The sequence below is a fragment of the Pezoporus occidentalis genome, unplaced genomic scaffold, assembly GCF_034315485.1.
Source record: "Pezoporus occidentalis ecotype Australia unplaced genomic scaffold, CSIRO_AGI_Poc_V1 ctg36, whole genome shotgun sequence".
In the NCBI taxonomy this organism is placed as follows: domain Eukaryota; kingdom Metazoa; phylum Chordata; class Aves; order Psittaciformes; family Psittacidae; genus Pezoporus; species Pezoporus occidentalis.
The window spans coordinates 3745350-3861756 of record NW_026915591.1 but is presented as its reverse complement, the minus strand read 5'-3'; the positions used below and the strand labels follow the sequence as shown (position 1 = coordinate 3861756).

The following is a 116407-nucleotide window of genomic DNA, read 5'->3' as shown; positions in this document are numbered from 1 at the left end:
CAGGAAACATGTCAGAGCACAGACACCTCTGTGGTCAAAATCATTTGCAAATCTCATGCCTTCAAATTAGCATTCCCTCCACCCATACACAGAAATATGTGGTAATGAAGTCCTGGGTTTGTAGACCGAGACACATTCATCTATGTGTATACACACATACAACTTACATATACCTACACCACCAGCACGAGAGGAGAGTATTGTTACTTTATTTACTAATTTGTAGATTGAGCACACAAGTCATAATGGCAGAAGTCAAAAAACAAAAGACATTTTCAAGTGTTAGGTAACTGTTCATACTGCACATAAATCACATTTAAGACATTTAGCTAAAACATCAAAATCATTCAAAAGGGCTTTGCAGATATCTAGCGGTTTGCTGTCTGAGAGACCACATGCTATTTTGAAAGACAGATGTAGTATTAAAGAGCAGCCATTTCTGGAACAGACTTTAAAAAACTAGCTGGTGCACAAAAGCCTGCCCTACATCACAGGAGTAGCAAGTCTGAACCAAAGCAACAAAGTAAACCCTTCTTTTTACAGCAAAAGTCAGAAGATTTTTAACATCAATTCAGAATCAGAGTCAAGAGGAGCTACTTTAAGACACATGCAGGTTACCGTGTAAAATTTAGCATCAGAGTCTGGATTTCAGCTTGTCTTTCTAGTGAAAAAGATTTCAAACATAAATCCACATATGCACAACTAAAGTGAGCTACTGCACAGTACAGCTCCTGATCTTCTGAATTCTCAATTTTAGGCTGTTTTGTTGGTTTTTTTTTTCCACTCTGGAAAGTAACTCAGTAGACATATCAGGTCAGTCACTTGACTTTGACATTAGCAAGTACAGGTACATCTTTTCTTTATATCTAAGACCATGCCTCCCTTGCAATAGCAGATTCTATACACAAGTATAGCACCCTAGTGATTCATGCATTCTAATACCCATAGAGGCTACAGCAGGAAACGTGATAAATGCACTTCTCTAATAAACTGGCAACAGCAGCCACCAGACCTGCCATTCTGCACTCACTAGTTTCATGCTACATGGATCAGGAGCGTACCTGCAACTTTTCCCTTAACATCAAATAGGGTTTGGGTTTTTTGTCCTGTCATTGTGAGTTGGGGATTCTATTTGTTTGCTTCCTCCAGACAGCTCCAAATATCAGCAGCAACAACACAGCTCTGTACTGGGCTACTGCAGTCACAGGAAGTGACGAGTAGTCAGAGGTAGCACAGCCCAATCACCTGGGCCTTCCTGGGAGAGAGCAGATAATGACAAGTAGAAGGTCTTGGAGATGGGTTTTTACCACAGACTATCACCTGGAATGTGCCAGCCTAACTACTGAGACCCATAACACCACAGTTTCATTGTACAAACCATGTAAATTGTTGGCACTCACTTACCTGCAGTCAATCTGCAGATTGTAATCAGAAGCCATTAAGTCTCTCCCCAAGTGCTAGCAAAAATATAACCTAAATAACCTCATTACTGTCAGTCAGTGAAACCCTCCTAAGCACCTAAATAATTTTCAGGTGAGACTTCATTCTGATAGGTTTCACATACAGGGTTTTGAGACTTTTTATTCCTTTTTGACCACACAGGAAAAAAAGTTTATTAATCAGCAGAGTATTCATTAAATTATCTCTGAAAACTTCCATTAAGAACAGCAGCACTGAAGAGAAGGCAAGATTTGACCAGACTATTTCTCATGGCTAAAGATACTTAAAAGAAAAACAGTGCACTAGTAGGAAACACAGTATTTTATATATATACATAAGAGCTGATAGATACAGAACCTACCACAAAATTTCCAGAAGTCATTTATTAGCATAAAAATACTTCTTGCCGTATTAACGGCCAGAAGTACTGAATTTAAACAAACAAAAAAACCAGACAAACAAACAAAAAAAATCAAACAAACAAAGCAAACACAAAACAAACAAACAACAATCCCACCCTTTTAGGTAATGAAATGATATAAACTGCAAAAGTTCCGTTTCATTTGCCAACTTTTCAGGTTTTTCTCTCAACCTCTGACCTGCAAGGGAGACAAAGCTGATGTATCAGGAAAACGAAGCTTCTTGCTTGGAGAGAAGTCTGGTTAAAATATGTAACATCAGTGCTGCGGGACCTTAGATCTATAAATACAAAACAAATACACTCTAAGTAGTGTTTCAAAGAGACTCGTTTGTGTACTTCTGCTTTTTAAATTGATTTTTATAGGAATTCGATACTTGGGACAAAAGAGATCAAAAAGAAAGAGCCAATTGAGCCGAGACACAGCAGCTTTGTGCAAGTGCGCTAGTGCCCCCTCCTGGGGCGGCTCAGACCTGCTCGCTCCCGTGTTTCCACCACCCGGCAGACCCCGAAGGAGTTCCACCTCTCAGGGCCATCAGGAATGTTTGGGAATCTCGAGATTTAAAACAAACAAACAAACAGAAAGTAAACCACGTGCCGCATAAACACAACAAGTTACTGATCATTATATGTACTATGACAATTCATCACCTGAAATCCTTAAATGGGACAGCACTTTATTCCCTCCTGCATCACCTGATGCAGAACCCAAAAGCGATTTTCATCATGAACAGCAGAGCACACCACTGGACAGCAGAATATTCAGAAAGCTAAGATAAAAAGTCAAACAGCAACTTTCACATTCAGACACACCTGAAAGCTTTGACAACTCACAATGCAAAGTGCGAGCATACTAAGTTCCATAGGCTCTTACTGCAATTGCTTTGATTTCAGTGGCACTAGAACAAGGGTAAATTTTACAGTTAGATAAAATCCTGCTTTTGATTACCCTGCGCAAGCCCAGGGTAATTCAAGGGCCCAAGTACACCTCCCATTTACCACGGTTTAATGAGTTGCTTTATGTAAGCTAAGCTTAAAATTGCAAGTTTAACCCCTACCAAGCATGAGAAAATACACAGTTTAAGCTTACAAGGAGTTTAGGCAAATTAATTTTAATTATCATATGTGATTGATAAGAATGAACGCAGGTACTGCAGCTCAGCTGAAAAGCAACTCACTATACTGCAACAACCCTCAGCCTACATCCAAACCATAAATTCTAATGTTAGTTCCAAAGTTTGGTCTTTATTGAATGTTTTAATGAAATTTAGAATTATATTTTAAACTTACTACACTAAGTAAATATAGCTTGGACATATCTATTTAATGGACTAAACAGGTATAAAACCAGTCTCTCAAGTAAGTACAAGAGTCAAAGAATTACAAGAACAACCAGAGCAAATGAAGGACACAGTTTGATGGCACAGTGCATTTTGCAGGTCAGAATGGCCTCCACAAGTCCAAGAACCAGCCTGAGCAGAGCAGCATTCAACTGTAACCAGCCCAAGCGAGGCCAGTTCCGCAAACACAGACTGAAAAAAAGCTGATCACATAGCAGTTCCCAAAGTGGAACTCCCCATCCCTTTTGACCATAAGCTTCCTGAACACCAACACTGTTGTGCAGGTGTACAACATCACACGACTCTCAAAGGTGAGTACATCCTGCAAAACACACTCAGCACCAGGAAGGCTTCAACTGAGCAGTGGTATATCCACTTTTTGGGAGCACACTTCAAGGAAGTATGTGATCCCCATGAAAAGGGTCCAAACAGGAAGAGAGAATGATCAAAGCTAAAAGTTGCCATATGTAACATCACAGCAAATTGGCATTCTTTAGCCACTCTTTAATCTAGAGAAAAAGAAAACTGGGACAGCATTACCAATTTTAAAATATGGAATATGGTTGCAGGAAGGAAGGTAATAAATTGTTTTAAATTGTTTCTTATATCCACAGAAGGCAGAAGGAATAGCAGTAATGGTTTTGAATTGCAGCAATAAGCATTGAGGTAACACATCAGAAAAATCTTTCAGTGAGAGATACAATAAAATCATCAGAACAAACAAAATCAAAAGGCTTTAAGAAAAGGTTAGACAAACAATTGCTAAGTAGCAACCATAAGGGTGATGTATTTTATTTATATATTTTATTTAAATGCATAAATGGAAAAACAGTGAGCTCTGAATTATCTACCAGGCTACTCTTGTCTATGGATTCCCATAGGAAGTATATGCAATACAAGTGTGAAAACAAATCATTTAACACACTTCTTCACTGATAGTAATTCTTTTTCAGTGGAGTCAAACCAACAGCTTACAAACAGCACCACAAAACCTGAAACACTGCTCACTGGCATTTAAATTAACATGATGAAATAAAGCCAAGAGAAGGAAAGTCATACCATCACTTGTAGAACATTAGACATGCTGAATTACTACTGCCCGTGAGCCAACAAACAACAGGAAAAAACCCAAACATTCCCTAGAATGCTGTCCACAGCTGTACCAGCATCGCATTTACACAGAAATCAAGTATAAACCATTGTTCTGAACCCAGTCTACACCAGTGACAGTATCAACAACTGAACAGTTCATGGAAAGGACTGCTGAGGCAGCTTTCTATCAGCACTTTCATTCTTCTCCTGTTACTGTATTAAAATTATCTTCTGGAAGCTAAAGATTAATATCACTAAATCACTATGAAAAAGAGGCCTAATCAACAACAACAAAAAAATGCCTTGGAATTAGACCATGCAGGTAATCTGCCTTGTAAAGGCATAGAGCTCACAAGTTATACAAACTGCAGGTGAATTCTCCAGCTGTTTATATCCTTAAAGGCACACATTCCTGGCTATTTCTGACTCTGCATTTTGAACTTAAAACACAGACCAAGCAAGTAGGAGGCAGAATAAATTACTATCTCCCAAGAATTACTCTCCTGTGACACACCCATAGCAAACTTGTGCAAGGTCCAAACATTTAAAGAAACAAGTAAAAACCTATTGCCTATTTTCCCAGTACTGGCATTTTATTATTTAAAATTCTTAAAGTGACAAAAACAAACCAAACCCAAGCCTTTGGAAGAAAAAAGAGTAAATCTGGTTTTCCACTTTTGTGTGTGTGTGAACTACAGCTTATGTTTTGCTGTAACCTTCATCATCCATAAAATGAATTAATATTTTTACCATACTGGTTTTCTTAATTAAATGTTGTACAAGCAGGAAGGGGAGGAAGAAGGCCACTGTACACTACCAGCTGAAGGACACTTTTAGTAAAAGATTAAGAAGAGGTTTCTTACAAGGACTATAAAATGTTGCTAGTTACCACTACATCCTTTTATAGCTCTTTCAGCTTTTGCTGACCACCTGAGGAGTTGTTACTGATTGCTGCAGCCCCAACTTTTTTCTTAACTTTTCCATTTGCTGCATGCTTCCCAAAGCTGCCCTAGAAGGCCGCTCAAAGACTACTTTAAGCATTAAGACTCCTCAGCTGAGAAGGCCACTTCAGAACCAGCACTCTCCTAAATTCTTGAGAAATTTAGAGAGGTTGTACCAAGTTCTGGCTCCCCAAAGCCAAGCAATGGCCTTTAACCAATGACTGACCCACCGAAGGAAGCAGTGGTACCCTTTCAGTGACCCCATTGCTCAGAAACACACATCTCTGCCTCCTTCCCCTAACACCTCCTACAAACGTACTGCCTTCAAACCCAATCAATGAAAAATAAGCATTTCCCCTCACAGAACTCAACTACTGACTCTCCTCCACCCCTTGCCCTACCCGTGCCGCCCGTGAACCCTCCCCAGCAGCCTCTCCCAGCCCTTGGCCCCAAACACACTGACCAGCAGCAGCAAGGCCTCACCAGCTCGTCCCTCAGCCCAGCGCTGCTCCTCCCAGTAAACGCTCCGAAGCCCTGACCGCGGCTCCCCTCACACACTCCCACCCCTTAACCCCCTGAAAGCCCTCACTTCCCTACTCTCTATTACCGCCCTACCGCGGCAAAAGACACCTTCACACACACCTACCCATGTACACCTACGCGGCCCTGCCCACCAGGCCTCAGCCGCGGCCCACCCCTGCCGCAGGGCGCACGCGCCAGATCAGCCATCTCCTGTTGGGTGATCTAGCTGTCTATCAAGAGGCGGGCGCGGATACGGACCAATCAGCAGCGTCCGTCGTCGAGCGGGCGGAGCCGTGACGGCGTTGGGGCGCCCTGAGGGTCAGAGCAGGTAAGGGGTGCTCGTTTGGCCTTTGCGTTAGGGGTTTTGGCTTTAGCGGGGCGGGGGAGCCGCGGGGCTGGTCTCGGCCCAACAGCGAAGTCGCCAGGAGTGAGGAAGCGCTCGTGGTGCGAGCGGTCAGTGCGCCTGGCCGTTTACAAACCCCCGCCTGTCCAGCCTGGCTGCTGTATGCGGGAGGCCTCGTCCGGCACCTGGGCCCGGCGCGGCAAGCAGGGAGATCGCTGTGGGTCGCTTTGGGTTGTCCCCGTGTCGTGGAAGCTCCTCTGCTTGGGAGGAGGCTGGTGGTTGTAAACACGCTCTTCTCCGTGCTGCGCATGGCGGGACTTGGCAAGAGCACGTTTACTCGTGCTGCGTGGGGAAGGCGGTCAGCGCCGCACGCTGTTTACTTCAGCCTCCCTTCGAACAGCCAATAGTAATGGTCTGTCTTTCTTTAAGATACGGTGCCGCTTGGACTTTCTTTTGCTTGAAAGAAACTCTTTCAAGTAAATTACTCTCTTAAATGGCTTTGATCTCTAGTCCTTTGCAAAGCTATTTCATCGAAAAGAGGCTGTGTTAAGAGACTGTTGTGACTGTTCCAGGCAAGTGGCACTGAAGTATGTGTGTGTATTTGTTTTACAAGTAGAAATGAAGAGGTGTTACCGGAGAGGCAAAGGAAAGCGTGGACGGCGTGCAGCTATTGCTCCCGATCACAATAACCGTACTGTGAGGCAAGTATATGCAGCTTGTGCTTGCCATGGGTTAAGCTGTTAGATGTTATGCCTGATTAAATTTTCAAAATAGTGGCTATGTCGAACTGAGAGTATGCCATCTAAAAGTCTAGTGCAGATTATAGTATATCTGTCATCTCTACTTGGACTAGAATTGCATTGATTTCTGGGAGTGTATCATACGTGCACAACTGTGTATTGGCTTTAAACTGAGATGTAGTTTCATGGGCTAGTCCTTTCAGGTGCGCCTGGTCATCCATAAACTCTTCATCAATATGCAAAGATAGTTCAGGGAACAAAAAATGTTTGTATTTCATTCCACCTGCCCATTTATTTTATGCTCAGTGTGTACTAGTGTAAAAACTGTCATTAAAGGATCTTGCTGAAAGTTTAAAAGCATGTTAAGTAACATGATAATAATACTACATGTGGCAGATCAGGGAGCTGACACAAGGACTCAGGAATAATCCACTGCCTTGAAAACTGATTCGTTCAGAAAAGTACACTTTAAACTTTTGAACTTATGCTTGCCTGTGTTTGAGCTATTTTTGTGCCTCTTTTTCTTTCCTGTGTTCTTTCTTTAGTTCCTCTTCCAGGAATAAAAGAGGCCAGTCCTTTGCTTTAATTAGCATTTAGTTAGCATTTTCTAGCAAGTATATGTTTAGAGAAAGAGAGACACACATGAGTTTGCCTCATTAGTTGTTTTTGTGTAAGAAAAGTTAAAAATGCAAATGGTCCCTAATTCAATGAATACGGAATTAAAATGATCTTATTAAAAAGCTTTCAATGAAATGCTTGTGTTTGGTGTGAGGTATTTTTCCTTCTGTAAATGTTACGTTCTTTAACTTTTCAAAGTTATATAATCAAACAGTAATAGAGCTGGTATTGGAATTAGAATTTCTTTGTCATTTTGTTTTCAATAAATTATGACTTGGAAAACATTTTGGCCTAATGCTTTTAAGAGGACATGTAATAAGGCCTCTCTTTAAAAGTGAGAATTGTACAGGCAATTCAGAAAACATCCCCATGGAACTTTGCTCATCAATACTGAATACGCTCATTTGAGTTACATAAAAAGAAGAAAGCTGCAGTTGCCCTGTCTACTGCAATGTTTATTACAAAAGCAGAGACTTTTCTTTCTTGGAGTTTTCATTAAACTTTTATTTTGCCTGTTTCTGAACCTCATCAGTGAAATTTCTGTCACAAAGAGAATGGCAAAATATTGTTGACTTGACATCAACGTTTTACCCACACTGTCTCTTGTTTTAAGCTGTGAAGTCTTACATGCTTTCAGGGGTGGGCTTTTCTTTTAATCAAGGGGTATGATAAAAAGCCCAGAATTAATCTTTTGCTGAAAAGAATTAAAGGCATTTGCAGAGTTAGCAGACAGCTGTAATGTTTTAGCAAGTAATTAAGGCCTTGAAAATACTGGTACCTCTAATGTTCTTGAGAGGTTATTAAGCTGAATATTTTTACTGTTTAATTTTCATAATGTAGTGTATGGTGAAATGCTCAGGGTGCTTATCACAGCCCTGCAAAACTGTACTCCATTAATGTAAATAGCAAGCCTCTTTCTAGATTCTCTGTGGGAAAGATGTGTAGGACAGTAGTGAGCCTGTCTTGAAGACAGTGCTGTTTTTTTTAGGCTGGAACAGGAAGAACCACAGACCCCAGTGCATGCAGGCCCCAGCAGCAGCGGGGATCCTTCTTCATCCAGTTTAACCCAGAACTCTGTAGTAGCAGGTAAGAGACCGTGTCTTACGTGTCAAAAATCACTGCCTATATGCTGACTACACAAAGAAAGTAGTAGTAGCTGTGTTAATGGTATGGAGTTACAGGAAGTATATAAGCAGTAAAGTTTGTGGGGGAAAGTAACATTGGGTGATATAAAAAGATCAGTAAGTGAGGAATGAGAGAGGAGGGCCAAATGTACTTTCACACCCCTAAGTGCTTCTCATATTTGAAAACTTGTGTGCTTAGCCAAACTGATATAAACTGAAAAAAATAGTGGCTAAATGTTTGTTCATTATCAGGGAGTTGACTGGTGAAACCATACTTGATGCAGTAGCAGTGCTATTGAGGAAGATGTTACATTTGCATTCTGGTTTCCTGACTCATTAAACAGCCCTAGCAAAAGCTAAGCCTGTGGGAACATCTCTTTCCCCACAACAGGAGAGTCCTGAAACACCACTGACTATTACCTCTTAATGACAAAGACAGCATTTAAGGGCACGTTTTTTTGTATATCACCCTTTTGTGTTTAAGAGACTGTGAGTGTGTTAGATGTATCCTGCAAAACATTTGTTGCAGTATAATTAGATTATGTATACTAACTGCAGTGTGCTGTTACGAACCTTACTGATTCACTCACTCTGTATTTTTGTTGACTTGAATAAATCTTGTGTCACTTGTTGCTAAGCTGAAACCTAAAAGATGCTGACAATGAGCTGAATTATAAGCAGCAGCAGAAGAAAGAGGTTACTTCAAATGCAGTTTCTTGTAGCAGATAAAGGTTTAAATAAAAACTCTTGAAATGAAATGTTAACACTCATCTTTCTGAACAAAATCCTTTGTCTTGAGACATTGTGCCATATGAATCTAAGTATTTTACCTGTCTGCCTCTCTGAATTTACCTGGGCAGTGAAGCACTAAAATTAAATGTTTCTTTCATCCCTGTTTATCTTTGAAATGAGCCTCTGTGTATTGTCCAAATGTACTCTTGATTGTATCTATATTTCTCCTATGTGTTGAAGAAAAAGTGGCTTGTTCTGGGAAGTGAATCACTTTATTTTGGTTTGGATGATACCTTCTTGTCATTTGTTTGTGACTGCCTTACCTAGACTTCTAACCAAGAGTATCACCTCAGGAATGATTTATGAAGAAAGGTCACTTTTGTTCTGCAGCAGAATCTTTCCTCTCTGCTTCTGTGATCTGTCTGGATTTCATCTTGGTCATTGATGACATCCTTTCTCTACTTGTGTAATGGCACTGCATTTGAAAACTATAAATAATATTTTTTTCCTTTAAGTGGCAGTTATCTATTCCTAGTCTGCGTATCATGCTTGGGACCTGCTGAGAGCAAAAGCATTGAGCCTTATGACTGACATTCCCATGAAGCTGCGGGATGTCAAAGAGCAGTAAACAAACTTAGTTATCTATCTGATTTTGCCTGGGTTTTGCCATTTTTTTTTTTTTTTTAACCCTAAGAACTGCCAGGATTTTACTATGACGCAGACAAGAACCGCTATTTTCGCCTGCTGCCTGGGCATAATAACTACAACCCACTCACCAAGGAGAGCATTCAGTACAAGGCCATGGAATGCAAAAGGCTGAAGCTTTTAGAAGAGGAAGAAAAACAAAAGAAGGTACATTCTGAAAAATATTGCGATTAGGCTTTATTATGCTCTAGCCCAGGACAGGTGATAAACTAAAGCTTTTCAGTTCTGACTGTGGTACAGTTCCCTAAGCTGTCTGAAGAAAGGAAAATTTCTTTCTGCAGAGAATTTATAGTCCTTGTAGCTTTTGTTTGGCTGCTCTACACAGGAATGAAAGCAAGTCATTACAAATGAAAAACCTGTAAATAGACAGGAACTGTGCTTAAAATTGCAGATTGTCCAACAGTTACGGTTGAGTCAGGACATTAGATGCCAGGTTTCAAATCCCTGCCTTGAACTGGCAAAGTGGGATCTTGATTTTCAGTTTTCCACATATTTAGTTTCCACATATTTAATAAATGTGTTTATCATATTCTTGGACCCTGTAGAAACAATAGTAATTATATTTTGTGGAAACAGCTTTTTCATGAAGATTTTTTTTGTTGTTTTTTTTGACAGGTAAGATCAGGGCAGGTTGTATGTTTATGCCTGGAAAGCCTGTGTGGTTTTCATCATAAAGTGTTACAGCAGAGTTAATGCTGATACTGCGTATCTGTAATCTAGGTAAAATGCTCAACATGGATGTTTTAGTTACCTGAAAGCTGTATCTTACAACTTTATAAATCACAGCACAGCCTAAATCTGCTGTCAGTTGGAAGAGGCAAGCAATATTTTCCTCGTTGGGTAATAAAGTTCTTGCTTCAGCTGGTGTTCTGCTTTTCAGTCCTTACTGTGAAAATGTTGCAGTTGATTTGGTTTTGGCTTTTTTTTGTTGTTGTTCCAGCTGTTTATGTGAGCCGTTTAGGTTTCATAGATACCAAAGAGCTGCTGGCCACAGTGCTGTAGATGACACCCTTGGTGACATGATTTAGTCCTTCACCCCATGGACTTGGTAGCCTTTGGGTGAAGGTTGGACTTGATGATTTTAAAGGTCTTTTCCAACCTAGTTGATTCTCTGATTCTGTGAGTCTATGGATATACATCTCAAAGCCTGGCTATTGAATCAGACATCTGAATTAGGCTCCCAGATAAAAACATTCTTAAATACTTGCTTTGTCTCCCCAGAAAGTGTTTGCATGAAACTTTAAAAAATGAGGAATCAAGAAGTAGTTAAATTAGTGCATCAGTAAGGCTGCATAGTTAATATCAATATTGTGATAGAAAATTGTGCTCTATAATAAGAACTTACAGTTAGTGGCTGTTGGGCTTTGTTTAGTTGTTTTTATGTTTCTCTGGGATTTTTCCCTTCAGTTTTTCTATTTATAGAAGCACCCCACAAAATTTCACAGGAATATATTGTCTATTTATTGTAGGAGACCAAGGAGCTGATGCTGGAATGTGTTTTATAGAGGTTCTTAAAATTTTAATATATATAGGCTAGAGGAAAAAGTTACCCAAACATCTAAGATGTGTTTCAATTGTGAACAAGTAAATAACTGAATACACTTTCATGTTACTCTCTTCCAGCAAACAACAAGGGCTGGACTGAATTCATCTATGCTGTTGCAGAAAAGGCAGTTGGGTTTGCTCAGCTCCACAAGTTATTGCAGGTACAATGGTGTGATTTGTTTTCTGTTTGTAGTACCAAGTTCTGCTGTTAGTACAACTGTTCCTGTCAGGTTTTTTTTGCATTTCTCACTGTTCCACTTAAGATAAAGAAGACTATAGTACTTACAATAAGAAATTAGGTATGTTCTTTTATAATCAGATTACTGAAGTGATGAGAACTCAAACAGAATAGGTTTCCCAATTTTGGAGAAATGGAGTTTAAAACTTCATTTCCCCTGTGTCTCTCCCCTCCCTCCCCAATATATGCTGGTTTGCCATATTGTGCTTTATGAGAACAGTGCATTTGGATGACTGAATGCTCTTCAACTGACATAAGCATTCCCCCCATCCCAGTAGAATGGCTCAGACAGCCCAGATTCACTAACAGCACAGAAAGCAAGTTACTGACTTGCTATGATGTTGTTTCTGCTGCTGAAGTTGTGTTGGTGTTCAAAATAATAGAATGAAATTCCATGAATGTGGAAGATGCACATGTGCATGGCTCATGTAAGTTAAATTGCAGCGTGCTAGTTGATCTGACATTTTATATTCTGTGATTGAAAAGCAGTTCTGGATATCTTCTCCAGAATTCTTTGGTTGGCATTAAACCTAGGCTTACGTGAATTCTTTCTCCCCACCTACTTTTACAGGCTGGTTCATGAGCTGAAAGTAAACTGCATGCACAGGAGGAAGATAGAAATTCACAGTCCAGATTCTTCAGTTGCTGGAACCAACAATTTTAAAATAATTGTGGTATGTTGATGAGAACTTACACCTTTAGGATAAAGAAAGCCCATCTTCAGTGAAAATTCAGGATCTTGTAATTAAACCCCATAAGTCAAATTTTGCTTTCAAAAATGCATTATTCCTGTTGTGTCAGTTCTCAAAATCTGTGCTTGGTAATTGAACAGGTAGGAAGAGGTTATGACTTTCCTAGAAAGAAAATAATGAAAAAGTTGAATATGAAAGTGATATTTTTGGGGGTGTTTTTTTTGGAAACTGATCAGCTTGTTGTCTTGGAAATAAGCAGGAGTTGAGTAGATTGGAAGGGAAGGTACAGAGGATTAACAGGAAGAATAAACTGGAAGAGAATTTTGGGAGTGGCAAAGTCTGTGGTCCAGAGAACCTATTTAAACATCAGTAATCATTTTACAGCTCATGATCTGAAGGCAGTTTCTGCTGAAGTTGATGGTACTGCACGTGCAGGAGAAGTCTCTGGGGCAAGTATGTTTCGTAGTCTATGTAGGAAGCTCTGCAAGACCAGCTCCTGGCCTTGCAAACACAGCACTGGGTAGGTAGCTGAAGCTGGAAGTGTCAGAAACTTAGTGTCAGAAAGTTGAAATGTAGCATTTGCTGTGATCCAGCAGCAGCAGAATTCCACTTCGATAAGGTTAAAATTTTTGGTTCGGGTCCCCTACCTGTATCAGTTTGTGCTTATTAATCCTCCAGAGAAAGTCTAGAACTGCTGTGATTGGAAAGAGTACTTACTGTTACTCAAGAAGTAAATGCTTTCCTTACTCATGTTTCTGTGCATGCATATAAAAAGGAGTTAACCACTTCATTTTAGAGATGAATGGAAAGTGTATGATGTTAAAGGGATGAGAATTAATGTGTTGTTTCATTTCAGACCTAATGCAGCTCCTTCAAACTATTTTTTCCTGGAAGTTTGCAGGAAGTGTGACCAGTAAACTTTTCTTTTACAGGCGGATGTTGCTTGTGAACGGATATTCACTGTGAATGATGTAGAGCATGGAGGATGTAAATACGGTATCATCAACCTCAGTGGTTTGGGGAAGGAGTCTCCCACTGTGGAGATGTATGACAACCTCTACTTCACAAATCGCAAAGTACTGTGTTCTGTTCCTGCTTCCTTCCTTTATTGCATTCTCAGAATGCTGCTCTTGGGAATCACAGGTAGAAATGCATGACGGTTGAGGAAGGGGTTAGGAGGAGAGAATGGAAGAATCCTGCAATGTGAAGCTTGGATAAATGCAGATTCTCAGTAAACTTGTCTCTGAAAGTCCTCAGTACCAGTGTTAGTTCTCAGGAATGTTATGCTACAGTTGGAAGACTATGTAGAAGTATCAGCTTCCAAGGAACTTACTTCAGAGTTGCACTTGGCCATAGCTGTCAAAACTGATGTTGAAGGCCAGAAACCACTAAGATTTGCATGCTTCTTTCTTAAAAAATAATTTGGGAAAAAATGTGTTTATTCTCTATCATGAAGCATATTTAAAACCAGCTTTCATAATCTCTCCATCCTCAGATTCTTTTAAAGATGAACTCTTAAATAATAGGATGTGCTTGATACCTCAGTCTATGTTTGGATAGACTTCTCAATTCTGCTCTGTCCTCTAAGAGAAGTATGAGGTTAAAATGCTCATGTCCCATTGCTGCACTTTTTATTGGGTTAAGGAAGTGTGCCCAGTGCATAATTTTGTCATCAGTGCATGGAAATATCATTTCATGAATTGAATAACAGATCACAAAACCAGTATGTCTTCTTGTGTCTGAAGGTGAATTCTATGTGCTGGGCATCACTGACTCATCCAGATTCTCATGTTTTATATCCTTTTTAAAGAAGCAAAATTTCAGTTCAGCCTTCACAAGTCTGCATCATGCTGCAGAGAACTAACTTCCAGAAAAGGCCTCTCATGTAGGTGTCCCAGAAATTAAGTTTTCTGGAAAACAGATAAAAGTTATAAAAACTGGGAGATGTTGAAGATACTGAGACAGATGTATGATTCTGTTATATGTAGAATTGTTCCAGTGTAATAGTAGGTGAGAGAGCATGTTTCCTTCCCTGGAGACTTCCCATTTCATTAATGATGTAAATGCCATATCCAAAATTATCTGATGTTTAGAAATTAGCTGGGGCAAAAGAATGAGAGAGAGGGTTAAAGGAACTACCTTTCTCCTTAAAGTGGACCTCTTTGAAAGTGAGTTGGTTTCTGTTGTAAACCATCCCCCATACTGGTTGGGATGAGAGGAGAGTGGGTGTAATTCTTGCTCTTATACTTTCAAGACATGTTCTACAGATCTGTCTTGGAAGAGGAGGAAGGTTGATGCAGCAGAAGCAGCAATAGTGGACAGTGCAGAAGAGAGGAAGAAAAGGATTTTAAAGTGGGAGATAGCAGGCAACAGTTGTGATGATAAAGTGCCTAAAGACAGGAAATTCCATGTAATGGGAAAAGCCAAGCAATTCAGGACTGCTCCAGAAGGTGGCAGGAGTGCGTCAGGCTTCCTCACAGCTGGTTGGGAGCTGGGGGGGGGGACTGTTTGGTCATCTCGTGCTTTCCTCTAGTCATGTCACAATTTTACCGCACTGAACTAGAAATGCATCTTTCAAATCCTGTTTATACCTGATATAAACTTTAGAAAGTATTTTAGTGTAATCTAAAGTGAGTCTTCCTTGCCTCCCAATATGTGTGCCTCTTTCCAACTCATCTCCATGAAAAACGGATCTATATTAATGCAGTGTCATCAGCATGTAAAGATGAGAAGAATGATCTATGGAGGCTATGCATTTTTTTTCTATCACTAGAGAGATGCCTTAGTATTCTTCTGTCGTCTTTCTTGCATATGTATTTTTATTACCAGAATAAGATCTTTCTAGCCTTTTCCTATGAAAGAAATGAAAAGTCAAGACTTAATTGGAAACTGTAAGGCACATCAGAAGTCTCAAAGAGAAGGTATTGTGAGCTGTGGTTGTGTTAGATCATCTTGCTTTTCCCAGCTATAAATGTTAGGTAGCCTCTCCCATTACAGGGGGAGATTTTTGTTTTCCTTAACTCACTTCAGCAAGCTGTGTCTCATGGGAATTGCAGAAACACCAGGCTGTGCCAGTCTGCTTCCAGCATCGTTGTTCAGCAGCGATAACTCAGGTAGGATGTTTCTGTTATTTTTTTTTTCTCTCCAGTTTTTGATAGCAGTTATGGCATGAAAAGAGCATAAAAGAAAGATTAGTTCTACACTTGTCTTCAGTAGCTGGTGAGACTTTTGTATTCTTGAAAACTGAGAAAGTCTGAACCAGTTTAAGAAGTAAACAGATAAGAGAACTTGCCTTAAGAATTAATTAACAAGCAGTATTCAAAGCACTAGTTTATTTTTAGCTGCTGCTGACATAGTACTTGAGTTTGGCAGGAGAACACCTCACTTGTAAAGTAAACACTTAAGATTTTTCGCAGTATCTTTCCCTGTAACTGATACTCAGAAGCTGCACATGAGAATTACTCAAATTTCCTTAGAGAAAATCCAGAATCATTGCAGAATCCCTTCTCGTAGTAGCTACTCAAGTATGCTCACTGGATTAATCAAAGGTGGAAAGGTGGTCAATGCCTTAGCCCATAGCTGCTTGTACAGACTCATGCTCAGTTGTGTGTAAATGTGATTGATGTGGAGAATCCTGTGTCTTAAGTCTGATGGCTGTGGCTGTGTCTTTATCTTTGTTCAGTGTTTTGGGGGGGCAGGACTTCCTTGATAGATATCAGAACCATGCTTCTTTGAGTCACACAATACTGTCCTCTGACCCAGTTTCCATTCAGACATAGTCAGTTAAGTTTATACAGAGAAAACCTGTGACAGATAAAGAGTTATGGACCTATTTAAAATCCTTAATGCCATGCTGCCATTAAAAAAAAATGTGTAGGGTTAGCATGAACTTGAAGAGTCACTGATTCTTCACTGACTCATCAGTGGCTCATGCTGGCTACTAGGCCAGCATGCACAGTTGCTTTCTAGAACATTTGAAGCCCTTCACCAAAATCAGAAGCCCTGAGTTCTACCCATGTCCTCCTGTCTAGTATGTCCTATTAACGTTTTCAGGTATTTCCAAGTTAGACTGACTTCAGTCTCCTAAGCTGTTGGTTTGAGGGAACCTTGCTAAGCAGATGCTGGGAGTAAAGTAGTAGTTCATCTGTCTAAAACTGGGTGTTAGACATGTCCCCTGTGCTGGCTGACATGCACATGATCGTGGTGCATGTGCATGAAGTAAGTGCAAACTGAGGACTTAAAATTTACGTCAGTTAGTAGACTTTATGCCGGAGCTACAGAAGTAAGGGTCAAATCAAAGGTATTGTTAGGCTTTGGCTAATCTATAGCTTATAAAGTAAATGTTTTGTGTTTCTAGCCCACTTGTCTTTAAAAAATGGCTTTCTTAGTGCTATAAGACAAGTGTTAGCTTTTCTTTCCTGCTGTTGTCAGCACTCTAAATGCTGAATAAATTTCATGATCTCTCACAATCATCAATGTAGACACGTCTTCAGCTTACAGTCATGAAGCCCCACTTTTGTATTCTGTCTTGAGTACCACAGGGACAGTAACTGGGTAACACTTCCTCTGCTTCAGATGGAAACGCTGGAAGAATTATGGAAATCCAGAGAAGCTTTTTGGGATATCACCCTATCCTAACATTTTATGGATGCCTCATGTATTGCTTCTCCCTCCTAGGAGATCGACCTGGTATGCTGTGCAGCTTCAAGATATCGACTGCCTGGTCCTGTGCTTGGTGCCTGAATCCTCAAATAAATGCCTGCTTCAGCACAGGTGATCCACAAGGCTAGCAACCACTTCTGTCTCAAGGGGAAAGACTTCTTACATTAATCGCCAAGCTGCTACCCAAATTACAGCTAAACGAGCATAATCTGTCTTCCTTAGGCCTGACACGACGAGTTCTTGTGGCCAATGTAGTGACAGGGCGTCAACAGTCATTTAGAACCAGTAGTGATGTACTGGCACAACAGTTTGCCACACAGGTAAGAACCACCATGCCCTTTTTCCACAGCTTTATGTTCTGTCTGTGATTGAACTCATCGTACCATACATAAGGTTGTGATTACAATTACTGTTGGATAGATACTTCACAGCACAGCTGATGTGGTCTGATAGTTGCATGCAATTGAATAGCAAAGATTAACCAATTTCAAACTCTGTGGCAACAGGGGTAACTTTTGTTAACTGTATTGAGGTAAAAAGGAAACGAAGGAAGTACAAAGAGCAGAGTGATAACCTGTGTTAAAATTGTTTTATCTGTGGCAAATGACCTCATTTTGTTAACACTCTTGATTGTCTCCATCAAGAAGGAGAAAGCCCCCTATTAAATACTGCTGGAAGTGTTCACAAACATTTAGTGGGAAGGGTGAAACTGGGTATGTGAGAATTCCACTTCCTGTTCTGCTGTTATGTTAGACTAAGTTTCTACTTCCCTAGCTGAACTTTCACAGCTAAAGTAAACAGTTGAGGTTTGAATGGAACTAATGGGTTGGCTGAAAAATGTTGCAGTGTGTTAAAAAAAAAATAAATGTGGGTCTTAATGCCCATGTTAATAACATACTTTTGAGAGCTGGCACCAAAGAGCTCAAAAACCTGACATAGATGCTGTCTGTGTAACCTGTCAGATCCTTTTTAGATGGTATATAGTACATGGCTTTCTCTTGGGCTTTTCCAGACACCAGTGCTGTACAATGGCTGCCGCTCCGGGGAGATATTCAGCATCGATGTGCGTCAGCGCAACCGAAAGGGCCAGAGCTGGAAGGCGATTCAGCTCTTCCATGACTCAGCAGTCACATCCATTCGCCTTCTGAAGGCTGAAGATTACCTTATGGCAGCAGATATGGCTGGCAAGGTATGGATTTGTCACATTTGGGATATTCCATTTGTTTTAGTATCTGGGCACTGACAGGCACTTATCCGAGTCCTGAGGGTGCATGCGTGTTCTTTGGGAATAGTATGTAACTGGTGGTAGTTCCATATATGTGTCCTCTTCCAGATCTACTTATTTGTCAACCATCAAGTGCTCTCTGCTTTCTTAATACGATCTTTCAAACAGTTACTTCAACTTGCAGATAAAACTGTGGGACCTAAGAACAGCAAAGTGTGTGAAGCAGTACAAGGGCCATCACAATGAATATGCTATTCTCCCTCTGCATGTAAATGAGGAGGAAGGACTTCTAACAGCAGGTGGGTTGACTTTTTGTTCCCCTCTACTCAGAGAGTGCATGTCAGTGATTTTCTGATGCCTGAGGAGTGTTTCTTAGCTACAGCTGTTGGAAGCTGTAAAACTGTTAAACCTTTAAAATTCTGAAGAAATTTAGCCTTAGGTGTACTGTAATGTACTATGAAAATTAAGAACTAATGTTATGGATGCACACATGCAGTAATCACTTCTGTGTAGCATGTAATGGCTTACTGCTGTGTCCTGCATTATCCTTTCCACAGTGTGTCTCAAGAGTAGAGCAGAGAATGTAAACAGGAGACTTGGTGATAACTTTATATAGAGACTAAAGTCCGTGTATAGGTTGGTTTGATGGTTAGTGGGTCATGTGGTGATGTACTGAAGCACTGGCATGTAAGCCAGCTTCCCTGTAAACTGTCTGTACCACACAGGTTCATTTTGAGTACACTTGGCTACAGGGTGAGATTTTTTTTATTTTTTTTTTAATTGGGGTTGGGAGGAGGAAAAGTAACAATAAATGAAGGAAAGCCCCTAAATCCTCATTGTATAGCCAAGTTTCACAGTGTCGCTGTAAACACAGTAACCTCCTCTCCTTGGATTTGTCAATAGGTGAGAGGAATTCTTGTCAACTTGACAGTGAGTTTTTCCTTCCCTTTTTTGGCTTAGGACCTTGCTAATGAGGAAAGTGCTCTAAATACTGATTTATTATACCTTTTATTGCCTAATAGGAAATACACATTTTCCCCACTTTGTCAGTATTCAGTGTAGAATGTCTGTTTTGCAAAGTATTGATAAGCACTTTGCCTCTAGTGTGTGTAGAAATGGTCAGGGCTTTTTCCCCATAGACCTTCTGCTTCTGTGTGATAATCTTGCAGAGCCATCTAAAGTACTTTTTATGTAATGCTGCATTCTGTTGTCCTTTCCAGTTGGTCAGGATTGCTACACCAGAATCTGGAGTCTCCAGGATGCCCATCTGCTTAGAACCATCCCTTCTCCCCACCCATCCTCCAAAGATGCTATTCCCAGCGTGGTGTTTTCTTCAAGACTTGGGGGTCGCCGAGGAGTTCCTGGCTTACTCATGGCTGTCAAACAGGATCTCTACCACTTCTCCTATGACTGATACAATATTCTCTTCACACCTCGTCTACAAAGCTGCCAGCCTATACATGACTTCACAATTTCTGCACCTTCTTCAGCAGGTTCAGCAAATCTTGCTGTATGTATATTGTAAATAAAAGCTGAATGCTGATTAACTTCTTGGGCAATACTCAGCCTCTTTGAAACCTAGCTGTAAGCTTTGTAAAGCTGATACCTTTCAGTAAGGGCCTGTCTCCATGCTAGCTGAATTTGCTGCCAAAAGGCTGCTCTAACTTAATCCTAGTTTGTTCATATAACTACTTAGCTGAGGCTGTGTCTGCATTAGGAAGTAGGCTGATGCAATAGAGTGGATTAGCACAGTGAAGTAGCTGGTGTGGAGAAACTGACATTAAATGTTCTTGGGCTTTGCTTGGAGTATCTTTGGTCTGGGTCCATGCATCATGTGTCTGCTACATCTGTGTTTGGAGCAGTCCAACAGTTGTTTCCCCACTCACCGTTTTGGTCCTCTGGGCTGGGCTGTGCTAAACCTTGTCCTTTTCAGATGGCAGTAGGCAGCATGTATAGAAGAAAGCTCCTTTTCTGGTCCAGTAGCCAGGGTGAACATTCCTGTTAATTCATCATAGTGTTTCCTAACCAGGTCCACAGCCCTAACCTGGAGTTTGATCAGCAGTCTGGAATGGCAGGCTTGCTCATGCAGCTGCAGCAGGAGCCAAGCCCTGTCTGGACATACTGCATCTTCCTTGGGATAGGAAATCACCTGTGCAGAGTCAAGGTTCTTGCATACAGAGGTACAACTGGGCCCTCAGCTGTGAAGTTGTAGCACCAGCTCACAGTAATTGGAGGACACTGTATCTGTATTTGAGAACAGTTATCACCCCATGGAGCCTTGTTACCTCCAGCACCTTCCCAGTAACTAGGCTGCAGCTAATGCATGTAGGAAACACCTTTCCACCCTGGGACCCACTTGGAGCATTCAGATTTACAACTGTGTCATCAGAGATGCTGCTTCCCATGGGGTTCTGCCAGGTCATCGGGTGAGCATACCAACAAGTCCTAACCCCACCCTCACTGCACAGCATGTTAAGCTGGAGGCTGCATCCAGCTGCTCAGTGAGCTGGCCATGACAGAGCTAGGCTGAGCACCAGCATGCCAAGTGCTTTGAAATGAGGTACAGGCTGCACACACAAAGGTGAGTGCTGCTGGTGACTGTAGGTGTGGCCTATAGTTGAGAGTACCCAGTGCAGCGCTCATGCCTGGGCTACCCTCTGTGTCTTCATCAACTTACACACACACACCCCCTGCCAGTCTGTCTTGTATCCATTAACTGCAAACTCCTGTTTCACCTGCTGGCAGATGGAGCTGTGAATTCCTTACAGCTGTGGCTGCTCTGACACCTCTGGCTCTATTATGCCTCTGTAGAGCCTCCTTGCTCACACAAAGCAGGGTGGATGCTGCTCACAGCATGCTCTCTGCTGCCTTCTTCTCTTTCCTCTACTGCCCTTGGGTAACTGAGAGACCTGATCCCTGGCTTGCTTTTCAATTTGAGAAAATACTCTGCAACTTGTCTTGATTGGTTATGTTAATATGGGACATTTTCTGTTGCATGCATAGTGATCAATGCATACAGCACAACTTTCAAAAGCGTTTGCATTGACTTAGTTAATAATGAATACTGCAACTAAGCATCTGTCCAGGAAATCGAAATGTAGCTAACCCCATCTCCCCCTGCAAATTCCATGTTACATCTGGTTATCAGCTCAAATTGGAACATACTTCATATTGATATTCTTCCTAGTAAATATGTGTGGTTCAAACATTTGCAGCTAGCAAACCACAAAGATCATGAACTCCCTTAAATCAGAATTGATTCCAAAATTAAATTAGCATTTAAACTCCTTTCAGTGCTCTTACCTCCAGTAATGCCTGTTCTGCAAGAACAAGAGCATGCAACAACTGTGCCCAGTTACCGTGGGAAGCACCAACTGGGAACTGTGGCAGAAAGGCATCTTACATAATGGAAAATAGCTTCTTTTCTGTGTTCCCTTTTAGGCAAACCTTATAAAAGATACTCATTTGCTCCCTGTTGTTTCCAGGAGCTAAACTCACGCACGTGTCCCTGCAAACCCATTCACACAACTACTGCTTTTGCAGCCAACACTTCTAACTAAGCCTGCAAGAGCAGTACGAAAGAGGGCAAGTAGGGCAAGAGAAGCAGTCTGGCTGCAGTGGCAAACAGGGATCAGCCTGCAGGCAGTGGCTGAAGTATGTTAAACTATTTCACTATGCTGCAATAGCTGGGCCCCTGAGGCTGTTAAAAAGTACAGAACTGCAGCATCCTTCCCCTCTGCTACAGCATCAGAATTCCGTATTTGCCTCAACTTCTCAGAAAGTTCTGAGAATTCAAACCCAAACGTGTACATATTCTCCAGCTGTCCCCTTACAGTAGCTGCTTTCAGAAAAGTTACAACCTGGCAGTGGAAAGTTCAGCTTTGGTGCACAAACCTTCAGCTGCACGTACCTGCTTGCATATACGATGTATGCTACATATACTGTGAGCTGACTCAAGCAATCAACACCAACCCAACGTACTTTCTAGACAGAGGGCTGGGTGAAAGATGCTCCACTTGAGTGTTTAAAGCACTTTATGAATTAGTTTCATGTTTCCAAAATGGAAGCCAAGGCTCAAAGTTGATAAACCATTTTAGGTAATGTCTGAAACTACAATAAAGATCACCTGGCTTTTCTTGTTCAAACAACTTCTTCCCTGTCTGCAGTTCTGTTAATACCACAGTAGCTGTGAAGCACTCTGATGCCTTCCTGACAAGTCATCATCTGTACATTGTCATATATCTACTGCTTCTCTCCAGAGCTGCTGTAAAACTGCCTTTTAAGCAGAACCAGATTTAGCCAGGTTTCCAAAGTGTCAGAAATGAGGGTGCTTCAACATCTCCAGGCATTCTTGACATCAGAATTTTTGTAATGCCACAATTGAGACATTTCCTACATGAAGACTTTTTTCATATATATAACTTATTAATATAACATCTATGTTGCTTTATTATTTACCTGAGTTATAGCCAATAAAAATGAAGTAAAAAAGTGGAATACACTTTAGTTTTGGCTTAAGATAACTCCCTAGCTGCCATTCTAGTTTTGCTTTGTCTTTGTCACATTACATCGTTGATTTTGAAAGCCCTCCTAATTAGTTTTTGTTTATTTCGGCATTGCCATGATTTCATTGTCGATGTGCCCACACTATGAACAGTTATGACATACTGTGTGCTGTAACTGACAGAATATACACATCAACATTGCTTTACCAAGAGTGCTCAGCTAAAGCAGGGGTACAAAAACCAGACAGTTCTATCACTTGTCCAAATAACTGTTCTCAAATTACTGACACGCAAAGACGTATCTGTTGGTGCCAAATTATATTACAGCAATAAACCTGATGCAAGGACAATGCCAGAATACATGGAATTACAGTGACTGACATCAGCTGACAATGAAACATGAACATGAGAGGCTGCAAAATAGTGTGATAGTAGAACTTCAGCCTTATTGGGCTGGTTATGCTGAGAGGAAGATGAATAGCAGTGTCTGTATGACCAGGTGTGAAGCCAGAGTCCTGCAGTGTTAAAGCCACAGGGACATGGGTGAATGCCTCAGCACAGCCACAGCAGGTAGACACCTAGCATAAATGCAAGGCAGATCCAATACAATGATGGTGCTTATTTCACCAAATAAACTCTTATTGACATCAAAAGCCAGCCAGGGTTGTCATGTTTTCAGGAACACAACCAAAGGCCCGATTCACAAGTGATGCAGGCAGGAACATAATAAGATACTTTGGCCAACATCAGTGAATGCAACTCCCCCTGTGAGGAACTGGGCAGGAAGATGAATGAGCAGGAAAAATGATGGGACCAGTTTAGTAATAAAACTATTCACAGGTTTCTACTGCTAGGAATTACACTCCCTTGCCTTCAGGTCCTTTTGTTATTGAAGCCTAATGTGTTAATATCAAAGAGCACTGGGCTCTGCTAAAATATACATCTATCACCTTTAAATAGCTAATCCATTTTAATAACCACATTCTATAATCTGCATACTCACACAGCAAATACTAGCTCTTGTGTACAGAAAACAGCAGTGAACTTACACCTTACAGATAGCTTTTCATTTTGGAAAACAACCCAAATAATCATAGAATCATAGAACAGTTAGGGTTGGAAAAGATCTTAAGATCATCCAGTTCCAACCCCCCTGCCACCTCACACTAAACCATGTCACCCAAGGCTCTGTCCAACCTGGCCTTGAACACTGCCAGGGATGGAGCATTCACAAGTTCCCTGGGCAACCCATTCCAGTGCCTCACCACACTAACAGGAAAGAATTTCCTCCTTATATCCAATCTAAACTTCCCCTGTTTAAGTCTGAACCCGTTACCCCTTGTCCTGTCACTACAGTTCCTAATGAAGAGTCCCTCCCCAGCATCCCTAAAGGCCCCCTTCAGATACTGGAAGGCTGCTATGAGGTCTCCACGCAGCCTTCTCTTCTCCAGGCTGAACAGCCCCAGACTTTCTCAGCCTGTCTTCATACGGGAGGTGCTCCAATTCCCTGATCATCCTCATGGCCCTTCTCTGGACTTGTTCCAACAGTTCCATGTCCTTTTTATGTTGAGGACACCAGAACTGCACACAATACTCCAGGTGAGGTCTCATGAGAGCAGAGTAGAGGGGCAGGATCACCTCCTTTGACCTGCTGGTCATGCTCCTTTTGATGCAGCCCAGGATACGGTTGGCTTTCTGGGCTGCAAGCGCACACTGAAGCTGGCTCATGTTCATTTTCTCATCAACCAACACCCCCAAGTCCTTCTCTGCAGGGCTGCTCTGAATTTCTTCTCTGCCCAACCTGTAGCTGTGCCTGGGATTGGTCTGACCCAGGTGTAGGACCTTGCAGTTGGCATGGTTAAACTTCATAATCCTCTCACCATGGTTCAGAAACAGTAAAGTCAAGCCTGCTGCAATTTAAGCACCACATAAGATTCTGCTTTGCTGAGAAACAGCATCAAAGATTCTGCTTCTGGATAATCAATCAAGAATGGGCTCTGCATACTGACTGGCTGCTAAATTCCTAAGACCACACATATACTAAAGGTGTTTAGGCAGTATTTTCTTTGACCAAGCAGTAATTTTGTCTGTGACAAGGGAAAAAGAAAAGAAAAGTCAGACAAGTTGTTGAAACAGATGCCAAAGATTTTATACAAGGAATGTCATGGCTGCTTTCTCTTTGTGCATTAACATGGTAGTAAAGCTACATGCATAAAACAGCACACAGGGCACAGCCTAAAGACCAAGAACACATTGCTCACCCATTAAAAAAATAAAAATACTTTGAAGCACAGAATTATGCTGGATGTGCAGAACGTCTTTTGAGAGAGGATTTATACCTGCTTGTGCCCTCCCTCAGGCAACTGTCAGTTTATGGCAGACTTTGCTTTCAAGAACATTAGACAGCCCCCAGTGAACTCAGCCAGTACCGAAGGTGTCCTGAAACATCTTCTAAGTCTACTTCCATGTGTAGGCTGGATGTAACTGCAAGGGGGCAATCACTCTGTATGTTCTTTCAGAGACAAAGTGAGAACCACTCATTACAAGGAAAAAGTCAGTACGCATGTTCGGAAGATAAAGTCTTTTATAGCAGTTAATTTAATAATACAGTCCTAAACCAGGATGTTCGGCACTCATCTACACAAGAGCACATGTAATAAGCTGGGGAAAAAAATACCACAGTTCCAGGACATTGCATCACACTCCAGCCACTCCAAGAGGAGACAATTCTCATGCGGTAGAAAAATTCTTGTCTGCGTAAGCCAAGAAGGGAGAATTTTAGGTAGTTTAATCCACAACAGTCTCTTACTTCTTATAACTGGAACCACAAATCCACAGTACAAGACACCATTAGTTAGGTTAAGTGGTGCTTATAATAAAATCAGTGAATTCATTGCAGTCCTCTAATAAAAGGATGAAGTCCTGTGAGTGCCAGTTGCTAGGAGCAAAGAAGAAAGATTCCCATCTTCCAGGTGGATTTGTAAGTTCATATTATTAGAAAAAAGATGAGTCAAATCTGTGTAGTTTCTTTGCAACCACGTCTGAGAACACAGAGGCGCCAGAGACTATGGGATCACTTAAAAAGTCAGGGAAAACAAAAGTCATCACAATTCAAACAACTCAAACTTTGTATATCAGAATTGCCAACAAAACTTGTTCTCTTGTTCTGCTCTGGACAAAACTTTTAACTGCAACAAGCTGGCAGAGAAAATTGAAAACACCTGAGTACATGAGAACATTGCCAGGGAGAGCAAGACCCTGCTACCTTTTGATCTGGTATTGAAGTTGAGAAGGCAAAAGCAGAATGCTTTGCCTTGTGCCGTATGATTTGCTCTCCTTTCAGAGCTCTACTGGTCTCTACTTCAAACTTGATACCTCTTGCACTGCAAGACCACTGCTCATATCACAGTTCACACAAACTTGCTAATGAATCTGGGTTTCTGGATTAATTCCATGGCCAGAATTACAGCACCTCCAGGTATAAGGTATCATTCATACATCAACACTGGAGATTTCCTGGCAGCACAGAATCCAAACCTTCCTCACAGGACATTGTGATCAGTAAGACGTTCCAAAGAAAGAATCAGAAGGCCATATGTCTGATCCAATATAGTAAGGAACACCATCCATCATCTGAACTAGGAATACTCAAAGCTTCATTAGCCAACCGTATTCTTAATATACTAAATTAGACATAGTTGATATATATATAGATATCTATTTTTTTTAATTAGAATAAAATATACTGGATTTTTGTTTGTTCATTTATAAGGGAGCTCCCTCCCTTCTCCAGTTAATTTGAAATTAAAACCTAGAGGTTGAACATAAGCTCATTCCCAGCGTTCCAAGATGGATATAGCACAAGAGGAGGCCAGAAACTGGAAACATGCACTCTGGCTGCAACAGGTTAAGAGGTGAAAGGGAGACCAGATATTTTCATTTGTAACCCTGAGAACATAAGGAATTGCAAAGATCAGGAGAAGAGCCTGGGGTTAAAGGTCACCAGGCTTTTTATTGCAGTTAAAGCAAACTCGGACTGGGTGATCCCATCCACGAGAGGGAACCGCTCTGCGATCATGTGAGCATTCATCACAGAACCCCTGGCCACAGGCCCGACAGTGGTGCTTGGAGAGTTTGATACTGAATTCCTTCCGGCAGTTGTGGCAGTGCAGGATTTCATGGTCTGGTACCCAGTATGCAGGTCGGGCAGCATCTTTTACCAGACCTATGGAGGAGGATGTGAGGTTTGAGGTGGGGTGAGAAAGAGGAAGAAGAAAATAATCTGTGAACATGGGCATGTCAAGAATGTACTCCAGTAAAAGCATTCACACACTGCAAGTCATACCACTGCCATTAAGGGGAAAAGACCTACTGACAGAATACTTCAGTGCAACAGGTAGCTCTTTAGGCTATTCTGCCATTCTCTAGTATTCTGCCTCTCTTCAAAGGAATAAGATTGTTTCTCCTTAAATGTTGGCATTTCTACCTTACTCACACTCTTCCAGAGGCTGAGACACTTGCTTTTCCCTACCTTCAGTTTTTGCTGTGGCCAAAAAAGCAGACTCACCAAACCAAACGTTCAGAAACACCTGTACTGCCTGAACTGACAAATGCATTTATTCTGCCTTTCACTGGATCAGACAACAAACACCCACAAGGGTGATGCCAGGACATCCATAGGCAAAGCAGTGGAACAATGATCTGTGCCATGAGTAGGCAGTCCAGTCTGACAACAGAAGATTCAAATGCAAACAAAGTGTTTGCTGACATACCTGCACTGCTACTCAGCACCTGAAAAAGCAAATGTTCACTGTACTAAGCTCATCACTAAAGATCGCATTACTTTCTTATAATTACCAACCTGGATAGCTTCACATTCTCAGCCCTCCCTTGCAGAAGTACCAAGTGCCAGAGAATCCAAGAACACACTTAAAAAGGCACTCAGCATCTCTGGAAGAAAACCAAACCTGATAAAATGCTTCCTAATTAGCCAGTCTTCAGGGAACTCCAGCTGGCAGGTTACTGCAGCGATGCATCAGGGAACATGAATTACTCACAGCTTGGTGCACACAGATTTGCACAACAGGGAGGAAAGAGAAGGTGTGAACTGAGGAAAGTGCTGAAAACCAAGAGGAAACATCAAGCGAGAGAAGTCAGAGGGCTGTAGAACTCTCAACCAGCAGTGGTATGTGCAGCAGAGGTGCCAGCCTGTCACACAAACACTTGAAGTTTAATCAGTAGGTTTGCTCTGTGAAAACAAAAATGCCTCTAGACAAAAAGAAAAATTAAACAATCCACCGGAAGAGAACAGAGCTCACCTAAGGGAATGTCCATGGCTGTCACCACCGCTCCAAGAGTGTTCTGCACAGCTTCCCCCACCTTCCTGGCAATAAGAGTCCCACCTTCCTCATCTGAAGGCAGCTCAGCTACATCTGCATGACACAAGTGTAGAGGGCTCAACACCTAAGGCCAGCACAATTTCTGCCAAGTTTCAATTAATTTACATTATCAAAAAACAGCAGCAAACCCAACAGGGAGCTTGGAGCCTCTCCTCAGCCTTTATCTCCTACACCCCAAATCCTGGATTGAAGAGTTTTCACTTTCTTTTCAGCAATAATGGACAAAATACACAGCTTGCTGAAATAGCAGCATCCCTGCTCTGCTGCTAGCTCCACACCATCAATCAGCAGGTACTGGAAAAACAAAGATCCAGTTAGACAGTAATTTTATCAGGGGGTCAGATACCTGCTAGCTCATTGCAAGGGCCATCTTCCTGTCAAAACACATTGAGCTCTTGAGCTTCCCTATTAAAATTTTTATGCCAAAGCCCATTTTGAACAACACTGCCTAGACCCAATGGGAATGGTTAGGATCCAGAAGCCAGGGACAAAGACTTCAGACTAACAATTGCCCAAGGATAATTCTGTCACAATCAAGTCAAAATTACCTAACTGGATGCCCCTGTTTTCATAGCAGTTGTCACACACACGCACTGGTGCTGGTCCCCAGCCTCGCTCAGGCACTGGACGGGTCTTAGAAGAACAGCCATCACAGAAGCCCTCTCCACAGGCCCGGCAGTGATGTTTAGTGTCGTTATCTTTAAAAGGAGCGTTGCACTTATTACAAGTCTAATCAGAACAAAATATAGAGAAAAACCTGTTAGTCTGATCTTCCTTATTAGAAAAACAGCAGAATCTCAAAATGGCAAGATTGGACTGAAATTGTGAAAAATATAGCTACACCCAAGACTTGGAAGCTAACAGCCCAAAAATTTTATCCCAGGGAAATGATTCAGACAGGTACAGTGGTTAGGCCAATAGACAGCTATAACCCCTTCCTTCAAAATCACAAATAATTACAACCACATCATGAAGAGTTGAATGGCATTTGATCTTTGGGGGGTAAGAATTCAGAAGGCAGTTTTTGTTGAAAAAGTATGTGTTTCCTGCAAAACACAGGGAATCCTTTTCTAGTTAAATTGTTGGGGCCAGCTTTCTGCATCTGGTATGAAACCAGAATTTAATCTCCACACCTATAAAACCAGTACTATCAACTGCAGTAGCCAGATTCAAGATGTTGATTCTTTGCTTTGAAGAGTAAATTCATGCAAGCCAGGATTTTCTGCAATACTGCTGGGAGAAGAGCTCAACAGAAAGTAGGGAGAAACAGTCTCAGGCTTGCTGCAATAAAACAAACAGCATCTGGACTCTGCAAAATACCAAATTACTGAAAGGGTGAGGAAAAGGGATTTTAGCTATGCAAAAATTTTCTCTACAGCAGCTGCTATTTACCAGGATCTGAGAGTTGGGTCTCCAGTAAGCTGGGGCAATCTGGTCTGTCAACCAGGAAGTCACAGCTTTTGTGGGTCCCAGGCTAAGTTCAGATACTGATTGTGCCATGAAATTCATGCCATCCAACAAACGCTGGGCTGCATTGTTGTTGTCTTTCAGAAATCCGTCAGTCTGTAATGAAATTGGTATTAATTTGAAAATAAAACCAGGGAAAACTCATTCTTTCAGATACAGATGGCTCTGCAACCCACTGCTCCTGTTAAACTGGAAGGCAAACAGGAGAAAAAATTCACCAGCCCTGCTTTGAAACACAGGGGTAGGTTTTACTGGTGTAAGATTCACACAACACATGAAGTGTTCATAAACTGACAAATTAGCTATTTCAAGACAGCCAAAAGATGACAGAAGACTTTTGAGGAGGAGGAACCAGCTGTAATGAAAGCCAACCCATTTTCTCCATCAATGTCCTGAAGAATCATCGTTAACATATGCATGACTGCACACATACACAAAGACTATCCAGTAATCAGACCTACCCCTGGCCAGACATGCTCAATTTCTGTTCTCACTACAGTGTTCACAGGATCTTGATTGCCAAACCAGTACTGTCGGCTGCGGTACACCACCCCACAGTTGGGGCACTCAATCACGTACCTGCAGAAGGAAAAGAGGGGTTACCTCAGTGAGATACAGGAAGTCCAGTACACCAGGCAGCATAGAGACAACAGAGCAGAGAGCTCTTAGCTGCAGAACTCACCCTGACCAAGCATACTTGGCAAGGCCCAGCCAAGGGGAGTCAGTGGAAGCAGAAGTTTTTGGCACCACGCTGACTTCCATCCCTCGTTCATAACAGGCCTACAACATAATGGATCGATAAAAACTTCACTCTTGGGACTCACAGGCTCCAGGTCTTACAGATGTTTGGCCATATAAAGCATATAATCAGCATACAGTGGTCTCCACAGCACTAATCAGAACTGATTTAAAAGCAAAACTAAACCAAACCCACTACCAATAATGACATCAAGAAAATACTCCTACAATAAAAACCATGATAGTGGCTGAAACTTCTACTGTCTCCCACACACATCCTTCAGAAAAATTGGCTAATACCAAGCAATGGGCATAAGCAAATAACTAGAATCACATCACATACATAGAAGGTCAACATCCCGTAGGTTGAGAGCAGCTGGATTCACTATTTAGCTAGCAAATGACACAGCACACAGAGGTGATGACCTCTCCAAGCAAAAATACAAGTTCAGTGGAGATCAGTTTTTCTTGTAAAGGCCATAAGCACCTCTCCCATTTGAAAAAATGCAAGAAAACAGGCACATGCCTATGATACTCCTCATTTACTGGACCATTCTTTCCTTCTCCATTCTCCAGACCTTATCCTTGCATCACTACTCACCTTGCAAGTATAGACTCTGTTATCATACTGGTGAGAATATCTGCACCGACTTTTGGATTCATGAGGGACTCCTTCCTTTGCATGGTTCATGCTCTTCTTGCAGCCACACCTGAATATGCAAAAGCAAACCATGCGCTGATGCTGTTAGATACTGGACAGATGTCACCAAGAGGTCATGTTACTATCTTGCATTTGTATAGACGTCTTAACCCCAAGGCATTTTCACAACTGTTCATACAGCAATGACATCACTGAAAGACAGGCTCTTTGGAAGGAGATGGAACAACTGTTTCCCAGTAAAAGCAGCACTACACAACTCTTCAGTGCAGGAAATGACCACTGTAGCCAATTTGAGTTTCACAGAGAATTTTAGGAAAGGACTAACCAAGTTTGGAAATCAACCAGGACAGAGTTAACACTGCAGCCTTTGCAAGGAGCTGCTAGAAATTCTCTAACGAGCATAGAAAAGAAAGAAAATAGCACTGTATCACATCTGAGAGAAAATGTTTCTAGAAGCATAGCCATAACACCATGCTGCTATAGTACCTCACAGACTCAGAGCACTGACTGCCATATATATACTGCCCAATCTTTGGGGTCTTCCCAGAGAGCTACAAGCCAAGCTCCAATCAAACCTGGAGCTCCACTCAGATCTAGACACTGAACATAGCCCAGGTCCATGATGTGTGCTTTAGGATTATTATACTGTTTAGGCAATAAAAATGGCAGGAAAAATAATGATAGGAAATTTCAGGGTATTTTTTTAGACATACTTTCTTCCTGTCCTATGTGCAGTGGGGAAAAGATATGGGCAGAACAGGTTTGTAGCCATACAGAAGAAAAGAGTAGGCAAAGACCATGCATCCAGCAGGGATACAGCAATAACAGTTGTCCAGTTCACACAAGTGGAATTTCAAGTTAATTCTGCCTGGAAGTACTCGCTGATGATAAGCGATGTCAGGTGTTAAGATATCATGGAAACTTTACATTCTGTGGCTGCAGGCCAGGACAGCACTATCTTTGAGAAGGATGAGGGTACATTTCTCATCTACTTACCCACAGCTGAGGCACACAGAGGAGCATGTGAAATACTCATCTGGAAAGAAAGAGCTGTGAGCCATCTGGTCATCAGGGATCTCCCCACTGAATCGGTCACTTAGAGCCTGTCGAACAGAAAAGAGTGAAGTGGTAACTGACTGAAAGCAACGCAGACACTTTCTGAAAGCTTTTCCAAGCAAAAGCATGGGTTCCTCCACCAGAGGGAGAGGCAGAGACAGCATGCTTACTAACATGGAACCACGGCAAGGATTAGAAATCATGCAAGACAACAATCTTGCACTTGTAAGAAAGTGACCTGAATGCTTGTACAATATTTACTTTTCTCCTCCTGCCCCCTACTTTGAATTTTATAGTAGAAACAGATAATGGAAAATTGCATCCACCTCTGTGCATGCAACCCATGCCCAAAATAGCAGGTGCTAAAAAGGCTTTGCATTCTGGAAACCTCTAGAATAAAACCCACAGACCCATTTCTTACAGTAAAAGAGGACATATGCTTTGCTCCTCAGAGCTGCCCTGAGCTTTCTTCTGGCGTCTTGAACACTTGCTCTTTTCTGGCTGCCTTTCTTTCCCTTCCTTCCTCTCCCCTCCCAGGGAGTGTGTGTGGGGTGGCATCTCTGCTGCCGAACAAGGGTTGACTGCACATACACACAGATGTGCATATGTCTCTTATCACAGCTGCCCTCGGATAAGATCTCTAAGTAGACATCTGATCTCACAAAATTTCAAGGAAATGAGCTTTAAGATCTCTTTCAAGCTTGACTGATGCTGGTTAATGGGTTCAAAAGTTAAAGAAGGTGAACATAGATCAGTAGCAAACCTTGTGTCTTCAGTAAGGGAAGCAAAAAAGTTAATGTGTAATCAGTAGTGATGCGAACACAGCAACCACTTTACAGGACATAGTTTAAGTATACTAGCAACTGTATCTGAAATTGGATTACCTGACTGGCAGGCTTGAGAGCTAGGCCCCTGCAAACCTCATGAAGTTCAACAAGGCCAAGTGCAAGGTCCCGCCCCTGTGTTGGGACAATCCCAAGCACAAACACAGGCTGGGCAGAGAATGGCTTGAGAGCACTCCTGAAGAGGAGGACTTGGGGGTGCCGTTGGATGAGAAGCATAACATAACCCAGCAATGTGTGCTCACAGCCCAGAAAGCCAATCTTATGCTGGGCTGCATCAAAAGACATGTGCCCAGCAGGTCAAGGGAGGTGATCCTGCCTCTCTCTTTCTCTCATGAGACCCACCCCCCGCCCCAGAAGTCCTGTGTTCAGCTCTGGGATCTCCAACACAAGATGGATGAGAACCTGTTGGAGCAAGTCCAGAGGAGGCCACAAAGATGCTCAGAGGGCTGGAGCATCTCTGCTCTGGAGACAGGCTGAGAAAGCCGAAGCCTGTTCAGCCTGGAAAAGAAAAGGCTCCAGGGAGACCTTAGAGCCCCTTCTGGTGCCTAAAGGGGCTGACAATAAATCTGGAGAAGGACTTTTTACAAGGTTAAGTAGCAGGAGGACAAGGGGAAATGGCTTTAAGTTGACAGATGGAAGAGGTAGATTAGACGTTAGAAAGAAATTTTTCCCTGTGAGGTTGCTGAAGCGCTGTCACAGGGTGCCCAGAGAAGCTGTGGCTGCCCCATGCCTGGCAGTGTTCAAGGCCAGGTTGGATGGGGCTTGGCGCAGCCTGGTCCAGTGGAAGGTGTCCCTGTCTGTGGCAGGGGTTTGGAACTGAATGATCTTTAAGGTCCCTCTCAACCCAAACCATTCTATGATTCTGAAATTATTGCAATAAAGTCCTAGAACTTATAACCGGAATTAACCACTCCGGCTGTTTTCCTCTTGCTGCCTATCTGCTTCCTAATGCAAGAACTGTGTACATCCACCTGATACTTCCCTCTGTGCTTCAGCTACCCCAATTACAGAGCAGCTGGAATTATCTGTTCCAACAGCTGTGACTAACATCAGAGAAGACTGCTAACACCACCTCCTTCTGAAGATATGCCCCAGCTCTGCCCACCCCTCCCTGATGGGAGCTGTGCTCTTTGGGCCTATGAAAACACAATGCTAATCAGGTAGTGGTAGCAATGTGTGAAAACTTGTAGGACAGACTGCAGATTTTAAGACCCGAAAAACCTTCTGACATCCTAGCAAGGTGAATGTTCTAAGAAAATCACCAGCTGCTCTCTCCAATTCCTTCTCATTGGCCTTCTGATCTGATGCTGCACCTCTGAAATGATACATCTTTGGCTTGATCCCACCTTGTTTCCTAGCTACCAACACATCTCCTTCCTCTTTTTTTGTCTCCTGGTCTTTGGGTTACACCACCTTCAGGGCCAGGTTTTGCCAACCATTAACTCCCTCCAAGTCTTTGGCATTCCTTTCCCTTGGGCTGAGGTCATTCTTAGGAATTTCACCAGTAACTCCTTCTGGGCCTCCTCTTTGTAAATCACTGTCATTAAATGCTTGTCACTCAGTCATCAGTTATTTTTTCCTTCCCAGTCACTTTCTTCCTGTTTCAATTTTTTGATTTTGCTCTTCAGAGTCTCTGCTAAGGTGTTTGTTTTAAAATAAAATAACTACCCAGCCCACATGGCTGTTACTCAAAATCATCATCTTCATGGAGGGCAGCTTTATCTCAAGACGTTTGCAAGTCTGCTTCTCTGGTTCACATGTTCTACCTCTATGAGCTACAACTGACGGTCAGCAACAGTGATACAAATGAAGATTTTGACAAACTCTTCTCCACTTACTTTTAGTGCCTTGTAGATAACCCCAGGCTGTCTAGGTGATCGAGTGGTATTGTTCTCCAGCTGCTGCTCCACAGCTCGCCTAAGTCCAGAGAAATCTGTTGGAGGATTGTATGTCCTTGTTCCCTTGTAGTGGATTGAGCTGAAAGCCTCAGGAAAACAGCTTAGCTTCCGAAACCGATCCTGAATGAGCTTCTCAGGAACCTCAGACGGATGATCTACATGTAAGAGTATCAGTGAGTATATAAACAACTGATTGTCTAAAATAATACTTAAATTGCACAGTGCTTTCAATATGCAACACAATGCTAATTTTCCTAATTAAACCTTCTAGTACATCTGGAATGCAGTTGTTACATTTTACATGAAGGAAAAGAAACAGTTTCCAAAAGCAATTTGTTTCACAGCCTTAGATTGTAAGTTCCACAAAGTAAAACCAAAAATTTCAAAGTTTGGATACACAGATACCCAGAATAAGAAGCAATTTATGACATAAGGAAACTCCATTTCAGCACACTTCTTAGCTCTTCTCACCAGACCACAATCTGGTATAACTAGTCCTGATAAGTGGAGGACATGAACCTTAGATGGGCTGCTTATTCTCCATGCTAACCCTGTACAAGGAAGACTGCGCATCTATCAACCCTTTGTACATAGCGAAGCACATCAGGTCACTTCACTTCAGTGACCTGATGTGACCAGTGAAGAACTGGTCATATCCAGTCAGACTCCATAGAGCTGACCACATTCCTCTGCTTGCTTCCAAGTACCTGCTGTACATTTCAGAATAAGGCAGGCCCCTTCATCCCTGCCCTAAAACTATAAAGCACACATCCAATTGTTCATCAAGATGGATAGTTCCAACTTGCTGCAAACCCAGGTTTCTTTCCTATTCCTACTGTGATCAGAAGTGATCATAAAAATGTATTTTTTTACCAGTCTGACTTTGCACACAACTATCATTATCATCTGACTTGCTGAAACAGCAAATTTCAACTCCTATATGAAACTCCACATTGCTCATCAGCAAACTGATATGTAAGAAAAGGAACCACCTTGGCAGGTCAGTTAAAAGTAATTAAGAAGTCAGTCTAACAATAACCAAAAAGAACAAGTTCTTCTATTAGCTCAAGATTTCACTGGTAAGAGAAGCCAAAATGAGAGTGTGGGCCAGCAAGGAGCTACTATGGTACTTATTACACAGCAGAAGACTCACAGATGTTCACTGAGAGCAGGACTGAGCCTCAGCCACTGCAGGCCAATTTAGTAGGGCTTTTGCTCATCAAAGCATCAGAAATGGGCAGAATGAAAAAACGTTTCATCATGCCTTTTGAAAAATGGAAAAATGGGGCCAGGAAAAGAAATTCAGGTCCCTGTATAGACAAAACTGAATTGTGCTGTGAGTTGCTCAGGTCAGTGCATTTCAGAACTCAGACATACAAATAAAATACATAATTTAAGTATGCAAAACCCAATATGCAGGAGCCAAGTAAAAACTACTAGTGAAGAACACTGAAAGCAAGAGGAATAATATTGTGCCAGGCCTGCAACTTTGGCCATATCAGATACTCATACAGAGAAAAGTGGTGTTGAGCCACCAGCTCTGTGCCACAACTTCACTCCCAACTTCACATAAGCCTCAGAACAAGGCTGGTTCGCAGAATTTAAGAGAATGAAAGCACCGTAAGTATCATCAATTTCATTATTCTTGCTCATCCTAGTTTCTATATAGAGTTTTATTTTAGTTTTCTTGCAACAGGATACTCCATATCCCAGCCAAAATCCCAGGGTATCTCAAGTTTTCACCTTCATCTGCCATACCACCCATACTCATAATCCTGTTGGATGACCTCTCCCATGGCTGGCACAACTCCCATCATCACTAGTCAGTGCCGATGTCCACCTGGCTAAGATCATTATTCTAGCTCATCTGGGGTACTCAGACCACCATCAGGGAATGCTCTGCTATTTTCATAGCCTGGCTCCCAACTAGAACAAGTGAAAGCAAAACCCAAACCACATCTTTTACACAGTACTAAAGAACACTGAGTATTTAATGCAACCTGACAATTTATAGATAGTATTTAGCACACTGTAATTCTGCCTACTCACCAGAGCCCAGCAGCTTGGTGTACACAGTCTCATGAAAGATGATGACACCTGGACCCAAAGTTGACAGAGGAACATCGAGGCCACAGCGGGCTGTGGTAGCTTTTAGCTCCTTGGTGAAATGTTTTAAATAAGCCTCCGAGGCATCACCAAGGAATTTGAAGAGATCATTGTGGAGCCTGTCAGCACGAGTACGGTAGATGATGAGGTCAGAGATCGCCAAGACCTTCAGCAGGAGTCGTGTTCTCTGGCTCAGGTTCACAGTGGCCCCCAGGAGGCCCTCTGTATCAATTACCACCACTTTGCAGACAGGGTCATAGGCTGCCCAGACTCCAACTGTGCAAGACTCTTGGGCTGGAGACGTCTTGAAGACTTCCCGGCCATAGAAGAAAGTGTGGTTAAGGGTGTGAGACTTGCCATCCCCTGTGTTCCCAAAGATGGACACTACCTTTAGATGCTGGTCAGGACTGCAGTCCAGTTTCTTAATAAAGTCTTCTTCATTCCTTACCTTCCAAAAATAAATTAAAAAAAAAGAAAAAAAAAAATTATAACTATGCAACTGGAGCAGACAAAACTGAAAACAGCTTGTTTCAGGATTCGTAAGATGAATGGGAGTGATTAATTCCTGTTCAGAATTCATCATAAGTTTTTGAAGCACCAAGACGTTCAAAGCAAAATTCTAGAAAGCAGTTTCATAATGCACACATCAATGGGACTTAAGCTATTCCATCATGTGGCTTTTTTGGAAGCCATGCCTCACCCATCTAGTGAAACCTTCTGTACCTACCTCACCTCATTCCCTGAGGCAATTGTTTCAGAGAAGGGAGCACAACCCTACTTCCAAGTCTGCCAGAACAGCTACTTGGAGCATAGCAGACACTCTCAGCAGAACTGCTCTCCTGGCAAGCAAAACAGAGGAGTGCTTTTGTCACCTTAGGTTCCCTCATCCACAGAGACTAAGAGTCTACCTCGATTTAGGGAGAGGAAGCTCCTCCATACAGCTGTGCTGCACCTACCCAAAGCCAGGGGCTCCCAGACAAAATCTGTCCTGCTCCCACTGCTCTCCAGCTGACAGATCCTTTAGCTGGAACGAGGGGCAGAGAATTAAAAAGCAAAGTTGTGCACTGGAGCCAAGTGGTTGGAGCTGGACAAACTGGCTTTTACAGAAGTGCCACAACTGCCCCATTTCATAACTTACGATATTGTGCTTTCATTAAACATAAAATGAAATGAAAATACAAAATACACACACGCAAACCCAAAAGAAAGTAGACAGCTTTCAGCAGGTAACTTCTCTTTGGCTCCAAAGAGATTGAGTGACAAGTATCATGCTACTTAGGTTAGAGAACAGGGCATTTTCTGTTCAGATACTAGAGCAAGAGGGAACAGAGAAACAAGCAATGAAACAGGTTAAGGCTCTGTACAAGAGCCTGCCCTTGGCTTTCAAAGGTTTCATGCTCCTGGCTATGGTTATCACTTGCTTCTTCTAACATGTTAAGTGACAGAAGAAAAGGACAGAGGTACTTTTCAAGAAAGATTACATTCACTCCTCCATCATGATTCCCTCCACAAGGAATCCCCATCAGCAAAGTAGCATGGCTTTCACCCCCTCTCAACTTGTGGAAGCTCCTTAGCTCTTTCCCCTCCACAAGTACAGTTAGAAGGTCTCATGATACATGATCCACAGAAGACATGAGGTAATAAAAGGTTTCTTTGAACATGTTTATTCTTAGATCAGCAAATTAGTTTGCTCTGGCTGAATCTATCAGCAGCAGATAGACTTTGAAGGAAAATAAAAAACAGCCAGTGTGCCAAAAATAATAATAAAAAAAAAAAACAACCACCAAAACAAACCAGTTTGCCAGATTGTGGCTGGGAACAGCATTCAGAAAGAAAAACTGAGGATGTGGAGCTGCAGTAGCTTCTCACAGACTCAAAACATTCCAGGCAGCCTCATAGGGTGGAAGAAAACAGGAAACAAATCAAAATGCTATCAACAGGCTATTTTCTGTTGTCTGTGGGAGACCATCAAGATACACTCAAGTTACAGGTGCACAAGAAAGGGTCATTTTTTTTGGTAGCTGTGATTATAAGCTTATCATCAGAAGGTAGTTTAGATGACAGATAAAACTTCTTTTGGTGTCCCTGGAGATGTATCTGTGCATGAAAAGAAGTTCTTGGTTCATGGGACAGCTCCTAAAAGCATTCACAATTTGATAACATAATAATGTTATGTGTATGTAAGCAAAAAGGGATATGATAACTTCTCCAGATTGTTTTAACTCCCACCTTTCAAACTTCTTACCATAAGGGTGGCAGACACTCTTTGCTGGAATCAGTGGTTATGCACTCCCTGTACAGCACAAAGAAGTATTCAGCCTTCAAACAGCTGCTTAAGTATTGGCAGGTCAACTAAGAACTAAGGTCTTTTAGACAGCACTGGTTACTTTTCTGGTATTAGTTTCAGAGAGTTTGTGGAAGAGGCTGAGTCTTTAATGTCAGACACAAAGGACAACAGCGACAAATGTAGTTTTGCAATGCCTTCCCACCAATAAGAAACAACTTATACAAACTGTACTGCAGCTGAAATTGTCCCAGTCTGAGCTAATGCAAATGTCCACACCACCAGCATTCAATGTACTTTAACAACTGCTGGTGCCAGGGCAACTTACTGTGGGAAAAGGGCTGAATTGCTGAGCCAGACAGAAAAGTTGGTTCCAGATCAATAATCCAGATCACTTCAGCAGAGAAGTTACACTGAATATCAAATCAGACACCCAAAGCACTGAGCTACTGCCACCTTCTACAGCTCTAGGCTCCTTCAGACTTCCTTGCAGGACAGAACTCAGGTACAATTCAGACAAGAAAGTTGCCCAGGAGCACAAGAATGTTCTGAAGTCCAGCTAATCCAATGGTGTGCCTTACAGGACTCAGTGACAAATAAGAAAGAACTTAGACATGAAACAAGTAACATTTTCTAGCATGCTTTACCAGCTCTTAGGAGTCAAATGTCAAAGGACTTCCCATGCAGTTGTTGCACATAGATGTTCATGTCAGGTAGAGAACATCAGTAGATCTATCCTCTGGGACTCTAAGCCCTTTGTGAATCTAGACATAGTTTTGGATCCTGCAACATCCTATTGCAATAAATTCCATATGGGGAGGAGGGAAGAAACAAAAATCTCCAAACCAATACAACTGGAAAAAAAACCACCCTTTTGTTAAATACACTCATATGCCATTAGATATTCCTTGCTCTCATGCACTTGTCTTCTTTAATCACTGCTTAGCACGAGCACAATACTCTCAAAGGACCACTCACTCACAACCATCCCTATATCAAGAATTAAATTTATTTCCCTTGAGCAAGTTCCTTTAAGACATTTAAAGTCAGCATGTGTGTAGTAAGTGTCAAAGTACTAATTCCCATTGGGCTCAAGTCCCACTTCTCTGTTTTGCTTCTCTTCATGCAAAAAAAAAAAAAATGCAGGGTACCACCTTCTGCTGCATGTGCGAAGGATTCATGCTTCCATAGCCGTTTCTACTCCCATGCTGCCCAAGACCTCCACATCTCTGACATGAACAGTAGAGGGTAAATATGAAACTTTCCTTAAATTGCACAGCAATGTTAATTAAGAATGAAAACTTTGTATGTCTAACCTAAGACAAGAGGGAAATCTCTCCAGACCCTTCTTTATTTTAACATTTCTAGTATCAGAGACTTATTTACACTTTTATTACAGCTCTTAGAAGATTTTCTTCTAGAAAGAATAGCTTTTACTCCATCATAGGTTAGAATCCTGGTTAGCCTTCTTTTATAGTTTTAACTACAATTCCGTTAGCAACTGTCATCCAGTCCCACCAATGCAGTCACTCCATCCAAGCTGAGCTGAGTTGAAGATAAAGGTCTTCAGCAAGAAACCAAGGAAATTTACAGCTAAAGTCCTCTCTAAGGAGGACACAAAAACTCATACCATACTGCCATTTAAACCTGAATCCTCCCTGTCACCCATACTTGGAAATCTATTATATCTAACATAACAAGTTTCCTAGATCCAAGACGCAATAAATGTAGAATTGTTTAGGAAAAGACAAGAAACAAGAACTGCCAAAATGACATTTCTGCCTATGAATTTCTTGGAAACAGTATTATTAAAACAATAACATGTTAAAAGCTTAGAAACAAAACCCATAACATAGAACTAAGTTTCCAATGACCTGTACTCATCTGTCATTAAATCTGCCTCCAGGCAAAAACAAACACACTAAGAGAATGAGACATTTTTACCACAGCTTTCTCCTTTTAAACCTCTTTATAAATCCTCTAGGCTTGCTGATATTCATGGAAGCGATGCACAAAGTCAGCGCTGTGCCATGACGACACAATAGCTCAAAACAAAAAATCAAGCGTGCTTGGCATAGTAGTCAGAGTGCCTTCATTAGCTAGTCTTACACTGTCATTTTGACTTACATTGGTACTTTTGTTGTTGCATTTTGAAGTCTTACCCTTTGCTTGCTTTGATTTTAACAGAGTATTTTAGCAATTAAAATACATTTTCTGCAATCAAGGAAGATGTCATCATATAAATAATTAAATTTGAGTCATTAGGCTTGTCTAACAACCAGCACACAACAATACCTTTTGATACACAACCACTAAATTAATAGAGGATATAAATTTCACACATTTCTCAATGAATGGAAAAACAAACCATAAGGTTCATAACAGCATATCCAAATATATACCAGCATAAAATTGTGAACAGCTGAAACAAATCAGCCTTCAAGTATAAGTGGTCAAAACAATCAAGTGGAGGTGGGGGAATTTCCTTAAAGCATTACTTAACATTGCCAATACAAGAAATTCTGCTCTCCATTCAGAAAACAAGAATTCAAACTAACACCTGAGATAAGAGGGAGAAATGACAAAGAAAGCTAAAAAAACATCTGCAACTTTGCAAATAACCATGAACTTCTAAAACATATAACTGAGATCATTTTAGGTAATTGATCTCAAGGACAGAGATATCTCAAAGAATCATATCAAACATTAAACCTGGAAACAGATTTGTGAGACATGCCCACCTCAACATACACCAGTTCTTTATGATATATCTTCTAAATTTTGGCAGTTGTGTTTTAATTCTTAAAAAATTAGTTCCTATCCTAAATTCTATAAAACTGAGTTCCTATCTCCAGATCACTCCAGAGTTAGATTCACACAGAAGTCTTACTGGTGCAGGCCTAAAGCCCCAGGTCCTACCATTAGGTCATTAGTCAGAATTTCAATGTACACTGAAAACAAACAAGAGAGAAACCTATAAAGCAGATTTCTTCCTCTAACTATAGCCTGTAAGACAAATTTGAGAACAACCTACACCACAGTACAGTGGTGCCACCAAAATTCACATCTCTGCAGAGCTCTTCACAATCACTCCCAGAAAAGCAGTGCATGAGCACAAGTGTAGCTGGCTTAAGCCAGCAACTCAAGTTCAATAGGCTACTAAAAAAGTACTTGCAAACTTCCTGCTTTTGCCCCAACTGAAATTTTTGTTGATACTCCCAAATGTTTTTTGCTTCCAAGTGAGGAAAAGGATTGGGTATCTCCCTGGGAAGAAGAGAAACTCTGCTATGAAACCTATGACATCATTAGAGCTGTGAGAGAGGCCCCGGACTATCATAATTCAAACCCTGCTTTCCACTAAGATTCAGGCTGAAAGGGACCTCAGGAGGTCATTGCTCCCTCAAAGCTTTTAGAGGCCTCCAAATGAGGGAGAAGATTTTTATTATAAGCAAGTGCTCAAAAAGAATAAAGGCTGAATTTATAAGTCCAAGCAGCTCTAGTTTCCTACCTTAGTTTTCCTCCTATAAACTTTTGTTTTGCATGACTTTTCATGAAAAATATCATTTATGCCTTTACTTGAGTCTTTCAAACATAACTTAAAATCCATAAACCAATTACACAGACATATTTGATGGAGAAATAAATGCCTTTAAATCATAAATTTCTTAAGAAAAAAAAAAGAAAGACTCTAATAACCTTTCTGAAGAAAAAAACTTGTCATCCACTCCACACTGCCACCAAGGCACAGAAGTAAGCTGAGAAGTCACGCCCATACCTGCTACCCAGTAAGCATGCTGGCTCGTGCATGACAGCACACATACTGCTTCTTACCTAAAACACAGATGTGGATAATTGCTGGATAATGGGAGGCAGACATCTCAGAAATGAGACTTCATTCATTCTACTGCTCAAAGAGTTACCTCTTACTATGTAAACATTTTATGGTACCTTGGGAGAGTTTTCCCAAAAGGGCTCTGTCAATGGATTAACTTATAAAATTGTGTATGTCATACCAATAGTTACAATCTGGTATTCAGGAGTAAGTTACTTATCACCGACTCAGCAAACACTTTTATACATTTATCATTATTGTCCTCAGTAATCTCCTAGATTTCAGCCAAGCTGACAGTGGACATCAGCATTTTCAGGATCAGAGTCCTACAGAGCCTAAAGCCCAGACTGAGTGACCTGACACTGGACATGAGGAGGGCAAAATAAAAGAAGGGACAAACACACCCTGAGGATTTAAAGTGAGGTTCCAACACTCCTCCTCAGCTCCAGCTAGTTTTGACTTTATTCCCCATGCTGGGTCAGGTCTGGCTCAAACAAAAGAAAGTATTTGTATCAGGGGTGTTTTCTAACCTGAACTTTTTTGTACCTTTTTATTTGCCTTCACTGCAGTACAACCTATAGGTTCTGTTGAGATTTGTTCTATTATGTTCTGTACACACCCATGAAAATAGTGTCCCTGAACTTGAGTATCTTTTTCAGACCAAAGTTGCCCTGTTCCTTCCCACAGCTCTGGCAAATGAATCTGGGGACAGTATTTACATGGATTTGTACAGAGCTTAACAGCACCTACAGGTCTCTGCAATGATGGGTGAAGGCTGCCCATATCTGAGGCCGATGTTATCTATTACAGGACTCTTTCCTGAGACAGAGATGAGTTAAATCCTGCTTAATAGCCCTAGCCAAAGACAGAGACCCTATTTCAAAGGTTTTAAGATACTAGTGGAAAAAACGTAAGTGGATGGGATGTAATCCAATTTGAGTGGACTTCTTCCTAACACAGGAGGCAATATTGCCTGAAATATTGCTATTACCAGACAAGTTACCCTTGCAGATGACAGCTGAGTTATATGAAACTGCTGAAAACAGAAGACTAGACAGGCCACTAACCTGTTTGCTAGCTGAAAAACTGCTTTTTCAAGAGCTAAAAACTATTAATAAAGACTTCAAGGTAAATGCAACTTCTGCAGATGAAGAATGTCATCTAACTCTTAAAAAGAACAGTAAAAAATGAAGCATAAATCATTATGCTGTCTCCTAAGTACCTTTCACTTTCCCCATGGATGTTGGCCACAGAGCTACCAATTACCACCCACAAGGTCACAGCTGTAGCAGTAGAGACCATATCCAGGTAAAAAGACTTGCCCAGAAGACACCAAGTCATTCTGTAACTATGAGTCTTCCTCAACACTAAGGCAACTATAATACCTGGACGAACACTACTTTATACTACTGTCCTTGTTAAGAGGGACATTCACAAACTTATTTGTTTTACAGTTCCACTCTTCCTAGACAATAGTTACTCTAGTTATTTTCACAATTGCAGGGTGTTTTGACGGGCAGGTCAAAGGACTGCAAAATTTCAACTTTTAGACAATCCTATAGCAAGGCATTAACAACCCAGGTAAAATAAGTAAAAGGTATCTGCAGCAACATCTGTCTCCCGGTTACCCCTGCAGATGCGAGAAAGTGGAGGAGGTGGAAAGGACGAAAGGGCTGGGGGACAGCAAGCTGTCAGTTCCCGTTTCTTCCTTGAATGCACGCCAAAGCACTCAACATCCTACTCCTGCTGGCAGCACAAAGGAGCCCAAAAGGACTCACTGGATAAGTGCAAAGAGGGGTACAACAAGGAAGCACTAGAACACCTCTTTATTCCCACCAACCCTACTTAGTCCAGAAACTGAACTAAGTTCAGGAACTCCTTGAATGAAAACAGTGGGTAATTCCAGAGTGGCTTGCTACCAGCTTCTCTCACTTGTGATATGCTCTCCTTTGCTTCTATATGTGTAGACACTTCAGCATATGGACAAAAGAGACAGGAAGCAAGCAAGAGATTTTACTTTAATTATGGCCTAAGAAAACTGCATCATGAAGAAGGTGCAAGAGCAGTTCCAGACAAAAGCAGTATTTGTAAAAGGCTATGTTCAAATTAGCTAAGAGTCAGCCTGAGGCTGTTAAAGGAGCTGTACATTTGTTGAATGGATGGCTGCTCTCCCATCTTCTAAAAATACTCTTCAAAATACTGGTATATGTCCAGTGGAAGAAAGAACGCTCCTAACCAGCAATTGCTAAGACATTTTTCTATGGCTTTATTCCAAGGACAGAAAAACAGTGCACTTGAGCGTAGGAGAGAGAACTGCAAAACTGATAACAAACTGGGATGGAAGGAATATTAAAAACTAGCAAAATAATAAGAGAAAAATTCCTAGAGTGTAAGACAGCAAAATCCCAAAAATACCTTGGCAAGAAAACCTCTCTGAAGCACAAAGAGGAGGAAAACTCATCAATACTACAGGAACAGTGGTGACAGGCAGAAATTATGTATCTTGATCCAATAGATCACACTGACCTAAAAAACTTGGCTCCTTCTACTTTTCTTCTTCCTCGTTTCCATGACAAATATACCAGCTGTGACTCTTCAGTTTACAGGATATGGACTAAAATTCCCAGAAACACAGCTGACTGTGCTACCCTAAAGCACAAGAACATCAAACATTCCCCCAAAAGCAAGTCAAGTAAGGGTGTCATAGGAACTAGTACTATTTGCTAGACAAATGATTTTCTAACATAGAGGCAAGCTAAAAGAGCTAAGAGATTATGAACTTCTCTTAGGAAAAGAGACATACATTAGCTTGCATTGACTGACAAAGAATATTTGACTAGAAAAAGCACTCTTAGTGACTCTCCATTCTTTCATCCCTGGACTACCTCAACTCAGTAGGTACTAACGGAAAATCAACAGGTTTACGGTGGAGGTGAGAAAAGCAAAGCTGCTAGCATCCCTAAGGAGTTAACCATGTAACTTTTTAATAAGAGGGGACAGAAGAGGACACATAGACTGTTAGGATGTTAGAAGCTGGGTATTTAACAATTGTATAAAATGGTCTGCATTTAAATAAGGCCTATGGGTCATTCTGTGTCATCTAAACTGCCTGCAAAACATTATATAGATCCTGATCAGTATTTCCTCAGGGAAACAGTTAATCCTTTAGGAGTCTAGCCCTGCTAGGAGGAATAAAAAAGAACCTTAGAAATAAGGCTACATTTAGGAAACTGAGCTATCTATTGGAAAAAAAAAAAAACAAAAATAGACCCTGCTGCCTGAAGAAAGGGAGCTCATAGTGGATGTCTCATGGGAGGCCTAGCAGTAAATATGTGCTCCTTTCTACTACATAAAATTACACTGCTGAGGATATTATTTTTGTGACTAGCTAGAGGAAAATCTTTCTTTTCCTTCTGTCTCCTTACTAAAACAGGCTACAAAGTCAGTGCCTTTTATTTTTCTTTGCAGCCCAGAGTTTGGGTAATTTCTTGTGACAGAGCTGATTTCTGGTCAAGGACCAGTGAACTTTTTAAGGCAGACTAATAGCAATCAAGCATGTCCCCTATCTTTGGGGGTCAATGAAACACTTTCTCTGCTTCTATTAAATACATGTGCTGAGTCCTTAATTAGGGCTTTGGACAAATGTTATCATAGAAACCACCAGTGACTCTACAACCAAGTTCTGATCCTGTGGTAAGAACTCTTTAACATCTGCTCCCCAAGATAAAAATACCAAATTGGTTTTATGCGTTGCTAGCATTTCTTCTCCCCTACTTCAGAAGTAGTAGTAAATAGAGTTCACTGTACAACTGATATGTAATTCTGCTTTATGCTATCACAAAGGTGTTGTAAAAAGACAATGCAAAAATGGATACTTGTTCCAGAAACTGCATAAACATAAGTACAGGAGAAAAAGATCAATACAGATGACTGGAAAAGTTCAAGAGACAGTGAGACAGTCTAAGGACTTGAAATAACTATCCTAACCCAAGTCACTTTTTTATTGTTGTATTTTGCTGTGGTTTTCTTAACATGATCTACAAGTATAGGGGACTTTTTAAAAAGAACAATGAATTGACTGTAAGTTCCTAAGGGAAGTGCCTCCTGTGTGCAACGGACAGCACTAGTGACAGCGCAATTATGCTTGTTTGAAAATTCAGTTAGAGGTAAGAAAGGAAAGCTGACATCTTGACAGAATAGATCAGGAGATTCAGTTGGGGGACTTACACACATAAAAAAAGAAGGCACATAGCACGGGTCTAACATGGCAAAGAAGAGATGTGGAAGATGTAATAAGAGCAGTGACAAGACTGAAGCAATTGACTGAGGAAGTAATCCCCATAATACGATTCTGAGATGAGCAAAGAGACAGGCTATGCCAGAGCCAGGTAACAAACAGATGTTGAAATTATCAAGAGCAAACTGATTGAAGTCTCAGCTTCAGATATGCAATAGATAAGACTAAAAGTTTAATACTGTATAAAGAGAAACTGCGTAATACAGTCTGGGAAAAAGGGTCTAAGTTGGGGTTGTATCCCATGAGGAACAACCTCTCTCTCTGGTTCTTCCACAGACTTGCAGTATGAGCTTGGATTTAACATTTAATAGCATTTTCTTAACGTGAGATAACCAACCTTTTTTTGAAGCGCTCAAATACAGTGCTCCCATGATGAACATCACTGAGAAGTTTGCATTTCACAGATAGGAACTTAAACTACCATCAGTTCTCTACTAACAACTGCTTCACAAGTGTTACTTTAAAATGGGACCTTTCCTGACTAAGTGGATTTGAAATAGGCCCAAGAAGACCTCAGCTTTCTGAGCTTATGGCTATGTCTGCAAAGTGCAAAAAGCTTTGAACAGGCCAGCCTATCTGTGCAACACAGCACAATGACAATTATGCAAATCTCAGAATCATTATCATAACTGTATTAGCGCAGTGCTGAGCCCAAGGAGAGAATCTCCACCTCTCAGCTAAACTAATTTGTTCAGGCACAGCTCCTTATAGAATCGTTGAACGGTTTGGGTTATAAGGGACCTTAAAGATCATCCAGTTCCAACCCCCTGCCACAGGCAGAGAAACCTTCCACTAGACCAGGTTGCTCAAAGTCCCATCCAACCCGGCCTTGAACACTGTCAGGAATGGGGCAGCCCAGCTTTTCTGGGCAACCTGTGCCAGTGCCTCACCACCCTCACAGTGAATTACGGGTTAAGGTACATTGTTTCTGCATCTGGAACTAGCTTGGTCATTACTTACACACTATAAATGTCCTTCAGTTTCAGAGCTACCACCTCCAAGAAGCCAACACGAACAAATGAGATGAAACATAACCACTTAAGCTTAACAACTCCCAAGTTTCAAAGGAAAAAGAAATCTTTGCCTCGTGTTCCCACCTCATTGAATCACTTTGAAGTTAGTGGTTTGTAAACATATATACATCAGTAATGTAAACATATATGCATCAAGTAATGAGCAATAATCTTGCTAAGGACAAGCACAGAAGAAAAGACTGATGATCACTTTCCTATAGCTAAACTGGCTGTTCAACATTATCAAGAGCTGATGATGACTTCAGAGCTAGCTAGTCATCTGACAGCCCTCTCTAAATAAAGGTCCTCATGCTCACCAGCAGAAACATCACTGCAATAACAAGCACTCTTCAAGTTCCAGCTCCTAGAAAATATTTTAATTAAAAACTCTCAAACTGCTTCAATACTGGCTGTGAGATGTCACAGAAGTATTCAGCTGTGAGGAAGAGAAGATCACTCCAGATGGAAGAGCTCTGATTCAGCCTCTTGATACAGAGGCAAGTTCATTTTTGGAGAGCTTTTTCAACCCTGTTCTGATCAAATTGCTACAATCTGATAAAAGACCATTGCTGTCCCAATAAGGAAGTTGGCTTTATTGCTCATGACATTTAAATAGCCATGCACTTGCTTGCATGGGGCAGGCAAAAGTCTACCTCAACAAGGCTTACAGACTCATAAATATAACTTAAACCAGCACAATCACACACAGCCAAAGCTTGTGAGCAGGTTTTCAGGACAGCCCTGCTCTAAGGCATTTCAGATATTGCTCCAGAGACTAGATGAATATTATTCCAAAGTCTGCATCTTACAGCAGTAGTCACATCTGCCACACACTCTAAAGACACGTGCGTGTGCTTAGGGGAGGCATACAAACTTAGGACTGCTACTACACATGAAACTCAATCATTCAGTTTCAAGTCACTAGTATCCTGCATAGTGTTTTCTGTGTCAGTGCATCATAAGGTCTATCATCTTTTCCTTCCTTTCCCCTCCAAAAGCCATGAGAATTTGGCAGTCAGTACACCTGAACTAAAATGTCACACAAGTTATCCTGCATCTATTCTATAACACAGTTAATTACACTAGTATATATATTATATAACGTACATATGCATTTCTGTATAGTACAGAATAAATACAAGATGCTTAAGTCACATTTGCTTGCAAGGCACGACAGACATGCTGACTGTTACTACAATGCATACAAATAACTAATCAACCAAAAATCAGAATATCATCACGTTTTTTTACTGCTGGTAGCATGAATATTAAATTAGAGCAACCACATATTGAGTCTTCAGGTGACTACACATTTTCTCTCAGTGTCTTCTGAGCAAGGTTTAACATGAACAATGCAAACCTGGAAGCCAGAAGATGAAGCTGAATTTTTAGGCGTGTAACTAACCTGCTCTGTGACTTTCATGTTGCTTTTTTTACATCTGTAAAGTATTTTTACATTGTAAAGTGCTTGCACCCACCAAATGCAAGGACCAACTCAAGAGTTCCTTAACTGCATATACTGAATGCTGGACTCTCTAAAATAATTCCTCCTGAGAAGCCCTTGTTAAGACAACTGTATTTCTACCATTATTACCAGCAAGCCAACCCCAAATTGATGGCAAATTTCCCCTTTGTTTAGCAAGGGGCTAAAATGGAGTAATATTTGAGACAAGCAAAATAGCTTAACCATGGTGTCTGCAGGACTTGAATGGCACACTTCAGACCCTTACTTTTACTTTCTCCTATTCCTGAAAACCAGATGGATTTAGTAATGCTAGAGGAGGGCAGCAGGGGGCTGTAGGCTTGCATTAGCACTGGTTGGTGCAGTGCCCATTCCCAGTCATATGGCAGGAGATTGGCTGCCAGCACTCCCATTTGCAGGATACCTACTGCAATACTCTCAGTTTCAGTTTCGTTCAGGAATGATTAGCATCCTGCACAGACAGCTCTTATCTTAGTTGTGTGTGTCTCAGGACAGAGTCAATTCTTTCACTAGCTTTGCTTACCAAGCTCTTAGAAGAGGCTCTTGCCACACATCAAGTTTTAATGAACTTGACCTTCTGAGAAACTCATAAGCAGGGCTGCTCCAAGGCACTGTGTCTTTTTAGGCCAAGATACTTAGTGCCACTTAACTGGCTGTCCTCATTTTGTTACTGTTGCTGCCAGTTACACTTCAAGTATCAATCACGCATCACAGCAGCCTGTGAAACTAAGGCAGACACTAAAGGATCTTGCCTGTTCAACCACAGAAGTTCTTACCTGAATCTCCTCAGTTTCATCCACTAAGAGAAAACTCACAACTTTCTCTGTCATCTTCCTTCTCTTGGTCTCCTCATCCATCACCTCTTCCTCTTCATGCTCTTGGGCTTTGCCAGCATGGTAGATGGTGACAGGGTGCTTCCTTTTGTTCCCCCCAGCATGTGTTCTCTTCTGACACTCCACGCAGAGGTTGATTTTGCACACCTGGCACCTCACTGCTGCTATCTGTCTTGCCATACTGGCATGCATTATGTTCCCATTGGCGCCTTTGCAGAAGTCACAGAATGGGACATGGCCAGGTCTTATACGGGTCCGTTCGTGGTTCCGTAACTTTTCCGGTTGATGCAGCTCTTCTTCACAACGCTGGCACTGTAGGCTCCTGCACTCATCACACTCAAAGATTGCTTCATCTGTCCCACTGCAAACATAGCTTTCCTGGCACAGGAGTGTCGTGTTCTGTCCTTTCTCTACAGTTTGTGTATGAGCACTCATCTTCAAATTCTTTTAAAGCAATGTTTTTTCCCCTCTTGTTTCTGTTCTGAACAATAATAGGTGTAAAAGTCAGTTGCAAATTTAGTACTTTCACAGGGGAAAGAAACACAACAGGAATGATGTCTGTACTTTATTTTAAATAATTAACACATGTTTCTTTAAGATTCGTACACTGACCTACCTTCCAGGAAAAGTCTTGTCAGGCACAGATGAAGTTTTCTTTCTCCAAAATAAACTTAAACAATGTGGCTGGCTTCATGTATTGTTATACCCAAATGCTGGTATACATTCTTTTTGTACTTAACTATATAGTGTGTTTTCAGCAACAAGAAAAACACCCAGCCTGGTGTACTTCAACACACAGGACAAGTACACCCCTGAAGCAGGGATCGGAGGAAGACAGCTGGCGACACAGAGGCAAAATAAAACATTAGAAATGCACAAGTGCATATACGTGTACACACAACCAGAGGACTGTGTCAATACTAGAAAATTCTCTGCTTTCACTCCCCGGCTAAGCTCCTCCTTCAGAGTTCACAGCATTTATTTGCTGGGAATTTCCTGATGTGCTTCGCTAGATAAACAAAAATCCGCTCTCTTTGTGCGCCTCTTCTAGCGACGCTAGATAGCGATCGCCACCGCGGCCGGGCTAACGGATCCTCTCCCCCTCTGTTCCCCTCGCAGTCCCCGGGACTGGCGCCCCAAGGGCCAGCCGCGCACCCGCACGCCCGTCTTTGTCTAGACCTGCTGCCGTGGGGCTGCGCGGGGCCCTCGGCCGCCTCCCTCACCCCTCCGCAGCCTGCACGGAGTCGCTCTCGCAGCGGGCTGGCCCCAGCCACTCCACACACCCGGCGATGACCGGCCGCGCTGGCCCGCGGCACTTGTGGCTCGGGCCGCATCGTGCTTACGCAATGCCGGTGCCCCGCTCCCGTGCCCGCACCTACCTGAGGCTGCGCCCAGCGCGGCACCCGATTATTCTTCACCGGCGGCCCGGAAGGCAGGAGGAAGCCCCCCGGTCTCCTCCTGCTGAGTGGAGGCAGCGGGAGGGGAGCTGCGGCGGGGACCGGGAACAAAGGCGGCGCGGCACGGGGCTATTGTTTACAAGCCGGCGGCCTCCCCGCTTCCCCTTCCTCCCGCCGGCACCCGGTGACTAAGGAGTCGGGTCCCTGCCGCCGCTTCCTCCTCCCCCCCGCCGTCCCCTCCGCTACTGGGGTTGGGGGGGGGGGTGTCCCAGGTCTCCTCCCGGAGCGGCCGGGGCGGGGGCCCGACCATGCAGGCGAAGCTCCCGGCAGGACTGGGCAGGAGCGGGCAGTACCCGCGCCCCTCCGCCCGCTCCCCTCGTTGTCAGCCGGGATCAGCTGATCGCGGGGAACTTCAGGGTTATTTTCTCACCGCGGAGACGGGAAGGCTGCGGCGGCACGCTGGGAGCTGTAGTCCGGGAGCCCGGTGCTGCCTCACGGAGAGCCGCTCTGCCGTGGCGCCCGCCGGGAGCTGTAGTTCCGGGGTGGGAAGGGGCGGCGGGGCCCGGCGTGTGAGTCCCGGAGCAGAGCGAAACACTAGCGGAGGGTGGTTGCGGCTCCCTGGGCGCTGCGGGGCGGATGGCGGTGTGCGCCGCTCCCGCCCCTGAGGGAGGCCGCAGGGACGCGCGGAGCTCCGGGCCCTCGCCATGTCCCGAGGTCTCTCCTTTCCCCTTTGCTTTACCTTTGTCCCCTGCCCCACGGGTTCTTGGTGACGCTGGACGGCTCTGCCGCGCTTCCCTGAAGCCCCCAGCAGTGGTGTGAGGGGTGCAACTCGTAGTGAGCTAGTTCCTTCACCGCCTGGAAAGAGACCAAGAGGCTGCCCCCAGCCCTAGCAGATCTGAAATGGAGAGATGCACCTGCCAAAAAATGACAGTCTTCATGGTCAGAGCCTGGAACTGTGGGGACAGGTGGAGGATGTGGACAGGGATGGTCAAAGAAGCCCCATGGTGAGGAAGTAACCTCAGCCAGCAATTCTCCAGTGAGATCCTGGGTCATGGTACTGGCTGGAAAGGGCAGGGGGCTACAAGAAAAGGACAAGTTATTTTTCATTGGCTGTGTGTGTATACAAATGTATACGTGTGACTTAAGTAGCATTCAAAATATTTTTGTTGTAGCACAGCCAGTCCGCAAACAATTTCTTTTCTAAAGTAACCAGATTTTTTTTGGCTGGATGCTTGGATCAGATGCTAATGGCTACCTCTCTGGGAGAAGAATATACGCTGTTTCACTTTGTGGACTTTACATGTTGATCATGTTCAAACACATAAAGGGGACCTACAAGAAATCTGGAGAAAGACTTTTTACAAGGGGGAATGGCTTTAAGCTGACAGGGAAGAGTCAGGGAAGAAAGAAATTCTTCCCTGTGAGGATGGTGAGGCACTGGCACAGTGTGCCCAGAGAAGCTGTGGCTGCCCCATCCCTGGCAGTGTTCAAGACCAGTTTGGACAGGGCTTGGAACAACCTGATCTAGTGGAAGGTGTCCCTGCCCATGGCAGAGGGTTGAAACTGGATGAGCTTTAAGGTCTCATTCTATGATTCTGTAACCATAGATAGGCCTGTGGTTTGGTCCCCTGGTTTGGTTGCATGCAATTTCAAGAGAGAGCCAAATTACACAACTGGATATCCATGTAGGCAGCAGTGATTGTGGGTTTACCTTCTGTAAGCTATCATCATTTAAGGTGATCATCATGAAAGGTGAGCTATCATCATTTCTCAAAACTGAGTCAGCAGGTCCAATTACCACGAAAATGAGGCATCAGTGAAGTTCCCAACACCAAGAGTGACTGAGGCCCTGTCAGAATTCAAGCGTACTGCTGAAGTACCTTTGTTCTACTAGATTCTACTGTATGCAGTTGTGTTACTTGGCATGTACATGGCTTATCCATTTCTCCTCTATACAGTTTAGTGATGATGAATGATTGAAGACTGGCACAGTACCTGTCTTCCCTGCTCTCTTTCATACTATTATGATAATGTATTTTCACTTAGTTATTTTGCAGAGAAGATCAATAAAAAAGATTAACTAAATGGACTGACATGTACAGGAATAAACTTTTGCTGAACCAAAAATTTTAAGAAATGCAAAATAGTGCGCAGACATACAAAGCACCTTCCTTAATTTTAGCCCTAATATTAAAAGCCACCTACTGCACTCTTTTTGATTGGCTTTGAGCATGAAGCTCTGGAGTCCACAGCGAGGAAATGAATAAAGTGAACTATAATCAGTATCTGGGGAGGGATCTCAGTTTCACAACTGAAGGGTAAACAGATAAAATGGATAGGTTTAGAGGTACACAATTCTAACATCCAATAGCAGAAAGAGTAGAGATGTGGAAATAGCTGGTTTTACTAGATTATACTAATGCTGTTCTTTATGGTTAGAAAGGATACTGGAGGCTGATGTTCACAATTTGTACAAGGAGAATAAATGCAGAATGGTCTACTTCTTTGGCTAAGCAAAACAGATTAATATCTAAATTAAAAAAGCCTTTGCAATGTTTCCTGTAAGTAAAAGCTTGTTACAGCAGCACAACTGAGTTTGGCTTTCTCACCTCTTTTTCAGGCAGGTAAGAGTTTCACTCTGAGACAACATAGAAACAGGAAACTCAGAAGATTCTTTTTATAGGCTTTCCCCTTTCCTTAGTTTTCCTGCAAGCTGCAAAACGAGTTTTTTTACCTACCTCAGCATGTTAATGAATTATTTGAAGTATTAACAGTAGTCATTATTGCAGTTACTAAATTTGCATTAGTTGAAGGGAGATACGCAGGCTGCATGGCACAAGTTGTAATCAATAGAATATAAAAATGCTGTTTCTGATGGGAGAAGGAATTGCAATCAATCTTGAGGTATTTCCTGAATTTGCTACTGCTAAAATACTTAAATTTGCACATCATCTGGTAAAGCAAGGTGATGAACAGGACCTTAGTTCCAGCTCAGTTGTTGACTATTCAGTAGCAAGTTATGGTGTCAGACAGAGTACATCTGCTTTGTACTAAAGAATCTGATAGTGTCTGCTCCAAATGTTTTCCTTGCCATAACAGGTGGAGGGGATTGTTTGTCATTGCACTCTCCTCTTTTGAGCACTTTTCCCTAAACAGTGTTTATAAACAGTGGAAAACGTAATATAAAGGTACTAAAGTTTGCTTGTTTGTTTTTTGCCTGGCTGATCCAAAATGTTTTCAACAGCCTTCTGCACAGATGCTCATGCTGTGGTCTATCTCTTAATCACCTATAAGATCACCTTCCTTCCATTTCCATTTACTTCCTTTTTCCATTTGCAGTTGCTTGCCATCATTGTAATAAATCACTGTCTCACGTGTAATGTTGGGGGGAATTGTACATTTTAAACTGTCTTAACGTAACCTAAATGCTGGTAGGTCAGGGAAACTACCAGTTGTGGACCACGGCTATGCCCAACTGCTTCACAGCACAGTTTTATCTTTTTGTTGAGCACATGGCTGCCTAAGATACTGGTGCTTGCTCTTTTTGCTCTTTAAATCCACAGAGGTGTTGTTTTGTTGTTTGTTGTTTTTTTTTTTTTTAGCAGAGATACAGCCTTCCATTAAAGCCAACCACATCCTGGGCTGCATCACAAGAAGCATGACCAGCAGCCCCTCTACTCTGCTGTTGTGAGACTCCACCTGCAGTACTGCATTCAGCTCTGGGGCCCCCAACACAAGGAGGAGATAGACCTGCTTGTCCAAAGGAGGGTACAATGATGATCGGAGGCTGGAGCACCTCTGTTCTGGAGATGGGCCCAGAGAGCTGGGCTTGCTCAGCCTGGAGAAGATAAGGCTCCAGGAAGGCCTTCTAACAGTCTTCCAGTACCTAAAGGGGGCTTAGTAAGAAAGATGGTAACAGACTTTTTAGCAGGGCCTGTAGCAATAGTACAGGTTTTAAACTAAGGGTAGATTTAAACTAGAATTTATTTTTTTTTTTTTTTTAAAGATGAGGGTGGTGAGGCCCTGGCACAGTTTGCCCAGAGAAGCTGAGGCTTCCCCATCCCTGGCAAAGGCCAGGTTGGACAGGGCTTGGAGGAGCCTGGTCTAGTGGAAGGTGTCACTGCCCATGGCAGGGGGGAGGTGAGCCAGATAATCTTTGAAAGTCTCTTCCAACCCAAACCATTCTATAATTCTACATCTTTATGTCTACTGCCCCTAAAAATGCTTTTTGTTTTAGTTTTCCAGTCTGTCACAACTCGCGTTCCCTCCTGATAAAAGCAACAGAGGAATTTCCCCGCGGGTACCGCAGGCGCCTACCACAGCCGCAGCTAAGCCAGGGCCCAGAGCGCGGCAGCGGGAACGGCACCGCAGGCAGTGAGAAACACCTGCCAGCAGCCGTGCGAGGGGCTAGTACCAGGCTCGCAGTGGGAGACTTCCTGCGCCCACAACAGCCCCGTGCGGCACTGCCTGACCTTAAGATGGCGACGCCCGGGGCTGGGCGAGGGCGCCTCACCACCTGCCCACAGCAAAGATGGCAACCCAGGAGCCCTTTCCTCTGCCCTTCTAGCCGTTGCTACTCTATGGTGGCGTGTATTAGTGCTGCGTTGCTGAGAGGGAGGGCGCTCTAGCACAGCCATCTCTATGGTGGTGCTGCGCGGTGCATGTCGGGGCGTTGGCGGAAGGGGCGGGTCACATGACCCCACGCAGCGCGGTGGAGGCGGCTCGGTGCGGTGTGTTCGAGGCCTAGTGGCGCCCCGGGGCCTCCCAGGCGGCCGAGCGGCGTCCTCCTGCTCCATCCCCGGCCTACGCCGCGCGGAGGGGCCGCGGCGGCGCTCCGGACGCGATTCCTGCTTCGCAGAGAAGCGGTGAGGAGTGAGGGGCTTCGGGGGTCGAGAGGGGAGGGAGTGCGGCGGCGGTGAGAGGAGGCGCGGCCGGGCCGGGTCGGACTCCTGTGTCGCGCTTCCGCACGCTCGGTCGTGGCAGGCGGAGGCGGTCTCTCGCCTTTCGCGGCCCTCGGGGAGGAGGCGTCCGGCTGGTGGCGGCGGGGAACGGGAGCGCGGTCTCAGGGAGGTACTGGCGGGAGAGTGGCGGGGGCCTTTTGCTTTCTCTCTCCCCCGGGACGCTTGAGAGCCCCTTCTGGCGGGCGAGAGGAGCCCGCTCGCGGGCGGGACGAGGCCGAGCCTACAGTGGAGCTTTGCCGGCGCCCGGAGCCGCTCAGCAGCGTGGCCTGGGCCTTTCTGCCTATGGGTGGGGTTTTTGCTACTCCATGTCAGGGACTTGAATGTCCTTAGCGTGGACCGGAGTAGTCATCGTAAAACGCGTTTTAGCAGCTTGTGCTTAACAGGCTTGGAGTGATTCATCCGTGTAATACAGGTTGTGATGTGTGTGTATTGGCATGTTTTTCTCATGATATCTTTTTCCATTTTAGAAAAAGGGCCTTTGTCTGCCTGAAGGAAAAAAGAAATTTGTTCAAATGCAGGGAACATTCTGAACAAAATTAACTTCTATTTTCCATATTTTTATTATTTTTTTTTTAGTACAGAAGCTTACAGAAAGTGAAATCTTAAAAGCTGTCTAGTTCTCAAGCTGATCAGATTAAAATGTATGTACTTGGATGTGTAGTAAGTTTTTGTGGGGCAGGCAAGCATTGCTTCAGGTATTGTATCGGCATTTATGGAAGGTGGTCCAGAACAAATTCAAAGAGAGAACAAGAGAGTTTATTATTTTCCCTGTAAAGGAGCAGGATTGCACATAGTGCTCTACCTTTCCCTGCTTCTGTGTCTCAAGTACTCGTTCACATAAATGTTGTAATGCCACAGCCATGTTTGTGTTTTGGGAAGAGTTAATAGCGATATTAGAGTGGACAGTCACTTATTTGACTGACTAGGGCTTTATGTGGGTGCAGAATCAGAGAATTAGGAACTAAACCAAAGATCTTGAAGTTCTGCTGTGACAAGCCTAACTGAACCTTGGTTAAGGGGCTTTTGGACTGAGGCTCTGGTTTAGATTATTAGGAAAAATCTCTTCACAGAGAGGCTGCTCAGGCATTGGAACAGGCTGCCCAGGAAAGTGGTGGACTCACCATCCCTGGAAGTGTTCAAAAACATGTACATGAGGCCCTTAGTGACATGGTTTAGTTATGGACTTGGCAGTCCTGGGGTAACAGCTGGACTTGATGATCTTGAAGATCCTTTCCAGCCTAGTTGATTCTATGATTCTAAGCATGTTGCTGCGTATTAACAGCTTGGGATGCAACTTACTGGCAACTTATGGTAGTTAGTGAACACTTTCTAGGTCACCTCTGAAAAAGAGGCTTGAGCAAATACTAGTTTTTCTTGCTCAGAAGTAAACATACTCAGGAAATCTAGCATCTGTTTTATCTTTCCGTGTGTCTCTTGTTTTTCATATCAATTTCACATGTCTTGCTTAGCTTGCAGGCAATTTTAGAGAAAACTGTGGGACTCTATAAGAAAGTGGGTATTTTCACTGAGAGAAGCAGTTGGCTTCTTTGAGGCAGTGTTGATTTTTTTTTTTTTTTTTTTTTTGTGAGAAGCAATACCATAAACAGCATCTCCAATGGGTGACAAACTATGAGGTTATTTTTGTAATTGAATGGCTTAAAAATCCATACATCATGTAGAAACTGATTTAAAAGCCTCTGTGATAGTACTGACTTCAATAGATTGCTTATATATTTTCTCCAATGACTTCTGAAAAGGCTTTTGTTGCTCAGCTGCACCCATGGCACAAAGTGTATGAAGTACTTTGTCATAAATTAGAGGAAATTATTATTCACTCTTTGCTGCCTAGGTATTGACATTAGAATCAAAAGCCGAAATGTTGTACAATTCTTAATAGGAATTAAATGTAATTATATGGATATGCAAATCAAATGTCTTGATATAGCATCCTTACTTCTCCCTTATTTGAGGGACTAGCTTGCACAGGTATTTTGTGCAGTTTATTCTGGACTTCAAGTGTACGGATTTTTTTTGTGGTGCAGAAGAATTTTACTGGGCAAGTGTTGAAGAGCAGTCAAAATCAGACAAAATGAAACCAAGCTAGATCAGCCATATTGTCACAGCTGTTTTGACACTACATGTGTCATTCTTAAAACACAGTAAGTTTGGTTGTGCATCAAGACTTAAGGATGTTTACAGTTAATTTTGCTGAATGTTAACAGTAGCTCATCAGTTGTTTCATGTGGAACTTAAATGTTTTGAAAGTGGTTAAAATGTTTTGAAATGAAGTTATGCTGTGTAAACACAGAGGTACTAGTGAGATTAATCCTGTGACACTGGTAGAACTGTGATGTTGCCCTGAGGAGGTGATAGCACTGTCACTTTGAAATACAGTAGTTAGCTGTGTTTCTTATTGAAACTCACATGCTGTTTGTGATGTATCTTTTCACCCCCTATTAAAAAAATTTAGTAGAGGTTTAAAGGGTACTACGATTTAAAAAACACAGCTACAGTAAGTGCAGCCAGACTAGTACCATCTTCTCATATAGTCAGTCTCCTATTATTGGGACTTTTGGGAGTTGGAGATAACAAAGCAGCATGGGGCATCTGTGTCTGAATGATGGCGACTCTTGTTTCATAGTTTTGATGTCTCAGACCCTTAAGTCTAGCACTTCTTTAGTTGTGCATCAGAGCCAGCATGCTCTTATGGGCAGAGCTCTGTCCCAGCAGGGATAGCACCATGTCAGAATTAACAAGGCTTAGTGGATTTTAGAGCCACATGGGTACCCCTGTGTTCTCTCCAGGTTTCAGAAGATAGGCACACCTAGCTCTGCATGGTGTTTTGTTCCATCAGGACTTACTAACTCAGAAGAGCAGTGTATGAAAGCAGCTGAACTTTTGTGCCAAAGTTGAACCTGGAATGTTATAGCTGTGTTTGTGTAGCACTTGCTTTATTTAATAGCTCAGGATTTGAGCTAGTTCTACTTAGAGTAAGCTTAGGTGGTTTGCCATCCTTGACATAATTAATCTGCAGCTTACAAAAATTGCCCAAGGCTAATAAAATGTGTGCCTACATCACTTTGTTAACTTGGATCAGGAGTATGCTTTTGAAGGGCGTCTTGCAGTCATCCTCACTTGGAAAACTTTTTTTCACATTGGTGAATGGACTGGGTTCCTTTTAGAATGAAAATGAGCTCTTGTCTGGAAATGAGCATTTGTTTCTGTGGGGTGGTCCTCCCCAAAATGTGTGCTGTGGACATTAGGGTCTCGGCTTGATCTGTTCTGTTTAACAGATCTACTCCTATTTTACTGCCATGCTTGTTGGCTTGGACTAGCCTAAGTTGACTGAGCCTGGAGTCAGAGACCTGACACAAATCCATCATTCTGGGGCTGAAGATGTCAGTATTTCAGGTAGCATCAGGCCAGATGCTCACTGCTTTTCTTACCCTGTTATCTTTGTGACCACTGTAATATTCACACAAATTAATCTTTATTTTAAAGAGCTGCTAGTTAAAAGGCAGCTGCCAAGAATGCTGTTTGCATCCAATTTCACTTGAGGTAATACTTTCATAAGTCAGTTTAGGTCTTAAAAATACCTCTGAACTGTTTTGTTCCTTATTTGCTTACTTGAATGTATTGGGGAAATCTGAAGATCACCCTATGCAATACTGAGACCACAATAAATATAGCAGATGCTGATCATTGAACTGTACTGGCAGAGTAGTAGGAGAGTCTGCAGAGAAGTTCAAGATACTGTTCCTGAGTTTTCTGCAAGTGTATTCTACCTAGACCTGGCTTAGCATCTCTTAACTTTCTATACCTAACACTTGGCTTGTAATTACTTTTAACAACCCCTCTGACTGTTGGAAGAGTAAGTCAGTTTCTTGTGTGCTCTGTAGCTGCTGAGAGAAAAATCGTGCTGTTCAGTTCCCTTCATTGTAACATCTTTGCTGCTGCAAAGAATTGGTTGCAGCTTCCTCTGTTGTCCAGATCTCTCACTTCCTTGTGAGCAGTTTCAATCTTGGTATCTGTTGATCCTCACAGTTTTCATAACGGAATCAGAATTAAAATGTTCTCTCTGCCGGTTTCACATTGGTAGTTACATGTAGAAGCAAGAAAGAGACCATGGCTTTCTTTAATTCTAGTGTTGATCTTCAGTTTTGCAGGCAGCAGAGGTGCAAGGATAGGTCTGTGCAAGAATTAGTAACAGGGCAGCTTTGTAGCTGCTGTGAAAGTAACTGTAGAAATATGGGAAGAAAATTAAGAACAGAATGCTTGAAGTAAAATGGGCTCTTGAAGCCCTAGAGATAACTGCTTCACATCATCTGACTAGAAGACTGAAAGACTGAATTTTATTCTTACTAACCACCTTGTTCTTTTTATGCAGTAACAATTACTTCATTGACTGCTAAGTATTTTGGTATTTTTAATTTAAAAAACAAACAAATTTGCATGTGTAAAATCCATCGAGAGCAGTAAGTTTCAGCATCTTTTAATTCAAATAACTGTTTCACCTCTTAGGCTTTTTTTTTTTTCATTAGCTTCTCCAAAATGGTGTCTCAGATAAAGTGCTCATCAGATCTAGAGAAAGGACTGCACTTACAGGCAGCCTGGAAAATTACTTCCCCTATTGTTCTTTTTTGTTTAACTGACTACTCCTTAATGTCCTCAGATGGTGTTACACTATTGTAGCCTGTTCAGAACCATCTAGGATCTGATGACTTACTGCTCTACCATACTGTCCTAAACCAGCTTTGACTTTTGTCCAGTTATCAGCAATATGGATAGGAACCCAGAGCCTTAAGGATCTTAATTTTCTGTCTTCCCTTGGCTGTGTTTTTCAGGATGAAAACGTTTCCAGTAGTAATACCAAAGTGGGCAAGAGAGTTGTGTTCCCTGCCATACCATCCAGGTTCTAGAGCAGTGTTGGCTGATGTGCAGAGGAGTCGGAGTAGACAGTGTTCTTCCAGATGAAATGTTTTGGCCATACACCAAAATGCTTTTCTTTTCCTGTTCAGTTTTAAAAAGTCAAGAATGACAGAAGGGGATTGTGTTCTTAGGTGTATGGATTCTAAGGGGGGGGGGGGAAACTTTTTGTGTTTATTGTATACAATAATCGTTATTGAACTGTTGAAGGAATGCTTGCAGTTGCTCTCTTCTGCCATCTTAGATCTTGTGTTACAGGAATGTTTATTTTTTTCTCCTGGTGAGATGTTGATGAATGCCCTTTGGGGCCAATTAATGAAGGCCATCATCACAAACCTCTTTGTAGTTGATGTAGTTGTACATGTGTCTTTGAATGAATTCTGCTGTAGGGTCATATATGCATTCTAATACCAGAATAAGTAAGTTCCGATGTTCAAAGGCATTAACAAATACATTTGGGTTTCCCTGTCATCCTGTCTGGTCCATTATATGTATATATATATCTGTCCCTCATAGTTATTTCCAGACTCTGTGGGAATAAAATTTTGACGCATGATTCTCTTATAATTTTTTAGCTCATTCAAATGTGTCTACTATTATGGTAGAGTACTGATATTAGCTCTTCTAGTGTCTGAGGCTGTCATTAGCTGCTTGCTCTTGTACATTTATGGAAGACACACCTGTCTATAGCAAAGCTTATTTCCTGTTTCTTGTGTGTTCAGTGGCAGGAAGCTGGAGAAAGCATCTTGTAATCTACAGGTCTTTTGTTCGTATCAGAAATAAGCTTATCATAACTCTTTTTCTGAAGGCTGCCTGCTTCATTTTTGACTTGTGGTTGCCTGTGTGGAAGGCCGTTGCAGTGAAGATGCCATACTGTAGATTGGAAAGCAGTCTGTACAGTCTATTCAGAAACACAAGTTTCTAATGCTAAGAAACAGCATTACTAAGAGACAGCTAACAGGGCTCTTGTCACTTGTCATATGGTGTCCTTGTGATTCATATCTGTTTGATATTCCTCTAGCGCTTCCTTGATGCAGTATGAACATACCTATGTGTTCAGCAATAATACTGGTGACCAGTTTTGGTATTTTTAAAACCGAGGACTAACCTTTTTTGAAGACTTGACCATGTGAGGTTGCTGAGATAATACTGGAAGCAAGAATATGTGCCATGTTAGTTAAGAGTGATCTTGATGTTTTTATTCTTAGTTTGTATGTTACAGTGTTAGTGATACACACAGAATACTCACTATCTGAAGAGCAAATTATATTAAAGCCATCTTTATTCTCCATGGTAGCATGTTGACTCAGCTCATGGACTGTCGTCCACGTTGAGCTCTGGAAGATGTGTGAACTGGGAAGTTAAAAATAGATCAGAGAACACTCTTACAAGCTTTTTACTGTCTCTGTGCTAGAATTTGGAGATCTTCCAGTCTTGTCTTAAATACAGTTCCTATTAAGGCTGAGCATTGGGATGTCCCAGTTCTTTCTCTCATCTTGTTCTACAGTTGTATTGTGTGTGATCATTTCTTGTACAAGAGAACTACTTGCTTTATTGAAAATGTCTTAAAAGATTACTTCTGTTTTCACATACTGCAAAGACAGTTTAAAAGAAACTGTACAAGCTGTTAAGTGCTATGTAATTCACGCTCCTTGTAAACCATTGATATGAGGAGTCAAATGCAGTTTTGTTTTCCACTTCATTCTGAAGCGCTTTCCTAGAAGTGCTGTTTCTTCATTTTGAAGGAAGACTTGTATTAGTTTTGCAACTTTATGAATAGCTGGGGGAAAAGAGTTAAAAATAGTTTTTGTTTGTAGTTGGATGTCCATCTAAAGATTTAAAATTATTATGGACACTTACCATTTACATTGCTTTTATAATTCATGTTTAGGAGCTAACTAGTATAAGTTTCCTTTTCTGTCTTTTTGACAGATTGTGACTGGAAGAATGTCTTTCCCACCTCACTTGAATCGCCCTCCTATGGGAATCCCAACGCTTCCCCCTGGAATCCCACCTCCACAGTTTCCTGGCTTTCCTCCACCTGTGCCTCCTGGTAAGTTATGTGAGTATATGGAAGTGTCACCTAGAATGGAAATGTCTGCAATCAGCTCATTTGTATTCACCAGTAATCTCAACAGGGCAGACTAATATTAATGTCTTGTCTTTCTCAGGGACCCCTATGATTCCTGTACCAATGGGCATTATGGCTCCTGCTCCGACTGTAAGTATTACAGTGGGGATGAGATTATAGCAAAATGAGAGCAAAACTTAGTAAATATCATCAGTATTCTTGTTTTGCTCTATTCCATCAGGACTCATGCTATGAGAGGAAACCCTTCACTTTAAATGCAGTTATTGTGCAAATATTATGCTAGTTTCTGACATAGACGAAGTTTGACATCATGTCTGGAGCTGTAGCTGCAACGGTGAAGCAGTTACTGTTCTTGCGAGAAGTCGTACTTTTCTCAAATACAATGATTTAGGCTTTGCCTTCGGGTCGTGCATGGTCTTCCTATGCAGTACAGTTAGATCAGTTAGGTTCCAGCTCTCTTGCTTTTGAGTTTTTTGGCCTGTCAGAGTCTTCTGGAGGCATCATTTCATCCAGGTTTATAAGGCTATCATGCAGCACTGCTGAGTTGGCCAGAAAAGTGTGCATTGACAAGCTTACAAACAAGCTCTTTCCCCATGTTGCAGGGAAGGAATAGTCGCGTGTAATATGCATACGTGGAAGAGAATATGAGAGGAAGGTCTCTTTGTTTGTTTTACTAATTTCTAGTTGGAGGAAAGGTTTATGTTTTATGGTGCATTAAAAAAAAAACACACTTTTTAAAACTTAAAGGTTACTTGTTGGCCTCAAGTTGAATTGCCATTTCTGTGATTTTGCATAACTAAAATCTCTTCAAAGTACCAATTTTTTCAATAGCTTTTATTATCTGTTACAGGAGGATATGTTCATGGGAACTGATGTATTTAAGACAAAGATACTGGGACAAATTTATTACTCCGTTTTCTGACTAAAATAATTCTTAATAAGTGACACTTCTAGAAGGGTGTTCTGAGAGGAGGGGTTCATTCGATGCATGCGTACCATTAAATATTAGGTGGAAGGAGAGGTGGAGCAAAATGGAAGAGATGATTGTGCCTGTCTCTGTACAGTTTAGTTTACAAATGTTTGCTCCTTCACCCAAAGAAGTTTGGGTTGTGTATTGATTAAATAAAACAGTAATGTTCACCTGTGAAAGCTTTAAGAGCTGTCATGTGTCGCTTAAAGCCTTCCGAGTCAGTTACTTTACTATTTGCAGTTTGCTTTTTACATTGTTAGGTAAGGTACTTCAACTTCCAGTGACTCAAATATTGTAAATTAGTTAGTTGTAGAAGAAACAATATCTAATGTTACTGTATGCTCACCTTGACACCTTCCATTAGCCATGTTCAGGTACATGTGTTTTTCTGTCTTTGCCAGAAAACTGTAGTCTTCTTTGTGTTGTATAAAGTGTTAAAGCCTGAACTACTTACTGGTGTCTAGCTTCATAAGCCTGCTAAGGTTCATACGAAACTTTAATTTTGAAATACATGTGTCCCCAACTCTTTTGTCTTACAGATTTAAATAAAAATAAATAACACCCCCAACCCAACACTTTTTTACACTCCTCTCCTCCTCTTTCTAGGTATTAGTTCCTACCACGGTGTCTATGGTTGGCAAACATTTGGGAGCCAGAAAAGATCATCCTGGCTTAAAGAACAAAGAAAACGATGAGAATAGCGGTCCCACTACCACGGTTTTTGTAGGCAACATTTCTGAGAAGGCCTCGGACATGCTCATACGGCAGCTTCTAGCAGTAAGTACAATGGACTGCTTGTTAAATTTCATCCTTCCCTGGCTGATGAGTAATGACCCACAAGCAGTGAATTGAAACTAAAAGCAGTTAGTCCCACTCACCAGAACAGCAGTCCATTATGCTTGTTTAAAGTCAGTGGCAGAAGAGCGCAGCATTTTTAAGCTGTGTATGGCAGTGGACATAAACATTTTTAGTAGTGTTTGCCCTTTTTACGTGTCATCTTTTGCAAAAGTGGTAAAGTTTTTGTAATGTTTTGAACATAAACAATATTTAATTAATAATATTTATCTTTAATGCAGAAATGTGGCTTGGTTTTGAGTTGGAAGAGAGTGCAAGGGGCATCTGGAAAACTTCAAGGTAATTGTTCATACTTCTCAAAATTTCTGATAAAATTCTTGTTTTTGTTACCTGGCAGCTTTTCTAATGTCTGACACATTGCTATTTTTAGTACTACTTTTACATTTTAAGGTATTGTACATGATATTTAACTGCTAAATACTTCCTAGTATTTTCTATCCTTGGAATCAAGACAATTAAAAAAATAGAATTGAGAAAGGGTTTTAAATGGGAAAATGTCTTGGAAACCTAATTTTGCTCACCTTTTTGTTCTGAGACTGAATCAGGAGACCGTCCCTGAGAAAGGTTTACCATTTTGGACTTAGCATCCAAAGGAGCATATTTACAACACTGTTAACAGTACTGTGTATTATTCCATTACTGTGTATTAACTGCTCAGTTAAGAAGGTTTTCCTGATGTAAAACATCTTCCTTCCCTGTTGTCAAATTTAATGGATTTATTTTTTCATGTGACCTTTCTTCAGTCAATACAGGAAACAATTTTGGTTACTAATTTTTGCTGGTTTGCTGTGTTTTCATATATTCTCTAGGATAGTAGTTTTCCTTTTTTAAGATGTAGTTCAGTTTCTTCAGCTTTCTTATATATCATACTTTGTTTATTTTGCTCTCATAAGGTGATCTCCTCATTTACGACTTTCTGTAACTGTTGTGAAAAACCTAGCGTGAAATATCCCTCGCTGTAGGTCAACAAAGAGCTGGTGATGGATGTCCTTGGTCTTCAGATAATTACAAATCCACCTGAGACATGCAGCATATAGGCTGCATTCCTTAGTTAAGACAGACATGTCAAAAGCTCTATGAAGACAATCGTAGAATAGTTTGGGCTGGAAGCGGCCTTTAAAGGACATTTAATCTGACACCTGCTGCAATGAGCAGGGGCATTTTCTACTAGATCGGGTTGCTCAGAGCCAACCTGACTTTGGATGGGATGCCCTCAGGGATGGGGCATCTACAATACAGGTACTGCTTTTACCTTATGGGCTGTTAGTTGTATCAAAGTCTAATGTAGTGAATGATCTTTCTGTCTCTTTATGATATGTACTCCTGGCTTTAAAAAAAGAAGTGCCTGTATTCCAAGTTTACTGATTCAGATAACTTTTTTTTACACAAAATATATTATGTGAAGAGCTTTAACGCTTTTAATTTCAATCATTCGTTTTCAGCCTTTGGATTTTGTGAGTACAAAGAGCCAGAATCCACACTACGAGCCCTGAGACTACTCCACGACCTCCAGATTGGTGAGAAGAAGCTGCTGGTCAAAGTTGATGCAAAGACAAAGGCTCAGCTAGATGAATGGAAAGCAAAGAAAAAAGCTTCAAATGGGGTACGTATCTGACGTGTGACTTGTTATTTTGGCAGGAGAGCAATATAACGTACTTGCCACATCAGATTGTGAGTGTGCCGCTTAGTTTTTATTCTTGTCTCTGCCCCTAATTCATTTTAGGATTTTGCCAGAGTCACATTAATGAGTCTGAAGATATGTTGAAAGGCAGTGAAGTGTGAGCTCTTAATTCACCAGCATTGGAACTTACCTGTAAGCTAGATACCTTAAACTGAATCTCTAGAATTAGTTGTGTACTTCATTCGAAAGGGTAGTAATATGTGCTATACCTCATGATTCTGTTTCTTCAATTTTGTTTAGAAACTCTAAAGTATATAAACTCTAGAAGTAATTGTTACCTTGTCCGTCTGTAAACTAACCATCTAAGGAGACTTGGAGTTTCTTTCCCCTCCACTGATGATCTTCTAGAACATATTAATGAAAAGAAGTAGATCATTCAGTAGATGATGTAGTTATCAGGTAGTGAGCAGCTTTGCAGATATTTAGTAGATGGGGAAATTGATTTTGTACCATTCCTTTCTGTAGCTAAGGATCTCTTCTGGAATAATTGTAGATACTTGATATGTTGCGTTCTGGTGAGATACAAAGATACTTAACTGACAAACTTGCATTAAAATGAATGTTACCTATTTCTTTGCTAAAACAGTATATTTCACACCACAATCAAGATATTTGGCTTGGTCTATAACTATTTTAAAGTTCTGCATCTGTCTTACAGTATTTAAAACAAGTATTTTTCTGTAAAATGAAAGTGAGAAGAGGCTCTTGTTCAGAAAATTAAAAATACTAATCACATGATAGCAGGTTAAATTGGAATTGTTCTTAAAGGCATGTAAACATGTACTTTTTTTTAAATTTTATTTAACCAGAACTAGAGGCATTATGATGACTTGGAGTACTTAACACATTTTTTTTTTGCTGTGTACTCACTGTATGGGATTAAATGGCTCAATAAAGCAGAGTGCTAACTTCATGGGTTTTGAAAGGCATAATATACTAGCTGTTAACCTAGGCAAGGGTTTGATTTGACTGCCCCTTCCCCTCTATACTTCCTTCTTTCCCATTGGTGTCACTCGTAATACTGTGCCTCACAGCTGATATTAGGAATAAACTTAAAGTATCAGTGGAGTTCTTGTACATCTCTCATAATTTTTTTTCTGTGAACTCCTTTGGGTTACAGGCAGTCTTGGGGGGTTGATTGTAATAAAGCAGAGGGTACTGTTTGTGACGTTGGTGAAGACAACAGTATGTGCTGATTCTGTTGAACTGTAGGGTGAGATTAGCTGCAATTTTTTTGTTTGTGGTGGTGCAAAGAAGGGCTGTGAATTGCCAAGGAACTATAATCGCGCTGCTTGTGATTCCTTTCGTAACCATTATTGGTGTGCTGGTGCCATTCAAATCCAAACGTTGCAACTTTTTTCTTTTAATATTTTTGTTATTAAGAAATCAAATGTGCACGCCACAACACAATATTTCAGAGACACACCAAGCAAACCTGTATCTAATTAGCTCCTCTCCCTGATCACTTCTTCTCCCTGGACCTCTTCAATACCGCTCCCTGTCACTGCCTTCTAGCTCTTTTCAGCCTGCTCCTCTTGGCCTGGCAGCCTCTTCAGCTCCAACTGAATCCTCCCTTCCCCCTCATTCTTAGCTGCTGCTCCATCAGACCCTTCCCTCTCCCCCACTCTACCCACCACCTATCGCTTGACGGGATACCCAGCTGGATTCTCAGGTGAGGTTCCATTTTTCTAAAAGGTTCAAGGGATCAGGAGGTGGGCTGCCTTGTGCAGTGTGCAGATCATTGCTCTATCTTTCCATGTAACATTTAGTGAAATGTACTTTGGTTGTGTTCCCTGTGAGGTGGAAAGGGACAAAATGATTAGGAACTACAAAGTAATTGATCAGCAGTAATAAGAAAGTGTTTGCAGTGCAAGGAATGTTTTCCTAAACAATGTTTCTTTAACTCAGTTCTACCATGATAAGTTGCAGCTTGAAAGTTATAGGTAAACATTTGTATTGCACGGCACTTAAGTAGAAGACTTTGAGGAACTGCTGTTGAAATGACTTAAAGTTCTGGAGAATGCAAGGCAGAAACTCTTGACCAAGAGCTGGACTATAGTGATTGCCCTCCTGTGAGCGAGCGTGCACTTTTTTTCTGTCTGCCACCTTAATCATCACTATCTGTTCTATTCTGTTATGCAGTCCTACACTTGCTATCTGCAGCCATTCCATGTGTGGTCCCTATGGTATTGCCAGCCTGAAAAGATGTGACTAAAACCATGCAGTTGATAACTACTTGTAGTTGGTTTGGTTTGGTTTTTGTGGATTTTTGTTTGTTTTTTGGTTTTGTGTGTTGTGGTTTGGTTTTGTTTTTTAAATGCTGTAGGGCCATGAATGTGGTGATCAAAGGTGAACTTCTGAAATAAAACTAATAATTTTCTCAATTTGTTGATTCCTGTTACTTTGCCGTTTCTCTTAGAACGCCAGACCAGAGACGACAACTGATGACGACGATGCACTGGATGAGGAAACAAAGAGAAGAGATCAGATAATTAAAGGGGCCATTGAAGTCTTAATACGAGAATATTCCAGCGAGCTCAATGCCCCCTCCCAGGAATCTGACTCTCACCCCAGGAAGAAGAAAAAGGAAAAGAAGGAGGACGTATGTGTTTTGATTTTGGACAAAACAGATTTTTTTTTTCTTCAACTCACCCTTATATAATGGCCAAACCTTTTGCAAATACTTTAAGCCTAAACTTCTGATGAGAAAACAAATCAACAAGCATTGATGTCAGCAGCAGTTTCATTTTTATTTATTTTTTTTTATAAGTGGAAAGCTAGTCAGTTACAGATGCCATCCCTTCAGGATGGTTTAGGCATCTAAGCACCTAGACTTGTTGGAACAAGAGGTTTGAATCTGGGCAGGATTGAACCAACCTTTCATCCCTCTGAAGGTGGAAATATCAAGTTTAATGCACTTTAGTATGTAGGGTTTTTCAGATGAGAACTTAAGTAACAACTGTAAAGAGTTCCTGTGCACCGTCCATTTCTATTGAAAGATGCCAGGGTGCTTTGGTAATGGCAGGAATTTGCTCTGGTAGTTTTTGACAAAATTCTTCTCTCTGCTTAGAGTATCTATTCTTGTAGTGTGCCTTGATCCAGCTGGTTGCAGCTGTCTTCCCCAGATATGGAAGTTCTTCATTAGCTATATATATGTATACGTCACAAACCTTGGAGGGATCTTTCAGGCATGAAAGGCATATTGTAATCTTCCTGCCTTACCAAAGTCTCTTTTACATGCATGTTTTAATGTGGCTAGATTTGATCAGTTGGTTTTCACATATTGTATAATGCAAAAAACCTCTGGTGAGCAGGAACTAATGTTCTGATTTAGACCTGCTTCTGTGGATGACCTTTTTATGGATTAAAGCATACTGGAGAAGGGTGAATAAGAATGAGCAAACTCAAACTTAGCCTTTCCAGCCAAGTTTCTAACCATGGGAAAATGGGCTTTCATACCTACCATTCTGCACCTAATACGAAAGAGATTGGAAAACTGTTTGACCAACATTTTTACCTACTTAAGTCATCTGCAAAGTACCTGTTCCAAGGCAATAATGCAGTTTCAATTGCTTATGGAGTTTGTGTGGTGCAAGAAGCAACATCTCCCTCAGGGAGCCAGTATGTCTTCCCTACAGCATTTTTAGCCATGGCTGACTTGAGGTATAAGAGTGCTGAGCTTAATCTTTCCTTTTCCTCCCTTTGGGAGGAGATGCTTTCTTGGATGAGAATTTACAAATGAGTCACTGTCTAATGCTGTCAGCTGTATTGTATTGGTTTCAAGCCTTGTTACAATGTGTATCGTCCTGTGGGTACAGATGTACAGATATATATGTATATATATATGGCCATGAGTAATGCCAGGTAGTTGAACATTGTAAGAGAGCATTGCAGTCTTGGAAGAGCTGGGTTCTGAGTATGTCCCTGGGACAGAGGGATGTACTTTTAGCTCTGTATGATGTAGAATTTAACCTATCTGAGCTAGTCAAGTGGATGTATAAGTCTACTTGGTCTTTTTAAGTATATAGCACTTTTGGGTTGAAATTACACCCCATCATCATCCCATGATGGGAAGGAGGAAAAGAAACTTGGAAATTCCCATCTTTGGCCTGTGTGGATACAGGTGGGAGTGAAGAGAATGGTCCTAGCTCATTGCTCTCTTGTCCTTAAAGGAGAGGGGAGAGAAGGACTGTGGAGGGTGGGGTGAAGATGGGTACAGATACGTTGTGGGGGTGGGTTTGGGAAACTCACCAGCTTTGGGGCTGTTGTCCCTTGTAGAGCTTGGTGTGAAGGCTCCCGCTGGTGTTAGCAGTCTGTTAGTTCTGGATGAAGGCATGACTGATGTGGGGAAAGTTGAAAATGTGTGTGGGGAGCTGAGAGTGAGTGGAATCTGGTTTTCAACTGCAAGCACGGGGGAACCTCGCTAATTCGCACTAACTTAGTTAGTAGGTGCAATCTACCAAATTTTGCGAATTAGCGAGTAAATAAAATCAAGACATACCCACTGCAAATACACTGATCATTTATATTGGCAAGTGCAGCTTAGTCTTATGTTGCTACCATAGCGTACTAATATCCTGTAGTACACTTGTAATTCAGTGAAGTCTTACCAATATGAGACTTCAGTTATGTATTTTAAGTAGTTCAGAGAGGGAGAATTAGCGAGGTTCTTCTGTAATTTTGTTGAATCAAAGAAATGAGATCACAGCAATACAATATTGCTTTGTAGTGCAAACATACAAAACATTGTTTTTCAGAGTAGTGTGCAATCTATTTTTAAAAAAAAAAATCTCCGTGGATTTTTCCGCAGATTTTCCGCAGATTTCCAGTGGCCCCACTGATACCTTATCCACTCATCACCAAGGTTCGTTTACATTGTAGGCTTTGAAAATGACTATGTTTACTGCTAGTTGCCAGATTTGTGACTCTTGTCCATCTGATTTTTTTATTTTTTTTCACTCATTAACATCAGCCTGTCAGGTTTGGTACTGCAGAAGGACTTTGTTTATCTCTTGCAAGACTGGTTGAAAACTTCTAACCTTCAGCTTTTCTCTTGTTCTCCTGTGTCTGTACAGATGGCTCTTAATGCTTGTCCTCCTGTCCCCCTTGTTTTTTAGGAGGATATAAATGCTATAGAAATGGAGGAAGACAAAAGAGACCTGATATCAAGAGAGATCAGTAAATTCAGAGACACACACAAGGTAGTATTCTTGTTTTTGCACTTGATACAAATTAGGCTTTTTCAAAATCCAAAAAAGACACTATTAAAAATTTTAGCAGTACATTGCAATATCACTTAAAATGTTTATCTTAGGTTTAATATACATGTAGTTCTTTGCAAGTCAAAAAAAAAGACAACTACCACGTTAAAGTGGCCCTTGACATCTTTATGCTAAGACTTTGAGTGCTACTGAGTATTTTGCAATCTTCTCACTTTTAACATGAATAAAGTTTCTACACATACATTAATTCAAGATATTTATAACTAAAGGCTAAATGGGGCTACAGTATAAGACATACACTTGAGTGTGTTTCTGTAGGTAGATACGTAACATAATCCAAGATTTTATGAAGAGTTGAAACGTGAATTAAAGTTAAGTCTTTTATTTTAATAGTTCTAAGTTAAGAGTGGGGGAAGATTAAAATTAGGTCAGTGGTTACCAGACTTACCAAACTTTAGATGCATGGAAGAACTGTAAATTCCCATAAAGCTAATCTATTCATTGACCCCCACCATTATGATAGAGATCATATGGTGACTAATGCAAGATGAAACTCACAGCTTGGAAAGTAACATGGAATAGGATGTAAGTATGAGCTTCTGTTTTTTATTATACTTATGGATGCCCCCTCAGAAAAATATGCAAAGGGGTAACTGGCTTGGAAATGTTGGTGCACATGAAGTCCCACCTCAGGGTTCCCACTTACAGAAGTTTCCACTAATGCTAGTGCATCTGTGAATGTTTCTGCTCTGGGAAATGATACTTGTGGATAGCAAAGCACAACTATGCATGTAATGTTCTTATTTCAATGTTTAGCTTAAAGTTGGTATTACTTTTTCCCCACAACAAGACTGGAATGATCCTTGGCCTAGGGAATTACCAGCAGGCTCCTCTTTTGAGCGCATGCTTTTATTTCAAAATACCCCAAATCAATGTTGAAAGTACAGCAAGGTGAATGAAGTATGCCATGTTACTGAGCTTTACCACATGCAGTCACTGGGGATGGTACCATGGTTTCACACAGTTGTATCAATGTAAACACAAGTGACTACACGTTGTATGTACATTTGTATTCAGTTTTTTTCTTGACTGAAGTTGTTGGAGATAAAAAAACCTGGGGAAAAATCCTAGAAGAAATGATCTGGAGAAGCTCAGCAATTGAATGTGAAACTGGTCAGTGGTGAAACTTCAGTAGAATTGTGTTTGATTCCTAGCCCCAAGTTGTCACTGGTACTAAGATGAAAGCAAGTAATGTTTTGGAAAAAAATCAAACAACAGCCAATAAACAAACAAAAAACATGCTTCGTTGTTTCAGAAGCTGTTGGGCATTTTACTGCCTTTGATCTGTATTATTTGGGGGGCTATTTGGGATTTCTTAACATTCAAAATCAACTGAAAGTAGTAATTGTGTATATTGGATATGTTTAAAAGGGGCTGTTGAATCTTTAGCAGCTGGCTAATGAGCACAGTGAACCTTTGCATGTTTTTGGTATGAGTATATAAAACAATAACCATAGACTGTCAGGGTATCAGCATTGCAGGGGGCGTCCATTTACAGCACGGACGAGTCTGAAGAGAGCTTAAGGTAAGATTTATAATTCTTCTACCTGTTCATTTCTGTTCATTACTTCAATTTATCTGGTACTGTTCCCATCCCATTACCCTTTCAGATCTTCTTTCTTAGGGTGATAGAAGTTGGTGAGGTCAGATTTTGATTATAAAATAGACCAATTTATTTTGTTTTCAATTGGATTTTAAGAAAGCGGACCTACAAAATGGATTTTAATACACCAAGACTTGTCTCTGTGTGTATGTATTTACCCTGGTGTGAATATGTTAAAAAGAAACACACTCTCTTGATATTTCATCACAAAGTTTCTGAGAGTGGCAAAAAAGCAGGAGTTCAACCAAAGAAATTTCTATTGGAACATCTAAGATAACCTGTAAGTATCAACCACTTCAGTATGTAAACTTTTCTTTAAAAGTATATGAAATTTGAGGTAAGTTGGATTTTTGAAAGTTGACAACCTAGTTTAACATCTGACCGTACTGAGGTTTAACACTGTAAAGCTCCTGTAAAATACAGTCCTTTAGAGATTAGTTCTCAGCCCAGTGTATATTGTAGAATCTAAGTTTTGGGTTTTCTCATATCAGTTTTCTACCAATTCCCACCATTTTTAGTCCCTTTTTTCTTTTGTGATTTCAATGTATCCAACATTGGTTTGCCTGTATAGTGCTATCAGTGCAATGCAGTTTCGCTGGATACATTAATCACTAGTTATTTAGCTTTATTTCTGTAATCCTTTGTTGGTTCTCTGGTCCCTGGTGCCTGTGGCAGAAGAATACTTACCAGGTAAGAATGCTTTTTAAAGTTGTCTTAAATGCTTTGTTTAAAAGAAAAGAAAAAAAAAAAACAACCCCAAAACAAACAAACCAGAGAAAATACTGTTTCATTGTTCCAGTTTTTAATTTCATTTCAGTGATGGTAAACGTGGAGCCAAAGGGGATATACATGTTTATTCTGCTTAATATTTGTTCAAAAAAAGTGGTATTCTGGCATCCATCAGGTTGAAATTTGGTGTATTTGGTTGTTATTTGGTATATTTGTGAACCGTGTACTTGCTCTTCCTCCCAGAAACATAGCTTATAGGCAAGGTTAATCCAGTGTTGGCGGTCCATGTCCTAGCACAGCATCTGTAAGTTAACACATAACAATTGCTTCCAAGGATGGATTTATCTATCATTCTGTTGATGTATTTTCTATTGTCTTATAGGAATTCTGGTCATAAGAACTGTTTCTAATTGAAAAAAGTGGCAATTTTGTACAATTTTTAGTAGAACTGTAGCAGGTAACCCTTTAGTTTCTGTGTTTCAAAAGAGCTATTTCCAACCTTTTTTGTAATTCTCTCCATCTTGCAGTGGTGGAAGTTAAGGATTCCATTCAGCAGAGTCCAGTTCTTACCAATGAACTGTTAGAACTTTTTTTAGGGAGGGGAAAAGGGGAAAGGTTGCAGTCCTCTTCACTGTTTAACCACATGCACCATGTGTAAGTGGATAAATTTCTTTACCCAAGTTTTCGTATAGGATGGTTTTGGTCTGCCAGGTCTTCTTGGGAAACAACTCGCTGTCCCAGTAAGCATTCCACTGAAATATATTTTCATAGTTGAACAGAACTAATTTATCAGTTAGAAGTTCGCTTTGCTTGTACCCAAGTGGCTTATAGGGCCAATGGAATTTGTGGCCCACCTGAATCATGACTTGCAGTGCACTGTGAATGTGCAGTTCAGTCAGCTTATAATATGAGGCCAGCCCTACTCTAAGGTTGGAGATTGCTGGTCTGTGTAGACCTATGCTTTTGCACGAAACTTAGTCTTGTGATTGCTGCATTTTGATTTCATACTTACGAGTTCCAAAAAATACCCACCAAACCCTATTTAATATTTTAAAATCAGTGGCGGTTTTGGTATTTCCATTACCTGCCTTGTGTGTTGCGCCGGGAATATCCAGTTCCTATAACTACAAAATTAACTATGAAAGTTCTCTTGTTGGTTTTTAGAAACTGGAGGAGGAAAAAGGCAAAAAGGAGAAAGAAAGACAGGAAATTGAAAAAGAACGCAGAGAAAGAGAAAGGGAACGGGAGCGTGAACGAGAAAGGAGGGAGCGTGAAAGAGAGAGGGAGCGTGAACGAGAGAAGGAGAAGGAGCGGGAGCGTGAACGAGAGCGAGATAGGGATCGTGACCGAACTAAGGACCGAGACAGAGACCGTGACCGAGACCGTGACAGAGATCGTGAAAGGAGTTCCGATCGCAACAAGGATCGTAGCAGATCAAGGTAAATGCATTCAAGTTGGTATTTATTTCTGTTTTTTTCAGTGCTGTTTACTAAGTGTGTATAGTCCAGCAGATCAGCTGCCATTCAAGAGAATGGTCCTTTTTATAGATCAGCATAAAGCTAGGAAATTAAAATCTTAGAAAGTGTATTTACACAAATTGGAAGAATACCTGTTTGCCTCCACAGCACAGGAATGCAAGGACCGCAATATGCGTAAGCAACTGCCCAACCGTGACTTAACCGTAGTGGTTTTATGTCAAATCTTTTTCATAGAATCGTAGAAAGGTTTGGGTTAGAGGGGACCTTAAAGATCATCCGGTTCCAGCTCCCTGCCAAGGGCGGCGACACCTTCCACTAGACCAGGTTGCTCAAAGTCCTGTCCAACCTGGCCTTGCAACCATGGGTAGCTTTATTCCTAATTGAGGTTCTTTTATGTGTGTGGTTTTTAAGGTTAAGTACATTCCTTTGTTATTGGGGAAGAGGGATGGGTGGTGTTTTTTTTTTTTTTGCTGTTTTGTTTAGGGTTTTGAATTTGTTTGGGGTTTTGGGGGGGGGGTGTTTTTTTTTGTCTGTGTGTGTGTGTTTTAATGAAAGTAGGGGATTCCTTTCAGTCTTAAACTGTGGCTAATCTGTCAAGCTCTAAATAATGCTTTTTACCCTCTTCACCATAGGAAAAAATAGGTGTTTCACTTTAAATCATCTTGTCAGTAGGGTTCTTGTTGCCTGTAAGCCATGTAAACATGGAAGATGTTTTTAAGCATACCCTTAATTTGTGGGGGTTTTAGCTGTCATTTATGGAGAACTACTAACACGGTCTGATAAGAACTGTAGTGTGCTCACTGTTAGTTTCTGTAGATACTACTATTTAATGGTGGTGCTCAATTACTTTTAGGTAAATGGGGTTTTGAGTATATTGCAAGTACTGATTTATGCCCATTGCTGTATCTGCCATTCATCTTGTACAATTGCAGGAGAATAATTTGTAAGATGCTAGAAGCAGTGCATTATGTATTTGAAGTGAAATCATTTGAGTGGAGAGGAAGATGCTTGTAGTTAACTTTGGACTTCCTTCCTTCAGAGAAAAAAGCAGAGACAGGGAAAGAGAACGGGAACGGGAGAGAGAACGTGAGCGGGAACGGGAAAGAGAGCGTGAGCGGGAACGGGAGAGAGAACGTGAGCGGGAACGGGAACGGGAGAAAGATAAGAAGAGAGATCGTGAAGAGGATGAAGAAGATGCCTATGAGCGCCGAAAATTAGAGAGGAAACTGCGTGAAAAAGAAGCTGCATATCAAGAGGTAGGTTGGGAATTTTAAGTTTCCTTAAGAAAAAATTGTTTCCGAGTGGTGATTAATAAGTGTTCTTCTATAAAATGCATCATTCTTTCTCCCTCTCTTTTCCTAAATTTATTTTTAATCCGTTGACTGCATGAACTAGGCCAGAATATGTAAGTTACAACAACTTTGGACTTCTTATTCTGGCGTTTTAAATTATAAATAAATCATTTGCTTAATTTTAATGAAGTTGGTTTAAAACAATAACCCAAACTAACTTCAGAGTAGTAATACTGTTCTTGAAGTGCTTGAAATTGGAGTGTGTGTTTTTTTCTTTTGTTGTAGCGTCTTAAAAACTGGGAAATCAGAGAACGGAAGAAAAGTCGAGAATATGAAAAAGAGGCTGAAAGGGAAGAAGAAAGGAGGAGGGAAATGGTAAGGCTTATACTTGTAATTTTCCCTTCTTGTTCTTTGGGTCCCATTTAGAATGGGACTTTCTGCTACTATCTACAGACAGTGATAGGGCTCTCATTTTATATAAACATCATATATATTTTTATACAAAACAAAGTTAATAGACTTTAAACAGAAATGTCTAATAACTGGGAGTACAGTTGAGCGTCTAGAAAGCAAAGTCTAGTGGCTTGGTCTTGTGAAGGGAAAAGAATGAGAAGTAGGCAGCTGCAAAATACTGGGGTTTGATAATCATGCAGTATTACATCTGTAACCTGTATTTGTGTCAGATTTGTAGCAAAGCTTACTATGTTCTATGTCGTGCACATACAACTAGACCAGTCCTTTTATTTCCAACCTGCTCATGTGCCTGTACCTTCTGTAATACATGATATCCTAATCTATCTGTTTTGCAAATGTCTCTTTAGTTCATTAGTTGTGAAATTACCAGTTATCCATGTAACGCTTGGAAGTTTTGTTAAAAAAAAAAAGGCACTGTTGGAAGATAGATGCTTATGTAATCTCATACTTCTTTATGCTTCAACACAAAACTTACTTTAAATTGTGGTTGTGCTGTTTCACGTTACAATTCTCCTAGAGAAGGAGAGAGAATATGAGAGAGTTCTAAATAGGAGATGGATTGGGAATTATTTCAAGGCAGAATATGCAGAGATACACAGGAAAGGGAAGAAAAAGGGGAAGAAAACCCCAAACCCCCTGGAAAACACGTTGGTTTATGTGGAATCTAATTTTTCACTATAAATGTTTGAGAATGACTCAAAAATATTTTTCTGTTCATGATTCTCCTGGATGCTGGCTATGGATTGCACTTGCAGAGAGCAGTGTGAAATTCTATGCTGAATTTACAACCGAAATTATGATCTGTTTCTTAGTCATTAGCATTGAAATATCTTGCTGTTCTTTTAAGAATATTGCTTATAGACAAGTTAGAATGTCCTAATTTATATTCTCCTTAAAGAACTACTTATTTTCTTTGTTTTTTCTTCTCTGTTTTATCAGATGGGGGGAAGATGTCTCCTTTTCTAGTCCCTTCCTCCCTCCCTTCAGTTTTAGGCCTGTGCATTGATACCGTGCCACATGGTTTGGATTAGTAACACAAGAGTGCTTATCCTAGAAGTAGCCATTAGGTTTGTTTCTATGCATAACTAATTATTTTTTTAAAAAGCATGGCTCTTGAAACAAAATGGCACTGATGAAACACACTTAAGCTGCCGTGTTAAAATATCCAATACCAGACTTAGGAATTTGAAGAACAGGAACTTTGATCCTCTTCTTTTGTGATGTAACAAAAGGGAGGGGGTATATTTAAAAAACCTTTGAAATGCTAATAACAGAGTTGTAGTGTGCAGGTCATAGCCATGATCCCAGTGGACCTAGTGGATGTACCATCTGCTGTTGAGCATATGATAGCAAGTTGAGAAATCCCTGGAGCATAATGCAATTCTAAAACCTTTCCATTTTTTGTTTGGAAAATTCTATTTTTAGTTTGAAACATAGTATATATAAAATAAGCTTACTAATAATATTATTAAATTTTAAACTCTTAGAAAGAAAACCAGAAATTATTCTGTAACATTACTTATTTTTCAACTTCTTGCAGGCAAAAGAAGCCAAACGGTTAAAAGAATTCTTAGAAGATTATGATGATGACAGAGATGATCCAAAATACTACAGGTACATCTTTCTATTGATTACTAGCAATTAAGTCTTCATTGCTCATTTTAACACAGCTGTGGGGTTTGTTGGCAGAGGGTTATGAAGTTTATATTTGACTGATTATTTTGTGAGGTAAGGGTTATATACTTATCTAAATTATTTCAGTGTCACTTGATAAGTACCAGAGGGAAAAGGGAGGCTCCTTAATGCTACTCGTTAATGCCTGGGAGCAGTTGCTCCTTCCTATCCCTCAACTTGTGGGTGAGGCAGAGCAGAGATCAGTGTAATACCAGAATAAGCTAATGAGGGCAGGGAGAAGCTAGCAAGCATGCTTCTCTGAAAAATTCACTATAAGGAAGCTGTAAATTGCATGAAGAACAAGATTGTTAACTCTGTAAAGGATGGAGAAGATTCTTCAGCATAGGACTAACTAAAATTTGTATAAAAATAACATCAGAATTGGTTCTTGACAAAACATGTCAAATAATTAGGTTCTTTTTCTATGAAGATTGGCAGTCCCATTCTCTACTGTGTACCCCATCTGTTTTATGTGATGGGGTAAATTCTGTGTAGGAAGGTTGGGAACTGCTATCTTGGATTCTTCTGTTACAAAAATAGACCTCAAATGTTTGTATGAATCTAATTTTCACTTAGTGGAAGAAACGTCTGTATCAGCTATTTCGTGTCATACAAGGTTCTCATTGGAATGTTCTTTGGAGTACAAAATCTGTATCTTTTGTAGGGGTAGTGCTCTTCAGAAGAGGCTACGAGACAGGGAGAAAGAGATGGAAGCAGATGAACGGGATAGGAAAAGGGAAAAAGAAGAATTGGAAGAAATTAGGCAGCGCCTTCTGGCAGAAGGACACCCAGATCCAGATGCAGAACTCCAGAGGGTAAGTAGCTGCTGGTCTGACAGGAAAAAAAGAGCCCTTGGTATTCTGGTGGTATTGAGCAAAATCAGATGAGAGATCTGATAGTTAATATCTGTTCTGTTTACTTTTTCTTAAAAAGAAGTCCAGGTAAGCAGTAAGAATGCTGGAAACAAAGAATAACTTTCCAGATCTCTGTCTGGATGGAGTTTGAAAACAAATATGATTAATCATTGTTTCCAACTATAATGGCAGTAGTTGCATATATTTGTTCTTGAATAACAGAGTTCTCTGGGAAATGGAGGATCTTTAGATTCTTTTCCAACAGTACTGTTTTTGAGAAAGTTTCTGGTTTTGCTAATTGTCTGTTTCATTGCAGATGGAGCAGGAGGCTGAGCGGCGTAGGCAGCCACAAATAAAACAAGAACCAGAGTCTGAGGAGGAAGAGGAAGAAAAGACAGAAAAAGAGGAAAAAAGAGAAGAGCCAGAGGAAGAAGAGGAGGAGCCTGAACAAAAGCCCTGCCTTAAACCAACTTTACGACCCATCAGTTCTGCTCCATCTGTTTCTTCTGCTAGTGGAAATGCAACCCCTAACACACCTGGTGATGAATCTCCCTGTGGCATTATTATCCCTCATGAAAATTCACCAGATCAACAGCAGCCGGAGGAGCATCGGCCCAAAATAGGACTTAGCCTCAAACTGGGCAAGTTTATATTTTATTTTCATGTTCTGTGTAGGATCAGAATGGGAAAAATACTAAGCTGAGTAGCCAGACAGTTTTCCAAATATATTTTTTTATGTACTTGCATCAAGATGTTATCTAAATGCTGCGCTTTATTTCTGTGATCCAGAAGATAAGTTTTGTAGATCTCTGTTAACAGAATCTGGAGTGGAAAAGGGAGGGAAGGCTCAAGGCTTGCCATTTTTTGTAATGCTCTGAGCTGGGAATAGTTATTTCCCCATGCTTTTTCACTTTAATAGATCTCTAGATGTATCTTTTAAAACTCTCTGATACTTTCGTTGATGTAAGTATATGTTAGAGTTAAGCCTTAGATCTGTTTATTCACAAAGGGCTTTTTGAAAGAAGAAAACTGAAAGTAAGATTAACTTTTCTCTGAGAGTAGCACAATGAATTGATGGCAGTTGTGACTGGAACTTTGAGTGTAGAGTTTCAGTACTTAGGAATTTTCAAAAAAATTCTGTTCCGAGCAGCAGAATTAAGGATATTTGTATTCCAGAATGTTTATGCATTTATTATCTTTTTTCACTACCCTGGGGCTGCAGTGTGAGCTCATACTGTGTTAGATTTTGAATAAAGAGAGCCAGGATGGTATTCAGCTGATTTAATGCTTTTCCTATAGCTAGAATTGTTGCAACCTTTCACTTCTGAGCTCTGCTAAGGTTTGAATTTATGCTATAATCCTCCATCAGTGAGGGTGCTAATTGGTTTCAGATCAAAGAAAAGAAGACCCTATTTTGCAAGCATCTTGACTGAACTCTGAGATACTTACCTCTTTTACCGTTTTTATAACATACTGTAAGAGATTAAATAACTGATGCTAGGCATTCACAGGCATTTCTATAATATAAAATGACATTCCTCAAGAAATGTGTGAAGAGCAACCAAGCTTTGGTTACAGTTTACAAATATGTTATTCTGCCCTTTGGGTTGTAGGTGCCTGCAATAGTCCTAATCAGCCCAATGCTGTAAAAAGGAAGAAGCTTGCTGTGGATAGTGTTTTCAATAAATTTGATGATGAAGACAGTGATGATGTACCGCGTAAAAGGAAACTTGTTCCCCTGGATTATGGAGATGAAGATAAAAGCAGCATCAAAGGCAGTGTCAACACAGAAGAAAAACGCAAACATATTAAGAGTCTCATTGAGAAGATTCCCACAGCCAAACCGGAGCTCTTTGCTTATCCTCTTGACTGGTCAATTGTGGATTCAGTAAGTTGATTGATTGTCTATATATTATACTTATTCTGAAGTATGCCTGCTTATTTTTGTTTGGTCTCTCCTGAACTGTTGCTGCAAATTGTCTAGCAGTTTAATGAGACAGGGGAGAAAAGGTCCTGTGCAAACATGTTTGGCTGTCAGAAATACAGATGCCACATCAGTAGGGGTTATCTCACTGATAGCAAAATTCCGCTGCATTGTTGTTTGGGTCTTGTAGCTGCCTGTCTGTCAGTATGGTCTCAAGACAGTTTATGGAAATTTATGGAGTTTGTCTTTTTTTTCCAGACATTAATGGAACGTCGAATTAGACCATGGATCAACAAGAAAATAATTGAATATATTGGTGAAGAAGAAGCCACGCTAGTTGACTTCGTCTGTTCTAAGGTTAGTGTCTTCCTGTGTGAAGTTTGGGGTTTGCTCTGTGTTTAAGGTGCAGTATCTGTATTTGAAGGCAGTCTGTTCTTAGTTTGTCTGTAATCTGTAATGGTCATCAGAGACGGTGTTCTTGGGATCAATATACACATGGTAGATGCTCTCTGTTACTTGTTGCATAAACATCTGGAACTGGATAAAGAAATGAGCAGTTAAAGAGCAGCTCTTCTAACTGATAGTTTTATCATTAGATTTCAGAGTTGATATCTTATTGGCCATTAACATTTTTAGCTTAAAAGTAAGATTTATTTGAAATCAGGGGAAAAAAGCTACTATCTTGATTTTTACATGTATTTTTTGATCAACCAGATTAGCTTCTTAAAAAATTCTTTAGATGCTGCTGTTGCTTTAGTAGTAAGCAAATACTGAGGCTTTAGAGTTACCATTAGAAGTCATTCTACTATACCTTTCAGCTGTTGCATGAAACTGTGCATAGCTTCTGCCATAAAGTTACAAAATAAATTCTGATAACTTGCCTTTTTTAGTCTACCACAACAGCCCTGTGGCTTTTCATCAACATGGAATTTCAAAAACTCTTTTCAGATTTCATGGTATTCATATTTGTAATGACTTTCTCAGTTTGTCTTTTAGGGCTACTGTATGAGAATGATAGTTATGTGGTGCAGGAGGTTGGTAAAAAGTGAAAAGCAGAAGTGGAATATTTTCCAAGCTTAAGTTTTTATATATGTGTGTATATAAAAAAAAAAAAGGTGTTTTCTGGTATTGAAAGACAGTTTCGGTTGGGAGGGGGCTAAATTGAAATACTTAATTGAATTTTCCATCTGCATGTTATGAAGAATTTTGCCTTTGTCTTCTAATAGGAGTTCCTTGTTTAAGGAAGGGGGGCTTATTCCTTAAATTAGGAGAGCTTAACTGGAGATGCAAGGATAGCCAGCAAATACAGGACCTATTAAATCTTTGGGCTTCCTGGAACTTGTTCTTCAGAAAATAGCCATAAACTAGCACTCATTATGATGGAATCTGATGTAGTTTAATACTAATTTTTGCACTGGCTAATATTGGGAACTAGTGAACTGTGAATACTTTTTGCATGTGTAAAGCATACAAAATCCTTGAGAATTAACTGGGTTTTGTCCAGAGAGTTTATATGGTTTACCCAGAGTCTTCAGTCTAAAAACATTTGAGGGTTTTGTTTGTTTGTTTTTTTTCAGGTTATGGCTCACAGCTCACCACAAAGCATACTGGATGATGTTGCCATGGTAAGCACAAATTATGTAACTGATATACTTCCTACATTATACTGAAGCTAATAGTCAATTCTGCAAAATAGTAGGAGCCCATAACAGAAATATTTGGCATTCATAGAACATGCATAGGAAATACGCATTAGATAGGAAAGCTGTTTGATTAAGCAGATCAAACTTCGTAGTTCTGATGTGTCTAGAATTAGTCTTTATAACTGGAATGCCTAACCTAAAAATAATGTATAAAATGTGTATTTCCTACAGGTACTAGATGAAGAAGCTGAAGTTTTCATAGTCAAAATGTGGAGGTTATTGATATACGAGACAGAAGCAAAGAAGATCGGTCTAGTGAAGTAAACACTCTCCTTGCTTCTAGGGTTCCATTTCGATCTTTGGCTTTTCCCCCTTTTTCCCCCCATCATTCAAAGACTTTGAATTTTCTCTGTTCTCAGAGACTTGAGACATGTATTTTTTTATGTAGAAAATGTGAATTTTTTTTTGTCCTCTGCTCTGAGGTCCCCTTTACCTTCTCAGTTAGTTATCTGAATCCTGCATTGATTCTCTTTATAATTCACAAGGTACAATTACTGGTATGTTTTATAAGCTGCAGCTACTGTACATGCTCTCTGGTAATTTTGTTATGCTACTCTGATTCCTGTAAATACTAAGGAAAAAAAGCCCCTGTTTTGCAAAATACTGGCACTTAAAATGGAATTATATCAGTTACAGATGAAGACAAATGGTTTCACTGCAAATTATCAGTGATTTTTTTTTTGTTTTGTTTTTTTTTTTCCCCCATACCCTCCCTCTTTTTATTTAAGGAATTATCAGAAGGCAATTTAAACATGAGTGGTTTGAACTGCTTTCACAGAACAGCTTTGTGTGTTCATTTGGTCCCCTCATCTGTCTCTGGAAAAGGAATTCCCTCAGACTCTTCATTCTGATGTGAACCAGCAGTAGTCTTGGTACTTTGCCTATTTAAGATTACTAATGAAGCTGGGAACTCAAATCTCTTGCAGGTGCTCTGCTTCTGTCCTAGAAAGTGCAAATTACAGCAAGTTTTTTATTCTTTGCTCAGTTAAAACAAGAGCAGGACCTCAATTCAGTAAGTGCTACTTGATGATTTAGGGTTTTTTAAAAACTAGGGTATCTTCTGCTCAGTTTCAGTTTAGCCCTTTCCTATTATGCCTTCTGTCTCCAAAATAACCAGATTTTTTTTAATAAGAAATTATTTTTAAAAATATATTTTTAGTATTTAGGAAAAAATTGTTTGGAGGAACTGACCATAACAATTGACAAAAACTAAATCACAAGTTTTCAAAGCCAACGTCTTGTTTTTATCCATACTGTTAAACTAGCCCTGACTTTGTTTTCTACTGGTAAGCAGTCTGTGGTCCACAAAAAGAGGGTAATATTCTCCTGCCTTGTTTGTATGGGTTTTTATAAATAGGCTGATGGGGTATAAATGATGAGATGTACTGTAAACTGCATTTTTTATCTCATACCTGAGTAAGAAGACAAATTGATAATATGCTATGAACTGTTCTGATTGCAGGAGGACCGTGTTCCAGGGAGCAAACTGTCTCAGAAACATTTTTAATTTTTAAAAACAATTCTTAATAGCAAACAAATTGAGTAAAGGTGTTTCAGTATCTCTATATTGTATTTAAGTGAAGGATACAGGTTAACCTGTTCAGAAAACATAATTGTGACCTTGAATTACTAGTTCTTTGTATCGGGAGAGGACAATTGAAAACACTGTTCTTAACAAATGGGATTGTGTAAAGGTTCCACCCTGTAAATATTTCAGATATTAAAAATGTATATATTTGATTTAAGGGCTGACATTCTTTTGGAGTCTTGTGCAGCATGCAGTTCTATTTAACATTGGTTTCTGAATCAACAGGCGTTCCCAAATGAGGGGTGGGTTTTTTAAAACTACCTCCTGCTTTGTCAGGTGACTCAGAGCCTGAAAATTCAGATGTGATCCCAATACGTTCTTTCTTATCCCTGTAGTACTCCATAGCACAAAATGTTCTTTTTTTTAAATTGAAGTGTAATGCTCAGATGTTATTTTTATGTTGCACTTGAATTTGTGTGAGAATGTTTTGGTTTACATCCTTACATGCTGCAACCTTCCTCTTTTTTTCTTCAACTTGATATTATCCTAAGAAGTGACTTCCTTTTTCTCCCCATACAGTTTTGCATCAGCATTTACCAAAAATTCTCCAAATTATAAATAAATTCAGAAGTTGATCTGTTTGTAATAAAAACAGAGAAGAGGGAGAGTGAACTTCATGTAGTGCTTTTTCTCGTGCTGATAATGCATTCTGTCTCTGCCATTATCAGTAGTTAAGCCAAATGTGACAAAAGCATTGTAATGCCACTGTGTGCCAGATTGCCTAACATCCTGTTGAGATTCTTCACTGAAAGCTCAAGTTGTGAAACTTGAGCTTATTTTCTTCTGCCCGAAACTAAAGCTGTATATTCATCTGCTGTATTGTCTGTGCACTGGACATAGGCTTGTACTCTTCCTAAGGAGACTGAAGGCATCTGAGTTAGGAAGACATCTAAAATTTTAGCTGGAGTGTGAAGCATCCAGGTAAATAAGTATCTGGAAGTAGTTGTTAATTATTCAAAATAATTTTGTGGAAGTTGAGGTTTTCTTCAGTAGTGGAAAGAGAAATGAGTGTTCACTGTAGTATGTCTGGCTTGGCTTATATGAGTACTTCAACAAATCTTCCTCTTTAAGAATACAAAATGTTGCTTTATAAAGTCCCTTCTGATGTTTATCTCTTACTCAAATGGGTGTTTTGTCAGCAATAACTATATTTTGTGTCTGTGATGCTGGGAGGGTAGAACACAAATTACTGCTGAGAGTTTCTTAATACAGAAGGTAACTGCTAACTTTTTCTTTCAGTGTGCAGTAACAGAAGTATTTCAAGATAAACTTGGAAAATCTGGGGTAGAAAAAGCCTTTTTGCCAACATTACAACACTTTACTGTCTGAATATGTGATTTAATGTGCACTATGCGCATTATGTTAGTAAATGCACAGATTAAGAGTATACTGAGAATGAGATCCATCAGCAAAGTTATGTATGTTGCCAGCAGGTACTCAGTGCAGCATGCCATAGTATGATCCATTCTGTGATGGAAAGGTACTTTGAACGTTCCACATAGTATGTGTGTGTAGGAATCAATATTTATACAACAGAACTGGATATACTACTTATTGATCTGGACTTCACTGTGGAACAAGGCTTTGCACCTTAACCTACCACATGCCATTAGTCTCCTGATAATGATTCTGCATAACAGCCATTGCGTATTACTTGAAATATATGAGTGCAAAATATAAAATGCTGCTGTTTCCATTAGTATGGAAACCCTGAAAGCAGTGTGAAACCATGAACAAGTAAAATACATTACCAAGAATGATATATTTTTTTATATTGCTGTTCATTTGGTAAGAGACTTTTTGTTCTATAGTATTTTCTTAGAATATTCACATAGTGATTTGATCTTTCTAATTTTGGGTACTTCCTTCTTCCCTTGTCTTTAAGCAGGAGCCTGCACTAAAAATAACCATCTAGCTAGATGATTGTGGCTCTAAATGTGGGCAGGAGGAAGGTCCCTAACAGTAAGTTTAGCTTCTTACTGAATTCCTATTTCTTACTACTTATGCTTTCCTGTTACTGAGAGAGCATTAGACCTTTCATGCTTTTACTAAATGGAGTTGCTAGATAGCTGCTTGCAGGAGTAGTATTTTAGAAAATGGATACACTTAAAACTGAAAGTTGTTAGCTTTTGTATTACACTTTTTCATATTCTGTATATATGGTTTCCTTTGTTGGAACATTGGATGATGTACGTGCAGACTTACACAACCTTGTACGTGGCTGTGAAAAATGAGCAGTGTAAGGTATTGCTGATCAGCATTTTATCATAGATCAAACAGGTATCAATAGTATAAACAGAGAATAGTCTAGTACAGCTGTATGTCCATGTTTAGCTTTTTGTTTGTTTTTATCTTAACATGCAGTTTTACTTGTTAGGCATCACTTTTGATCAGAAAATGGCTTCTTTTAAATCCACTTCATGTGCATATGACCTATTGAAACTTGGTATTTCTGTCAGAATGCTTATGTAAAACCTAACTGTAATGTGCAGTACAGTTCTGGCACTTCATTTTCCCATAGATCTTCCTGTAGTGTAGTCAAATAGTGAAATACAACATGTATTTTAAACATGCAGCATTACATAGTCCCTCAGAGATGTCACTTTTATATTTAGAATGATTACATGTATCAGCATTTCCTGTATCATAGTAACCCAGCGAGGTTATGCACTTTTAAAAAAGGAACTGTGGATTACCCTTCCTGCATCCTGGATGGCACGGTAAGTTTCAAGTTTGAACCCTCCTTTGTTTCTATCATACAAGTCACAGCTCTACTAAAAGCTTCTTGAAATGATGCCATGCTGACTTTAGATTAAGTTTTGATAATGGTTTTACTTTGAAATGCAAAGATCACTTCAACTTAATTTCATGTTGTGGTGGTGGGTTGTTTTTTTTTTTTTTGTGGGACCATTTTAAGATGGGGTTCCTAGCGTTTAGCAAGTGCATGACTTAGATTCAAATAACCAAATGTATATTTTCGTCATACCACTCTTTACTTGGCAACATCTCTCACCAGGTTAAGCAGGACAAGCTGCATTTCTGTCGTAGGCCTACTCTTGGCTGACATTTCAAAGAGCGCTCACTCTCTAGTTACCCAACCAGCCTCCTCGTAGTCTGTGATTCTACTTCATGCTTTCGCTTCCCGGCAAGGTTTGGGGTTGCTCTTTCAGAAACGCTGCTTCCTGCCTCCCGCCTGTCTGCAGGTGTCGGTGATAGCCGGATTACGCCTCCCGGCGCTGTGGTTGCGGAGGTGCGTGCTGGCGGACGGCAGGTGCCGGGCTGCTCCCTGGCCTGGCGACGCCGGCCAGCAGCGGTCCGCGGCTGTCGCCATCGGAAGTGAGGTCGGGGTGGAGGGCGGGGCCCGGGCCGGAAGCGAGTGGGGCCGGGCTGCGGGGCGGAGGGGAGTCGGGGACCACGGGAGGGGCGCCGTGCAGGTGGGTGTATGGGGCGCCGGGCAGCCCGGGTCACGGCAACGCCGGGGGTCGTGGCCGCCCGCTGGGACGGGCTGAGTGTAGGGCGGGCTGGCTGGGCAACCCGGGGCGGGGCCGGGCCGGGCCGGGCCGGGTTGGTTGTTCGTGGGGCGGCCGGGACCGGTGTTTGTGTGAGCCCTTGGCCGCGGGTAGGGGCGCGGTCCCTGACTCCTCCCGCGGCCGGAGCGGGAGAGAGGTGGGCGGGTGAAGGGGAGCTACGGCAGTGAGACTGCATGGGGCGCCGGTGACGCCGAGCGGTGCTGTGCAGGGTCCCAACCCCTCAGCCCCGCCGCCACAGGGCCTCGCGGCCTGTGTGGGAGCCGGCGGGGTAGCCGCTCGCCTGGCCCGGGTCCCCACGCCGGGTCGGCCGGGGCTGTGCTCAGGGCCGAGGCAAGGCTGAGGACGAGCTCCGAGGGGCGCTCGGTGTCCCCAGGAAAGCAGTGGCTGCTGCTCACTGGAGGGAGAAGGCAGGGGTTAACCTTGCCGCACCTGTGGGTACTTGTCTGCTCTTCTCTCAGCAGAGGATCGTTGTAGAGCTTCTTCTTGTGTTACTACAGCCTTTTAGGCAAAATAATGTATAGAAAGCTATAGCTGTAAATAAATCCTGGGTTTTTTTTGTACTAAAGAGAGCCAAAGGAAGCAAGGAAGAACTTTTCCAGGCAGGCTGTTTTATTTTTAACAACTTTATTAGGAAAAATAATGCTTTGGTGAGCCCCTTTTCTAGTAAAACAAGTAAAAAATTATGCCTCTTTAGGCAGAGTTGATTTCTAGATGTCATTCTTTCATAGTTAAATTGAGTGTTCATTTGTTGAAAAAAAAAAGGAAAATAAAGCTGTTTGTCCTGAATCCATGTTCTGAGCTCTGAAGTTTTCAAAGGGGATTATTTTAACAAACCATAAATATTGAGGCCTGGTAGACACTGTCATTCAGGCTATGCTGTAATTTTTCTGTCGGTTTTCTCCCTGTCTTCAGTTTCTCTCTGTTACTCTGAGTGGTTCTGGTCATTTTGTGGTGGTTTTCTTTACCAGGCTTTACCTAGGGTTTCATGGGTTGATGGTTTTGATTTTTGGTGGTGTGCTTTGGTTTTGTTTTTTCCTCCCCTCTCCTATAATTTTAATTAAACTAGAATTTTGACATGCTGGTATGTGGAAAATCTCATTTAGATATTCCGCATTTGGATAAAAATACCTAACTTTTTCCTGAGTGGTGACCCTGTCACTGAGAATTTTTACCAGTGGCAGCCTTAAGTCAACATTGTTTATATTCTGTAGCCCAGTCAAAGAATTAGTGCAAAAACTTTAAAAACAGCACACTGCCTATTTATTTCCATCTAATCTTACATTTCATTATATTGTAAGTTAGATGTGCTTTATTTTCAATTACAAATGTAGAAGAGAGCCATTCTAGTGAAAATTGTTTTCAAACAGTTTGCATGCTCCCACTAGACTGGTTAAATTGGTGTTTCTTCCTAATGGCTCTTTAGTGCAAACTACATCCCTGTTGAAGTTAGTAAGTGCTATGCACTAGTCTTGTAAGATAAGCATTTATTTGCAAGTAGAGAACTGGCTTCTGTATTTTACCATGTATGAAAATAGATGTCACTCCCTCTTCATGGTGCTGTCTTCCAGCACTTGAGGCTTGCTGATACCAAAGCTGAGAAGCCTTACATTGTGGTGTCCTCCCTTGTATGAGGTTTTGAGATCACTCCATACATTAGTTAAGTATACTAAACCAGCAGAAAAATATTCTTGTTTTCTTTTCCTGGATTTGTTTTCTTCCATTTTGTAAATAAAATGTAATTTTATTTATCAGTCCTCTGCTGTAGTAGAGGACTGATACGTGCTGGAGTTGGCACAAGGAGCACAAGTTGCTGCCTGGGATGGAAGTGGGGACCGGCATTCCATCCTTGAGGCAGTGGTTTATTCACTTTCCTGTGTTTTGTGTAATAACCAAGCCAGTGATTTATCTAGGCTTGCTCATTGTTTCTTCAAATTAACATGTTTTTGTTTTTTAACTTGGGTAGCTACATCACCCTGCTTCCTCTTCCCTCTATACTGCTTTCTTCTCCTTTGTTAGGGAGCACATAGTTTATTCATGTTTGCATAGGAAAATGTTAGCATGTGACTTTTTTTGTAGAGGAATGTATAAAGCTGTTACAAGCATATGGGGTAAGTAATGGATTTAAACTTAAAAAGGGGAAGTTCACGTTAGATATAAGGAAGAAGTTCTTTGCTGTGAGGGTGGTGAGAGGCTGGCACAGGTTGCCTGAAGAAGTGGTAAGTGCTCTATCCCTGGCAGTGTTCAAGGCCAGGGTGGACACAGCCTTGGGTGACATGGTCTAGCATGAGGCGCCCCTGCCCATGGCAGAGGGGCTGGAACTAGATGAACTTAAAGTCCCTTCCAGCCCAAACCATTCAAACAATCTATGATTCTATTTGTGCGTTTATTGATAGAGAATTTAGCTGATAGCGAAAACTTAACACTAGGAGAAATAAATGAACATTACTTCTTGAGGCTCAGCTCAGTTCTCCGTAGATTGCTCTTGGGGCATTACATTAAAGTGTTAAAGATACATCCAGTTTTTAAAGGATCAAGTGTAACTCAGTCGTCTGTGCTTGAAGATTCCCCTTGGGCTTATCAGCAATCCAAAACCAAACAACTTGGAGCAATTGTACTCCGTGGAGATAGAAACATGAAAGAGCTCCGACACTAAGCATGCAGTGCTTCTTATTTATTGCACAAAAATGAATGGAAAACTGGTTTGAATTACTAGTTTATTGCTGGGTTACTTCTGTGGCTGATGAACTAATTTAGAAACACTTAGACACTTTTATGCTGGAAAATCCATATTGCCACTCCTTAGTAGATGTGATACAGTTGTGATGGTGTAGATGGAAAATCGTCTTTGCTCTATGTGAACTGTAAAAATTGGGGTAGGGAGGGAATAGAGAACCTGGTCATATAACAACAAAGACTTTCACACATCTTTTTCCTTTCAGCATCTCAAGAGGGAAGATCTGTTTTGTGCATAAATAACTGATTTCCAGAGGACAGAACCAATGACAGAACTATCTGCGCATTTACCCCAGTTTCAGCATGGGCAACTGACAGAAAACTTCCCTGATAACCACCTCAGCAACACTGTATGTAAGAATTTTATTACCTGATAGCAGTTAAATCAGCATGAGTAATGAGTGCGGATGAACATACAGTTCAGAATGCTAGAAATCTCTCTGGGAGTAGTTGTCTCTCATCTGGACTGTTGTGGTGATAAGCTGATGAAAGAAATATCCTGTAAAGTATCATCTAATGTTCCAAATTAATTTTTATATACAGATAAGACTTCCTCAGTTTAAAGTGGTGTTAGAATGTCCAAGCCCTCAAGAAAAAAAAAGAAAATGGGATGAGTGGGATGCTCCCGTGTCAAACATTGACCTTTAGTGGATTTAGTGAACTCTTGTTCTAGCCTGGCTGTGATCTGCTCAATTCATAGGTTTCCCAGTTCATTTTAGTCTAGGTAGAACTGGAAGCCTGGGTTTTGTTACTGTTGCTGGAGTACTGCTGTGCAGGAAGAGCAGCACTGTCTTGTCTGTGAATAATTGTTAAGGTGCTTTCAGAGTTCTTGAGGGTTTTGTGGGAAGGGGGAACTCAAACCATAAACTTTCATAAGATTGCTTTGAAAGATTTGTTGCTCAAACTGTACCCATTGTACCACATGTGTTTTGGTAAAAAAAAGTTTAGATTATCTGATTGGGTGTGGTCCTCAGGCTCTTGGATTTGTCATGCTCAGCTCTTTGTTCTTTTATAGCTCTTAAATATCAGGTTTCCCTGTGACACAGAAATGCTCTTGTAAGGCTGGGCCCCTTGTAGCCATACTTATGGCAGTGATTCAAGAGAATATTTTGATCCCTGCTCTAACTCTTCTACACAATCCAGGATTTTGAAAAGTCCTTTGTTTTATCCCAAATGGGCAACCCGGTATATCAGTAAAAATAAAAAAAAACAGACACCTGAAAAGTTATTTTTAAATCAAAAAGTCAGTCTGACTAAAACCTTACTGTTTGTAAGAAACTGTAAATAAAAATAGGGAAGTGGAAGCTTTCCTACTAAGTGCTTTGTGAGGGAATGAAAAAGGCTTATTTTCCTCTTGGACAGGTGAGAGATTAACTTTTATTGAACGCTTCTGCCAGATAAAAAGGCAGAGCTCAGTCATAAGCTGTGGGCTCACCATCCTTACAGATGCACACAATCTTACGGGAGCAAGGTGATGCTCCTTCCTAGCAATGGGGGGCAGATAGTTCTATTTCCTTTTCACTAACAGATTGTATTTATGAATTACTACTACTACTTGTGGTGCTTTTTTTCCATGTTTTAAGTGTAACTCTAGGTGTGGTTTCAATATATAGTTGTAATGGGTTTTCTCACCTACACACATCTGCTTTGTTTTTGTGGAACATATAAAAGTGCTTTTCTGCTTAAGGGTATCCAGCTTCTGTGGCTAACAGAGTGTGAATGAACACTAAGTACTATAATTTGCCATCTCTTCTTCCAGTCACACCCCAAGAGTTCAGAAGAGTCTTCAGTATGTGTCATTGTATCATGACCTTTAAATTTAAATGGCGTATGTGAGAACTAGCAAGGTTTGTGCCCACTGTCAGGCAAAGTGGTCTGCTCCTTATGTATGAATCTGGATTTAATAAATAAAAACTCTTATCGAATATGCTAGGTCTTTATCTCTTGGTTCAGGGGCATTGCTCTGGGTTTGCTATTAACTATTTTACTGATAGGAAAAAACCACATTAACACTTTGCTTTTGATACTGTTTATTCACCTGAAAGCACATAGTTCATAACTTAATTTGCTTACAGTGTTACAACAGGTGTTACTGACTTTTTAGCTTCAGAATTTTCACTTTTAACAATGTCTGAGGAAAGCGAAGAGTCTGTTCCTTTGCTTCCACTTCAGCAAGAGTCCATGGCTTCTGCTCTGTTTAATACTGATCAGGTAGGATATGAGTGCACTTTGTTATTTTAAGCAGTGGGGCACACGCATGTCACGTTTACACTTTAGTAGCCTGAAAGGACAACTTTTTTCCTAGTTTTAACAGCAAATGAGAGGATAACTCTTACAACTCTTTTGATGCTGGTCTGCTTGTCATGCACTGTGTATTAGTATGTAAAGACATTTTGTGGTCGCATCTTTGTTATTAACTAGTGAAGGGAATAAAATGGCACATACTTGTCCGATTTCTTCAATTTTTCTCTTTCTGTTTGAGTTTGCAGTTTTTTGTAGTGGTGTGCTAGTTAATCAGGCAATTCTTTTGGCTCTTTCTGTGTTGGTGCTTTGCAAAGCTGTGGATTTTTTTTCCACTTTTACATTTTTATGCCTGAGATAGCGGTAATGGCTTCCTTGTGCTGGGCTGCTATTACAGCAGAAAAAGAGCAACACATTCTGCAAGTGTGCAGAAACCTAAATACTAGGTCTGCTTTGCTTGTGAAGTGTTCCAAGGCTCTTATAATCTCCAACATAGTATTACTTATGATCATTTCAGGCAGATTATTTAGGCAAACGGGTTTATTGTTATTTTAGGCTGAGAGAAATGGAGTAGGTTACTGTCAAAGTGAAAAAATGTTACATTTCAGCTATAATCTATACAGAAGGAGGTTCAGTTGCAGCCAGCATGTCAGAATAATTAAACATGATCTCTTTGCATTCTTCCATATTGCTGTTTCTATCTGATTTTCAATAATTATATGTGAGGACTTTACACAAAATTCCATGTGATTTATAACGAATCATTTAATAAGAAATAATATTGAACAGAATATCCTTAATGATACTAAATTCAAATTAAGGTTAAAAAATCTGTTTGCCTGCTAATTGTTTAGCTAAGAGAATTTTAGACTTTTTTTCTTCCCCTTATATTCAGGTTCTTTTTTGAAAAAATAAAGCAAACCTTCTGTGAGGACAGTTCTTGAAACCCTGCTTAGCCTTGATCCTGAGGATACCACAGAAAAGGAGTAAATAGGGAAAGTGTTTGGTGTGTATTGTTACTTAGTGATGTTTTGTAAAAGCAAATTTTTCATGAGGTGGAGAAGTTGTAAAGCTTCCACAAAGGTTTTAGCAGTGTCAGTGTTTGCAGTTCAAAGTCCAGGCACTTGTACTCCTTAATCACTTAAGTGCTTTTGAAAACCCCTGTGTGAGTTCCTGAGCGTAGACTTGACATCTGATCTTTCTGGATGGTGGGGCTGGGAAAATCCTTTATAAAGAATCTCTGAAATAATTATTGATTTATCAAAAACCCGCAGTGAATTAATGAGGTATAACTCAGCAGTTATGGTTGTAAATGCTGTTAAGAACAGGTAATGAGACTTTAACATTGTATGTATAAGGAAAAAATTAGTTGTGTAAGCAGAAATTCATTAGGTTATTTTCAATGCCCTATCTCATGTCTAGAGCAATTTTACTTAATGAGTGGTAGTTCATCCTTCAGTTTGTTGTACATTTTAATCTAAAGCTGCTTTAGTGCACTTAGTCAAACTGTTTGAAGTAATTCTGAAGAAATCAGATTAATTTTGTAAGGGGTCAAAAATCTGTATGTAAGTTCTCCTACGTTAAAGCTCTTGAGCGGAAGAAATAGAAATGGTACAGCATTGGCTGTGGACAGTAATGCAGTAAAAAAAAAAGTAGTCTTACTACTGCGTTTTGGGGCTTGTTTAGAGTGACCGGTAAACATAAAATGGTTTTGTTTCTTTGTAGTCCAGAACAGGTGAAACATAGGTTACTCTCCTGTTGTGTTCTCTGTATATGCACACTGTATATAAAAGGCTGAATGTCCCCTGCTGATGGGGCTTCTTGCAGAGGGTCAAAAGGTATGAGACACCAGGAGGAGTGCAGACCCCATCATCTACTTGTAGGTGTTATTTCCAGTCTGTTTTTGCTTGTGGTTAACCTTAATTCTGTTGAAAGTTTACCTCTGTCCTTGTGTTCAAATTATACCCTTGGTGTTTTATATAGCAACATCAGGAAAGCTAGGAGACTCTTTTGTATTTGTTAACAGGAGTGGTGGAATTTCTTCAGTGCCAGTAAAAGGTTGTGTCAATAGTATCCTTGGGAAAGGAGAGAAAGAATCTGCAAGCTTAGCTCATCATGCTAAATCTCTAGATCAAATCTCAGTACAAAGGCTGAGAATTACCTGAGTTTGATAACCATTTCTGTGTTATTCTTCTCCCTAAAAATGTGGGAACACAGTGCCTCTTGAAACTCCATTTTAATATATTCTAGTTGGTATATGGTAGTGGGAGTAATGTGGTAAAGACAGGAATTTTCTTGGGATTTTCATGGAATTAGGTCCATAAATATGTCATTTCTAGGAACAGATATAGTTAATTCTTGTGAAGCTGAGAGTAATCTTCTATCATGTACCCTTGTATGAACTGTAGTTTGGACCAAGGGGGAAAAGCTGTCAGTCTTTATTCAGTTTTAAAGGAAAGGGGATGTAGCTGTTAGATGCAGCCAGCCTACTTTCAGCTTTTGTTTCTAACATCACACTGTGCTCCCATTCTTTTGATAACTATGTGATGCAGTTAATTACTACTGTTTAAGTCCTTGCTGAGCCAAGTGTTCCTGACATTAAATATTACCTTACATGTATTCCTTTTGCTTCATGTACAGGAGTATAATTGTGGATAGTTGCTGAGGAGACTTTTTTGTGTGTTGCAGAATGACAGTTGTGAGAGACATCGCCATGATAATAGTGAGCGCAGAAGAAATGACAATCCTGACTCTGAGACCAATGGGCAGCCACAAAACATTCAGCAAGTGGTGGAACAAGAAGAAGAAGAAGATGAGGAGCTGACGCTGAAATATGGCGCAAAACATGTGATTATGTTATTTGTACCTGTCACACTTTGCATGGTGGTCGTTGTTGCAACCATCAAGTCTGTCAGCTTTTACACACGCAAGGATGGACAGCTGTATGTATCATTTTCCCCCCTATCTTTTTAATGGACTAACTTAGAAAATTTTCCATAATCTCCATTTCTTTGTGAGTCTAATTCAAGCAGGGAACTCCATCTTGCCTCCCTTTCTCTTTCACCAGCCCAAAGACTGTTTTGTTGTATTCCATCCAGAAACCAGACTCTTTGTGGTACTATCGACATTTGTTTTCTGTCTGGTGGCCAGTCAGGTTAATGTGGTTGTTATTACATGATTCAAATCCTAGTTCTCATTTTAAGACTTCATCATGCCCTGTGGCATTTAGAGAATAAACTGAAACCTGAGTCAAAGCCATTTCAGTTGTACTCTGCTACAATACAAACCTTTTGGAAAAGGAAGAAGCTACTCATTTAAATGAAGTAACAGATATGCCAAGTTCTGATTTTATCTATGCTGTTTGATAAATAAATAAATTCAAATGGAAGAGGAAAACAGCTTTTGAGGTTCACTTCAGTTGCATCTATAGATTTTTTTCTGGCAGGTTTGCTGTATAGAAAATGGCTTTTGTTTTGTTTTTTTGGGGGGTGGGGGGGAGGTGTTTGTTGGTTTGCTTTTCGGTTTTGTGGTTTGTTTTTTTTTTTTTTGTAAAATAGTCATGTTGTCAAAAAAAGGCAATTTCAGTGAAAGCTAATTTGAGAGAAAGGAATAAAGGAAGAGCACTGAACCTGTCACAACCTGCAGCAAATCAGTCTAAATATTCCATTGTGAAAACATCCAGACAAAATGGTTCAAAGTGTGTTTGCCTTTGAAATGTTTGTATAACATAAGCATGTTGTAAAATGCTTCAATAAAACACAAAGGTCTTTCTCTCCATCAAAGTTTTTAATCAAGGAATTATTTTTCTTTAGATTTTTATTTATGGTAAGTGTTCTCACCCACCAGTGAAGTGTTTTCCCCAGTATCTTGTATTTTTTTAAGACAGTTGAGCCCATTCTTTGGTTTGTTGAAACCACTGGGGGATCCTTTCACTGCAAATCCAGTAGATGGTGTGCTCATAAAAGTCTAGCTGCAGTAATAGTCTAATGAGTCATAGCATGTGAGTAATTTTATCAGGCAACATTGTGGTCTGTTTTTTTGATTGTTTTACAAAATACAAAATAGTAATAATCTAAGAATGTAGGAAAAGCAAGTCTTCTACGGATTTTTTAATTAAATTTTGCCTAATATGATACTATGCCTTTCAAATTTTGCCCAAGTAGGACATAGGTGTTGCTCTTACAGCTCTGAATTGAAAGATCAGTGCAATTTCAGTTGATGTATGCCTCATGTATCAGAAACATCTGCATTCAGTGGCATTTCAGTTGACTCTTTGTTGTTGTAGCATCTACACTCCTTTCACAGAAGAGACAGAGACAGTAGGACAGAGAGCCCTGAATTCAATTCTCAACGCAGCTATCATGATCAGTGTTATCATTGTCATGACCATACTCCTGGTTGTGCTTTACAAATACAGGTGCTACAAGGTGAGTATAAATATATCTGACCTGAGTAATTGTTCTATTTTTTTAGTACAGATTATTGAGAATGGAACAAAGTGAAGGATGTTATCAAGGATGAGTGAGCAAGTGTAGCAGAATTGGTGATTCGGTTTACTGTTACAGTTTTTGTGGCTACTGTTCCTCTGAGGCAGCAGGAGACATAGGCCCAGTGCTAAATCTGCTGGCTCTTTTGTCAGTTAGAATTGGGGTACCATTGCTTCCTATTGCTGTGAGATACCCATGTACTGAAATCTTCCTGCAGTCAAGAACTTACGAAGTACAGACCTGGTCCTACCATTTGAAATCTGTTCAGGACCTCAGGGCCTTTGCTCCTCCCCTCTCCCAGCCCTACCCCAGTACAGAAGTCTCCAAACAGTGTGATGTGTGCATGGCTGTACATGCCAGACAATATCCTAATAGCAAACACAGAGACACTAAGGCTCTTTTGTAAAAGACTTCAATCATATGATGTAATCTAGGCAAGTCCAGGCTGAGCATAAATAAATTGCCTGGGAGGAGTTGTTTGTGAAAATTCCTGGTTGCCTTTTGGTTTTGATGACCAAATTGACAAGGCTTGGCCTAATAAAACTTCCAAGTATGCAGCCAGAACCTTGAACCTGTTTCATGATTGTAAAACATAGTGGAATCCATGCACTGGCCCAAAGCTTTGCTTCACTTTATTTTATCGCCAAGAGGGAAAAATGGTTTTGGTCTTTATGGTTGTAGGTGAAACCCCTTTTCAAAGTATCTGTGAAGTGACTGGGGAAATTATTTTTGCCTGAATCTGCATACAGCTTGGAATGTGGTGGTGTTTTTTTTTTTTTAGGTATAGACTTTTGTTTTATCACATTGTGGTGTTAAATCTGGACTGACAAAGTTTTCTTTTTAAATTGCCAATTGTGTTCATTCTAATGAAGTCAAATAACTGATGTACTTCAGCTAGGTTCCTTAGCACCCAGTGGGTTCTCCTTAGGTGCTGAAGGTATCAACTATTTTTTACGAAGCTTTTCACATTTCTGGCTTCCTTCTTGACCTTACAAAGTACTGCACATTCTTCTTACAAAAATAATTGCTGTAGTAAAAAAATTGTAATGATCAGACAACAGAAATTTTCTGTAGTTGTTTTATGCTAATTAAAAGAAATATGACTTATTTTTATAATTGCTAACAGTGTATTTCTATGCTGCTATACGAGAATGCTGTAAAATGTAGTTACATGTCCATCTGAATGTATTTTGCATGCAGTATGTAGTCTAGATTATGGGGAATGGAATTTACAATGAAAGAACATTATGCCTCCGGCTGGGAGTAATAACGTGCTTATTTTTCATAAGATTTTTATCTGAAAACTCCTTTGAAGAAAGGAAATACTGTCACAGCTTTACTGCTGTTAGTTTCCTATGTTTCTTCTGTATGTGATAAGTTAAGCATGGTCCTCATTCTAGCTCCTACATCTAATCACAGCATCTTCGAAGATGATTCTATTTGACTAACTTTTCTTATACTGTTTTTTATTATTCTCTGCATGTGTCATTGTTTTAGCCAGATCTGGCTGCTGTAGCTCATTTTAATTCTCTGCATTCTGCCATCAAAGTCAACTCTGTACCAGCAATCAATTAGCATCGAAGCTGTTGTCAAATGAAGAATTAAGATTATTTGATTAGTAGGCAACAGACCTGCCATGGTATCCTGCTTGGAAAACATTGGCCAAAAGTTGGAAGAAGCACTCTGGCAAAATCACTTGTATGAAAAGAGGCTGGTGATCTGAAAAATGCTATAGCAACTGAGAGACATACTGAGAATAAAACAAACTTCTGTGTATAAAATGCCCACTTATGACAAGTCTTGAAACTACCTTTAGTACTGCTGACAATAGTTATGCAAAGTGCGTGCAAACTGCCTTGGTACTAATGGCCTTGGGGTTTGATATTATTAATGTTTTATTCTTTAGTAGAATGAAATGGTAGTATTCACTTTAATTTCTTAAGTGGTAAAAAAGTTTAAGAGCTTATACTACAAATATAATAAATACACCTAGAAGTCATGTTGTTGTTAAAGGAAAAAAGTGGTTTCAACTGATTTTACAGAGGATTAAAATTCCTCTTTTTATGTCACTACCTAGATATATAGATAGCTTTACAAGCTATTTGAAAGTTGGATTCCGTTTCAGGTATCTTTCAGTCTTCAGCTTTAGTACATTTTCTTCCCTCCCCACTAGCTCTGAGTTGACAGTTTGACTGATTGAGACAGATACTTTGGCAGTTTTCCTGCAGCATCTTTACAGGCACCATGCTTATTATGTGTGGGAAATGAAGTCTTTTAGAGACTGTACTAGGAAATATGGAAAGCCAGTCTGTTGGATTAGCAAGTTAACTGACAAGTTTTATTAGGCTGAAGGTTGAATTTGAACCTGTTTTGAAAGACTGCGAGGGATGAGAATGAATATTTCAAAAATCCCTGGGAATTTAAAAAATGCTTATGAAAAATTTAGTATTAAGCTGAATGTTCTAAATTACCACCTAATAGCTAGATTATTAATTTGCTGGCAAGTCCTGTTTACCTCACGTAAACATGATTCCTTCAGTCTGTGCACATGTGCTTTACATCTAACTTTTGCAAAATACTTTAAAAACTATACCATAAGATACATTCTACTACACATCTTTCAGAAGAGAAAAAGATAACACAGTTTCTAAACACTTGCTGAATACTTCAATCTGGTGAACATATATAGCTAATTTTCCACTAAGCATGTCTAATTCAAGCAGGATTTCTTATGCAGTTTGAATTTCTAGAGTACTACTTCTGAGTGGTTTTGTACTTGCAGTGTTGGGTCTGGTTTTATATGCAAGATTCTGTGCTTGGAATTTGACAAATATGTTTCATTCTCAATTTAGAGATTACAAAAGCTACAGGTCTCTTAAATCTTAATTTTTAATTTTGCACAGTAATACACGTAAGTGCTATGCACTTTTGTCAGTGTGAAGTCTGCATGTCTGTCTTTTCCAGGGTTAAATCTATGCATGTTTCCACTGAGTGCAACCCTGAACTGTTTTTAGTTAAATTGCTGGGCATGTGTATCTGCTCTCATATCAGAATTAGGGATTGTCTGTAGATGATTGATATATATTCGTATGAGAATATAGAAATCCTTATATAGTTATTCATCAATGGCATGCTAATTCTGAATTTCAGCAGATAAGAACTGAAGGTTTTTCTATGTTCCAGCATTTAATTTTATAACTGTATTCTGAAAATGTTTTAAAATAAGATCAGGCTCTTTAACTCCACAAAAATGAACCATGTTTTCCATCTGTGTTAGTACTGGATACTTCTGCTATTAATGTCACTTGTCAAAATGGCCTAAAAAATATACAGACAGTAATTTTCACTGTATACCGCCTCTATCAAAAGATCACAAAGCACTTACAGTTCATAAGTGTAAATTGAAATACAGTAATGTGTGTAGGCTAAATATGAACCGTAGCAAAAACCAAGAGAGCTATCTTGAATATTAACTTTCTTGCTTAAATCAAAATGGAAAATAAAAGCATTATAAGTAGATACTAATTTAAAAAAACATATCTTAAAAAAATCTGTATTGATATCTTTTATACAGGTGATCCATGGCTGGCTTATAATTTCTTCTCTTTTGCTGCTTTTCTTTTTCTCATTCATCTACCTGGGGTAAGTGAACTAAAGCATTAATATGCTATTTTTAATGTCTCACTTTGTCTATTTATTTTAGAACTAGTCCTTGAATCTTAAGAATGCCAGTGAGTAAACTATTGTAATGAAATCTTTAGTTTTATATAGTTCCATAGAGTACACTTAAAAGAGAGATTTGTGGGTTTACAGTGCATCTGATACACAGAGGTTGTCCATCATGTGCATCACTAAAATAAGCTGTCTTCTACAGGGTAGCTTATTCTGTTAGCATATCTTCTGATAACTTTAATTTTTCATAGCCATATGACTCAAGAGTGGTTGTTTACTTTGTGGCTTTTGTGGTGGGCTGTATATGCAACGGCTGTTTGCATGTGAGTGTCAGAAAAGAATCAACTGAAAAGAACTGCCTCTCTCACCAAAATATGTTGTGTTTTTCTTTTCAAATTTGGAAGAGTGCCTTTATCCAGACATCAGGAAAAGTTGTTCATAATAGTTGGCATTTTCTAAAACAAGCAACCTGATCAGGGTTTGTAACTAGAGTTATGCCACAGAGCTATTACACTTCTGTGTATTTTTGTACCACTTGATGACAGGTACACTTCTTTTTGAAGAAGCTTGTTTAATTTGGACAATAAGGGGAGAAAGTGGTGTTCTTTCAGTCCCTTAATTTTTGCCAAAAGTGATCTGTGATGCCTTTTTTTGATCAGTATTTTCTCTAACCTTATTAACAACTTTTGAAATACAAAGCAAGGTCTGCTGCACAAGTGCAGTGCAGGCTAGGTGGAGGTGAGTTGAAAGTCTCACCTCCTTTGGGTTTGGGTTGGAGCTAGCACTTTTCCATGAATATGTGTGAGTAGAAAGACTAAAGGCTTTCCTTCTTCCTTCTGATGTTCAAAAATCATATGCGCAGTCAGAGTGACTGGTCATAGAATTACAGAATAGTTAGGGTTGGAAAGGACCTCAAGATCTTCTAGTTCCAACCCCCCTGCCTTGGGCAGGGACACCTCACACTAGGCCATATTGCTCAAGGCTCTGTCCAGCCTAGCTGTGTCCTTTCCTGTCAATTTTGGTTTTGTTTGAGAAGGAAATAAAACATTAATGATAATTTTCAGAAAAGTGAAAGAGTTGGTGTGAAACAAACACTGGTAAAACTACCCCTTTTGTCAAGAACAGGGAGATTCTAATTGAAGATTGAATTTTACATTTGTGCTAACATTGAATATGAAAATTTTAAATAACAGTATTATGAAACTTGCATCTGTAACCTGTTTACATTGTTTTGAGCAAATGTGGTCCATAGTATTTTCTTTTATTTCTTTTTTAGTGAGGTTTTTAAGACATATAACGTTGCCATGGACTACATTACGGTGGCACTCATGATCTGGAACTTCGGTGTTGTGGGAATGATTTGTATTCATTGGAAGGGTCCACTCCGGCTCCAGCAGGCATATCTCATTATGATAAGTGCTCTCATGGCTTTGGTGTTCATTAAGTACCTTCCTGAATGGACTGCATGGCTTATCCTGGCTGTCATTTCAGTGTATGGTAAGGTCTGGGGCAAGGCACAGTAACAGGTATTATGGTGGGAATCTCTTCTACTCCCTGACTTTCCTGTTTGTCTGATTAGACCTTTAAAAAGATAAAGGGGGGGGGGGGGGGGGGGGGGAGTAGGAGGGTGTTGGTGTCGTCCATGGCAGATAAGGCGATTACAAAACTTCAGAAATAAGATCATGATCTAAACTGAGATTGGTCCCCCACAGCTAAGGGCTTTGTGTGACTGTGTGGTGCCATCTTCCTTCATGTTTTCTGAACTTTCTAGATTCTCTGGGGAGAATTGAACTAATTCAAGAAAGGAGGAGATACGAGACTTATGTTGCCATTTTGATCTCTTCTATGAAGGTGGAGAGTTTTTAGCTTCTCATTTTATCCAAGAATTTTTGGAAACTATTTTATGTTCAGAATTTAGGAGCTTGTTGTTTGTGTATAGTCCCATACAGGTATAAATCTGCGTAACCTACAAATTGCTCAAATTTGTGGACATAAACAACACCCTGATCCATGTCTAGTAATGTAATGAGAAGGAAGCAAGGAGTGATTAAAGACAGTTTTAATTGCTCAAAGTCATTTTACATTTAGAAGAACATGGTTGTGAGATTTGTTTCTTTGACTTTTTTATATAAAAAGAAAATTCACTTGAATTACCGCATATTAGACTTTTTCAGAATGATGACTGATGCGTAGATGTAGTTTTTTCATAAAGCTTTAGAGGGCAGTGGACACTTGGTAAGAAGATCACTCTATATCCCAAATACTAATTTAGTTCCCAGGCAAGACTAAAATCCAGTTACTTAGGCATAATTAAAACATTACAGCCATGAAGATGTGCTCATAACTTGATTTTGTTTTGGAAGCATGTAAGTGTGATGAATGTGTACTCTGAAAGTCACTGACGGTGATAAAGACTGAGAATGTGTCCAGCTGTAGAAGTGTAGGGTTTAATAAGATTGTATTAGCTCTGATAGGTCAGTGTACTCCCTAGGTGTGCTCTCCTTTCAGAGGAAGAAAAAATGTCCCTTGTGTGTATGCTCATGGATCATAAGGCACAGAAAGAAAACCTTCCCATTCCCCATTCCAGCTTCCACCCTTCTTGTGACTGGAACAAATCTGAGTATTCCAAGCATTCAGCCTTCCTACAGTGATTGCAAAACAGAATTACTCTTTTGGACATATTCAATAATGTGGTTATTTTGAGTATAGGGGAAGGCAAGTTTCAAAGCCTGTGATCCCACACTGTGAGTGCCAGATTTTGTTTCAAATCAATTTAAAGACATACAGTGAGTAGAGAATTGCAAGTGGTAGTAGCAAGGTTAATATGTAAGTGTTACAGATTTCTGTCCAAATATGCAAGACAAGGGAAAGGTAGCTGAGGTTGTTTGTGGAGTTGCAAATTTCATTAACAAGCCGTTGACATTCAGCTGAGAAAACACATGGAGCATCTGATAGATCAGTTTTTCTTAATGCTGTGCTTTGATCTGTGCTTTGATGAGTAACTTGTTTCAGTTACAGTCATAGAGTTAATTTACAAAACAGTTATCCTGTTTTGGAAATTATTGATTTTTTTTTTCAGTTAATTTTTATTTGTTCACCCAGTTTCATACACTGTCCCATGAACAAGAATTGAGAGAAGCAACAAAAAGCTGCTGTCTTTTTATTATGCTAAAGATGCTTGAACACTTCTCAAATGTACGCAAACAGAGCATTTTTCTGCAATGCATAATAAACCTGGGTTTTTTCCTTTTCGTGTGCACATTCACTTTTTTATCTGTAAGTGGGAATGAATATACAGGCATGCCTACTTAGAGGTTATGTGAGCCTCACTTACCTGTTGTCTTAAAATTTATTCTGGCATTAAACTTGGTTTAGGAAAAGCTTTGATAATAGAAAGCAAGATTGGGTATTTCCAAGATGTTAGTTGAGAGCAAATAATTCACAAAAGTTAGTATTCAATTTACAAGACAACATACAGATACAAAAAAATGTGATGTCCTCACTTAAGATAATATGCAATAGTAAATGTAAGTAGTCTGCAGTGATGCAAGATCTGTTCACTCTTCCTTTCAGACTTGGTTGCTGTCCTATGTCCTAAAGGTCCTCTTCGCATGCTAGTTGAAACGGCTCAAGAGAGAAATGAAACTCTCTTCCCAGCACTTATTTACTCCTGTAAGTACATTTCTCACTCAGCTGAAGTGATTTGCTCATTTTTCTGTATTTTAGCATGGTGCTTGTCAGCTGGAATTTTTAGTCTGGTCATTGGGGCCTCAGTTTTCCTTTCATTGTTGCTTCAAAAGTGTGGAACATCTTCTGGCTGAGATCTCCTGAAATAAAACCCAGCATACTTTGTTACAAAACATATGAACAGGAAAAATGGTAATACACCTTGTCTTGGCCAAAGAATTGTGTCATTAAGCTGTGAATTAAGCCTATGCAAAAGGAGTTATTTTTTTTCAGAAAATATTTATGAGCTTTAAGAACTTAAACAATCTTTGTGCTACTGGAAGGACAGGGAGAAATTGCCAGGAGGAGATTCGTTTATAGAACTGTTTTCTCCAGGGCTTGTCTTTTTCCATACATTGTTTCTCCCCTGCAGTTGTGAAAAATAAGCCACAGAATGCGGTTTGCTGTCATCACCTGTGTAATTAGTACATAGTTCCACTGTTTCTGAAGTTCCACATCAGAACATTTTAGTTTGTACAACCAACTGTTGCTAGCTCTAGTGTTTCGGATAAATGGTGAAATAGGTTAATGGTCAGTCAGTATGCTACTGGTGCTCCAGAAAGGCCTGTGTTTGGAAGCAGGAATTGTGCTGTAGAAGGGCTACGTCAGGGACAAGGTTACAGAGAATGGTGAGGGTTTTCTTCATCTGTCACTCTTGCTGTGTTTTACTGATACTACTCACAGTTGCCTGTTCTGTTTTGTGGGAGGAGAGGCTAATGCTAAGAAACCACAAACCTGAATTAAAATACACTATTTAAGTGTGACAGCATTTCATTACCTCTAGATTGGAAAGTTCTTTGTGATGGTGGGGGCAAAGAACTATTAAATTTGATGCAGATAACTGCCTCTGAATTGAGGTACCTCAGTACCAGTCTTAATAGACCTTTTTACTTGCAGAGAAAATAACTGATCAGTGGAAAAAAGTAACGAATTTGTTGATTCAGATTTTCAGAGTGGGCCTCCTCATATGTAGAAGTATTTTCTCTGGCAACAGCTGTTGCCATTTTTTCAACATCTAGCAGAAATAAGACTTTTATTCTCCAAATTCTCTAAATGCATGTTGTATCTGGTACTGGCTGTGTTCCGGGTATTACTGTGCTTTAATGAGAGTGAAATTGCCTGTTGCAAAAGATAGATGTATCAAAAAAAAAAAAAAAAGAAAATGAATGGATTGATGCCATTATCTGATTAGCTGTGCTGGTGTGGGTTTTATTTTTTTGTTGTTTAATAGCAACAATGATATGGTTGGTTAACATGGCTGAGGAAGATCCAGAAGCCCAACGGAAAGCTTCCAAAAATGCTACTTACGATAAACAAGGTGAGTTTTACTTTGGCAGGCCTTCATTGTTGTCATTTTATTGAAATACATGTTTATGGATATTTGGGGGTTAGCTTTTTAAGTGTTCTGACTGCTGTGGAAGAGTGAAATGATGAATCTGTCAAGACCTCAAAAATGACTTGCTTATTGTGTGGTTAACGTATTTGTTTTTCTGGGATCCAGGATGGTCGTGGTGAAATGACTGTCAATAGGCAGTCAATAGCTTGTCAAATTGGGATGATACAGCATAATGCTAACTGTATTAAGCAGAAATGTGTCTAGGCCTCCTGGCTATGCAGCTAGTGTTTAAAAACATGGTTTACTTGTTTACATGTATTAGTAAAGAAGAGTAGAGTTTCTGAATTTAACATACTTGAAAGAGTGTTATGTATCTGTAACTTTCAGCAATATTTTCTACTTTACTGGAAAATTACACAGTGTTGATTAAAGAAGTTAATAAAAGATGAGAGTTTATACCTTAAACTGCGATCTTTAAATTAGGTCACCACAGAACTTCCACTCTGTTATTTCGAAGTACTCCTGAATACTAGGACCTGAGTTTAGCATATAGATACTGTGACTGCAGAGTGCACTTTGACTCCTGATTGTTTAAATAAGTGAGAATGTGTTGTAATGGTGTTCACCAATGTTAAATGTTGCTAAATATTATGAAATACCTCTTTTTTCCTCATTCATTTATGTTCTTACATGTGGAGAAATTGTCATATTTTAGAAGGCACTTTTTTGAAGGTGATCTTAAATGCTTTTCTTCCTTTGAGCTCCGGCAAACCAGACTCGGAATGAAGATGCTGAAGCAGATGATGGTGGATTTAGTCAGGAATGGCAGCAACAAAGGGACAATAGAATAGGACCCATTGAATCAACACCTGAATCTCGTGCTGCTGTTCAGGCTCTACCCAGTAACTCTCAAACAAGTGAAGACCCTGAAGAACGTGAGTATGAAGTACTGTGCCCAGAAGACTTAGTAAATCTGAAGCTAGTTAGTCTTGGGTATTCCGGCTGCACAGATAGAGTATGCTATGAGCTAATAGCATCAACGAAGAACTGCTCTTGCTCATGATCAGTACTGACATGCCTTATAGAAATAGATGGAGTTGCTTTTTGGTAGCTGCAGGAGTGAGTAGTATTGGCCAAATTGCTCTTCAGTTTGGTACACAGACGTAAAACTCGAAAAACACAAGCTCCTTTTAGACCATTATACAGTCAGTTGCATTAGCTTCTTTTCCACGCGGTGTTCTGCTGTATATCATCTCTTGGATTTTAGGCCCTGTAAAAGCAGTCATTAACATCTTTTGCCTCAAGATTAAACTACTGTAATCCACTCTGTAGAAAGCAATGTTTAAAACCTAATTGGAGACTGAAATGAATGCAGAATGCCAAGAGCTTGCTTATTTTTCTCCAGCCTCTTCCTGATTGATCATCTCTGGAGAGCATATGACATTGATACTCAGAGATCTGTTTTAACAGGCTTGTGATTTCCATTTGCAGTTTAACTGCTATTAAGATTTGCAAAGCTCTTAATAAATGAGGGTCTACCTGTCTGATAAACTGCTCTCCCCATGTGATGCTCTGTATGATACAGGTGCAACTACTTCCTCTGATTCTCAGGTACTCCTTTGTTTCTAAAATTGTTCTTAAAGTGGAAGTCTATTTTTCATTTATTTTGTCCCCAAAATTCCGAATTCAGAGTGTGTTACAAATCCATTTTAATTTATAGAGCTTAGAAAAATAACATGAAAATGCAAAAAATTTGCGATTTGGGCTATTTTAGTTAGTTAAGTAGTTAACTAAAACTCTCTTCTGGTCAGACTAATGATTTTCTCCCTCCTGTATTCCTAAAGCGAATAGTAATGACAGATGTGCAGCGATCCAGAGTTGTTAGCCAGCATTAGCTTACTAGAAATTTGGAGCAGCTCATTAGAAATTTGGAGAGTTCACTTGTGTGGAAGGACTTGCCTTTGCTTATTGTTCTGTCACACTGAAAAAGCAAGCATCAAAGTTTTGTGTCAGCAGTTTTGAGGTTGCCTTGTTTTTCCTCTGTCTTCTTCCCCAGCCCCCTTCTTTTTTTCCATTGTTTTTTCCCCAATGATAATCAGGCATACACCTCTTTTTGATAATTTAAGTTCTTAGAACTAAAATGAGTTTTGTGCTGGACAGTAATCGGGTAACAAAGTAAACAATAGGCCAAATGAAAACAGCTGGTGACCCAAGGTTGGCCTCTCTGACTTAGTATCTTGGATTAGAAGCTCAAAGTGTACTGGTGTTCAGGAAATCTTCATTACTTTGTTTGCAGAAATAATTGAGTGTTGTGTTCCCAGAGTTGTTGCTAAGGTTGGTGATTACTGTTTAAAAGACTAAGGCATTAACTCATAAGTTTTCCTAGACCTCACATCTTAGACTAAGTATCTTGGGTTTTTGCCTTTGTGATGTGCTCTGTAATCACACACAAGTGCTTTTTAGAGCTACCTTAGTAAGAATTCTGTAGGAAAACTGGGAGGGCAGTGGAACATTTTGCTGGCAAATAAAACATCATCTGCAAAGGGCTTTTTTGTATTCTCCCTCAGACATCTTAAAGAAATTGTACTTGAGTATTCTGTTGAATATGCTATGACAACCAGAAGTGGACATTCCCTGAACAAATATTATTACAAACATATATTTGTATATATTGCATCTGTATGTACAGGGGACTAGGAACATAGAAAAATTCTGATTATATGTTTGAGTGGTATAATGTTCCTAAGACGTCTTGTTTCACAAGACTTTTTATCACTTGATTCAGGAGTAATGCTAGTTTTGAAAAGAAAATGTTCTTGCTAACAAGTCTAGTTAAAACATACTGTAAATCTGTATTCTCTGACACTTACTGATGCTTAATATTAGTAGATTGTCTGGTATTTAATGCTGCTATATATTCACTTTTGCAGGAGGAGTAAAGCTAGGTTTAGGAGACTTCATTTTCTACAGTGTTCTTGTCGGCAAAGCCTCCGCAACAGCAAGCGGGGATTGGAATACAACTTTAGCCTGTTTTGTAGCCATATTAATTGTGAGTATGATGTAATATTATAATAGGCATAGTTTCTATTGTTCGTCAGAGGCAAAGTCATAACTACTGCTATTTTTTATTTGGAATTCATTTATCTGGTGACCAGATGAATGAGGAAAACTGATGAGGACTTTAGCTGTCATCTTTGCTGGCTGTACATCTGTCACTTAAGCCTTTAGTTTAAGAAGACATGAGCTGTATCTTGTATTTCTGTGAGAATAATGTTTGCATATATATAATCTTTTGCTTGTCAGAGTTCCCTAATTTCTCCCTATGTTTTTTGTTTTGTTTTTTTTTTTCCTCTCAGGGTCTGTGCCTTACACTTCTGCTTCTTGCCATCTTTAAGAAGGCCTTACCAGCTCTTCCAATCTCCATAACCTTTGGGCTTGTTTTTTACTTTGCTACAGATAACTTGGTGCAGCCCTTTATGGACCAGCTAGCATTCCATCAGTTTTATATCTAGCACATTTGATGCTGGTATGGATATTTGTAGCAAATCTTCAGGAGGAAAAATGTTTTTCCTTCAGTTCTCAAGTGAGACTGAAGTTTAATACTCAAGATTCCAAGCCTGAATCATTACAACTTCCTCCAGTGGCGTGGGTTTTTGTTGGTTTGGTTGTTATTTTTCCTGAGACGACTGCTGCACTGAGCACCATAAGAGCTTTTTCTGTGTGAAAATGACTTCTTCCTGATAGCCGGTCTAAACCGGGTGCTATTATATCAGAAGTAATCTGATACATGTATTTATCTCTGGTGAGGACCACCGCTGTGAGAGTTGCTAATGCTTCCACCAGCAATGTGATCTCTTACCACAGGTTGATTATTTTCACAGCATTAAGGGTGCTCAGGACTTCCTTGATGTTAACAGAGGAAGCTGACAAATCACAAGGAACTTGTCCCTGTAACTGCTTAAAGAGAAAAAAAAAAACCAATTCAGACTTCTTCGGCAGAGATTTTTTGACAGTGGAGTCTTTGTGTAATGAGAAGATACTTTGCAGCAATTTGACAAAGGTAGAAGGGACTGTCATTCTAAGAGTGTTCCACCACTTCATAGCCTCTGTGCCTGAGCATGCTTTGTTCATTAAATATAAAAGCTTTTTTTTTCCCACACTGGAACGAGACCCTCTTCTCAGTTTTAATACTTTGAATCCTCAAGCATGGAGTGCACGTTCTGTACACGTGCTCCAGTTTATGTAGCTACTTAGACTTGGACTGAATTATTTGGCATTAGTAGTTCATAAGGTCCTAATTTGGATCTTAGGTTCTAGAAGGTCAATAAACTACATTAAAAAGCAATTTCAGGACCTACTCTCTGTGCTCTTGCAGATCATTTTACTAGAACACTATTTCAAACCCTGTGTTTGAGAATGGTCACTAACAGCATGGACTGCATTGTTGGTATATGTTCCTTCTATTGAAATTCTTGTAAGTACACATCTGCAGCAATCCCAGATGGAGTTTAGCTCGCCGGATCTAGAGGCCAAAGTGCTATTAGTAGCACTTCTAATGCTTCATTTAAATTTTTCCTTGTCAAAAATGTGGTTTACAGTTCAGTTGACCTGAAATATTGGTCAGTCAACCCTCTAGCACCTCAGGCTGGGCAGGGTTGGTTTTCTGGTTGGTTTTTTGTTTTCATGCAGTATCTTTATTGGTGAGGATACTTAAGTTGAGACGTTAATTAGTGTTACTGATAAGCGAAATTTGTGACCACCTTCACTTTACTTACCTTTCCTGTGAGGAACCTGGAAAAATGAAATACAACTCAGTCACTGAAAAGAAGACAGAAGATTTTGAACTTCTTATGAGAAAAAGAATTGATTCAAACCTTAAAACTACTAAACTCTGTTTTCTTCTTCATTTGAAAGAAATAATTTCTAAATAATTGCTTGGAAATGAGTCTTGTGCAAGATAAAGTTGATTTTGCCGTAGGCTCTTACTCTGTACAAGTAATTTATTTTCTGAGGGAAGCATAGGGAGTGGGTACTGTTGATGGGCATTCCATTTTACTTTCATCTTGATACTGGAGTCCCTGCCAAGTAGAAAAACTGTCAAAATCCTGACAAGTTCCTGTTACCTTTTTTTAGGACTTTGTTTCAGTGCCTGTAGATTCAAAGGACTGAGACACCACAGATGCTCACCAACCATTGCCCAAATAAGGGAAGAAAGGCTATGATGTAATAATTTGCTTTAAAACCAGGAGAGGTTTACTTTGATTGTCCTTGGAAACATCTGTCTCTTCTAGTATGACTTGCTAACTACAGTGTTAGCATCTGCGTTCTCATAAAATATATTGCCTTGTCTCCTCTAAAGTACTTTCATTCATTATCACTTTGTTTATTTCACCCATGAGATAAATAAATAAATTTCATTTTAGTCAACATGCCTTCAGGAAGGGCAAGTCATGCCTGACAAATCTGATGGCCTTCTATGATGGGCCTACAGGACTGGTGGATAAGGGGAGGACAATTGACATCATCTACCTTGACTTTTACAAGGTATTTGACACTGTCCCACATGGCATCCTTGCCTAAATTAGAGACATGGGTTTGACCTGATGGATAAGGAATTGGCTTGATGGTCACACTCGGAGAGGTGTGGTCAATGGCTGGATGTCAAAGTGGAGATCAGTTGATGAGTGGCATTCCTCAGGGGTTGGCATTGGGACCCTGGGGTTGGAAGTACTCTTTAAGGTTCATTCCAACACAAACCATTCTGTTGTTCTATGATCTCATTTGTGTGCTGATTTGTTATGGGTAGCATTATTAAAACAACCATATCAAAATTGCTTACACTGACTTTTCAAGTCAGACTTGCTTGTGTTTTCTAGCTTAAATCACTGTTCTGTTTTTGAAGCCTGACCCTAAAACAAGTTGTCTGTTTTGTTTTCTGTTTTTTTTACAAGACTTTTACATGGTTTTATACTATTGTAACTTGTCCCTTTCCTGAGCATTATATCTAAGAAAATTCTCTTGTGTGTTTTATTTGGCATCCTAACTATTGTTTTGTTGTGTAGAACAGGCTTGCTAAGAGTTGGCATCACTAGCATCAGTTTGCCTATCTGAGCCGACTCTCAGTCAAGGGTTGTTACTTAAATGCCCCAGTTATCTTTATTATTTGGGGTTTTGGCTTAAATATGCACCACGGGAGCACTATCTCTATGAAGAGTTGCTTTAGAATCTATAGAAATGCACAAAAGCCTTTCCATATACTTGAATGGGTGTTAGATGTACAACCCAAGGAAGAGCTCAGAATCTTCAAACGCTAAATTGCCTATATTCTGCCCCCCAGCACTGCATCTGCTATCCTGAAGTTCTAATTTCTGAGCTAGTGTGGACTTACAGTGGTGGAGGCTGTAAAATTTATATTCACAGAAACTGTTCAAGTTTATGTATTTGAATGTCAAATTCAGAAGGGAAACTGCTTTTCCAGCCCAGACCAATGTATGTTAAAATAAACTGCTTATTACCAAGTCTTACGTACACTTTCAGAAACCAGATGAAATTTTCTAGATTTGCCCTGTTATACCAAGTCATGGTAGCTTATGTTCCAAATGAGATCTTGCAACCAAAGATTATCTCAGTACTTGGGTCCATGATGTTCAGCTGAGAATAGTCTTTGTTTGCTTGTGGGTTGTAAGCTACATAAGCGTGAAGGTTGTGTCACTTTCCTCTCCTTTGTCTTAAAACACCAGTCTGAGATTGTGAACCATTTCAGCTTGGCTAGCTTGGTATAACTGAAGGACTTCAATGTGTAGTCTGCATTTTTGTGAGTTTTTGTTATTATTAAATTAGTATGTTAATGACAGCACATTAGACTGTAGCTCTGAAAGAACTATTGTGTAACCCTAGTAGCTAAATTAATCTCTTTTGTGCCCAGGCAGACTGACTGGTAGCTGGTGTGTGACTGTTCCAGTGTTCATACTTTGAAACTGGGTGTCATGATAGCTTTCTCTTCCCTTTCAGCTTACATCAGTGATTAGTCTCCTTTGGCTAAGCTTCAGATAAATAAATGAGGAAAAAATAATACTGAGTTACATACTTGCCTAAAACCTGGCCACTTTCATTTCTCCTGTTTTTTTCCTGTTGGGGGATTTAATCCAGAGCAAAAAAGAGAGAACCCTGGAAGCTGGTCTTCATAGAAATTTGTATGATGCTGTCGTATCTACATATGGCATATACATATGGTATAGTGCTATCTGTGGTGGCACTCAAATTCAAATGTCATCTGTGTGAGGTGAGATTTGCAGGTATGCATGTGATATTGCAACACATACAGAATAGTTCTGACTGGGCAGATGATGACTTCTTTGAGCCAAATAACCAAGGGCTGTGCTCCACTAAAAATGTACAAAGCAAACCGTAACTATTTCAGGCATAGGAGACTGGTGCTTCTTGGATATATAGATATGTATCTGTACCTGTAGCCATGTAGATATATATGTATTCTGGGCCTGTAAATGAGAAATGTTCTGCCGTTAGTGCAGTCAAGAGTTAAATTTGCAGAAGTACATTTTGGGTGGACGGTACTGTATGACAAAACTTCTCAAAATGCTTTATTTAAAAAGACATTACTTTTGGCAATGATGCTGTTGAAATGAGTTTAATAGACTGTGGAACATGTCTGCACTGTGATTGCATCTCGGTGGTAACTTGGTCATTGGGAACGCTGAAACATGAACTAGAATGGAATTCTACACTTGCTGTTTTCTTTTTTACGAACACTGGTTTGTACATAACCTGAATTGAATGTGAATGTTTTTTAAACACCTTTCGTGTTCTTGATAAGTTTTTGATAGATTATTGCAAATTTTACTGTGTTTGTCTTAATTATTAAAATAAAAGTTGCATGGATCCTGACTTATCTTGCCTTTACTATATTATTTTAAAGTCATCACTTAAAGCTGTTGGAGGCCTAAACACCATAGCTGTTTTGACTCAGCATTTGAGTGAGATTCTTGACTTAAGACACTTAGGTACCTGCTTTATTTCCCAGCGGCAGAGCTTCACGCCGATTTCTGTAGAAGTACTTTCTTCTGAAAGCTATTTTTTGTGTTCCATCTAAAGAGTGAGTCCAGGCTTGTTGTAGAGGCACCCATAAGGTATAATTAAGGCATGAGAAAACAGTATGCGATTATACTGAAACACCAGGTAACACAAAGATCGTTGTTACCGAGGAAAAATACATAGGATGCTCAGAATGAAAACATTTCACAAACAGCGGTATGTAGTGTGACTTTTCTAATTGTATTGATATGAAATTGGCAGCAAAGAGCTTTTCCCTAGGAGGACTTTTTGTCATTATTTTGGGGAAGTATTCACTGCAAAATTCAGATCTGTCTGAGTTAACTGACTGCTAT

The 116407-nt window shown here is 40.3% G+C and overlaps 4 protein-coding genes and 1 long non-coding RNA gene across 18 annotated transcripts; 3 read left to right on the top strand and 2 right to left on the bottom strand.

The window, feature by feature from the left end:
• Positions 1-6335: 6335 nt before the first annotated feature.
• Positions 6336-19924, top strand: DCAF4 (DDB1 and CUL4 associated factor 4). 3 transcript variants are annotated; one of them, XR_009967057.1, is made up of 13 exons: positions 6336-6797; positions 8443-8540; positions 10005-10162; positions 11639-11721; positions 12370-12472; positions 13423-13566; positions 14236-14285; positions 15524-15603; positions 17168-17263; positions 17375-17472; positions 18165-18341; positions 18546-18676; positions 19598-19736. XR_009967057.1 is itself a non-coding variant. In XM_062630827.1 (13 exons), exons 1-13 carry the CDS (start codon positions 6715-6717, stop codon positions 19789-19791), a joined length of 1479 nt encoding a protein of 492 aa, XP_062486811.1. In that variant the 5' UTR covers positions 6351-6714; the 3' UTR covers positions 19792-19924. The 3 variants fall into 3 exon arrangements, 2 of the variants coding, with proteins under 2 accessions (XP_062486811.1, XP_062486812.1); XM_062630827.1 differs by having other exon boundaries at positions 6351-6797; positions 18562-18676; positions 19598-19924; XM_062630828.1 differs by lacking the exons at positions 6336-6797; positions 8443-8540 and adding an exon at positions 10631-10735 and having other exon boundaries at positions 10041-10162; positions 18562-18676; positions 19598-19924.
• Positions 19925-25448: 5524 nt separating this feature from the next.
• On the bottom strand, positions 25449-53044 carry ZFYVE1 (zinc finger FYVE-type containing 1). Of its 5 annotated transcripts, XR_009967056.1 has the most exons (14): positions 52174-53044; positions 51411-51632; positions 50738-51270; positions 36996-37500; positions 34887-35101; positions 32144-32250; positions 31088-31196; positions 30431-30528; positions 30210-30327; positions 29674-29844; positions 28830-29010; positions 28201-28314; positions 27850-28090; positions 26875-27107 (listed from the first exon to the last, which is right to left on the bottom strand). XR_009967056.1 is itself a non-coding variant. In XM_062630824.1 (13 exons), the coding sequence occupies exons 3-13, from the start codon at positions 51227-51229 to the stop codon at positions 26875-26877; spliced, it is 2343 nt and encodes a 780-aa protein (XP_062486808.1). In that variant the 5' UTR covers positions 51230-51275; positions 51411-51632; positions 52174-53036; the 3' UTR covers positions 25449-26874. The 5 variants fall into 5 exon arrangements, 4 of the variants coding, with proteins under 4 accessions (XP_062486808.1, XP_062486809.1, XP_062486807.1 ...); XM_062630824.1 differs by lacking the exon at positions 27850-28090 and having other exon boundaries at positions 25449-27107; positions 50738-51275; positions 52174-53036; XM_062630825.1 differs by lacking the exon at positions 27850-28090 and having other exon boundaries at positions 25449-27107; positions 52170-53035.
• Positions 53045-56922: 3878 nt separating this feature from the next.
• RBM25 (RNA binding motif protein 25) lies at positions 56923-86429 on the top strand. 4 transcript variants are annotated; one of them, XM_062630798.1, is made up of 19 exons: positions 56923-57056; positions 64011-64131; positions 64250-64299; positions 65747-65917; positions 66217-66274; positions 67438-67598; positions 70096-70278; positions 72487-72540; positions 72794-72877; positions 76455-76729; positions 77808-78024; positions 78346-78435; positions 80075-80148; positions 80873-81023; positions 81379-81703; positions 82676-82950; positions 83245-83343; positions 84564-84611; positions 84861-86429. In XM_062630798.1, the coding sequence occupies exons 2-19, from the start codon at positions 64026-64028 to the stop codon at positions 84951-84953; spliced, it is 2514 nt and encodes an 837-aa protein (XP_062486782.1). In that variant the 5' UTR covers positions 56923-57056; positions 64011-64025; the 3' UTR covers positions 84954-86429. The 4 variants fall into 4 exon arrangements, with proteins under 4 accessions (XP_062486782.1, XP_062486781.1, XP_062486784.1 ...); XM_062630797.1 differs by having other exon boundaries at positions 64011-64140; XM_062630800.1 differs by lacking the exon at positions 72487-72540.
• On the bottom strand, positions 75301-89521 carry LOC134169893 (uncharacterized). Its single transcript, XR_009967055.1, has 2 exons — positions 89291-89521; positions 75301-75592 (listed from the first exon to the last, which is right to left on the bottom strand). It is a non-coding gene; the product is annotated as an uncharacterized LOC134169893 (long non-coding RNA).
• A 119-nt stretch (positions 89522-89640) lies between these two features.
• PSEN1 (presenilin 1) lies at positions 89641-115907 on the top strand. Of its 5 annotated transcripts, none has more exons than XM_062630822.1 (12): positions 89641-89711; positions 92747-92890; positions 94713-94751; positions 97470-97723; positions 99067-99208; positions 102843-102910; positions 104217-104437; positions 106514-106612; positions 107898-107984; positions 108764-108937; positions 110933-111051; positions 113136-115907. In XM_062630822.1, the coding sequence occupies exons 2-12, from the start codon at positions 92807-92809 to the stop codon at positions 113169-113171; spliced, it is 1323 nt and encodes a 440-aa protein (XP_062486806.1). In that variant the 5' UTR covers positions 89641-89711; positions 92747-92806; the 3' UTR covers positions 113172-115907. The 5 variants fall into 5 exon arrangements, with proteins under 5 accessions (XP_062486806.1, XP_062486802.1, XP_062486803.1 ...); XM_062630818.1 differs by having other exon boundaries at positions 111359-115907; XM_062630819.1 differs by lacking the exon at positions 94713-94751 and having other exon boundaries at positions 111359-115907.
• The last annotated feature ends 500 nt before the right edge of the window (positions 115908-116407 follow it).

Coding starts and splice junctions, on each gene's coding strand:
- DCAF4 (XM_062630827.1), top strand. CDS start 6,715: ATGAAGAGGTGTTACCGGAGAGGCAAAGGAAAGCGTGGACGGCGTGCA. Junction 10,163..11,638: donor AGGAAGAAAAACAAAAGAAG/GTACATTCTGAA, acceptor ACTCTCTTCCAG/CAAACAACAAGGGCTGGACT. Junction 13,567..14,235: donor TCTACTTCACAAATCGCAAA/GTACTGTGTTCT, acceptor TTGTGTCTGAAG/GTGAATTCTATGTGCTGGGC.
- ZFYVE1 (XM_062630826.1), bottom strand. CDS start 51,229: ATGAGTGCTCATACACAAACTGTAGAGAAAGGACAGAACACGACACTC. Junction 29,845..30,209: donor TTGAGCATGTCTGGCCAGGG/GTAGGTCTGATT, acceptor ATTTCATTACAG/ACTGACGGATTTCTGAAAGA. Junction 28,315..28,829: donor AAACAGGGGCATCCAGTTAG/GTAATTTTGACT, acceptor TGTGTCATGCAG/ATGTAGCTGAGCTGCCTTCA.
- RBM25 (XM_062630797.1), top strand. CDS start 64,026: ATGTCTTTCCCACCTCACTTGAATCGCCCTCCTATGGGAATCCCAACG. Junction 78,025..78,345: donor AAGAAGCTGCATATCAAGAG/GTAGGTTGGGAA, acceptor CTTTTGTTGTAG/CGTCTTAAAAACTGGGAAAT. Junction 82,951..83,244: donor ACTGGTCAATTGTGGATTCA/GTAAGTTGATTG, acceptor TTTTTTTTCCAG/ACATTAATGGAACGTCGAAT.
- PSEN1 (XM_062630818.1), top strand. CDS start 92,807: ATGACAGAACTATCTGCGCATTTACCCCAGTTTCAGCATGGGCAACTG. Junction 97,724..99,066: donor ACACGCAAGGATGGACAGCT/GTATGTATCATT, acceptor TTGTTGTTGTAG/CATCTACACTCCTTTCACAG. Junction 107,985..108,763: donor TGCTACTTACGATAAACAAG/GTGAGTTTTACT, acceptor TCTTCCTTTGAG/CTCCGGCAAACCAGACTCGG.